The following is a 144,179-nucleotide window of genomic DNA, read 5'->3' as shown; positions in this document are numbered from 1 at the left end:
GTGGGGAGAAATCAGACTAAAAGAGTGAGCACTAGACTAAGAATATTTGTGTGCAATTATATCAATGATTGGACTACATTCCTGTAAGACTTGTTTTGTCACATTTCAGAGGGTCTCACCGAGAGTGAGCATCCTGTGAGCAGAAACCATAGCTTCCGACTCTTCAGGTCTCTGCACATTGTGTGGTGCATAACAGGTGCACAGTTCATCTCTGTTGAATTAGAAACTGTATCACCAATACCTCTACTTAGTAGGATCTTGTTGTCATACATTTTGAGATTCATTTAAAATTTATTTACTATTCTTCATGGGCTGCTATGCTGAATGGGACATGTCCAGTCCTAATGTGTAGGGCAAAGCTTCAGGGATTAAGTGGAGCCAGAATGCATGTCGCTTAAGATAGCCTGAAACAGTCAGGAGAGCTTACATCGTGTTGGGAGGTCATGGAAGGATTTTGAACAGCAGAACGACAGGGACTCAGGATTACTAGAAAGACTATCTTGGCAATAACATAGAACAAGGGTTGCAAACTATGGCTCATGAGCCAAACCCACTCAGGTCCTGTTTTTCTAAATGAAATTTTATTGGAACACAGGCACACACACTCATTTGTGTATTGCCTATTGTTGTTTATGCACCATAATTGCAGAGTTGCCTAGTTGTGACACAGATCCTAGGACCTCAAAGTGTAAAATATTTACTATCTGGTCCTTTACAGAAAAAGTTTGTCAACTTCTAATGTAGAGAATGGATTAAAGGAGGGTAAAGGCTGGTGAGAAGGTGCTTTGTTAGGAAGCAACACCAAAACTATGAGGATCATGGCAAGAACCTGAACTAGGCAGAAGCAGTGGGGCTGGAGAAGAGAGAAAGGTGCCAAAAGAGGTGAAATCTGCCAGACTCGGTGACTAACTAGATGTGGAGGTGGAATGGTAAGAGGATTCTAGAACAACTCCCAGTTTCTAGCTTGGGCAACTGGGGAGGTGGTGGTGCCGGTTACTGAGGTTGGGACGCCAGGAGGAAGAGCAGGTTTGGGGATGAAAAGGATGATTCCTATTAGGGCATGTAGCATTGGGACATCCACCTGGAGGTGGTAGATGGAAATGTGAGTCAAGGGCTCAAAAGAGTGACCTGCTCTGGACATACGGATTCAGGAACTGTCAGTATGTGAATGCTCAGATTACCCAGGGGAGTGTATAGAGTGGGCAGAGAGACAACCAATGGTGGAACCCACAGAAACACTTGTGTTTAAGGATGAACAGAGGAAGAGAAACCTGGAAGAGAAATGGTGAATGAGGTCCCTGAGGGGTTGAAGAAAACAAAGAGATGTTTTCTGGGCAAATGAAGTCAAAGTACAACTAATCACCAACGTTCCATAAAGAGAATAGGGGTGAGTCATAGTTAGGGATGAGCGAGAAAGCATGGAAGTAAGAGCAATGCAAGGCAGCTGGGGATGAGTGAAGCTTGGAAGAAATAGCCTCCATTCATTGCACACTTGCTATGTTGGATAACATCCTAAATGCTTTACATTTGTGAGTTCATTTCATCTGCACGTCATCCTTTTAAGGTAGGAATAGCAATCCCCTATTACACATGAGAAAACTGGGGTGTAGATACTCAGCAACTCACTGAAAGTTATACTGCTGGCAAATCAATGCCCTTGAACCCTATGTCAGATGACACATAGCTATTCCACCTTTTTAACTCCTTACAAATATCAAATGTCACCAAATATTATGTTGTATTTTCTGGAATGATCCCCCTCACCTGTCCACATTCTGTGTTGGGTTCTGAGGCAGAATTGGATTAGGTTGAGAACACTGACTTGAGAGTCTGACAGCCTGGGTTCAATCCCAGCCCAGGACTTAGAATCTATGCAACCACATCACCCAACCTCCCTGTGCCTCCTAGTGCACCCATAAAATAGGGTCAACCAGAGTCCCTACCATGTAGGTTGTTGATTTATGCAAAAACACTTGGAACAGAACCTAGTGCATAGTGAACATTGGATAATGACAGCTCTCAAATGACAATCAGGACATGCCAGGTGCTGCTCTAAGTATTCTATGTGTGTTGACATTTAATCCTTACAACAAAATTCTAAGCAAATAATTGGTTGTATTTTCATTTTACAGACCAAGAGCTGAAGCCTAAAGAGATTAAATTGCTAAAGGTCACACAGCTCAGACAAGCGCTAGGTAGCATCGACAGTCCTGCTATCCGTTTCCCAGTCCCATCAGAGTTAGTGTTCCTTCCTCCTGCTCATCATCCCTCAGTCCCAGTACTCATCACATCGCACTGTGGTTCATTGCGCATTTGTTTGTCCAACTCACAGAACTGAGCAAGCACATGCCTAATCTCCTTTGTATCCCCAGCAACAAGGAATGATGCTTGACACTTTGTGGAAACTCAACAAATATTTCTCTGAATAAATCATTGATTGAACCAATTCATACTGAGATTATAAGCTGAATCCAGTTGGTCTTCACAACCGATTTGCAGTGGGTACATTGAATCTTACACAGAGACACCACATTCAGCTCTTGCAACATCCCCTCAGCTGGCCATCTGGCAGTAATGAGTTTGTTTTTGCCCTAAAGGGATTACCACTGTTTAACCCAGGGCAATAAAGCCACGTGGAAGGGTTGATATTGGGAGACAATTCTCAGGCCCCCTGGAAGGATGACCTCACTGATTCTGAGAAGTTCCCAGAAGCTCCCAGAATGCATTTACAACTACATAAGAAACCAGCCCTATTGCTTTCCAGGCACACTACCTTTGGGTCAAATATTCTATCTTTAGCTCTCCACTCACTTGGCCTTCACTCCTACATGGCTTTTAGCTCTCACAAGGCCATTCTTCCTCCACCCTGTGGGTGATGACTTGCTCCCAGGGAGGCTCTCAGACGGTCAGGGGGCTCCCAGCCTTTCACAGGAAGATGAAAACGTAGTTCCCAGCCAGATGAACCCGAGACCTGCAGAGCTAGATTGCAACAGTGGCTGCTGTCCAGAAAGATCCTACCTGCCATGACTGGGCTCTTTCTGATCCCCCAGATGACCTGGGCAAGTCTTTCAAGTTGAGGTGCTCTGAGGGAAGTGGTGGAGTCTACACAGTTCCCTGTCTGTTGCTCCAGGTCCCCCTTCTGAGTTGGCCGAAAGTTCAGGCTGTGGACTTAGGTGACCCATCCCTCTCCATTTCATTCCAAGGGCCTCAAGGGACAACCTCTGTGATCCCTGCCTCGCTGGATAATGCGTCATCTCCACGGCAAGCAGTCATTCGGGAAAAGTGGTTCTGCTCGAGTACAGGCTGCTTAAGGTTAATAACCGATTTCAGCAAGAATGGCAGTTGTTTCTCACCAGAGAGCCAGAAAGCACCAGGGTCTGTTCCCCATGTTTTTGTTGATGGCATCAGGAGAATGGCCTTAGAAATCATACTGACCTGTGTTTGAATGTCACCACTGACTTGTAGCTTTGTACAGATCTCTGACTTCTTTAAGTCTTGGGTTTTCTCCATCTGCAAAAGGAAGATAGTGATATTTCCCTGCTGGCTCTATGTAAAGTTTAAAGTAACACACATACGGATTCCTAGCCCAGGGCTTGGCATATAGGTGATGCATGATGAATGGCAGCCACTATGCTTTATGCAAGCATGAAACAGAGATTTAGCCTCATCTCTGCAGCAAGGTCAGCAATTTTTTCTCTCTAAAGGCAAGATATAAAAAATTTTAGGTATTGTCGGGGCCACACAATCTCTGCTGCAACTACTCAACGTTATCCAATGAAAGGAACCACAGACCATACTTAAATTAATAGGTATGGATGTGTTTCAATAAAACTTTATTTACAAAAGCAGGCTCCTGACAGGATTTGGCCCATGGGTTATAGTTTTCTCACTACAAGGAAATCTATAGTAATAATAAAAGCATAGCTGAAATCGGTTAGGCTCAGTGGATAGAGCGTCGGCCTGTGGACTGAAAGGTCCCAGGTTCGATTCCGGTCAAGGACATATAACTTTGTTTCGGGCATATCCACAGCTGATCCATGGTTCTCTCTCATTGATGTTTCTAACTCTCTATCCCTCTCTCTTCCCCTCTGTAAAAAATTAATAAAATATATTTAAAAAAATAATAAAAGTATAGTATGTGAATTAGACCAGATGTCCTTCCTTCTGGACAAAGCCGAAGCAGGCAGGGGCCACAGCAGAGGTGGCAGAGGTCCCCGGCCGCTGCAGTGGTGGGCTGGGGCTGGGGCCAAGGCCCTTGCATGAATTTTGTGCATTGGGCCTCTATTGGTCTTATAATATCTTTACTTTCTAGTCACTAATAATATGTTATCTGTTTTATTTTTATGGAGGTTAGTTAATGCTTCCTTGTGCAACAGAGAACCTCAGCTTGGAAACCTAAAATGTGTTTGTCCCTGGACTCAGGTATGACCGGGCATATCTGCAGAGTCCATTTTACATATGGAGTCAAGATCGCATCTCAAGGGTAAATGGAAGTGGAGGTGCACTAAGTTGGTTCAAGGATAACAGTGTCCTTGTAGTAGCGAGAAGTGGTTACTTCTGGCAGGCAGGGGCTGCATCTTACTCTTCTACAGGGCCTGGAATGGTCAGTCTTTTGTGAGTGAATTTAATAAATGGATCCTACTTAATTGCGTTCAGATCTCCTAGCATAGTCGTATGTCCCTGAGGGCACAGGGCTCTAGCTAATTGGACAGAAAGCTCCTATGTGAGACTCAGAAGACAAATATTTATGACAAAGTTGGGGAGGCATTTGGGTTATATGTGCAACGTGCTCCCAGTGCCTCATGAGATTAAGGCGAGTGCCCACACAATGACAGAGGGCGGTGTTCTTTGAAGATCGTGGCAGATATTTCCCAAATATGGCCACACCAATGTACATGCCATCCCACATGCTCTTATTACAATGTTAACACTCTTCCATCAATAAGTGGGCTCAGTGCTCCCTGCCCTTGGACCTGGATGGAGGCCTGGTAGTTGCCTTGATCAAAAGAATGTGTCTTAAGACAACATGGTTTCCACCTGTTTTTGTTATTGTTTGTTTTTTCTCACTCTTAGGATATTTGCCCTCAAAATCCATCCACTCTATTGCGAGCAAGCTCAGGCCACATGGAGAAGCCACATGGAAAAGCTCTGGCTGACAGTCTTAGTTAAACCCCAGCTGGCAGTCGATGCTAGTATGTGAGTAAATGAGCCTTCAGATAATTCCAGCCTTTGAGTCTTCCAGTGGAGGCCTCAGAATTCATGAGGGAGGGATATGTGTTCTGTCCAAATTCTCCATTCTCTGAGAGATCATAAATGATGATTGCTTTTTTAAGCTACTACATTTGAGATAATTTGTGATCCAGCCTGAGAGAGCTAATGCAGATATTGTAATCCTTTCCCGACCTGTCTACCCCAATTATGCCCCAGAGGACTCAAGAGGATAATGTTACTGGAAAAAGGTAGCAGGTGCCCCGAGTTTATCACTCATTCACTCACTCACTCATTCATTCCCTACTCTGTACCTGGCTCTGCGTTAGAGTCTTCAGAAACATAGATCTATGTGCTACTTCAGCTTCTATGCTCAAATAGGTGATACCATACAGGGGAAGATAGACATTAACCAAATAACTTAATTTACAAAATGGTAAAGGCTTAAAGAAACCTGTAGGAAGTACAGCAGGAAAACAGTGAAGGGGACAATTATTTTTACCCGGGGAACGTTGGAAAGGCTCTATACAGAAGGTGACACTCAGTTGGGTTCTGCAGGAAGTATAGGAGTTCACTATGTAGTCAGGTGGGAAGCAGGAATTCTAGGCATAAAACTCTGCAATGGGAAAGAGTGTGGGCTGGAGGGATAAGATGGCTGGAAAGAAGAATTTGAAGGAGGGCTGGCAGAAAAAATAGGGAAGGTAGGGTGGAGTTTTACTACGATGAGCCTTCCATGATTGTTCTAAGAACATGAAAGTATATTCTGTAAGCTACAAGGAGCCACCGGAGTGCTTTAAGTGAGGGGATGAATGAACTGCTTAGACTTGTATTTTAGATGGGCCTTTTTGTAACAGCAGGGAATATAGGCAGGGAGGAGAATCTGAAGCCCAGGAGCCCAGGTGGGAGGCTGTTGTCTCCTGAGAGACCCTGGAGGGAGGGAGAGGAGGAGGTGGATATATGAGATGTTTTAGAGGTGCCCCTGGAGCGGGAAGAGCAACCCCAGTCCCTAGCCCGGGATATGGGGTGAACCCGATTGCCATTTGCAGGGACCGAAAGCAGAGTGTGGGGAAGATGTGAGCTCACCTTCAGACCTGTTAGGTTGGAGCTGTGCAAGTGGAAACATCCCACAAGCAGTCCATAGGTGGGTCTCCATGGAAAGATCTGGCATGGAGATAGAGCATTGGGAGTTGTCGGCTTATAGGGATAATCAAAGCCGTGGGAGTGGATGAGGTTATTGAGAATAGAATTTCTCAATCTTAAACTCAGCACATTTCTCTTTTTTGGTCACCATGAACTCTGGTCCCCCAAAATAAATAAACCCCAGAAAAGCAAACTGCTAGAACTCTGCTGGTCATGGGCCTAGCACAGTCAGGAGTCCCTACGCTAGTTCTGTGTCTCCATAATCCAGAAAATTTTGCTGAACTTTGCCTGCAAGGATTTTTTTTTTCTTAAAGAGACATCACTTTCCTTTATTAAAAGTTCTGTCAAATATGCTTTTTTTTGAAATTTATTTGTCCATCTCAGAGGTTCTAATATGGCTGACAATTTGTTATACCAACTTAAAAAATATTTATTTATTAAAGTGATTGTGTTGACAGGTTTCAGGTGTGGGCTTCTATGTTATAAGATCTATATATTGCACCATGTGCCCACTACCCAAAGTCAAGTCTCCTGTCACCACATATTAGGACCCCCTTCTCCCTCCACCCCCTTTCCTATTGCAACTATTGTGCTGCTGTTTGTGTTCATGAGTTTCGGTTTTTTATCCTACATATGAGTGATATCATATTGCACCAACTTTTAAAGGGAGAGGTGGAAAAGAAAGGGAGGATCCTGAAAAAGACAGGAGAAAGGGGGTGGGGCCACAGGGTGAGTGTTGGGGGGTGTGGGTGTGTGTGTGTGGGGGGGACAAGGGAGTCAGGGATGAAAGGGCTTCTAGGGGGAGACCTCCTGCACCAGGTAGTGTGGTGAGGACTGAGGCAAGGCCCTGTGGTCAGGGCTGGACAGGTGAGGGGTGCATACTGAACACAGAGGAGACGAGAGTCAGTGGGATGGAGGGTGGAGGTTGCCTCCCCTTCCCCAGGGGACCTCGACGGTAGGATCTGACGCTGTCATCCAACAGTTATTTCCCAAATGATGTCACTGATGTCATGCACCACTGAAGGCTCCTCGGCTGTTCTGACAGTTAAAATTGTCCTGTTTTGGGCAGTCAGGGAGGTAGATGCCCCTAATACGGTGTCTCTTTTCCAGAGCAGTTTTGAAGAAATGGGGGAGAGGAAGGTGGGATTGCAGGGGACAGAGGGGTGAGGGGAGATGCAGGAGCAGGGAGAGGTGACCACGATCCTCCAGGCTGGCTGAGGGCACAGCTACTGTCTGCTCTGCTCTGCCAATCAGGAACCATGCCCGCCAGCCCCTCTGTGCCAGGGTCCTCTCAGTGGGTGACTAGGAACCGGCCACTCACATAAAGGGCACGGGCTGGTAGCTGGATTTTATCTGCAGTTCACCTCTCTGGGTATTACTTTGGGGGGAAAACATAAAACAAAACCCCCTGTCTGTTGTGTGCCTTGGTACTTTTTTCAGAGAGGATGTGAAATCAAGGCCAAAAGAGTCGTTAAAACCAAACATACCTTCTGTACCCTCTCAATATCCGGGAACAATTAAGCTTGAGCAAACAAAATTGCAAAAGCCGAAAAATGGAAAACAAACCCTCCGCTTTGCTAAGTGGAGTTAAAGAGAACCCCCAAGTCTCTGGGTGTTCCAGAACCAGCCCTCTTGTGCTCCGAGACCTTATGGAACAGGTCTGCTTGGTGTGTGTGTGTGTGTGTGTGTGTGTGTGTGTGTGTGTGTGTTTTAACTCTACACATGACCGATCCTAACTGTTGCCAAGGTCGCCCTGCATAGTCAATAAGTATGTTAGTTTTCTGAGAGGGACGTATTTTGAAGAAGAGCAGGAAAATACAATGTGGAAAATGTCAGGAGGAATTAGATCAAGGAGTGACCTAATACCCATGGGGAGGCCGACGTCAGCTGCATCCCCTGTCTCTCGCTCTCCCTTGGACCTCTTTCAGAACTCATTGGAAAATAAATATGTATGTGATGGAGAAGTGGGTGGATCCAAAAGCTACAACAAGAGAGAGGGAACGAAAAGCAAACACACCCTTGCTTGGAGTATTTAAACTGATTTAAATTCACAGTTCACAGCTGTAGAAAGAATTGCTTCCACTGCAGCTTCCTTCCTATAGGAAGAAAACAAAACAAACAAACAAACAAAACAAAACAAGAAAAGGTAACTGGGGAGTGTATTCTTCTTGGCTCAGAATGAAGTGCGCTGTGTCGTAGACTCTTAAGTATTTGTCAGACATTCAGTGCAGAAATGAGTAAGAGTGAGTGACTACATGGCAAATGCGTCCATCAGTAAGCAGGATAAATTGTGTCAGACTCCAAGGGACTTGTTGGGTGATAGAAGATTAAATTGTTGTGCAATTGAAAACAAAAGAAAAACCCTTGTGCTCCCATGCCAATCGTTATGTAGGCAGGTTCACACCCATTATTGTATTTAATTCTTCTAACAATACGGTGGAGTAAATATTATGATCTCCATTTTATAATTAAGGAAACCAAGGTTTAGGGAGGGTAAGCAATTGCCCAACGTAGCGTGTTTAGAAGTGATGAAAATGACATTCACGTCCTGGGTCTTCTTACTCTTAACCAGGTTTTCTTTCCATACATTATGATTGACACTGGGAAGTTAGAGGTGGGTATAGAGTAGATGCAGCCTTCCGGAACACTGCCTACTCCAGAAAACTCACTCAGAGGGTTTTGTTTTATATTTCCAGATCTAATGTAAAGAAAGAAAAATCTCTTATCTGTTTGAATAGTTTACACGGAGTTCTTCTGGAACTGTTGTCATAGATCTTCACCTGCCTCAGGTGAGGTTTTGCTATAAACTTGGGTTCCCTTCGAGTTTGGATACTTATCACTTTTAAAAAATAAATCTTATTCTAAATATTCACAAACTTACAGAAGAGTTACAAGTGCAATGCAAAGAACTTATTTTCCTTTGAATTATTTGGAAATATATTACCAATCTGATGTCTTATGACCCCTGAATACTTAAGTGGGTATTTCCTACAAACAAGGATGTTCTCCTGTATAAACCACAATGCAATCAATGCAATCGAATTCACATCGATACGATACTATCATCTAATCCTCAGACTTCATTCCACTTTTACCCATTGTCCCGAGAATGGCTAATGTCCCGTTAGTCCTTCTCAAGGACTACACTTTAGAAGCGTTGTCCGTAGTTGTCAGGCCTCTCTAATGTGGAGCAGTTTCCAGTCTTCCATTATGTTCATGACCTTCACACTTGGAAGATTAAAGCCCACTTATTTTGCAGAGCGTCCCTCAGTTTGGTTGAACTGGTCTGATGTTCCCCATGACCTTATCCCAGATGTGCATCTCTGACAGGAATATCACAGAAGTGACACTGTTGTTCTCATTACATCCCATCAGGGGTGTGGGATTCCAGTGTGTTCCCTCACTGATGATGATGGTCGTCATGGTCCCTTTCTACAGTGGTCTTTTCCACCCTCTTCAGTCAGAAGTTAGACTCTTTTTTCCTTCATGATTTAATTTTGTGGGAAGATACTTTGAAACTACACAAATACCCTGTTCTCGGTCCGATCTTCACTATGTCAGTTGTTTATCAGCATAGAATCATGGTTTCTTGAGTTACCCAATGGGTTCCAGTCATTCTCTAGCACTATGATGTTCATAGTGTTCCAGATTTGGCCAGTGGGGGTCCTTTCAATCTGGTTTCTGTGTTCTTTGGACGTGGCCCATCATTCTTTGGGTCCTCCCTTACTTTCCGGCACAACAAGATGTTTCAGCTCATCTCTTCCTTTCCTTGCCCCAGTCTTAGGATCAGCCACTTCTCCAAGGAGCCCATTCCTTTAATGTAGAATGTTATTTGAAAGCCATGATTTGGGTACTAGTTGTACTCATTGCTATTGGGGTGTCACCGTTCTCAAGTCCTTTGAGTATGGACAGAGTCAGGGAACACACAATTCACATTTACATGTCTGTCTATCTATCTGTCTGTCTGTCTGTCTGTCTGTCTGTCTAAAATAATGAGTTTACTCCCATGGCTTTAAGTCCAGACTAACAGCAGAGCATTAAGTTTTGTCCTGTTTCTGTACTGTGACTTCCTTCTCCCACAGTGGATACCTTGGCTTCCAAAATACCCAACATATTTATTGATTGATTAGTCCGCCTGTGCATAACCTCTACCATTTTTGCCCGTATCCTACAACCCTGTATGGCTGTCTTACCCCAGCTCAGGCTGACACCCTGCACAGGGCCGTGTCCTCCCATGGATGCTCTCCTCACTTGGGCTTTCACTCCATCTTTTGGGCTATTTGCTCAATGGAAGCTCTTTCTGCCCTGCACAGGCTCTGACACCCCACTCTGGGCTGTATCCCCAAAGAGACTCACCCCTGACTCTGCTCAGGAGCTGCCCTGCTATAGGCTGAGGCTCTGACAGCCTACTCTGTACCATCAGGGTTTTCCCATTCCAAGCTGAACCTGTCTTATCCAACTAATGTGTTAAAGCTAAATTGTTCAGAAAGAAAAAGGAAGAGAATAAAAAGAGGAAGAGGGAAAAGAAGGGGGGAAAGCAGGTGCTTCTCATTTTAGTTAAAAATAAAGATGATTGTTTCATTTCTTAGGAAATTTTTTTCCAGGCTAGAGGAGGTGTTTGTTTGTTTGTTTGTTTGCTTTTGAGAACATACTTCACATAGTAAGCAGGCAGTAGTTCAAATTATCCTTGGCTATGCTGGGTATGTTTGATTAGAACCAGGCATCCATTCCCACCACCTTCTTAGAGATCTTTATCATTGGGGCTGAAAAGCTACACACTACCTTTCCCTGACTCCCTTGCACTTGAGTTTCTAGAATCAAATTAGGTTCCACCAATGAGAGGATATCCCAAGGAGGCATGGAAGTTGGAAGTGGGTTGGAAGCCACAGACCTGCTGTCATTGCTGCTGGCCAGTGAGGTCATAGACACACACGTGTCTGGACTGACTCAGCTTTATGGCACGTAAGGGAGTCTCTGAGGATGAGAGGCATTGGCAGTTCATGTCAGCAGCAGCCGTGGTTCGCCGACCTCTGGATCTTAACTTGGGCGGGGTGTCCTTGAGCCAGTAACCCCCAAAGTGGTTCTTCCAGGTTCCAAGGATTATATAAGCCCCCTGTATTGCTTGCCCTTCTGTTGAAAATGCCTGGAGGGACATTTTTCCTTATTAACTCCTAAGTGGCACACTGACTTAGCATATAAAAAAGGATTCCAAAGTAGGCAACAGATATTAACTCCTAGGAGAGTACCAGTGCCTTTTATTTATGCTAGAACTTGTTTTGTACTTATTATGGACATTATACCAACCTAGATTCACAGGTACAAATAAAAGGAATGAACACACACATCCTGGTCTCAAGGAATTACAGACTAGAAAAAGGAAGAAGAGAAAAACAAATTCCAAAATAAGCAACGAAGTCTAAAATAAGACAGAAGATGATGCGTAATAAGGGAGATACTAGTACAAGCATAGCATTCCTCACAAGTCCCGGCCTGGCCCACCTCTCCAATAACACTGGCTATTCCTAACTTCGGGGACCCACACACCCAGTCATGTCAAACTCCTTATACCTTGAATGCCATTTTTCCTTTCAGAATGTTCTTTCTCACCTGACCAGTGTGGCTCAGTAGTTGAGCGTCTACCTATGAACCATGAGGTCACTGGTTTGATTTCTTGTCAGGGCACATACCTGGGTTGTGGGCTCCATCCCCAGTAAGGTGAGTGCAGGAGGCAGCCAATCAATGATGTTTCTCTCTCATTCATGTTCCTTTCTCTCTATCCCTCTCACTTCCTCTCACTCTAAAACACACACACACACACACACACACACACATTGAAAGAATGCTCTTTCTCTAACTTTCCTGTTGATATTACTCATGCACATTCTTCAGAACTAAACTTCAGTGTCATCTGCTCTGCAAAAGAATCATGGAGAGTCTGAGTCTCCTTCCTGGACTACAGATTAATTGGGGAAACCAAACGCCTGCTGAGGCAGCTCTCCCTCTTTTTTTTAAAAGTCTTTGCTTACTGATCATTCTAGAGAAAGTGGCCTCTAAAAGGAGAAATGACACTATTAAAAACCCATACCCTTTTCCCCCAAGGGAATTACTTTGTTGTTGCAAAGCACTGAAAGAAAGCAACACTTTCAAGGAAAAATCCTTTGTAAGAATATTTCACATACCCTTGCACACTCTTCCATATGCATACATTTGCTTATATGCATTTCTAATTCCTGACTGTCTCTGCCTACAATTTTACTTGGGAATTTTTCCCTGGGGTCTAACATCACTATGATCTGCCAGAACAGTTGTCAAGCTGATCTCTAGGCAAACACGGGAAGGACTGTTCCATTGCATTTGTGTCTGTGAAGATGGGTCCTTTGTTGACTTCTAAATTAATTCATATGCTTCACTTTCTTGCCACTGGTTTAGGGCCTGGGGGGTATCCAACATTTCCAGTGTTACTGTGGCATAGGCATGGAATACTATCTGTTTGGAAGATAGCTTATAAGGGATTGCTAAGCTGTACAAGCTGAGAACATTTCAGCAATGGCTGATTCACTTTGTAACCCACTGGCAACAACATCCAATATTTATGGGATTGCAAAATCTTATTAAATGGGTAAAGTTCCATTTTCCCTATGTGATTTCAACCAACATTTATTGAGTGTTAACTAAGTGCTATGCACTAAGCAGGATTCCACTAAATGAATGAACATTCATTAAGCAACTACTATGCCAGTCATTGGGTAAATATTCCATTGAGTGAATAAACATTTATTAAGTGCGTTTTAAGGTTAGGATTGAGCTAAATGGATAGACTCTCATTATGCATGTTTAGTAAGAACATTCTCTCAAATGGGTAAATATTTATTAAGCACTTTCGTGTGCTAAGTATCAGGCTAAGCACTTTAACACATGATCCCACTTAACCTTCACTATTATAATGAAGAGGGGCAAGTATTATTCTCCCCATTTTATATATGAAGAAACAGAGGCAAAGGGCTAAGATTCATGCCAGGCATTCACACAGGACCTGAGATTTGAACACACATCTCCTAATGCCGTGTTCAGTGCTCTTTCCATTACACCAACATGGATTTCTGTGTGTATAGAACTCAACCTAGTTCTGTAATATGAAAACAAATGAGAACTGATGGTATATTGACTATCACTGAGTGGGATTCTATTTCTGTAATATTCTCAGGACAAGTAGGGTACTTTATCTTACTTGTTTGAGAATAGTCATACACAAACAATTAGAGCAGTTAAAATTTCTATGTTTTTGAGCCCCAGCCTCCCTTAGTTGAGAAGGTTGCAGACAATGAGTTTAGTTAGTTTTCATGGCTATGGAGACAATTCTAATTGGAGTCACTAAAACTCATATAAGGCTACTGATCCCAATAAAATGCAACAAGAATGGCTCTGCCTGAAGAAGACCAGAGAACTGCGCACCTGGGTTACACTGCTGGTTTTGGAGACCACATCCTATCCGTCCTCCAGTGAATTCGTCTGCAAATGCCCATGCCCATGGCATGACAGGCACTGTGTAAGTGTGCACAATATATGGAGAGACCTAGTCAATTATTAGCCATGTGCCATTAGGCTAGTTGTCTAATATCTCTGAGTCTCAGGTCCCTCAACCAGAAAGAGGATAAGTATTTATGAGAACAGAATTACTCCTCCTTTTCCTAAATTCTTAACATTCATTTTTTCAAGTTGCAAAATAAGTATATTATTCCATGCTGCTATTACCTATCTGTCATCATTGTTATCTATCAATCTATGTATCAACCTATTATCTACCTATTTCATCTTTATAAACATTTTACAAATGCTTTTTCTGGCCCATCATTTCTCTTAATCTCACCAGCCTTCAAAGTAGGTATTATTTTCTTTCATTAATCCTCACTGGAGGATATTTTCCCATTGATTTTTAGATAGAGTAGAAGGGAGCGTGGGAGGAAGGGAGAGACAAAAAAACAACAACATCAATATTGATTGCTTTCCTCCCATATCCTGGTCAACCAGGACCAGAGATCACACCTGCAACCCAGTCATGTGCTCTTCACCAGAACTGGAGCCCACAACCCTATGCTGTGCAGGCTTCACAGGTTGACACTCCAACTACTGGACCACCTCAGCCAAGGCCAAAGTAGGTATTCTTAGCTTCATTTTACAGACAAGAAGATCAAGTCTCAGGGAGATTAGCAGTCTGTTTAAAGTCACACAGCTGATAAATAGCAGAGTGAGGATTTAACCTCAGAGCCTTGCTTTCTTCTTCATACTGTGTTGGGTCTATGAAGGCACTGGTCAATAATTACTCATGAGGAAGGTGATTCTAGCAGGAAAATAGTAGAGTGAGTCCAGAGCAGCATCGGCCTATCCAGTTAGCTTACTCCCAGTTTGCTCTAGAAGTAGCCTTTAGATATTGATTTGAAACAAACAAACAAACAAACAAACAAACAAAATCATTGTTTTCTAATAAATCACTAAAGAAAGGCTTGCAGGCAGGCGACATGCAATACTCCTCCTGGCCTGAGGTGGAGGGCCAAGGCAGAGCTTAGGGGCACAGGAAGCTCAGCCACCCTCAGTTCTTCCTGCCTCCATCTCGGCACCTTTCCGAGCCTCAGTTCCTTTTATCTATAAAGTAAGACAGAGGATAGTTTGTTAAAGGATGGGTGTGGACGGGAAATGGGAAATGGAGGTGTATGCATTTGGTGGAGACATGTTTAAGTGAAGCTTAATGAAATGAACATTCTTTATATCACTACTGAGTGGGTCTGTATATCACGCACTCTGAGCACTGGGATTCAGTGACATGTGGTGAGCAGTATGTGCCACTGGGATGGTCTTCCTGAGAAATAGGTGTGAGAATGGCAGGGTGGATTGAGACAGAGGAGGAAGTGATACCCAGACTTTGGCTAGCTGGCTATGGCTTCCAAGGGGTATATTGTGAAGAGAGAGGGGAGAGGGCAGAGGGGAGGAGTTGGGTGAAGGGGACAGCAATTCTGCCCAGAAAGAGAGGTTATTGCATTTAACTCTGATGCTGCAGCTATCCAAGACCCTTGCCTCTGACCTTGGTCTTGGCAGGAAGTGCTGCGGTAAGTAGTGCTGTGGAAAATCTCTCTGTGGCTAATGAATCATTTAATTACAAAAAATACTTGAAACAATGAGAAAATCCTTAGCTGGTTTGTTCCCATAAAGAGGGGGCACTACAGGTCACTTTGTCACAACTTTCAACTCAGTGACCCAGGTCTCCTCCTCTTGACTGGAATCGTAATCTTTACATTTCTCAGGGTACTTCTGGAGCTTGGTGGTTCTTACAAATAGTTGTACTATTTGTTACTGCTAAGATGATGAATTATGCCAGCTGTAAATCCTCCACCCTCACCCCCAAATCTCAAGGGAGTGCTGTGATGGAACCTTGTTAGAATCCTGGAGCTATCCCATAACTGTGGGGTCTGGGGCATGTTTTCTTGATAACTTTTATAGGAAGTATGCAGGTATCCTATATAATAAAGATATAATATGCAAATGTTTGTTATGCAGTTAAGCATAAAGACAGACCACATAACAACCAGATCATGGATTATCAGGAGGGTGGGGAAGTGAGCTACAAGAGGCTGCAGAGAGCTACGGGGGGGGGGGGGGGGGGGCAGAGCAGCAAGCTATGAGGAGGGAAGTGAGGGGGGTGCTGAGGGAGCTACCGGAGGGCAGGGCAGTGGGCAGAGAGCTACTGGAGAGCAGCAGCAAGCTACTGGCAAGTTACTGGTGCATGGATTCGTGTGCAGGGCTATTAGTAGGAATATATTGAGTTTTAGTTTTCCCATCTGTAAAATGGGGAGGTAGTTCCTACCTTGTAGGAGTTCTGTGAGGAATCAGTGGGCTAATATGCAGATGTTTGGCACAGAGTAGATGCTAAGGAAATGTTACTTTGCTCCTTCTGTATCAGGAGTTGTCAAACTGCTCCACAGGCCAAATCTGACTTTCTACAGTTTTTGTAAATAAAGTTTTATTGGAACACAGACACACAATGGCAGAGTGTGTAAGCAGGGACAGAAATCAGAAGTGCCACAGTCCACCACATATATTACCATATTGCAGAAGATATTTACTATCTGGTCCTTGACAGAAAATGTTTTCTAAACCCAGATTTAAGTAACAGTCTTTGGGGGAGACTGATCTTATTGTCTTGTCCCCTTCCTTCCAAAAGTGCTCTTTATCAGACCCAGTGCTCTTGGTGGCTTAAACAGCTATTCCCATGCTATAGAAGAGTTTGGGTCCTTCAGCTCTCCACCGAGTGCAATCATGTTTATTACAAGTCTTTTGAAAATAACCGTTGGATTGGGGCCATCCAGTTTAGAAAGAGAGTGTCTCCTCCCTTATTCTGGACTACAGCTGTCAGACTTGGGTAGCACAGGCTTACATCTGTGGCAGGCGCAGCATCCCCAAGCCTTTGCACCATTTATACTGCTCATAGGCTCTTCCGCCCTGTCCTCTGCACCTGCAGTGATACCTGTAAGTTTCAGTGTCTGACTTTGCACCCATTCTTATTAAAATCCTTCTTGGAAATTTTTTTTTTTCTGGCTCCCTAGCATTACTTTGGATTTTGAGTCTGCTCTCCAGAGTATGTACCAAGCCTCCTGGCTTCATGTCTTTGGAGAATTGGCTCAGCTGGTTTTCTAGGTCCTTATCCAAGTCTCTGCAAGAAACTGTTGGAGCAGCCAGAGCAGAGGGCTGAGTCCTCCAGGATGCAATTTGTACATACTCTCCAGCTTGGCTGTGACCCTTCGGAGACTGGCTGAGCTGACTAAAAAGTCAACCAACTGTGGTACTGTCTAGCTCACATGTCTTTATCTTGGCTACAAGATATCATGAGTGTTTGGGTCAAGGTCCTTTCAGACATAATATAGCTATAGGCAGTGTTTCCCAATCTCTTTTCTATCACAAAAGGGAATAAAGTTGCTTGGTAGAGCTTTTTCTGGGGGTTCCTTTATGGCTCCTGGAGCTCATTGCCTCTTTGGGAATGATGATAAAATTTTTGAGTGAGTCAGAATTTGTCTCATGGTTTTTAGGTATTTCTGTAATTCACTGAAGGGCTTTTTAATCTAGGGTTCATGAACTTACATGGCAATAAATTACATCTTTGTTTTCACTAATCTCTAACTGAAATTTAGCATGTCTTTCAATTATGAATGTAAGCAACAAACCACAGTCATATTAGCATGACCTATGACTTTGTCACCAACATAAATTATAAATTTTTCTTATCACATGGGAGTTGTAGACATCTTAAAATATGTTTTAAGTGCAAAAGTACTTAAAAATTATGTTACTCTGAGACCTGCTGCTAGATTTCTTTATTTAAAGCATCAATAAAGAGCACATATATTCCTATATTGCAGATTTAAAACATGTTTTGATAGCTTTATTTTAATGTAATTGATTTTCTTTGCAATCTGACACATTTCATTTTATACATTTAAAAACATTACGCTGAGAAGGATTCTGTAGATAGCACTATGTTGCCCAAAGGTTCTGCGCACAGAAATGCATGAATATCATCACAATAGTGGCTCCTCTCATAAGCCTCAGGGTCTGGAGTTTTGCATAGAAATCCCCGTTATCCAGACAAATATTAATGAAGCTAAAGAACTGTTACCTCACTTTTCTAGGTCTTTGACTTCCCTTTACTCAGACTAAGATAACACCAGTGAAACTTTTCTGTCTACTGACAATTTGAATAGAAAACATTGCCTCCTAAATTTTTCCTCCCAGGTCAAGCAGAGCTGGGTTTGAATTACAACTCAACCATTTACTTCCCTGGTCCTTACTCTCCTACTCTGTAAAATAGGACTGTTACTGTCCATTCTGTAATGTGGTAATAATATGAAAGAAAGCAACATGTTTGTCCATTGGGTGCTCCGGGCCATGAGATGGAGTTAGGAGCATTAAGTTCATGAGGGGGTGGAGGTAATTGCATAAGACAGGGGGAAGAAGCAGCACTGGTCAGAGAAAGTCTTCAGGGCATGATGCTAATGTAAGATCTTGGATGAAAGAAAAGAGGCAGACCCAAGGCAGGGAGAACCTCAAACCACGAGTCTGAGCTAAATCTCTGCCAACCCAAGTGCTTGCTCTGGAGCAGAGATGGCTTGTTAAGGAGTCCCTCTTGAGCAGCAATGGGCAAGAGTAGTACCCCAATGGCACTGACATTGGCTAGAGGGAGCTCAGGAGGAATAGGGCCTTGGTCAGGGTTCTGGCTGGAGGCCATCAGCTGCCTTCTCTTCTTGCAGCTGAGAGCACGTTCATTCCTGAAGGGAGGTCCGAGCAGTGGGCCTCCACATCGGTCCCAGGTTGGAAAGGTTTTCTTCCCAGGACTGCTCTTCAATCCACAAACCTCAGATCCTTTGGCAGGCTCCTTGACAGTGATCAAAGTGTCATCCGCGTGATGGGCAGTCATCCTCATAACTGAATGGCGAGCCAAACAGCCAAAGGGAGGCAGATGCTCATGCCAAGCGACCAGCTACTTGCCAGCTCCTCCTTGGCTGAGCTACTGCATGCCTTGGAATGATGTGCAGCCACGTGGTTAGGAGGAAGGTTGGCTCTCTGAGTCGCCTGGTGCCTCACAGTCCACCCCTTTTAAAATCTGGGATGAAAGCAGGACTCGACCGCCAATAATAGTGATACCTATCTCTCTCTCTTTGAGAGTCTCTTCTTTTCCTGGTGCTTTCCTTGCTCTCTATTAGTTAACATCACTCAGAGGCAAGGATGATTATTTCTGTGTTACAGGTGGGAAAACTAGCTATGGCCAGTTTGGCTCAGGGGATAGAGCACTAGCCTGTGGACTGAAGGGTCCTGGATTCAATTCTGGTCCTGGGTTTGATTCAGGTCAGAGGCATGTACTTCAACTGCAGGCTAGATCCTGGTCGGGACATGTTCAGGAGGCAACCAATCGATGTGTCTCTCTCATGTCAATGCTTCTCTCTGTCTCTCCCACTCCCTTCCACCCTCTCTAAGCATCTATGGAAAAATATCAGTGAGTGAGGATTAACGACAACAAAACACACACACACACACACACACACCCCACAAAAAAACTAAAGCTCAGGAGTGCCTTGCCCCTGATGGACCAGTTGGTGCATGATAGACCTGCGATGTGAACACAGGTATGCCCAGCCCTAGTGCCTGTCCTGAGTTCTCTCCTCTACTTGCAGGGGACCAGGCAGTAATGAAGCAAATTGCACCCCATCTGAGGAAAGAGCATCTGCGGCACAGATGCCAGGAAACCCCGGCCGAATGCCACAGGATAGGCTTTTTCTTGGCGATAAGGGCAACCTTGAGAAAGCGCTTCATGGTAGAAGTGCTTTCTCTATGAATCACTCTGATGTTCTCTGCGAGAGTTTATATAGCTAAAGAGCAATGGAAAGCCACCTGTGGCTCCCACCTTTTTATGCCCTGGCAACCCAAAAGAGCAAGTTTATGAAGCAATCTCCTACCAGTAACACATGGAGTGTGTGGGAAGTCATGTGACGCCTATTAATCAGCATCCAGGATCACACTAACTTACTAACATCGCCCGACAATCTGTGTCCAAATTGTTTTTAATCTAAGAGTTACACTGCTAATTCCTCCTCCCCACTGGTTTTTAAGGTAGAAATCCAAACTCCAGATAAAGACACCCCCAGGTTGTCCATGATCAGGCTCTGCCTGTCTTTCTTGCCACCACAGCTCTGCATGCTTATCATTTGCAATTTATGCTCCAGCCCTACCAACATCCTGGTGTTTCTGGACACAGCTGCGCTGACTCAGGCCTCAGCACTCGTTGATCCCTTTCCTTAAAGAGCCCTCTTCACCTGGTGACCTTGCCCACTCCTTACACATCTTGTAAGGGTCAGCTCTAAGACTCCCTTCCACACATCTTCTCCTTTCTCCTGTAGCATCTTGTAACGCCCCCATATCCTGTGATTTTTTTTTTGTGTGAAATTGTTTCTTCTCTCTTACCTCTTCTGCATGAATTATGAGCCTGAAGGAAGGAAAATATGTCATATTTTTCTCTGAACTGTTGGCACTTACTAGACAGATGGACTCACCATCGGTACTTGGGAACCTTTTGGGACATTAACATCAGGGCATGTTGGAGTCTCAGGCATGGGCTGTTGGGAAGAAGAAGAGGTGAAAACACATCTGGAGAGAGGGAGCTCATCAGTCTTTATGATTGGCCCTCACTGTGGGGTACGGTGCTCCCCAGAATCAGTGTCAAACTGAGTAAAATGTAAGCATAAAGAAAACTGGTAAATGCAAACTTGATTCCAGTTTCCAAAGAAGGAATCATTGATCAAATTCTCTGGTTTTGGTGCATAGGTGAGAAGTGAGGCCAAGACTCTGGGTGTGATGGGAGGAAGGGTTTATTTTTATTTTTTGTTCCTGGAGGAGAAATATGACAGGGCGTTGTAGGATAGCAGGGCGTGACCAACTATGATGGATTCTGTACCAAGATTCCCACAGTTTGGCAGAATAATTGAGACAGAAGTCCCTTGAAATGGTTGCAATAGCTTGGCAATGGTTAGGAAGAAGAACAGGAATGGCCAAGAGCCATTAATTATTCAGCAGGTACCAATTCCTAATTCCCACCTTACTCTAACTCAATATATCTCTTAAGCATTCTCTCTCTCTCTCTCTCTCTCTCTCACTCTCACACATACACACACACACACACACACACACACACACACACACTCAGAGCATCACTGCTGGTGGAGTGTTCCACCAGGCAAGGTGAAGCCTGAAATATAGAAGCTATATTTCTCAGTCAGGGCTGTGATTTCAGGGCTGTGAAATCAATATGATTTCAGGTGAGGACAATTGCTCTGAAGAACAGTAGAGGAAGGGGAGAGCGGAGAGGGGCATGGTGCTTTAGATAAGGTGACCAAGCTAACCTGCTATAATGAAATGAAATTGGAGGGGATTTTGGATTCTGGGGGGAAGAATATCCCAGGCAGAGAGGAGAGCAATCCCAAAGGGGCCACATTGGGAAAGATTGAGACATGTTGTAGATGTCAAGGAGGCCGCTATGTCTGGAGCCGAATCAGAGGGTGAGTGTGGGGGCCATGAGGTCAGGGAGGGGCTGGTGCTGGATTCTGTGGGCTTTGCAGGCCGTGGGAAAGAGTGTGCATCTCATTCTGAGTGGGAGTGGAAGCCACTGGAAGGTTTTGAGCAGCAGAACATGATCTGACTTTCAGTTTGTAAAAAGCCACTCTCTGGCTGCTGGGGGAGGAGGGGCTGGAGGAGGGCAGAGTCAGGAGCAGTGGGAACAATGGGTGACAGTGGTAACACACCAGATGACAGACAGGGGTGGCCGGAACTAGTGGGGCTGGAAATGGAAGCATTTGGGCCCCACCGACGAGCTCGATGAAAGATGGGAGATGGGTGTTGTGAGAGCAGACAGACTGGGGAAGGAGTCATGGTAGACAGTGCAAACCTGAGTCACTTCTGCTCTTTAACCAGGACACAACAGCTCCCTGCCAGACGGCAGGAGTCTTGCTCCCAGTATAGAGACCACTGTATGCAAGGCACTATGCCGACTCTCTCTCTCTCTCTCTCCCGGCATCGTTCTGTCAGTTCCTCAGAGAGGAACATACCCCTGATCACAGTCTGCCCGCCGGAAGAGAACCACTGGCCCGCTGTCTAGCAGCCTCACGAGGCCGAGCCCCGTGCCAGCCCCATACACTGATACTGGGAAACAGGAGTCTGACTGGACCCAGTCCCTGCCCCAGAGGGCCCATAGTCTGGCGGGGTGGGGAGAGAGGCAAGTGAAGAAGTAATGGCCACCTCATATGCCAGACTGGAGAGACCCGCTCTTGCGTGTGTGGTGTGGGGGCAGGGGAGGTCCGGGGCGATGGGTGTGGGTTTCGCTGAGCTGTAATGATGGTGGTTGGGTGGAGTGTCAGAGAGGGCGTCATGGGAGAAGGGGATGCCCGAGCGTCAGTCCTGAGGCGTGAGGACATGCTCTGTGTTTGTGGAAGGGAGGCTGTGAATTCCCTGCGATGGGAAAAGCAAGAGCATGAGGACTGAGTCACCGCCGCACGCAGCGCTCTGGGACGGGTGGGCCGTCTATCCGGCTGGAAACACTGCGTGCGGAGGAGTGCAGGGAGGTGAGGCTACAGGCGGGCCCAGACCAGGTCCCCGCGTCTGGCCGAACTGCCTGGACTTCATCCCGAGGGTAACTGGGGTGGGTCCGAGCCCTCAAAGGTCTTCTGGAAGGAAGTGGCTTGGCGAGATTTGGGTTTGGAGTTCACTTTAGCTGAATTAGGAGCTTCGTGTTTGAAGGCCTACATCTTTCCTGGGAGAGAGAGGAGTCACTGGCCGGCGCTCAGCTCTGGGCGTTCTTAGTCTAAGCTGCGATCTCAGTGACACACTCCCCAGGCCATGGCACAATGAAGGGCACCCAGCTGCGTTCTGAAGGAGTGCCCACACCTCGCATCATCATGAGTCAAAGAGCCCAGGTGCTTGTCTCTCCGGCTTTGGGGTCTGGGTGGGGGACAGCGGGGCTTGTGAGAAGCCCCTCAATCTGGAACTGCAGTCCCCTCCCTTGGAAACTGTGGGCCTTGCTCCCTGTGTGGTCTCAGACGCACCCTCCCCCAAACCCCCACCCCCCATCTCAGCCTCTCCGTCAGCAAAACTGGGAGAACAGCGTGAAACTCCTCGGGGCTCGGCAAGAACTATGGCGTGGAGGACTTGGAGCAGGCAGATGCGAGCCTTCTCCAATGTGCTGTGTCCACAAACACGCCCGGCGGGTTGGACAGATAAGACTGGCCAAAGAGAAAGAGTGGAAACACATGTGGGCTGTAGGCAAGCTCGGTCCTTGCTCTTCTCTCTCCTTCTCCGGAGGCATGATTAGCTTGTGGACGGGCCGGGCAGAGGGCATCCGATCACCGGTGTTTTCCTCACCTGTGAAATGAACCCTGTGATGATTTGAGAAGAGTGCCCCCACCAGGTTCTCCTACTACCCATTCAGGCCTGTGGGAGGGCTCAGTCTTTGTGCTGAGCAGTCACTTTCCAAGTGCAAGTGCGACCTTGCCTGGCCTGACATGAGGACACGTGGTCAACAATCCCCTGCACGGCACTTACTGCATACGTACAGGGCACTGTAGGGAGCGCATTGCAAATTCCAGCTCCTTCCAAACATTTAGCAACTGTGTGGGAGTGGCACTAGCACTAGCCCTGATTCACAGAGGGGGGCCCTGTCAAGGGGAAAAGGAGGCTTGTAGAATCTAAGTAACTCGCCTCATATCACACAGGTAGAAAGAGGCAGAACAAGGATTTGAGCCTAAGCCCTTTGGCTTGAGTCAATACTCTTAACCACTACTCTAGGCTTCTGGTCACTGCTTCTTCCCACTGGAGGCTCTCATTGCCACTGCCAAGGGCTCCCCATTGGTATCCTTCCCCTACTCAGAATATATGGGACCCCCCCAGGCCCATATATTCTGGGGTCATTGGTACTTTCACCCTGGAAATAATGCAGAGTTCGCCCAGCTGGTGTGGCTCAGTGGTTAAGCATCAACCTATGAACCAGAAGGTCACAGTTTGATTTTGGGTTAGGGCACATGCCCAGGTTGTTGGCTCAATCCCCAGGGGGGTACATGCAGGAGGCAGCTGATCAATGAGTCTCTCTCATCATTGATGTTTCTATCTCTCTCTCCCTCTCCCTTCCTCTCTGAAATCAATAAAAAAACATATATTGAAAAAAAACGAGAAAGATCCAGTTAGACTATGTGACCTAAGTCCTCTCTCTGCCCCTCACAAGCTTTGGGACCATGGACAAGTTAACTTCATCTCCTGAAGCTTCCATTTTCCCACTGGAACAACACAGGGGTGTCTCTGCTGGGCATGCAGGGTTATTATGAGAATTAAATAAGGTTATGGGTTTTGACTTTTAATGTAACAAGGACTCCCATTGGCTGGGTGCCCAGTGTGTGCCATGCACTATCCTAGTCCTTTTTGGGCACTGAGACCCACCCGTCCCCAACCAGACAACACCCTGCCACGTCCTTCCTTAGCCTCTGGGCTTCACTGCCACATGGTCTCCTAGCATGAGGAGGTCAGTTCTTTGAACATAGCGATAGACTGATGGTATATGAATGTATTCTCAATCCCTTGATTTCAGGGAGATGGGCTTTGAGAGATTTAAGCTCAGAGAATGTGTTTTTGTGCTCCTAGCATGACCGTACTTAATACTTCGAGGTAGAGTCACTGAACATGTTCATTTGTTTTTATCTCTCTGGAATTTTCCCTTTTCCTTTCTCTTTCACTTTCCTCCACTCAAGCAGGTAGACAGTCCGTGCTCTACACCTGGGAGCTTGGCAGCAGGAGGCACATGATTAGCTTGTGGCCCAAGCTAAATGTTGAAAAACCAAACTCCTGCAGGATTCAGTGGGCCAGATAAAAGCAAAACCCAGGGGAAGCAGGCTGGGGGTGAGTCAAGAACGCGTCCTCTGTCTGAACGGAACAGTCAGCTGCATATCTGGCCCGAGTGATGTCAGATCTTCAAACTTTTCAACGAAGAGACACTTCTGGATCTACAATCTCTTGACTTAAAATATTGCAATGAAGTCAAATTAATTCTTTAAAGGCAGGCGCAGATCTACACTCTGTTGGATAACACCATCCAGATTTTTGAAGCCAGGATCTGGTGCGGCTTCAAAAGGGATGCAGGGTTTGAGGATAGAGAGATCCCTCTGGATGGAAGAGAGATTCACCCAGGCTATAATAAAAAGGGTTGTCTCTATGGATTCTTTGCACAGAGGGACCTGTACCATGATTCCTTAGGTACTCCAGGGTGGCAAGCCCTCAGAGGGAGTAACTTTGCGTTCACCCAGAAGGCTGGCAGAGAACCTGTTTAGAGAACCTGTTGCTACACAGAGTAGACAGTGGCAGTGGGTGACTCTGGAGGAAGTGCTCTGGACAAACCATTTATAGTCACAAAAGAAACTCCATATCACCTTCATACCCAGTGAGATGCCAAAGACATCTCAGGAAATAGAGGTAACTTGAAGTAAGGTGGGATTGAATTTCTTCCATCCTGGCAAGAGGGAGCTCAGGATAAAAGTTAAGCTGACGTGTAAAATATTGTGCTCCTCCATTCTGTCTGAGTGTGTGGACTGAGGTCTGTATCTTCATGCTCCTGTTTATGGAAGGGCAACAGCATCCTTCTTCTTACATCTTCTGTACATCCTCTGAGGTGGGTGAAGGCTTGTGCATAGAGCTAACTCCTCCTGCATCTTCCCGTTGGTGGCTTGTCTCTTGCCTTTGAATGCTGCTGATCTCCTCAGACTCTAGGGGTCTTTCAGGATAGTCCTCTGGGCACTCCAGCCAGTAGCCCCTCATAATATACTTTTCCCAAGCTCATAATTCTCTCCCCTTCTTTTTCAAGACAACTTTTCAGAGGTCTCCATTAAATGACATTATTCCTGAGCTTATTCTGAAAAGGTCTCCACTCACAGACTCCACTCCTTACAGTGTTGGGAAACCACATCTTTTGGTCTTTTTCTACAATTATTTGCAGAATGCCAAGTATACCTTAGGCTCCATGCTGGGCACTGGGGAGGTAGACATGAATAGGCATAGACCTTCTCTTACGGAGTTCATAGTCTAATGAGGAGATAGAAGCACCAACAGATAGATGTAGTATACTCTGGTGATGGTTTTGTGGTGGTATGAACAATGGTAGGAAGGTCAGAGGATAAGACAACAAATTGTTCAAGTGTGAGTGGATGCTGTGACCTTCTAGAGAAGGATAAGAAGTTCTTATGCGGAAATGGCATTGACCTGGGTCAGGGTGGGAAAATAGAGGGATGAGACCACAGGTATAGTGCTTGGAAATTATAGAGGATATTGAACCAAAACTCTTAAGTGATACCACATTACTTGCTGTGTATGGCAGGGGCAATGGGTGTATTCACTGACCACTTTTTCCTTTCCTCTTTGTCACATGGCTAGACTATACTTCCCAGCCTCCTTTGCAGTTAGGCAGGGCCGTGTGACTAAGTGCTGACCAGCAGAAATGTGTACAATATCCATACTCTGTACTTCCCATTCCTCTGACTTAATGATGACAATTCCAAGGACCAATAGAATAATAGAACCATAAGTTACATGGATCCAGGATCCCTGAACTAGTATGGGGAGAAGGGACCCAGTCAACTACCCTTGGACTCTAATGTAAACTAGAAAAAAATCTATTGGTCAATCACCGAGATTTGGAGGCTGTTTGTTTCTGCAGTTGTTCGATTCTGATTAATCAATACAGCTGCAGAATAAGGTACAGAGAGGAAGAAGAAATTAGAGAAGAGACTGAAGAGAAAGGCTGGAGCCAGGATACGAAGGGCCATGTGTACCAGTATAAGTAGTATGGGCGGCCATGGTGGATATGCACCTTGTTTAGGGTATGAGATGGTTAGAGGAGGGAATGAGGGTGATAATGATGGCAATTAGATTTGGCCACATTTCTCAGAGAATTACCTCTTTGAGTCAAAGTTACAGACACTCTGGCCAAGGGTATCTTCTAGCTAAAAGGCTAAAACCCAGACTTTACCAGCACCATGGGAATACCACTCTGATATTATTCACAGTCCTCATGCCAAATCAGAACAAAACAAATTGACAGTAACACTATCTACATTGATTTGAACATTTTGTCGCACTCATTAGATGGTGTCTGAAATCCCCACAAGAAATTCTACCTTTGGGTGACCATTAACATCCTTCACATGACAGCAAGCTGAAGACATTCTAGAAATCTCAATCATCTTGGCCAATGGAGGAGAATTGTGGGGAGCCCTGACATGCTCTGTTTGACTTACTGAAGTCCAAGGTGATTGGAGAATTGTTTCTGGAAAAACTTTATATATATGTGCACACAAGCACAGGAATCTTGGACAGAACGATGTAAGTCTGAGGAATGTCAGGATCCTGTTGACTCATCAGTTATGAGATGACCCTTGAGTTTGGAAGAAATGCTTCCCTTTGCTGCATGTCACTAGGAAGGAGCTGGAATGCTTTGGCAATAAAAGTGTTTTCTGTGGTTGTACGTATAGCAACAGAGAAACCGGGCCAAGGCAGATGTTACTCACTGGAGAGAAACCAGATAGGAGTCAGGAGTAGACCAGAGAGCAAGCTGGCGTGTGTGACCAGGGCTGGAATTGTAAGCAAAAGAAATGCCTCCTGAGGGGTGTTTATTTAGTTCAGTTTTGTATTTCAAGTGCTTTTCTGATGCAAGAGCTGTATTAAGTGACATAATACCACCTCCACATAAGGGGTGAGGATCATATGGAGCTGGTATCCGTTGTGTGCCTAAAAGGTGCCAAACTCCATGCTACGTGCCTTACATCCTTTTTTTGTTTAATTCCTACTATAATTCTTTGGAGTAAGCCAACACTATTCCCATTTTCTAGATCTAGAACTTGAAGTGCAATGAGAATTGTGTGATTACCTAACTTCATTCAACTTGTGAGAGGTAGGGCCAAGGGGAGTCCAGTTTCCCAATCTCAAATCCAGTGTCCTTTCTACTCCAGGCCTGGCACAGTGCTCTCAGCATGCGGAGTCCCCGTTTTCCTTTCTCAGTGATGTCAGAGCTGGTGTTTTCCATGCTAACACTCTCCTTTGACCAACCTGCCTAATACCCTTTTTCCTTCACATTTAGGGTCTTTGCGGGGAGGGGGTGACCATGCATTTGACTTCCAGAAAAGCACTGCATCCCCTTTGTCTTCCACCTACTTGAGCAGAGCCTGGACCCCACAGCCTGCTGAGGTTTTCCCACTGGAAGACTAGCGTTCCATCAGTGCCCAGGATTAGCTATGGCAGAGCCCTAATGGGGCTGGGCCTGCTTCTGCAGGCTGGGGAGCTCTAGGGGCCCCTGTAAAGCTGAGTGTCATGGACAGATGGTAACTTCTGATTCACAGCATCTGTTGGTGTCAGCAGTCAGTAAGACCACAGCCAATTGATTCTCGGAGCCTCCTGGCCAAACAAGGCCCTGGCCATTGCTGGAAACCAGACCGGAGCTATTGGCAGTGCCAGGCATTCTTCAAGGAAATCCATGGGCAGAGTTTTCATCCTGGGATCCCTGATTTCCCTAAAGAACTTGGATAATGAGAAGAGCAGTTTAAGATTTTCTTTGAGAAATGTATGCCTCGTGATGGGAGTTGGAGTGATGCTTTTGATAACACGAGTGATACTGTGATTCAAAAACAAGAGCACGGGCTTTGGAGTCAGCAAACGTAGGTCCAATTCCCATCTTTAACTCTTCCTAGCTGTGTGGCTTTGGGCAAGTTGCTTGGCCTTTCTGAGCCTCAGGACCCCTAGCTATAAATAGAGATACTATTCCATATCTTCTAAGACTGTATGTAAATGACTGGATGCAGTACCCAGAATATCACGGGATTCTAATCAGCATTCCTTTCCCTTCCCATCTGTTTTGGGTTCCTGCTTGCTGAAAGATTGGGTTGTAAAAACAAGGCTAAGAGACAACATTCTAAGGGCTGTGCTCAGGCAAGCTTCTCCCAAGGTCCATTTCCATGAGTACTTGACACTCTGACACAGTACATGGATCTTTGGCAGAAAGAGTGCTAGCTTACCCCGCAGGATCCTCAGGTCTCAGCACTGACACATATCTGCATGATGCAGACAGACTGGATAGATGCTTAGACCAATGGTTCTCTGCTTGGGTCTTTCGAATAAACTGATAGTGTTATTCAAGGAAATTACCCCAGGCCAGTATATCTGCCTCCCAACAGGCCTCTGGCTAGTGTTTCAGAATGATCATCTTCAATTCACCCTTCCTTATTGATTGATTGATCATATGGAGAGAAACCAGATAGGAGGAGTCAGGAGCTGGCGTGTGTGATCAATTGATCAATTGGTTGATTTATCCCTTCACTCATCCATTCATGCATTCATTCTCCGAACGAGGACCACATACTAGTGCTGGGGGCACAATGATGTACAGGGCTCCCAGAGGCCCTGACAGAGAGAAGACAGGCTGGTGAGTGCACCTAAATGCCGGGAGTGCTACAGGGAGGACGGCACCTGGCAGGCTAAGGGCCAGAGGGAGAGTCTGAGAAGGCACCCTGTGACAGGTGATGTCTGGAGGGACTGAGCAGGACAGTTGGCTTTTCCCTGATCTGGCCCCTGTCTCATCTCTGGTTTCAGTTCTCACAAAGTTCCTAGCACTGTAGGCCCAGCATCCCGAAGACTGGATCTTTGCTTAGGTGGTGAGGCTCCCTATGTCTCCGATACTCGATTCTGGCCTCTTTCCTTGCATATAGTGCTTTCTCTCTATAGAATAATTATTATAATTATCGACATCATGCTCATCTTCAAGGCTAACCTCAATGCCACAACCATGCAGCCTTCCAGGACTCCTCACCCCAGCTCTCATTGCTCCTCCTCTGCCTCGTGTGGACCTTCCTGGTTAGAATGTGGGTGGCTGTGCCTTGGATCATCATTCTGTCCACATGTATCTGCTTAATGAGACTATGAATTACAGTAGGAACCGCGTCTTATTCAAATGGCTCTCCCTCAGAGCTAATGCTAAATGAATGTAAGGATGAATCAATCAATAAATTAGTAATGAGATGAGTAAGCAGAGTGTGGTTTTGGGCATGGTGTTCATGGTTAAGAAATATCCCTATGGTGCTTAGCGGCAGGGGTTCACATACACAGTTTTTAGAACATTCTTGCTAGTACCAATTTAGGCAAAGTACATTTTTGATCCTTTTTGATGATAGTAAGCTGAAATTAACAACAATTAAAATGACAACTATCATCTATGGAGAACTGACTTTGCTAATTCCTTGTCATATTCATCATATTTAATCCTTATACTGTTTAATAACTATAGGTACAGTTATTATCAGGCCCATTTTATAGGCGTGGCAACTGAGGCACAGAGAGTTTCCACTTGTCCCAAATCCCATAACAAGTACGGTAAGTTTCAGAGCTGAGGTTTGAACGGACAGTGTCTGGCTTCCGCGTCTGAGTTCTTAACGGCAGCAGTGGGTTCTCTCACTTTCTTCATCCAGTGAAGGGTTAACTCTACCCTTGCTCTGGAAGCACTGGCAGATTCCTGGCAGGGTTCATGCCCATCACATTGCAGCCTCTGCATAGATTCCTGTACCCTTTGGCTGAAAGGGCAGTCATTTTCAACAGAGACACACAGGGCAAGGTCCAGTTTGATTGGGTTGAGCCAAGGAATCGCCAGACCCTATTGACAACTGAGCTGTAGCTTGCTGAGCCCCACCTCTGCTCAGGGAAAAGCCTGTGACCCAATGGTCTTCCCGCTCTTGGCCAGCATTTTGCAATGTCGGCAGGGCCAGGCGTTCCGATGGAGGTTCCAGTTGCGCATATTTCTGAATACGCACAATCCTGACATCTGCAGCCCTGCCGTCGAGGCTTGTACCAGCGTGGTAATGTGTCCAGCGCTGCCAAATAGTTCCTTTGAAAAACAGATTGGCTGCTAACCCATTTTCTGCTGTTGTGTTTTGAACAAGTGTTTCCCAAAAACGATTTCCTAACAGCGCTGAGAGGTTAGGACGGGAGAGACATGAAAACAGAACAGGATTTGGGATTTACAGGGAGGAAGAACACAAAATAAACCACCACCACCACTCGCCACTGTCTCAGAGCCTGGACAGTAACCCCGAGCTCCTCCTAATTTGAAACCAGAGCTTCTGAGCTGGTGGCCTCTTTCTGGCAAAGGTGGCTTTTGTTTCTCTTTAAGTTGGGGGATCCTTTCCGCCCCTTTGGAGGTTTTCAGCAGTAACTGTGACTCCCAGGGCAGGAGGCTGTGCATAGCGATGGTGTGGAATTATCTGGTCATAGGAGAAGCCAGGTGAAGATGTGAGGGACCGCTGGGTCCCGGGCAGGAGTGCCCTGCTTTGCATGGAGACAGCCCCTCCCCACGTGTCTAGTTCAGTCCCATGAGGATGGGGCCTGCTTCTCATATGACCTTGAGTTGGACAGTCAGGCTCAGAGGCCACATGTATAAGTACATACATGTAAAATATGAACCATCTTCCCTTTATATAGGTGTAAGAATACTAGTATGTCTCTCTCTCTCTCTCCGAGTCACTGCACGAGAACCATTGCATATATAAAATTTCCATTTAAATACATTAAAATTAAAATACATTTAATTTTGTATAGGGAATTATTCTTTAAATCACATAAATTATATATTTTATAGCTATATAAAGAGAAAATGGTTCATATACATATCTCTGTCTATCTACCTATCATTTATCTATCATCTATATATCTATTTATCTATCCTTCTTCTTTTCCTAGCATTTACTTACACACACACACACACACACACACACACAGAGACACACACACACACACCGTGAAGGCAGAAGACGTTTGCAGTTCTTTGTAAAATCTCCCACTTGCTTGGCACTTGAGGGATGTGGAAAGTGTTCTCTCTCTGCCACCTCCTGCTTTCCATACCCTTTGACCCCCACATAATTACCACCTTGTTTTTCTCCTTTACAATTTTCCACCAGAGTCTCCCCCCCTCCCGTTTTTTTTTTTAATTAAATGAAACATTTAATGTGCCATTCAAGAGAAATTCGGTCCGTGTGTTTCAGATGCATTTACAGTTAAATCATCAGAAGTCGTTTTGCAATCACTGTCTGGCAGCCAGGGGCCCCTGGCAGCTGCTCTGAGCCCTTTGACTGGGAGTCAAGATGTGCTGTGCTGTCTGTGCTGTGCTGTGTGCTCTGGGATCCCAGCAGGCGGGCGACACTTCCCAGCAGCAGCTGGTGGGTGGAGCAGGGCTGTGACGGGGACCATGTTCACTTCTTCGCCAGGGGCGCAGGTGCTTTCCTGATAGGGACTCCAGCTCATCCTCCTGTGCTCAGGTCTCCATCGGTAAACCAGGGCGTTACCCACATCCAATCATTTCTTTGGCTTCGTTCATCTTAAATGTAAAATGGGGATAAAATAGTGCCTCCTCCCTGGTGCCTAAGAAGAACATGTAAACTATTTAGCGAACGTGCTCAGCGTTTGGTCTAGTGAAAGGGCAGGACCTCGGAGACCGCTATCTTTGTTCGCACGATTGCAAGTGGGTAGGAATTGCCAATATCGAGGACACCTTCCAGCTGCCCAGCGCTGTGCTGGCGCTTCTCCCTTGGCCCTCTGCCAAGGGTACTCCCGCCTCCTAGCTCTCCCTGACCCATGCTGAGCCCTCTCTCTCTCTTGCATGAAATCTCTCCTCTTGACGGTCCCTTCCAGGCTGCGTGTCTGTGGGCTCTGCTCCAGGGCCTCTCTGTCTTCCTTCACTCTCTCCGGCAGATGCATCCTTTTCTACGGGTTTAACAACTTCTATGCTGGACTTGCAGCCTCCACTTCGGCCCTGAGGTACAGGCTCATATCCATATTCTAGCCATAGCCCCTAAGAAGTTGCCCAGGTAAGCCTAACCCAGTAGACTCACGCCAAAGTCCATCACCTCCCTGTCTCTCCACCTTCCCAGGATCCTTTACCAAGATGAGGACATGTGCAGGAGAGACTGACTTGGCAGCCAACTGTCTAAACAGTTAAAGCCAAGCTCCTGAATGTTACTCAACCCCCATGTCACCTGTCCCTTAAGTAATTTGCCCACCTGCATCCTTAGAACAGTCCTCTTCCATCAAATACAAGTTTGGGGCTTTTCTTCTCCTGGTAACTCCTCTGTGAGGATGGAGCCACTTTCTGAATGATTACACGGCAGCAAAGTTCCAGATATATTTGCAACTGAATAAACTCAAGGCTTCGGGGACATAAAGGAGTAGGGGTGCCTCTCAGTGTGAATGTGTGCAGATCTGCAAATCCATCCTCCACAGGGAACCTCAGGTGCGGGTTATCACTGGCCACAAGAGTTCAAGAAGGCATGAGCCTTGCCGAAACCAGTTTAGCTCAGCTTGGGGACTGAAAGGTCCCGGGTTCGATTCCGGTCAAGGGCATGTACCCTGGTTGCAGGCATATCCCCAGTAGGGGGTGTGCAAGAGGCAGCTGATCGATGACTCTCTCTCATCGATGTTTCTAACTCTCTATCTCTCTCCCTTCTCTCTGTACATAATCAATAAAAATATATTTTAAAAAAAAAGAAAAAAAAGAAGGCATGAGCCTTCTCTCGGGTGGGGCTTGGCTTTGTGGGACCTCAGTGAAGGACAGCCAGCTCACCCTGGGCACCTGAGGCAGGCCATGGACCTGTGCTTCCCTCCCGACCGGGATCAGACCAGAAGAAGACAGTAACTGGTCCAGCTGGGTTTTGGGTGGCCCGTGAGGATTTATGGCTGGAGGCTGACTTGCTCAGGTGGGCACCTGATTTCTGCTCTGTCAGCCTGGACCAGGCACCCCACTTCAGCCCCTCCACCTTTCTACACCAAGAGGAAAGAGATTGCTTGGGGTCAGGTGCCTTCAGTGAGCCTCGCTCTGTGACAGTGGCACCCCTCTGTAACCAGAGCCCAGATTGTTGTCACAGGAAGTGGTGGCCCGTGTCTTCAGAATCTAGCACAAACCAGGGTGAGTCTTTGAGTACTAGAAAGCGACTGCAAGTTTATCTAGAAGATGCCTCCATGAAAGTCATACGTGTCAGTGAACCAAGGAGAACCATGCTGGGTAGAAAGGAAGGCTCTGGAAGAAAATAATCTGAATGTTTTTCAGGTCTCAGCAGGCAAGCTCTAGTTGCTCTGGTTGCTGAGTCAGCTCTTCCCTGGACTCCTATTGCACAAATATCCCTGAGAGAGTGCACCAAGTTCAACTGATGCTGGTACAAGGTGCTGAGGAATCCCAGAGAGGAAGGGATGGATGTGGTCTGGGTTGGGGCTGGAGGTTGAAGAACGAAGGGATATTTGCATTGGGTTTCAGGATGTGAATAGGAGTTTTCTGGGAAGAGACGAAGGAAAAGGGTTCACTTAAAAAACAAAAATGTGCAAAAAAATCATGTTTTCAAGTGAGTAAGTAGGTACAGCATGACTGGGTGGGCTTAGGGAGGAGAAGGGGGAGATGAGATTACCCCGACGTCTCTAACTAGAAGGTGATGGAAGGCGCTCCTTCTCAGAGGGCGAAGAGCTACAAGTTGTGGCTGCTGAGATGCTGGCCACTCTCCGGACAGTGCCGAGGGGCCTGGGGAGGGTGGAGTAACTTCTCCTGCAGCATGTTGGACGGACTTGAACCCTGGCCTTTTCACCCCTGGCCCCGTGCCCTTTCATTTTCTGTCTTCGTCTCTCCCTCACCATGATTTCAAGCAGGACTGGTCCAAGGGAGTGAACATCTCCAGTTCAGAAACCCTTCTTCACTACTGAGTGCCTGGACAGAAGAGGCACGTGGGGCAGGAACGCTGCTCTCGCCGGGCTGGGTGGGACTGGAGGGATGACCAGAGACTGCTGGGCTCTCCCCAAGGAGACCAGCTCCAGGGCTTGTGGCATGCTGTTGCTTTTCCTTTTCAGGGGGAGAGGAATTTCAGAGCAAATATTTGTCACGAAAGGAAATCTTGGCTGGCTGCAGGAATCACAGATAATTAAGAGATATGATTTATCACTGCTGATGTTTCCCAGGCACAGCCAGAGGGTGAGTAAGTGTTTTTCGGCTGCTTGGGAAGGTTTGCTCGCACGTTAGAGCCTCGCTCTGCCATGGCTCTGGGACGCCAGAGGTGTCTCCCCAGCAACAGTCCCCTGGTCCCGCGGCACCGAGGGGAGGGTGGCCGGAGGGAACGCTGGCCTTCAAGCAAGAGGGACCCAGGTGCATTCCAGTCTCTGTTGATGCATCGGGCCACATCCCTCGCTTCTCTGGGCCTCGCTCTCCTCACTTGGGGAATGAACACAGTCGTTCTCGAATGGGATGACTTGGCCCGTAGGGGACCCTTAGCAATGTCTGGAGCCATTTCCAGCTGTCACAAAGCTGGGTGGGTACTGCTGTCACTGGGTAGGGGTTGGCCAGGGATACTTGGACACACAGGACAGACCCAGCAACAAAGGGTGATCTGGCCCCGGATGTCAACAGTGCTGAGGTCAGGCAAGCCACAGTTAAAACAGCCACAGGGCCCTGAGAGTCACTGAGAAGGTGAATGGGGTCAAGTGTCTGCGCGACCCGGTGCTAAGTGGCCCTGTGTAAGGGCGGTTCAAACAGTGGTAGCTGAAGTCATTGCTCTTCAAAGGCCGTGAGCCACCAGCTGAGCGAGTTGTGCAGGAGAGATGCCAGCTGGGGAGAGAGAGGCTAACTGGGGCCCACGCTCTCTAAGGATGCTCCCTCCCTCCCCTTTTCCCTCCCTCCTTCTTTTCCTCCCTCCCTCCCTCCCTCCCTCCCTCCCTCCCTCCCTCCCTCCCTCCCTTCCTCCCTCCAACACTTACTAAGCATCAGCTAAGAACTGGGGACTTGAGAACTGGTGGTGAACAGAACAAAAAGGTCCTTGTCCTCATGAACCTTTTATTCTAGTGAATTTCCCACAAATGAGCACATGACGCTGTATCAGATGGTAAAACATTTCCGTGCAGAAAAAGGAGAGCCTGGTTGGGCACAGGTGGTGGAGGGCTGTGTAGGCAACTGCAGGAGGTGAGGGCAGGCCTCCCTGAGAAGGGGCACCGGAGCACAGAGCGGAGGAAGTGAGGGCCAGTCCTGCCAAGTCAGCATCCTCTCTGACCTGGGGCCCTCTCCTGGTCCAGAGGGCGCAGATGGAACCTTCGAGATGAACCCTTTGCGGATGAGCCAGCTGACGCTGGCAGGAGTAGGGGTCCCGAGCCAGCTTCTGAGGTGTGGGCCGGGCAGGGAGGTCAGGAAGATCAGCCCTGCCTGCGGGCCCGCCCTGCGCTGGCCCAGAGGGTGTTTGCAGAAGGAAGGGTGGGGGGTTTTCGTTGATTAGGGTCCATGTGCTCAGGCCCTGGCTTGAAAGGAACCTGGCTGGGTGCCTGGAGTTGAGCTATTGGCTCTGGGTCTCCGTGAGGGGGGAGGGGGCTATTTGTACTCCACCCCAGGCCCTGGCAGCCAGCGCAGGGCTGCCTGCCACAGCAGAGGCAAGGCCAGCGTCCAACTAGAGGAGTAGTGTGTCTGGGCCTCTGCCATGGTTGGTGGGGGAGTGAGTGAGAACATTCGGAAAAAAGAAAAAAAGACACCACCTTCTGACTACTTTCTTTATAGGTTCCCAAGGCTTTATTTTCGACGGTGCCTCTTCCAATGCCGGGAGAGAGATGAAGGAAGAATGGTTGGGGCTGGTTGTCTGCGGGGAGGAGGTGCAGGGGCTTGTAGGGTGGTCAAAGCTACCCCCATCTCACCCACACTGGCTTCCTCTTAGCACGCCCTTGCTGGATCTGTCCTGTGTGGACAGGACTGGACTGGACATGGTGTGGTCTCAGGGGAACTGTGAGTGCAGAGGAGACCACATCTGTCTTGTCCATGGTGGTACCGGAAGTTCCAAGCAACAAGCTCTGGGGTGCAGTGAGCACCAGGGGGTGTGAACTAGTTGGGGAGAAAAGCCTTGACAAGCAGCCATCCTCTGTGGTCCTTTCTATTGGGAGAAGGGGCGTGGAGAGATCTGGGTAGAGGGAGTGGGGGCAGGGGAAACTGAAGGCAGGTCTGGGAAGCACTGAGGGTGGCCTTCTCTAGACCCAGGTAATGGTCCGTTAGGTCAGGAACCTAGGGCAGAGCTATATATCTGAACGCCGAGGTCAGAGGGAAGTGGGGAGCCATTGAAGGCTTTGGAGTTGGGAGTGAATGAGGATGCTTTGTTTTTAGCATTCTCCTTGCTTAGGGCACCTGCCCACTCCCACTCTGCTGACTCCGGGACTCATGCAGGTCCACTCCCAGCAGCTTCCTCTCCCGTTGCTCTTCCCCACATCTCAGTCAATACAGAATGTGCTTGATTACCTCTAGTGACAGGGGGCTCTCTACCACCCTCCCTGTAGTATAGAGATTGCAAAAATGGCCATATCCTTCTTTCAGACAGGCTTTGCTTAAGCTGCCAAGTGTTTCTGTATTTTATTTTTTGTTTTTAAATATATTTTATTGATTTTTTTACAAAGAGGAAGAGAGAAGGACAGAGAGTTAGAAACATCGATGAGAGAGAAACATTGATCAGCTGCCTCTTGCACACCCCCTAATGAGGATGTGCCCACAACCCAGGTACATGACCTTGACCGGAATCGAACCTGGGACCTTTCAGTCCACAGGCTCTATCCACTAGCTAAACCGGTTTTGGCTGTTTCTGTATTTTAAAAATTAATCCTGAATATTTAACTCTTGGCTTTTACACTAGGAAGTAGAACTTAGATCTGGCTTTTGCTGAAACGAGAAGACCTGGCTTCATAGGGTGCGCATTCTCAAATGGCAAGATGTGGCTGAGGTTGAAGAGCAGCTGCCCCTGTAGACAGAGTGCGGCTCTCCAGCTCTCCCAGCCTCACTAGGTCCTACTGTGCCCGCCATGCTTCCCTCGTTTGAGTGGCCTGCCTGGCCCCTGTGGCCATTGGAGTTTCTGAAGTAGAACAGGCATTGGAGTCAGTCAGATGTGGGTGCAAATCCTGACTGTGCCACTTACCTACCAGCTGTGGGCCCAGTGACATGACCTGAGCCTCAGTTTTCTCATCTGTAAAATGGGATTCTAGCTCTCACCTTGTGGAATCATTGTGAGGACTGGGTACAGGTTTGCATGTACTGTGCTTGCCCCGCATAGTGTCTGGATAGTGTAGGCCTATGGTCGGCAAACTGTGGCTCGTGAGCCACATGCGGCTCTTTGGCCCCTTGAGTGTGGCTCTTCCACAAAATATCACAGCCTGGGTGAGTCTATTTTGAAGAAGTGGCATTAGAAGAAGTTTAAGTTTAAAAAATTTGTCTCTCAAAAGAAATTTCAAACACTGTACTGTTGATATTTGGCTCTGGTGACTAATGAGTTTGCTGACCATAGCAGCTCTCCTTTTTATTGTCCTTGCTCGACTCCCAGGCTCTGGGCTGGTGAGGTTCCTCCTGCGTGGAGTCCTCCTGACCTCCACTGACACGAGGGCAATTAGTGCCTTGCTTGCATGCAGTGCTGGGTGTGAAAGCCCTCCTGTCTGATTCACTGATAACATCCATGGTGCGCCCTCTGCCCCTCCCAGCCCCTGCTGAGCATCCAGGCCGCTTCCTTTATCCGGTTCTGCATTTTCTCCCTGGGCTGTCTTCCTGGTCAGAAGGCAGGGCCTTGGCCATCCGTGTTCAGGTTCAGTCTCCCTCCCCAGGCTGCACTCTGAGGGCAGAGTCTGGAAGCTGGAGGCTTCTCAGCAATGGAGACCCACACTCCCCTTTTCCCAGCGGGAGAGCCTTGAGCCAGACAGACGTGGTCCCCGTTCCGGCACTGTCACTTTCTACCCTGGGGACATTGGTCAACTTATTTAAAGCCTGTCTGAGCCTCCTTTCTCCACAGTGTCTACAGGGTTAGCATGCGCATTAAATGAGATAACAGAGCAGTGAATTAATAGGGAATCCGATAAGCTGCTTAATCATTTATTGTTTTGAGAGCACCTACTGTGTGCTAGGGGCTGCATCACGGGTTCCCAATGTGTGGTCACGAGTCTGAGCCGCTCCTGCACACAGGGAGCTCAGCGGAGCACCCAGCACCTCCTTCCTCTGCACTGTGGGCATGAGGTGTCCTCTCCAGCACAAGGAAGGGCTCAGGGTGAAGTCCCAGCTCTTCCCAGATGGAGAACAGATCAGGGCAGGAGACACGGTCCAACACAGCTTCTCTGGTTTCTCAGGAGACTCCTCTCTCCAGGGAGGCAGCAGAACACCAAGGGCGGTTCGAAGCTTTGCATCTTCTATCCTGGAGGTAAACAGGGCTTCTTCCTCAGAACCCTGAACACAGCCCAGCGCTGGCCCCACCTTCGCTGCAGGGCAGCAAGGCCGGGAAGCGGGCACCGTTTGGCCTCGGGTGTCTCTGTACCGGCAGGACCTTCCCCCGCGTTCTCCTCAGAGCCTGGAGGGGGGCACCAGACGTGTGTGCCGGGAAAAATTCTGGTGGCAGGCCTGGGCCAGGAGTGCTGCGGAAAGGCCCTCCGACTCGCAGGAAGTCCTGGGACAAGAAGTGGTGTGTTCCGGCAAGTGCTTTACATTTCTAATCTTTCTCTCGGATAGAAAAGCCATGCAGTTGGATTTTTTTTGGCAGTTGTTCTTGATCTCAGAATGCAAACTGGCACTCTGGGAGGGGGTGCCGCATGGGCGTGGCACCTGGGTTTGGCCTGAGATCTTTGGGAGTGTGTGAGGCAAGAACTCAGAGTGGGCTGGAAGTTCTGATAGAATCCCAAGTGTCAAGCAATGATCCTATCTATATGAATAAAGATATAAAAAAGACAATGATCATCCTATGATCTTCTGTGCCTACTACGTGCCAGCACTGTGCTAATCCTTTGACATGCATTTTTCTCTTGTAATTCACACAACCACAGGGGAAATGGGATCATGCCCATTTATAGGTGGGGAAACTGAGGATCCAAGGAGTTAAGTGGTCCCCAAATAACAGAGTTGGCACGTTGGCTGGGTCTGACCTTTGAGCCTGCACCTTAACTGTTGAGCTATAGTGCTTTAAAGTATGGCGCCACCATTCAGTGAGGGAGGAGAATAAGCTGGTATTATTTTGAGGGTCAAAGGAATTGAGTGATTTGCCCAAGTCATGCAGGGAATGCTTCCTAGAACTGGAACACATTTGCTTTGATCATGGCCATGGCCACGGGGGTAAGTGGGTGGGGACTGCAGCAGAGGGCAGACCACTTTGGCCAGGAATTGCAGCAGGAGCTGGGTGAGTTCTTGGGGCAGCTCTTTGTGTTGAGGCTCTCAGTGGCTCCTGTTTGCCGGGGCAACAAATAACTATCAGGTTTGGCCTTCTAGATTCCCACAGCCCTGTCCCCCGCACTCAGCCCTGCCATCAGCACTTCATGCGCACACTCTGCCTGGCATAGAGGGTGAGCCTGTCTTCAGAGTTTGGTTGAGGCTTAGAATGCACATCGCATGTCGCAGTGACCTGCTTGCATGCCTGTTCCCTGCTCATGTGTGCACTCAGCTGAGAGGTCAACGGAGAACTCAACTCCTCCAGGGCAGAGACCCGAGTCACCTGCTCCCAGCTCAGAGTGGGCACTGCACACACCCTGCCTGCACACACGGCGAACAGACAGGTGAGTGGGTGATGGGGGAGTGTGTGTGTGAGCGAATGGAGGCATAAAGGAGTCAGGGAATGGGTATGAATCAGCCCTCCTCTCCAACGCCATTTCCAACCGCGAACCTGGCCAGGCGAGGCCTTTGCCCTCTGCAGGTTCACCCGGGAAGGTGGGTGAGGGGAGCAGGGGCGAGCGCTGAATTCTTTCCCTGAGGCCTCTGTGTCCTCTTAGACAGGTAACCACGTGAATTTGCATCCTGATTTACAGTTCACAAATCACACTGGCAGGCAGCATCTCATTTCCCTTCACACAGGACACAGAGGGAGAGGGGAGGGGGGTCAGCACCGGGCACCAAGTGAGTGCTGGGCAAACGTGAGGTGCCTTCTTCCAGCTCAGAACACCCACTTGAGGTGGGAGACTCAGTCTCAGGATCCAAGAAGCAGCCAGGGCCGGGAGCCCCTTTGCCTGTGAGCGGCCCTGCCCCACCTCCACTCCCCAGCGTGGTGGCCAGGAGAACTGGCAGGTAGCTGGAGAAAAGGGGAAGATGACCAGGCCCCAGCCTCTGGACCGGGCCTTTTAGATACAATATCTTATGAATCCTGGAGATCTAAGAAAGGATTGTGATCTTTATACAAGAACCCCTCCTTCACTCCAGAGCCACTGAAGGTCACTTGCCCAAGGTCACTTTGCTTGAGAATGTAAAGTAGGGATTAAATTCAGATCCCCTCACTCCAGAATGCCTGTGCTTTCTTCCACGTGGCTCCCTGGAGTGCTTTCTGGGATGGATGAATTCATTAGTTTGACCGATTATCTGTGATCCTACTGTGTGTGGATCAAAAAGACTCATGGGTGGCTCTGACAGTTTGTGTGTTGGGAGGGGGAGCAGTAGAGGATAAATGGGTAAATACATTATCTCTGTGATGCATCTTAAGCACAAAGGGATCTGGAAATGCTAGATGGGGCAGAAGAAGCAGCTTTGCTTGGGGGTGTTAGGGAGGGCTTCCTGGAGGAGGTGGTTCTCATTTGAATCTTTTCAAGAAACTTAGTGATGAGCTGTGCATCTGTGCAGGACAAGGTGCTCTCCTAGACCAGTGAGAGAAACCAAGTAGAGTGAGACAGAGTGGGTGGGGGCTGAGGGTGGTGCTGAGGGTGCTGAGTCAGGTGCAGACCGAGCTGCGGTGTTACGTGGGTTTTAGTCTGTTCTGAGAGACACCCCGTGTTTCACGGTGTTAAGAGGAAGGAAAGGACTCGTGCCATGGAGAGATCTGCCCACTCAGGAGGGTGAGGATTAGGGAGGCTGAGAAGACTGAGAGCAACACCCACATCCCGTGTGACCTTGCTGGCGTTTCTTCCCAGCTGGTAACTCCTGCACAGGGCCTGGTTTGAGGCAGTGGCCAGTGAATACTCCAGTGACTGTTGGAGGGAACAGTGTGCAATGACAGTTCCTTTAGAGGTGGGATTCCCAGGGCTTTCCTGATAGGCAGCTGCAGACAGGGAGACAAGGTGGTGAAAGGTCAGCATTTGGCTAATTTCCACCAAAGGGGGCTGGAGGTGGGGAAGGCTGGGTGCAGAGTCAGAAACCAGCCACAAGATGTTAGGACCCAGGCCTCTCTGGCCCTTTCCTGGCATCTCCATGCCAGGGAGGCCTGCTGCGTTGACCTAGGCCAGTGGTCGGCAAACGCATTGGTCAGCAGAGCCAAATATCAATAGTACGATTGAAATTTCTTTTGAGAGCCACATTTTTTTAAACTTAAACTATATAGGTAGGTACATTGTTATTAACTTAATTAGGGTACTCCTAAGCTGGCCTTGGCTACAAACTCAAGGGGCCAAAGATCTGCACGTGGCTCACGAGCCGTAGTTTGCCAACCACTGACCTAGGGTAACTCGCTTCACTCACCAGAGCCTCACTCCCCCAAGTCTGTAAAGTGGACATGGTAACTCCAAGCACCAGGCCATGCTGAGCACGTGGTGTGAGGAGAAGCTGTGAGAGAATCTTGCCTAAGGGGCAGCATTCCCAGCCTGCTCGTCACAGCTGGGTGACATTGACATTGGACAAACCTTCCCATGTCGAGGGCAGTCTGGGTGCAATGGAGTAGCCACTTTCCTTGAATGCAGGAACTTTCCATGGGGAGCTAGCTGGCAGTCACACTCAGCGCGATTGCCATCCTGCATTTCCGGAGCGTGTTAGTCCCCCTAATGAGATAATCTCTGTAATGTCCTGGTGATGTCAGGTGCCATTACGCAGGTGGGAGTGATTGGCAGGGGCAGTCTTGGTGAAGGCCAGGGCAGAACGCGGAAGTCTGAACTCTGCCCTCAGTCAAGGTCATGGCCCTTCTCCAGACGGGCGTCTCGAGTTTACTCACTTCCACCAGCCAGCTCCTGAGTCCTTTCTCGCCAGCAGCCATCTTTGTGTAAAGAGCCGAAATGCCTACGTTGCAATGAATGGAAAAGATGCTCCATAAAAGGCATTTGTATGAGATCAAAAGGGTTTCTACCTGGGACGGGGCCTGCAAGCTTTGCATGCCGTGTTTTTCTGGCATGCGCTGTAATTAATACACGCGTTTAGTATTATACATAATGTGCATATTAGTGACCCAATGCACAATTCATATGTTAATATTAATTGCATATTACCTAGGCTGCTTAATGAACATTACATAGGTTTTTAATGAGTGTAGTTATTATAATTGAATTCAATTACATGCCTGCTATGCATATGAAGTCAATTGAATAGCTGTACCCCATAGGGTCTCAGCCAAAGGAAACAGGTGTTTGTAGTCAGGGCTGGAGTCAGAGGAAAGGAGAAACGCAGGGATGCTGTGCGTGGCCAGGCCCTTCCTGGGGCCCAGATGGCGGCGCACCAGCAGGGCAAACAGCAGGCCGTGTCTGCACAGAGACGGACTCTCCGGCCACTGCCCCTTTGCTGTGGGTTGGGCCAGGGTACGGGCCTGGAGCCCTGAGGCCAGCCCGGCATACGCTGTAACAGGACACTTTCCTCCTGGCTGACCCAAAGCCGGAGGGTGGTTGCATCACTTCCTCTGGCACCACGGAGCCCACGTGACTCAGGCATCTGGGCTGGCCAGGGATGCTGGCACCAGGAGGCCCGGGCCCTGCATTGCTTGTCTTCTCCAGGATCTGTGTCGGGAGTGGAGAGGCAAAGCTGACGTAGCAGCTGCTGCGGTTATTGCTGCTCCGGAAGGCTGGGCGCTCACACCCTCCAGAAGGGGCAGCCCCGGGTGCTCAGGGAGTGAAGAGGCTCTGCATTCCGGAAACCTACCTTCCCAGGGAAAGGAAGAGAAAGGTGACTCAGAGGCCCTGGGCACCTGCCGTGGCCCAGGCTCTGCTGATGCCAGTCTTTAATCTTCACAGGCAAGAGGCAGGATGTTCCTATTGGTGAAAGTGATACTAAGCCTGAGAATGGATTTTTTTTTCTCTTTCTTTTTCTCTTTCTTTCTTTCTTTCTTCTTCCTTTTTAAAAAAATATATATTTTATTGATTTTTTTTTTTACAGAGGGGAAGAGAGAGGGATAGAGAGTTAGAAACATCGATGAGAGAGAATCATCGATCAGCTGCCTCTTGCACACCCCCTACCGGGGATGTGCCCACAACCAAGGTACATGCCCTTGACTGGAATCGAACCTGGGACCGTTTAGTCTGCAGGCAGACGCTCTATCCACTGAGCCAAACAGGTTTCGGCTTTTTTTTCTCTTTCTCTCTCTGTCTCACACACCCAGATAGTGGAAGGAAGGACCAGGGTTTGAACCCAGGCCTATGTTATTCTGAAGGTTACAGCATCCAGTTACCCTAGGCTGTCTCGATGCAGCTTTATGGTTCTGTTTCCTTCCTGCCTTCCTTCCTTCCTTCCTTCCTTCCTTCCTTCCTTCCTTCCTTCCTTCCTTTCTTCCTTCCTCCACTTTGAAAAATCCTTAATATTTAATAATTAAAATACTTTAATTGGTATAATGGACTTAACATTATATTAGTTTCAGATGTTAACGGTTTAGTATTTGTATATATTGCAAAATGATCACCACAATAAGTGTAGTTAACATCCACCACCATACCTAGTTATAACATTTATTTTTCTTTTGAGGATAACTTTTATGGTTTACTCTCTTAGCAACTTTCAAATATGCAGTACCATATAATTGACTATAATCACCATGCTGTATATCCCCAAGTGGAATCACCGGGTTTGTAAGGCAGGTCCATTTTTAATCTTTTGAGGAAACTGCATACTGTTTTCCACACTGGCTGCACCAGTCTGCATTCCCACCAACAGTGCATGAGGGTTCCCTTTTCTCCACATCCTCATCAACACTTGACATTATTGATGTTAGTCATTATGGTGTGAGATGATATCTCATTGTGGTTTTAATTTGCTTTTCTCTGACAATTAGTGACACTGCACATCTTTCCCCATATATATGTTCGCCATCTGTATATCCTCTTTGGAGAAGTGTTTATTCAGATTCTTTGCCTATTTTTTAATTGAATTGTTTGGGGTTTTGGTGTTGAGTAGTATGAGTTTTTATAAACTTAAACCCTTTATCAGAGCCCTTTATACATTTAAACCCTTTATTTGCAAATATTTTCTCCCATTTAGTAGATTGTCTATTTGTTTTTGTGGGATTTTTTTGTTGATGTTAATTCTCCCCTGAGCGTATTTTTTTTCCCATTAATTTTTAGAGAGAGTAGAAGGGAGAGGGAGAGACAAAAAGAGACGTGAATGTGAGAGACACATCGATTCTACTTGGGGATGTTGATTCCTGCATCCACCCCAACCAGAACTGGGGATCGAGCCTGCTGCCTACGTACATGCCCTTAACTGAATTGAACCCAGAGCCCGTCAGTCCACAGGCTGACACTCCAACCAGTGAGCAAACTAAGCTAGGGCATCTCTTCGTTCTATTGATGGTTAGGTTGGGGTTTTTGTTTTGTTTGTTTGCTGTGCAAAACCTTTTAGTTAGATGTACTTCCATTTGTTTATTTTTCTTTTGTTTCTCTTACCCAAGCAGATATATCCAAAAATTGTTACTAACAGTGATAACAAAGTATGTATTGGATATTCTTCTAAGAGTTTTATGATTTTGAATCTTACATTTAAGTCTTTAATTCTTTTTGAGTTTATTCTTTTAAAAGGTGAAAGGAGGTGATCTAGTTTCAGTTTTTTTGCATGTAGCTATTTAATTTTCCCAGCTCTGTTTATTGGATAAGCTGTTTTTATCCCATTGTATGTTCTTTGTTAAATATTAATTGACCATATAAATGTGGGTTTATTTCTGGGTCTCTATTCTGTTCCATTAATCTGAATATCTGTTTTTATGACAATACCATGCCATTTTGATTACTATGGCCTTCTGGTATAGTTTTATATTGGATAGCATGATATCCCCAACTTTGTTCATCTTTCTCAATATTACTAAGGCCAGTTTGTTTGTAATTCCATATAAATTTTTGGAATATTTGTTCTAGTTCTGTGATATATGCCATTGGTATTTTGACAGGGGTTGCACTGAATCTATAGATCGCTTTGGGTAGTATGGACATTTTAATGATGGTAATTCTTCCTATCCATGAACATGGTATAAGCTTCCATTTATTTGTATTTTCTTTTATTTCTTTCTTTAGTGCATTACAGTTTTCCAAGTACAGGTCTTTTATTTTCTTATTTAAATTTATTGCTGGGTATTTTATTTTTATCTTTTTGGTGCAATTGTAAATGGGACTGTTTTCTTAGTTTCCCTTTCTGATATAAAAATGCAACTGATACCTGAATATTTATTTTTTATCTTGCTACTTTACTAAATTCATGGATTAGGTCCAGTCATTTTTTGGAGGGATCTTTAGGGTTCTCTATATACAGTATCATGTCATCTGCATGTAATGACACTTTTACTTCTTCCTTTCCAATTGGGGTACCTTTTATTTCTTTTTCTTGTCTGATTGCTGTGGCTAGGACTTCCAGTGCTATATTGAATAAGAGTAGTGAAAAAGATATCTCAGTCTTGTTCTTTATCTTCAGGGAAGCACGTGTAGTTTTTGCCCATTGAGTATTTTATTGGCTGTGGGTTTGTCATATGCAGCCTTTATTACATTGAGGTATGTTCCCTCTATTCCCATTTTATTGGAAGTTTTTTTTTAAATCATAAATGGGTGCTGGATTTTATCAAATTCTTTTTCTGCATCTATTGATATGATCATGTGGTTTTTAATCCTTTATTTTGTTTATATAGTGTTTCACATTGATTTGTGAATATTGTACCAAGCTTGCATCCCAGGAATAAATCACACTTCATCATGGTATATGATCTTAATGTAGTGCTGAATCAGGTTTGCTATTATTGAGTATTTTTGCATCTATATTCATCAGGGATACTGGCCTATAATTTTCTTTCTTTGTAGTATCTTTATCTGATTTTGGAATTAGATAATGCTGGCCTGGGAGTGTCCCCTCCTATTGAATTTTTGGAATAGTTTGAAGAGGCTGGGAGTTCCTCTTTGAATGTTTGGTAAAATTTACCTGTGAAGCCATTTGATCCAGGGCTTTTGTTTGCTGTGAGTTTTTTGACTATCACTTCAATTTCATTAATTGTAATCAGTCTGCTCAGATTTTCTGATTCTTTCTGATTCAGTCTTGGAACACTGTATGTTTGTAGGAATTTATCCATTTTATCTAGGTTGTCCAATTTGTTGGCATATAGTTGTTCTTCACTTTCATTTCTTATTTTATTTATTTGGGCTCTCTCTCTCTCTCTCTCTCTCTCTCTCTCTCTTTATGAGTCTATTTATTGTCAATCTTGTTTATCTTTTCAAAAGATCTCATTGATCTTTTGTGTTTTTCTTTTTTTGTTTTTGTTTTTTTTTGTCTTGATGTGATCCTATTTTCAAAGACCACCTTAAAAGTCTGTGCTAAGATAATGCTGGAAGGAAAAACTTGTTGCAGACAGAGGATAGAGAGAAAAGGAAAGAGAAAAAGGGAAAAAAATATGTTTTAAATCAAAGAGGGAGAACTTCATTTTTTCCAGTAACAGTTCTTGCAAAGTATAGATTTGCATGTCTCCTCTTCTGCCTCTCTCCACTCTCATTGACCACCGATTTGCTAATGTTAGGCTAGCCAGGAATATACTTTCTATTTAGAAAGAAAACACAGCCAGATTTGGGCCCAGGCCTGGGGACTGACTCAACTTTTGTTGGGATGACACATTCACTGCACATGTTTCACAATTTTCAGAAACACCAGATTTATTTCTGTCAATACCGGAGTCTCGCATGGCTGTCCACCTAAGGCCACACACTGAGGTGTTGCTATTTTTTCCTCCTCGGGTTTAAATGGATGGGAAGACTTCCCATGCCTGAAACATCACCCTTGTTTGTAAGGAGAGAAAGTCTGGCCAAGAATCGCAGTGTTTTTAACCAGAATTTGGCTGGCTTTCAATAGCCACCGTGCCAAGGCCTTGCCAGCTAGAGGGATGGCTGTGAATGCAGAGAGGGTTTGAGACTTGAAGCAAGGCAGTTCACATATATAGAATGAGCAGAGCAGAGAGGAGAGGAGAGAGTTGCCACTGATTAAGTTTGGGGTGGAAGGAAGGAAGAGGAAGAGAGGGCATTTAAAAGGAGAAAATGACAGGGAAATAATGAATGAAGGATCAGGAGAGAGAAGGGAGAGGCGAACTCATTTTAACTAATCAACTACTATGTTAGTGCCAAGCCGTGTTTGGTGCTTCTACATACATATCACCTCATTTAATTCTCATCACCACTCTGTGGGTAAGCATTACTAATCCTCATGATTATTAATTATGAAGTAGGTGGGGGGGGGGGGGTCGGGAAGTTGGAAGTGCCCTAGTTAATGCTGATAGTAGGCCAGAACGAGGGCTTGGACCGATGGCTCTCTAACTCCTCCAGGCCAGGAGGACTCTGCTGGCGATCCGAAAGCTCGACGGGAGGCCCTGGGATCTGGGCAGCCTGGGACCGTCATCTCAAAGGGGGCTGTTTACACACTTAGACATTAAGTGCTTAAGACTCGAAGGGCCCACCACAGGCACAAAGCGCAGGATTCAGAGCTATCTGGAAACTTTCTCCAGGGTAAACAAAAACAACCACTTCAACTGTATTGCCAAGAAATCTCTCTCCAACAAGAAAGGGAAAGGGAAAGTGATGCTATTTTTCCCCCTCCCTAGTAAAGGTTACAACAACATTTTCTTTGAGCTGATGCGGGAGCAGCCAGCAGACAGTTCTCTGGTAACCATCTCCATGTGTCGGTGTGGAAAGTACCTTGCAGTGACTAAGCAGGAATTGGGTGATTCACTTGTCGCTCTCCTTGGCGACTTGGGTCTTGTTCTGGCAGCCACAGAGTACTCTTGTGGGCTTCAAACCCAGGCTCTCCCCACCCCCCTCATATATATATATATATATATATATATATATATATATATATATATATATATATATACACATACATACACACACACACACACATACACACTTATATTTTTTCACATCTATATCACATTTTCTTTATCCATTCATCCATTAATGATGTGGTCCTATTTTTTTAAATAGATTTTATTGATTTATGAGAGGAAGAGAAAGGTATATAGAGATAGAAATATCAATGATGAGAGCAAATCATTGGTCAGCTGCCTTCTGCATGCCCCACACTGGGGATCAAGCCTGCAACCCAGGCATGTGCCCTGACCAGGAATGGAACCATGACCTCCAGGTTCATAGATGGATGCTCAACCACTGAGCCATGCTGGCTGGGCAATAGTTGTTGTCTGAAGTCCCTAATTTTGGGGGCAATTTATTAGGTGGCAATAGATAGTCAAATAATACCCATTATCCTTGTCACAATGTTTCCTCTAATGGTAACAATTCTCCTGAATACTATTCTTTTAGGTTAGTTCTGTTTTTATAGTTTCTGTCACACAGTATGGAATCACACAGTATGTCCTTTTTTGGTGTCAGGTCTCTTTGGCTCAATATCACACTATGACATTCCTCCCTGATGTTGCTCATAGCCACAGATTCTCATTCTCCTTGCTGCATTCCATTGTGTGAATATACTGCTGTATCCATTCTACTGCTCATAGACATTCTGTTGTCTCCAGCCTTGGGCGGTTATGAATAGCATTGCTAGAGACATTCCAGTGTGTGCACTCACGACTGTCAGATATATAACCTGGTGAGGGGCTGCCGGGACTAAGGTATTTTCAGCTTTTGGAGCTATTGCCACGTAGGTTTTCAAAGTGGTTGTACCAACTTACATTCTTATCAGCAGTGTTTGATGGCTGCCCCAGGCTCTCATCGGAACTTGCTATTGACTGTCTTTTTTTTTTTTTTTTTTTTTTTTTTTTTTTTTTTTTTTTTTGCTTGAGGGTTATCAACAATCTGCTGGCTTGCAAGAACCAGCAGGGCTGTCCACCTGCCAAGTGTCATCTGAGACCCGCAGGCTAAAGGCAGAAAAACTGAACTCCCTTGACCCAGATTGGAAAGAATGTTGCAACCGTTCATTCACATTCGGAGAGAAGTTTGCTGGGCTCAGCTTCCACTTTCCTCATTCATCTGGAGCCTTTCTGCTTTGTAAGTGGGGCTGGAGGATGTGATGGAGGAAGTGATTGGGATTCGGAGGATTTTCTTCATTCTGGGGCTCTGAGTCATCTCCAGGTCATGGGGTATTTGGGAGAAGGTGAAGCAGAGCATGGCCATTGGCTGTATGTGAGGGCAACCAGATGGCTGGGCCGTGGAAACCTGTTCAGGGGATTTGAAAAACTCCTCCTGCCAGACCCTTCACGACTCAAGAGCCTGTGATGTGACAAGACATCTGGGCACAGTGAACTTAAAAAAAAAAAGCAAAAAGAGTGTAGCTAATTTGCACAGACACTAGCAGGCTGAGCTTCAGTGTGTTCATGGGCATGAAACTTCTCCAAGGGAAGCAGACCACAGGTAAAACCAAGCTCACTCAGAGTTTAGTATTAAAGTTACAGATGACAAGTTGTCACTTTTCTACGAGAGCGAGAGGCATTGGAGTCCCTGACCCAATGCCCATGTGCATTGGGTCTGGTATATAGACAGTGTTTAATGCTTCCTACTTCTGGGAGGAAATGTGCTGTGAGAGATTCACATGGATTTGTCAATGTCAAAATGAGATGACCTCATAACTTCTGCCCTGCCCTGGCATCTCTAAAGCTCAGGGGTAGAGGGACCAAGTGACCCACCAAGGCTGCATGCCCTGAAGGGTTATTGGGATCCTGACACTGAAACCTGATGCAGAAGCATCTGAGGTTGGTGGGTCCGTGTCCTGTTTGTTTTGCCATCATGAGGGACCTCATAGAAATCTGTGTGAGGCCACATGGACGACTGTGTAGCAAAAAGAAGCAATGAGTTATACAGAAGAAGTAGAATTTTAAAATCATTAATATAAAAGTTGCATTTAAGAATTATTTTATTGACTTTATAAAAAAGCAAACATAAGAGCATCATCATAAGTCCACTGCTGGTCACTGCTCAGTTGAGGTTGATAAGAATGGAAGTGTCTCCAGACTGAATGGGTTAGGAGGGGGCAGGTGACCGTGAGGGACCGCTTGATTCTGACTCCAAATGACTTCTTAAAGAGTGTCTTTCAGCTATAGTTGTAGTCCTAATCACAAAGGATGATGGATTTTCACAGAAGCAGGTGGGATAACCACTGTCCAGAGTCGGGCTACAGGATTCAGTAGACATCTCAAGTTATCAGAGGACCTTTTCTGAGGCGCCTGAGTGAGGTTTTAAGCTTTATTTCTCTTATAATTGAATCATGCTGAGCAGGGCAAGTGCTTGATAATCAGACCCACCCTCAGTAGTCTGCTCCAAGTGCATTGTATGGACTTGGAGATAGGCTGGCTTCTGGTCCCAATCTGTGTACTACTTCTGGATTTTTAAATTTCATTTCTGCCATGTGTCAGTCATGGGTCTCCAGAAAAACAAAACCAGTAGTATCTATCTCTCCACCTAGTATCTATTGATACCAGTGTATCAATATATATATAGGTGAGTGTGTGTGTGTGTGTGTGTGTGTGTGTGTGTGTGTGTAGGCCAGCCAGCATGGCTCAGTAATTGAGCATCAACCTATGAACCAGGAGGTCCCGATTTGATTTCCGGCCAGGGCACATGCCCTGATTGTGGGCTCAATCCCCAGTGTGGGGTGTGCAGGAGGCAGCCGATCTCTTATCATTGATGTTTCTATCTCACTCTCCTCTCCTGGAGTCAAGGCATGCTCTGTCCTTGGGAGGGATGCTCAGGGGGCCTCGTGTAGTCTGGTCTCCCTGCTGAGCTGACTATTCCCAGGACTTAAGGCTGTGTATAGAAGAGGCTGAGATCAAGACATCAAGGTCAATCAATGCCCCTGAGTGGTGGCGACAGGCCATCTTGCTTTGACCCGGCATGTCTGTGTAAATGGCTCACTCTCCATTTTTCTAAAACTGTGGAAATGTCCCACTGGAGTGTGTGTGTGTGTGTGTGTGTGTGTGTGTTTCCTTTAAACAATATTCTGAGACTCATCGTTCTATTTCATAAAATGGAAACTGAGTTGCAAGAGAGGCTAACCAACTCAAACCCATGGCACGGGTTATTTCATTGAACAGCTAGAATTCACAAAGAGCTCTTTTAGATTTTAAAACGTTGGTTTCCGCCTCTACCACATTTCAACAACCACGTCTTGAGGTCCTCTCTGTGTCAGGCATCGAGGGAGCCCCAGGCTTGCTCACTGCCTTCGATGAGCCCACATGCTGTTGGGGACCCAGGCACCCAAGTGGGGGATGACAGCAGAGAGGGATACATGCCACATGTACAGAGCCCTGCAAAGGGCTGGGCAGAGGTGGCTTCCTGGCAGAGAAACTATGGGGCTGAGGGGAAATTTTCCGACAGCTACAGAAGGGCGGGGAGGGGGAGGGAGAGGGAGGCCATGCCAGGCAGGGACTGCAGCATGTGCAAAGGCCCCAGGCTGTGAGACTGCAGGACTGGGGCTGGATGAGGAATCAAGAACTCCGCTGGTGTGATGGCCAGCAGTAGGGAATTTGAAATTTGCAAGCAACCTGTAGTTCTTTGAGTTTTGTGGGGGCCTCAGATAATTTAGATAATTACAACACGTCTTCCTTTGGCTCCACATCAAAGTCACCCTGTCTCAGCAGCTCCCGAGGTTGCTGAGGACGCTGGCTCAGTGCCACCTTCCACCACCCAGCTGGCCGGGCGGCAGGCTGTGTGCGGCCTCTGATGGCAGTGCCCCGAGGTACTAAGTGCATTCCAGCGAGGGCAGCTTGAAGGAGCCCGAAAGCCTCCCATGGACCCTCCACTGAAGGAAGCAACAGCAGTTTTAAAGGGGAAGATAATTAGCTTTCTTTGGCCAGATGTCTATGTGTTATATGCTGCGCTCGTCGCTTTAAATATTATCTCACTTTATTCTCTTGGTCATCCCAAGTGGAGGATCTGGTCTTTCTCAGTTTTAGGAGAAACTTGGCCTCACAGGGTTTAGGTGGCTCATTTCTCATGCAGTCTTGCATCTTTCAGTTTCAATTAGATTCAAAACTGAGAGCAATCATCTATAAAATGGGTATGCTTACTACCCCTTCCATTTCATGAGAAACTGGAACCTACCGCGAGCCCATGGGCGGGCCTGTTTTTCCTGACCACCCCTCCTGGGGGCCTGGCTGGTGCAGCAATTCTAGCAGTCTCTTTGCTTGGCCAGAGCACACACTACCTTTGTGGCCTCTTCCTGGCTAAGGAAGTGGGGTGACAGAAATGGCAACTCCTTCCTATTTTTAATCCCGGCCTTTGACCCACAAAAGTCACACTATGGACCAGGCTTCCCCGGAATAAAGGGAGGAGGGACATAAAAAATTCAAATGGGGAAGTGGTTCAAGAATGAGAGTGGTGAGGAACAGGGCAGAGGTCCCAGGGCGCCTGGCTGAAGGGGATGGAGGGAGATGAAGGAGGCTGAAGGAGGATGGATGGTGCAGGAGCAGGAGGTGCTGGGGCAGCATGCAGGGCCAGGGCACATGGGGTGGATGTGGCTGCCCCGACAAGGGTGTGCATGGCGGAGGAAGGGCAGGAGGCTGGGATGGGAGCCCCGGGAGCAGGAAGTCAGCAAGGAGCGGTGGCCGGTGGTGTGTGGTTCTGCTTTCAGAAGTACAGCAGTGGTTTGGCTGCAACATTCAAAGACCTGAAAATATGGAAGCAGGCTTCGGGGAAGAGGAGCAGTGAGAGAGGCAGTAGCGAATGGGGAAGTGCTGATCCGAGGGCTCCAGCTGAGCCATGGCCACTCTCTGGAGCCTGACAGTCTATGGCAATTGTCGGCAAACTCATTAGTCAACAGAACCAAATATAATATCAACAGTACAACGATTGAAATTTCTTTTGAGAGCCGACAATGTTTAAACTTAAATTTCTTCTAACACCACTTCTTCAAAATAGACTCGCACATGCTGTGATATTTTGTGGAAGAGCCACCACACTCAAAGAGCCTCATGTGGCTGGTGAGCTGCAGTTTGCTGACCACTGGTTTATGGGAAGAGGATAGCCAGGACTGCACTGCCCCCGGCCTGTAGTGTCACCCGCTGGCCCAATGTCTTCACTCCAGACTCACCTGCATTGGCTGACTATATTTTGCAAATGTTAAGGGGTCCTGGAGGGAAAGTTGCTGTTAAGCATAGTGGTTATGGATTCATTCAGCATGACTTACCGAGATCCCACCTGCTCCAAGTCCTGGAACTCGGAAATGAACTAAAACTCACTGTCTGATGAAATCACATGATATAGTGTGACTGGCAGTTTACAGAGGCACATGCACAGCACTTCGGAGCCCAGAGAAGGAAAAGGCTGAGCGGGCCTGGGAAAGTCAAGGCTATCTTGCAAAGATGGGCATGTGAACTTGACTGAGAGGAAAGCAGGGGGCAGGCTGGACAAAAGGGCTGTGAAAGGAGATGGAGACATGGGCCTGATCAGGAAACAGCAGGGAACTGGCAAAGGAGAAACCAGGAAAGTAACCCAGAGGCATGGGAGCCAGGCTTGGGAACTGGATTTTATTCCATAGGCATTGGGAACTATGGACAACTTTTATGCTGAAAGTAAAAGGGGTCTTAGTATGTATGGCATTTCAGAATACTGAATTTATAATAATCATAATAACTGATTCTATTACAAACTAGAGGCCTGGTGCACAAAACTAATGTACTGGGGAGGGGGTGTCCCTCAGCCCAGCCTCCTTCACCCTCTCCAATCTGGGGCCCCTTCTAAACAGTAATATTATCAATAGAAAGCCCCCAACTGTGAAAAACATGGCCTAGACAGGCTGTAAGGCAGACCCCTATTTATAGTATGAGAGCTGGAACCAGAAGGTGTAGTGTGGCCTTGTCCCATCCCAGTGGAGAACGTGTGTGTCTAGGGACTCACATTTCATTGCTTCTTTGTGCATGTCTGTGACAGAGAGAGAGAGAGAGAGAGAGAAAGAGAGAGAGAGGAAGCTGCAATGTTGATTTCGTGGTTACATTTTAGTGAGTGGGTGAATTTGCTGATACAGAATCCAGGGATAATGAGGATTGAATGTACTTCACATTAGGCCTGGCACACAGTAGGTGCCCAGTTAAAAAATGGCAGCTTATTATAGTGTCATCAGGAATGGCGTCAAAACCAGCCCAGAGTGCAAGAGAGGGAGATCTGTGAGTGAAGCCCCTCAGACCAATGTTCCAGGGTCCCCTGCGCCCCCTTTCCTGTCTCTTTGCCAGGTCTCTCAGAGTCCTCACACTAACACTGGGGCCTCCCTGGGAGCCAGGAGATGAACATTACCAGGCTGTACCTGGGTCCCTCATTTGATGTGGAGGCTGCTGGCCCTCTGTGTGCCAGGGACAAGCCCTTCTTGCCGAGGCCACCCCAGCCTGGCCCAGAGACTTGTATGCTATTGCTGGTGAGCTCAGACCTGTGTCCTGCCATTGTCCTGGGAAGGGCTGTGGTGGGCTGGGTGAGTGGCAGACAGGGAGTCTGCTTCCAAATTGCTGGATCCCAGAGGGGACTAAGCTGACCTGCTGACCACCCCCTTCTGCTTTCCACCCAATCTCCCTCCACCAGGCCACCAGATAAGCCCAGCAGGTCCTTCACCGTGGTTTCTGCTCTTTCCCAGGGGGAGCAGGGAAAGGAAGGGGACTCCCATTTCTCCAGCCTTCCTCTCCGCCAAGCCCAGTGCTGGCCATTTTCCACCCTGTCTCATGGAATCCACCCACTGCCGTGTCCAATGACACTGGTTACAGATGAGGAAACTGAGGCTCAGAGTGGTCCCCTGAGTGGCCCAACCTGGATGTTTGGCAGCATTACCTTGGCAACAATGCAGGACTCTGTCAGAGACTTTTCAACTGTCACGAAGAGAGTTGCCTATAGGGGCTCTCTAACAATCCTTAAGATAAAATAATAACAATAACAGCAGCGATAATGGTGTTGCAACCTCTAACTGCATGCTAAGTAAAGAGCACACTCCTCAGTGCTTTACATAATCTCATTCCACTTTATTATCTCAATGATATTTTGAGATGTGGATTATCATCATACCCATTTTAAAGGTGCGGCAACTGAGGTTCAGAGATGTGCACTGACTTGCCTGAGGTTGCAGAGGTCAGAACTTAGAAAACAGGGAGCAGAGACTGGAATCCAGGCTTTCTGACTCCAGAGCCCTCGCTCTTACCTGCTGTGGCCCCGGGGCTAAGGTGCCACCTGATGCTTTCTCATTCTCTACCCCTCTCCTGCCAACTGGGACACTCCTCCATCTCCCTGAGTGCCACAGGCAGCCAAGGTCACCTGGAGCCAGGGCACTTCTGGAGGAAGAGTGCAAAGCTTTCCAAGCTTGGATGGTGGGAGTGAGAGACGCTGTGCTCCCTGTCACTGCCTCCTTGTCATTCTCATTGCCTCTCCATCTTCCCCATTCCTATTGTTGCTGTGGCTACAGGGCTCAGGGGACTCCTGCCCACCTTGACCTTCTGGTCTACCTTTTCCATCCTTGTGCTTCTGTTAGGCTCACAACTTCTCTCCTATGAGGCCCTTTTCCACAGAGAAGGGTGCTACTATGAGTTTTTATTTTAAAATGTTTTAAATTTTTTATTGATTTAGAGAGAAGGAGAGAGAAGTGAGAGGGGAAACATGGATCAGCTGCCTTCTGTACACCCCCTACCAGAGATTGAGCCTGAAACCCGGGCACACGCCCTGACCATGAATCAAACTGGCAACTGTGCATGGGCACACCGCCTAACCAACCGAGCCACTATTTATTGAGCTCCTACTGTATGCAGGTGCTCTGTTAAGTCTACCCGCCCCATGATGAGTATTATCAACACCCTTTATAGCAGAGGTCACCTGAGAAAGGCTAAGTCCCTTCCCCAAGGTAACAGTGGGTGACTCCCTTGGAACTGGAATTGGAGACAAGCAGCCTGAGCTGAGGGAGACCCCCATGCATGAATTTTGTGCACCAGGCCTCTAGTATTATAATAAAGTAGGCGCTCCATAGATGTTACTCTCCCTTCTTCTCTGCCCCCTCAAGCAAGGTTAGGGATGAGAGCCAAATGCATACATGCGACGATTTAGCAAAGTGCCCCTACTCAACTCTGAGATGAACCGAGGGATGGGTTGGCATCTATCCTTCTTCATTCAGAGTTCGGGTGGGCAGGGGGGAGGTGGTATGGGGACCAGGAGGACTGGACATCAAGAGCTATTAGAAACCAAGGTGTGGCAAAGCTAAAAATCTCTCCATAGGTGGTAAGGATGGCGTGGCCCAGTGAGGACCAGCGGAGGAGAGCAGTGAAGGGGCGGAAAGAGAGGGAGCAGGTGGGGAGCACCTGGAAGACAGCTTTCTCCTTGACTGCAAAATCAGCCCCGGGTGTAGTTCACATTCTTTGTCCATCGCGAGGGTGATGCATGGGCTGAAAGGATGGGACCGGGCCATAGAAGGAGGCCAAAGCTAAAACGTACAACTCCTCTTTTTTTTTTTTTTTTTCCTTTTTTCGGGAAGATGTGAAATAAAACATGTTATCTGAGCCTCCCCAGGGCGTTAAGATATGCACGTCCACTCCTTTCCTCATCATCCCGGCTCACATGTTCATTTTGCAAGCAATGATCAGTTTGGAGGAATTTAAACTTCCTGCATTATCAACTAAACAAAATTCATCTTAACTGGACACCCACCCAATATAAAAATATGCATTTGTCCTAGCTTAGTAATCATCCTTAAAGGAAGCATAGAGTCAGAAGTTAATCTTTCCCGTTACTTTCCAGATATAATGTTTCTGTTATAGCTTTGTGATTCTCTTCTAAGCTAGGGATTATATGTTCCTTTGTAAACATGTCAGGAGCATCACCTCTGGTTGTCATGGAGATGATGAAGGTACCATGGCAAGTCCACGTTCTGCATGTCTGTCCAAGGATAGGGGTGCTGATGGCATTGGCAGGGATGCAAGGAGAGGGAGGAGTAATTAAACAGGAAGGCAACAGGAACAAAAATCGCTTCTTACATTATAACTAATTTTGTTTAACTTGGATGTAAAAGGCAGTCACTGACAGTGAATGATCCTGGGTGGGCTGTCCCTCCGGGGAAGCAGAGCTCATTGCTGATCAGGCAGAGGTGGCCCCTCTTGGCAGCTGGGACCACCTGTACTGGGATAAGTGGGAAGTGTCCCCAGACCCTCAGCAGCATCGGTGCTGCCTCTGTCCCAGTTCAGATTAGAGTTGAGGGGATCTTGAGAGCATTTTCTCCCAAACCTGTTGCACAATTAGGAAAACTGGGGCCCAGCAAGCTTCTGGGACCCTTCCCCTTATCCTGAGTCGTGAATGTATACAATATTGAAAAATTCAACAGTGAACTTGAGCTTAAAGTTTCCAGATATACATCTGAATGGTCACGGAGCAGATGGGAAGGTGCTTAACTTCACTAATAATCAAAGACATGCTAATTCAAGCGCCGGAGTGTCATTTCTCTCTTATTGTAAGAGATTTAATGAAAATACTCAGGATCAGGGTACGTGTGAGAGAATGGGCACCCTCCTTCATGCCGGGTCACGTGGATTGGCTGGTGCAACCTCTCTGAAGGGCATTTTGACAACACGGGTCGGTATGTGTCAAGAGCCTCAAAGATGTTTTTAGAGTTTTGATGTCACAGTTAAACTTTCAGAAGGTTACTTATGCACATGTTATAGATGTATACAGAAATTTAACATCAAGGTTTTTTTTTTTATTATTCATTTACTGGATACAAGATAGGTGTTCCAAATTGTGGGACTATTTAGATAGTATATTCACAGAACAAGATAGTTATCACCATAAAAACACCCGGATTCATCTTCCTGATTTCTTCCCAAACCTTCTGTGTCATTTGTCGTTGAATGAGCATGAACTTTGGTGACAAAAGATGCAGATTTAAAACCTTCATTCCATCTCTTTCCAGGTGTGTGACTTCTACGTCATTTCCGCGTTTCCGTTTTCTCACTTGTAAAATGAAGTCAGAAATAACACCTACCCTGGAGGTGTGTGGGAGGATTCCTGGGCTCAGCTGCAAGAAAGCACCTTGTCAAGTCCTACACCACCCAAACTCATGGTTACAGTGATTTCTTCTTAACACAGCTAAAACCTCCGCCAGGGCCCTCCCCTTGTAAGACAGAGGGTTATTCCTGGAGGGAACCTGTGTGGCAGGACAACATTCCCAAGCAAGCTGTACCTCTCTATCCTGGTCCAGAGTCTGCTGAGCACAACCTCAGCGCCCACGGAGCGCGGGCAATAGGGGGATGCAGGGCAGTGAGAGCATCCCGTGACCACAGACCACCAGTGGGGACTGTGTCTAGACCAGGGAGGAAAGCCCTCAGAGTTCTGTAACCTGGGTGACATGGCCATCATTGCTGCCGTAGCTTTGTGCTTCCTGTAATATCTGCTATGTTGTGTGTGTGTGTGTGTGTGTGTGTGTGTGTGTGTGTCTTTTAATAGCTCACTTTTTAAAAACTGAAATGCATTTATGCACAAAGCAAATTTTATATCATTACAAAGGAAAACAAAAGTAGAGTTACTGAAGTTGACATTAACCAAGGCACATGCTCAGTGCTAACAAAAGAATGAAATGAAATTCTAGCTCCTCTTGCTTGTAGAAGGCCAGTTCTCAGTGACAGAGAGAGCAGCAAGCCTCAAGGGTTGGGGAGGACACGCAGGCACCGGCCTAGGAGTCTCTCTTTGACATGTAATCCCAAGGATAAAAGGAGAATTGAAAAGTGATCGCCCTTTTGGTTATTTTCTCCTGGGCTTTATGACTTCTGAAATCATCCTCCATGTACTGTTTGTGAAATACCGATATAGTCACAGTTTCTCTGCACCTCCCACCTATTTCAGAGATGTAAACACTGTCCCAAACCAGTGAAGAAATTTGTTCAAACTCTGCAGTGAATTCACCTATGAGGAGACACGGGCCCTACCCAAGACCTGATGTTCCTTCTATCAAACACCCCAAGGGACCTCATAAGAAGGTTTGGTTTTAAAAGAGAAATGAGATAAGCAAAGACAAGTTATGAATCACCAAGACTTTTGTCCTGAAGAAATTACAGCTGCTTTTTGGCATTTGTGGCTCTGCGTTTAGAAAAAGGAAAAAACAAAACAAAACCCAAAACAAAAACACCATGCATCTTTCAAAGACTATTTTGAATTATAGACTCTCATTGAAATGGCCTGTATTTAAGTATGGAGTCCAATATACAACGTTCTTTTTTCCTCCCTAGCTGCCTCCTCGCTCCTGGCCACCGGCATCTGCCGCTACACATGGCCTTGGGCCAGCTATGTTGGTACCGAACGCTGGGAGGGAAGGGTTTCTGAGCTCAGGAGCTAGGAGCCCAGGGGTGAAAGTCTTTGGACAGAAAAGGTTTAACTGGGTGCTTTTGGGAACAGAAGGAACCGGAAGAGTGGAGATTATGCCAGGGCCCAAACCCTCACCCGGCGACTGCCAACAGCTCCTTCTTGCAAAGCAGTCACAGTTTTCAAAGTCCTCAGGAAACCTTCCCCGGCCCCACCAACTACATCGTGCCTCTGATTTAAGCTCCCATTGTGGCCCATGTTTTCTTTCCTAATGATTTTTATGATTTTTATAATTTCAAATTACTTATTGGAAGAATTGTTTTTTTATCCTCACTCAAGGATATGCTTATTGATTTTAGAGTGAGAGGAAGGGAGAAAGGGAGAAACATTGATGTGAGAAAGAAACATTGGTTTGTTGCCTGCTGGGGATGGAACTGCAACCTAGGCATGTGCCCTGACTGGGAATCGAACCTGCGACCTTTTGGTGTACAGGACGGCGCTCCAACCAACTGAGCCACCTGGCTAGGGCTGGAAGGATTTTTTTTTTTCCTGAATGGACTGGAAGCTTCATAGGATAGAGTGTGTTTGTTCAAACCTGCTGTGTCCCAATGCCTAGCATGGTGTCTCCTACAGAGTTGGTGCTCAGTACACATTTACTCACTGCATCAGTACCTGGGAGAAGGTGGTACATGTTCTTGCAAGGTAAGGGAGGTAGGGTAGTGCCTGAATTTTCAAAATGTGGTCTGGGCATCCTCAGAGTCCTGGACAGCCTCTCAGGGGTCCATGCGGTTCAAACTATTTTTGTAATGACACTAAGCTGTCACTTTTGTCACTTGCTTTTGTCTCATGGGCAATGGGGAGTGTCTTCTGGAGGCTGCTCGATGGGTGATGATGCCATTGCTCTGGTGACTAGTGGGACATGTGCGCCGTGTTCTCAAGCTCAGAAATCTCTCCATTTTAATGTCTAATTATGGGGATTGACAGGAACCACAGAAACAGAAAGCTGTTGGGGATCCTCAGTAATTTTGAAGACTGTGAAGGAGTCCTGAGACCACAGTGTTTGAGGACTGCTGGCCTCATGGTAACCGTGAGTCCCCCTGGAGCCTGAGGGTCAGGGTTCTAATCCTGGGTGTGTCTGGGTTTTGGTGAACTATATAACCTCTTGGTGGCTTAATTTCCTCATCTGTGAAATAGGGTAACAATGAAACTAATCTCACGAGTTGTAAGGTTGTAGAGTGGTTTAAATATGAGTTGACTCCTATAAAAAGTAACTAGGACCATGCCCAGCACAGAGTAAGGGTTCTTTAAATATCGGCTCAAGGTCATGCTGGGAGGGAGTGGCAGAGCCTCCCAGAGCCCTCAGAGGGACTGAGGGTGTGCTTAGCTCTTCCCAGGCCTGGAGATTCAGAAGCTGGGGGTGGGGGGGTCCTTCTCCCTCAAGTGGCCCAGGAACCTGGAAGTCGGGGAGAAGGGTGTTTGATTGGTGGCCGTGCCAGTGACCAATCTGCCTGCAAGGGCCCAAGGGAGGTGCTGATGGGAAGAGAGAGCCCCAAGGACAGTGGCTTGGCGGGCTTGCCTGGGAAGTCCTCATGGGCACTGCCAGGACTCCAGTTCCTGGAAATGCCCATCAGCACATTCATTCCTGTCTTATCACGGGGTGCCGAGGAGGCCAGGGAGCAAAGGGTGGATCTGTTACTCGTGACGAAATGAAAAATGTTTCAGGAATGAGTTCCCAGCCCTGGTGTGAAAACAGATGTTGGATTCTTTTTTTTTTTTTCCCATTCCTCTCTGACACAGTTCAGGAAGACAGGGCAGGAACTAAATGTTTGGAGCCCAGCTGCTCACGTGTGTGACAAACCCTGGGATGTTGTCAGGAGAGAGGCTTCCAAGTCAAGGCTGCAGGGACTGCGGAGCTCCACCCACGCCCCTGCTCTATGTAAGGGGAAGCTGAGGCCCACTTGAGAGGGAGCAGAGGTGTCCAAGATCACACAGCTTGGCCAGAGCTCTCTGAGCCTTCTGCTAAAGCCTGAAACAAGATTGGCAGCAGTCACAAAACCAAAGCTGACAATCTTGAGTGGATGGGTCCATGAAAATATGAACTTGAGAAAAATTGAGTTTTTAGGACAAGAACAAAAATCTAACCTAGTAATTTTATTTCTTTCTTTTAAATGATTACATTAAATAATTAAAATATCCTTTCTCTCCAAAGCAATCTATGGTTCTAAGGAAATAGAAGCAACTAGTGAGGCTTTCCGCCATAATATCTGAAGAACTCACTCGTGGAAAAGAGGTCAAGATTTGGTGTCCAGAACAACCAGTTTAAAAATTCTGTGTCTGTTATTCAATCATGTGTGTGACTGTGGGGAAGTCTCTGAGCCTTGTATTTTCTTCTACAAAATGGGGATATGGTGCTTTTTTGAAGGAATTTTTAGGACAGTAGAATTACTATTCATGGCTTTGAGCTATTCCTCTGTGCCAAGCACTGGGCCATGAGCTTGCACGGATAAATGCATTTTGTCCTCCCATTAACTCAGTGACCTAACTGTGTCAGAGTCCCATTCTACAGATGAGGAAATGGGGACTCAGAGGTGAAGTGCCGGGTCACCCAATGTCACTGAACCAATAAGGATCAGAGGTGAGACCTGAACCCATGCTGTCTGACTTCACAGCCCACACAAACCTATAGGACAGGGGTGGGGAATGTCCAGTCCACAGGCCGTGTGAGGCCCGAGAATCATTTGGTCTGGCCCTGCCAAGGCATTAGGGGTGAGTTCATTAGATGTTTGACCAAATATAGCTGGCTAATATAAGTTGATAATTCTGTTTGGCCCTTGAATGATGTTATAAATGTCCAAATGCCCTTGGCAGAAAAAGGGTTCCCTACCCCTGCCATAGGAGGTGCCTAGGAAGGTGGCAGCACATACAAGAGGTACAGCATAAATGGCAGCCTGTATTGCATTGCATTTCACTTGGCTTGTGTAGCATTGAAAAGGCCACATGATTCTGAGATCATTATTGAAAAGAGGTCAAGAAAGTAGTACCGAGAAATATCTGAGGACAAAACCCAAAGTATCTTCAGTATGTGGATGAGGAACTAATACTAATATACTAATATACTAATATACTAATATACTAATACTAATACTAATACTAATACACTGGCCTGGGCCTAGGAGTGCCATTCTGAGCAGTTTGAAAAAAGGATATAAGGGCTTCTGAGTGAATTTCTATTTCATAAAATTAATAATGGAAATCCTACATGGAGTACCTGCTCTGAATCTTCCCAGGAGAACTAAGTGATCATATCACTCTGTCTTGAGCAGAAATGACATAACCCATTGGAGAGATATTGGTTATCTCATGTTAGTTGCAAGGTCAGATTGGCAGCTACATGTAAATATCTTGATTAAAACAAATGGACCATTGCACAATAAATATCTTTTTAAAAATTTCATCCTCTTTCATGGGGGAAAGCTAGTGACAGGATCTCTCCTTGACGAGAGAGTTGGGAGCCGCTCAGCTGAGTCTTGCAGGCAGTTCAGAGTTGTTCTGTGAGCAGAGGCTATCCAGGATTGGCAAGGAGGTTCAGAGAATGCTGGAGGACTCATGGGTCTCTGATGCCTGTAAGACATCCAGTTGCTGGAAGGAACTAGAAGACAGCTGCTTGCCTGCTTCATGTTAAAGCAGCAGATGGAGCTGAGAGAGTGGACAGGGCTTTTTCAGCATTGCCAGGGGAATCGCTGCATGTCTGGGGCTCCCAAGTCACTGCTCTTTTCTCAGTGGTTTTCAGATGTCTCGGGTGAGTGGTACGGAAGGGTTTTCTGAGCTCTTTGGACACGAGGCCCTTGTTAATCAATGACCTGGGGAGGCTGGCCAGAGAAGGGGACTTATAACATAAATAATAGTAAACTTATCATAAAGGTACAGCTCAAGCCAGTTTCATGAACCCTGCAACCAGCACTCAACTCGTGAAACAAGGCATTGCTAGCAACACAGAACCTCTCTGCCTTGCGCTGCCTTGCCGTAACTACCGCTCCCCTAAGGGGTAACTACTTCCTTGAATTCTAACACCCTCGATTGATTTTGCCTGTTCAACTTCATACCAATTTTGCCTGTTCTTCAACATCATATCAAGAGCTACTCTTTCGTGTCTGGTTTCTTTCACTCAATATTTTATTTGTGATATTCTTTCATACTTTTGTACGTATTTGTAGGTCATTCATTCTCATGGCTGTGCGGCGTTCTATCCTGTGGCCATATCGTAATGCACTGACCCATTCTCTGTTGGCACACATTTGGTTACTATGCGTAATGCTGTGTGGGCAATTGTTCCTGTTGTGAGCATTCTGAGGGGCGTCTTTTGGTGACTGCATGCTCACCTTCCTGGTGATCCATACAGAAGTGGAATGGCTTGGAGGAGATGGGGATGAGATAATTTCCCCCAAAGAGTGGTGGGTAGGGCTCTTCCCGCAGAGGAAGCATCTATGCACGCAGTTGCAAAAGAACAAGAGAGATTTGTGATTTGTGAACTTGAGTGACCCAGGGGTTGAGCATATGGTATCCATGAAGCTGAGCGATGGATGCTCCCTCTGCTAGGACATTCTGCCTCTCCCTCTGGCTAACTCCTGGTTCTACAATTATTTCTTCAACTTTGAGCTCAGAGTTTCCTGGGAGGCTTCCCAACTGCCTGCCTGGGTGGTTGTCTCCTCCGAGTCCGATTGCCTGCCGGGATTCTCACTGACACAGCACTGCCCCCACTGCACTGGCATTGTCTGTGGACCTTGCCTTTCTCCTCGCTGACCCATGTGTACCTCGGAGGACAGAGTGGGGTTGGCTCAGTGTCTTCTGTTGGCACCTGAGATGCACTCTGCCCTCTCTCTGCCCTGTTTGCTGCCAGGAGGGAGACCTCTCTGGACTGCATCAGGAGGCCTCCTTGCCCTTTGCTTCTGGCTCTGGCCATTGGGGGAGTCCCCTCACAAGACTGGAGTAGAAAGGATAGTGAGAGCAGGGGACCTTTCCCCTCGCTCTTGCTCTGCAGGTGGCTGCATTCCCAGAAGAAGGTCATAGCTTCTCTCCAGAACCCTCTCCCCTCAGGCCTCCAGGTAGCAGCAGTCCAGAAGTTTCTGGGCTCAGGGTACTGTACTATGCTTGTGGTTGCCCTCTATTCAACCAATCCTGCTTGAATTGTCCTAAGTTTGTGTGTGTTACCTGCTGGGACCCTGACTGATACATGCATTGCATTTGTCTTCATACCCACCTCACACACAGCCTGGTGCATAGTAGCAGTCAATGAAGGTTTATTGACTAACTAAATGGATAAAGAACTAGGGAAGGATGAAGACAGAGAGGCTGTTTGAAAGCCAATAATGAAGGACCCTGAATGCCCTTCTGAACAGTTCAGACTTTAATCCTCAAGACCAGGTGTTGCAATTTCCAGTGTGTACAGGGGCCGGGCAGGGACAGGGGGTTGGGGACTGCAGCAAACCCAGAAGTGAAAGCCATCATGACTCAGCAATGGCTCTGTAACACCGTGTAGGAATTGGACCCAACATGACCAGGTCTTCTGATTTTTCGAGATGCAAAGAATACTGACGTCTGATGAATTTTCTGTGAAATTTCTGATTTTCAGTGCGAACTGCCAAAGTTTCAGCGTTGCCAACATTTCAATTTTAAACACTTTGCACCGGCAAATGGAGCATGATGGGCAGTTGGGGAGCTCTCTGCAGCTGGTGAGGAGCCCTGGACTGTATGAAGACAGGGGGAGGGGCTCAGGTACAGCACAGGCTGCGGAAAAGATGCCCCCAATGAATTAGCCACAGGGACAGTAGGCCCTCTGCTCTTGGTCCTGAAGCATTTCAGAGGAGCTGAGAGGTTCTTACACTAGGGACACGGATCTTTCTCCATAATGGCTACTTAAAAAAAAAAAAAAAAAAAAAAAAAAAATCAGTTTCTAGTTCTAAAAATAGTGTTTGGTGGATTTCTCCACTTTAGTCAGGTTCCCAGCCACTTTCTCTATTTCTGCTTCAAGCTGGGAGCTCTGAGTTCTTTTGGGTTTTATCAAATTATACGCTGTGCAAAGGCTTCCATTTCACCAACAGATGGACTTAATGTGCATGAAAATACATGCCTTTTAAAGAAACTAAATTAGTAGTTTCACTTCTTTCCCCTTTTATTAAAGACAGAGTTCCAGGAGAGCTCTCTGCTATAAAGTCAGACTTTACAGACATCAGCAAAATGAGATTTATTTGGATGGAAATCGGACAGAACATCAGACAAGGGCTTCGCAACCCTGTACCTGCAGGTTTCCAGTGGAGATTCGGAGGATGCTGGCCCCCACAGGGGGAGGGAGAAGCAAATGTGTGAAACCTTCCAACTCTCAAGGCTGGAAAGGTCTCTTGAAAGAGCGAGTTGATGGCTTTCTCTGACCATGGGCAGGATGGCGGGAAAAGTGGGGAGCTGAGTGAAGCAGGGGGTACAGTCCACAGAGCACTGGCAGGGGAGTCAAGAGACCTAGATTCTAGTCCTGACTTCGCCCCTAACCCTCCTATTCCTTCTCTCAGACTCTGGTTTCTCACTTAGGATGTTGAGGCAATAATTCAACCCTGTCTACCCCATGGGGTTATTCTTAGAAGCAAAGAAAAGGAAATATTGTGTTGGAAAGCTCCTTCTTTTCGGTACTTTTTAATCTATGTATTTATTTGTTATGGTTATACAAACAATAGCACGAGCATATTCTAAGTGTGAAATCTCAAACAACACATTGTCTGAACAAAAAGCTCTCTTTCCCCCTTTTTTTCGCATGTATCCTTATTTATTTATAATGATATTACATATGTCTAGATAGGGGCTCCAGTGGCGCAATCGGTTAGTGCGCGGTACTTATAAGACATATGTCTAGATATATGACATAGACATTCTGGTGCCTTTTGGGGGGCCTCATAAGTAGAATTATGCTATAGATACTCCATTGTTTTCTTGTTTTACTGACTAAAATTTTCTATGTCAGAAGGTACAGATCAGCCACATTCTTTGGGAAGGTTTCATTGATGCCATGATTTGGATGCACAAGGTTCTTTCAACTGTCCCTTACTAAGGGGAAATACGGTGCTGCCAATGTTTCATCGCTCCCAGAAAATGCAGTGTATGCCTCTTTGTACCCATATGAGAGTATTTCCCTGGGGTAGGTATCAGGAACCTAAATTGCTTGATCAAAGAGAAGGCCCATTTCAAGTTTTTATAGATACTGCCAAACTGCCATCGAAACCGTCCACTGATGTGTGTTCCTGCAAGCAGTATTTAAGAGCACACCCTTCCCCCTCCCGCACTCAGACTAGATATTATTAGTCTTTAATTTTTGACAATCTGATGAGTGAAAAATGAAATCTTGCTGTTATGTTAATTAGTACTTCCAGATAACTAGTAAGCTTGGGCAATTCTTCATATCTTTACTGTCCATTCTAAAGATGAAGCCCTTGCTATGTCTGAATAACTAGCTTAAAATAATTATAGTAGAAAGAATGGTGGTTGTGGGAGATAGGTTGGCCAGCTTCCGACTCTTACTCTTACACGTTTGGTGATTTGGCAAATCACCTCACTTTCCCAAGCCTCTGTGTTCTTATTTATAAAATGGGAGACATAATTATCAACTGAATCTTTCTGACCTCCAAAACTCATATGCAGAGGCCCTGACCTTCAATGCGATGATATTTGGTGATGGTGCCTTTGGGAGGTTATTAGGGTTAGGTGAGGTCATGAGGGTGGAACCCTTATAATTGGATAAGTGCCCTTATGAGAAGAGGCCCCAAAAAGCTTGCTCACTCTCTCTCTGCCATGCGAGGACTTAGCAGGAAGCCAAGAAGAGAGCTCTCACCAGAAACTAAATCCACAAGCACCTTGATATTAGACTTCCTAGCTTCCAGAACTGTGAGAAATAACTTTCTGTTGTCCAAGCCATCTTGTCTATGGTATTTTGTATTGACAGCCCAAGCTTCTTTCCTAAGCATGTCAGTGAACGATCTCTTAGCATGACCCTCCACTTCATCCCCACTCCCCTTGGCCTGGTTCAGGTCCATATTAGCCCCCTCTTGGGCTCTTGGTTCCTACATCACTTCCAGGCTTATTCTCCAAACACAGACTCACATGCCTCTATTGCAAATGTATTTCCTGATGAAGAGCTCAGATGGTGGAACTACTCAGCTCAGGAACCTTGCAGGCCTATGTGGTTCAGACATAGCTTTCCAATTTCTTCGGTTTTGGTCCTTTAAGCACCTTATGCATAAATCAGGCCGTTCATTTGTTTTTCAAACATTTGTTGATTACCCCCTTCTGTGTGCTAGCATTGTGCTGGTCACTTAGACACAAAGTCAAACAAGACATTGTCCCTATCCTGCGTGCTCACTGATGTGTAGTCTCTTTTGCTCTTCCTGTACCATCGGCACAGTGTCCCAGAAGTCCCCTTCCAGAGGCAACACACATGTCTGACATCCCACCAGCTGGCCTGGCTATCTCCCCGGTCCAGATATTCGCCTAACACTCTCCCTTCTCTCCTACTAGCTTTCTGACATTCTCACTTGCCCTCCATCCTGTAAGCCCCTCTGGACTGGGGTCTGTCTCACTCAGCTCTGCCATGCCCACAGACTCCGGTACTAGGCCTGCCAGATGGCAGGGGCTCCTACTGACATGAAGGCTGATGTTCAGATTGAACTGGCTGGATTTTTGCCTCTGAATTTAAACAAATGATATCTTAGAGCAGTAGCTCTAAGCCAGTGGTTCTCAACCTTCCTAATGCTGTGACCCTTTAATACAGTTCCTCATGTTGTGGTGATCCCCAGCCATCAAATTATTTTCATTGATACTTCATAACTGTGATTTTGCTACTGTTATGAATCATAATGTAAACATCTCTGTTTTCCGATGGTCTTAGGCGACCCTGCTAGTGGTTCTCAACCTGTGGGTCCACTGCTGTAGAGCCTAAGGACTGCTGCTGTAGAGCCCAAGACCATCGGAAAACACAGATATTTGCATTAGGATTCATAACAGTAGCAAAATCACAGTTATGAAGTAGCAACAAAAATAATTTTATGGTTGGGGTCACCACAACATGAGGAATTATATTAAAGGGTTGCGGCTTTAGGAAGGTTGAGAACCACTGCTCTAAGCAGTTCCAAAATTGGGGCTGCATGTAGAATTGCCTCTACTCTCAGTGCCTTGGAAGTACCCTGGACCCATTGGTTCAGAATCCTTTAAGGTGAGAGACCCAGGCACCTCCTCTTTGTGAAGCTCCTCTGTTCCTTCTAATGTGCAGCCTTATGTTTAAAAACAACTGCCTTAAAGGTTAGGTTTGTTCTTTTCCAACTTATGGGTTATCAGCCTGAGGGGTTTTTTTTGCACACTGGCTATAATGTACATAAAATGACTTTGCTATAATTATATCCTTGGGAGGGAAGTATATTAATTTTTACAAAGAAAAATCAACTCCTAAGTACCAGAGTGATTTTATTGCAGTCTAAAGTTCAAAAGTTGTGTTTCAGAAATAGGCTTGCACCTGAAGGAGAGAGCACTATTTGGCAGAATGAGGCTATAAAAATGTACCAACAGGCAAGTCAATAAAGAACCTGAGCATTCTGGAGCTCGTGGCAATTGAGACATATCAGCCCTGTTACCTTTTATCAAATACTGCCCCCCCCCCCTCCGGCCAATCAACATTGTTATTAATCTGTCACTATCTGGAGAAGTTGGCCTGGGCGCCTGTCACCGATTAGATTGTGCAAAAGCCATTGGCCAGCTGTTGAGACAGGCGGTAGCTAGAGAAGGGTGGGGAGGAGGAAGAAGGAAGAGCTCTCCTACTAAAATCCTGCTCCGACTTCCTAGAAGGCACTGCACTCACAACTATTTGCAGAATTCTGCCAACAAAATCTTATATGGAATTGCCAAAATAGCATTCCAAATATGTGTTGCATTCGAAATTTGTGTCCTATAGTGTAGACACAAAAATACCTTTCATTCCTTTTTTAAAAAAATACATAGATTTCCTTATTGGTTTCAAGAGGAAAGGAAAAGGAGCAAGAGACATAAACATCAATGATGAGAGAGAATCATTGATAGGCTGCCTCCTGCATGCCCCCTACTGGGGGTTGAGCTGGTAACCCAGGCATGTGCCCTTGGCCAGAATTGAAACTGGGATCCTTCAGTCTGCAGGCTGATGCTTTATCCACTGAGCCAAGTCAGCTAGGGCTATACCTTTCATTCTTATCAGAATAGTATAAATACTGCACAAAATGAACTCAACTGTTTTTTTTAAAACTTTTTGATATGTGCACATTCTACTGACATTCTCCACCTTTGGCTTTCTGATGAGTAAGGACAGACTAAAAGGAGGCTGGATGAGTGGTTAAAGTGATTAACTAAAACAGATGGCAGCCTGCTTGGTGGCTGGAGACATATTCTGGTTTCAATAAAAAGCATGACCTCTTAGGGGGGTCAGCGCCCCATCCTCCAGCTTATTCTGTCACAGAAGTGATACACTGACCTTACACTTGGTTTGAGCCTTGTTGAACTCCCACACATTGTGCGTCCACTGGGATTTTGGGCCCAAGAGGCATCGCTGATACTATATATGAAGGGGTGTCAAGGAATGGCAGACACATTCATTGCCTATATCTCTTTGGCTCACCAGTCTGTTCCCCTGTCCCATCAGACTTTACAAAACAAATGTTCAAAGACAAAATTATTCACAATTTCAAGATGGCGCCAAAAGAGCATTAAACCCAACGTAGAACCCTTCTGAGTGTGGGACTTCTGAAATGAATGAAAGTCCTTTTTGATAAATGTGATGGAAACTATGTGGCGTCGCCTTTATATCTTCTGGTTCCAGTTCTGACTATGAATGTGCTGTCAACATATTCAATTTGCTTTAAGTAAAATGTGTTTTGGAAATAGAATGACAAAGAAAGAAACATGTGAACGAGGACTTTCAATATAATTTAAAATAATGATAATGGTCATCATAAAGATATTAATATTAATAATGATTATAAGTACCACTTTTTGAGCATTGCTATGTGCTAAGTGTTTCTATTTTCTTATTTAAGCCTGTCCGATAAGATGGGCATTATGGCTTGAATTTTACAGATGATGAAACTGTAGCCCGAAGAGTTGAGATGACTTGCCCCAGGGCCAAAAGTCAGAACTGGAAGTCAAACTCAAGTCTGTTGGAATCTCAAGTCCTCTTCTTTCTGTTGATCTACAGCGTCTATAGGGAAATAGTGGGTTTGCATTTACAAATTGTCAGACCAAACTCGCCTGAGTCCTAGCCTGAGCGGTGCCTTAAAGCAGTAACTTTCAAACGCTCCACAGCAGCCCGCAGTGACATGCTGGTTTTAGATCACGACCAGTGAACATACACATACACACATGCCTATGTATGTTTGTATGTGTCTGTCATAAAACAGTGCTCATCTTCACTCTGATAGGGTTTTCCTTCTTTGTTTTTTTGTCTCTTTTTTTAAAATGTCTGTGGTGACCCTGTTGATTTGATCATGGTACTTGCTAATGGGTCTGACCTACGGTTTGAAAACCCCATAAGGAATATTGCAACCAGGCTTCTCTTGTGTAGTTGTGAAGACCATGGCCAGCTGGGAAAGTAATAGGAGAAGGGTCTCCTTGGTAATCAGCAAGAAAAGGGGCTCACAACTCAGGCTACTGAACGGCTAGTTCAGATTTAAAATATTTTTTAAATTACCATTTATATTCAATTTTATTTTGTATTAATTTCAGGTGTACAACATAGTGGTTAAACAATCATATACTTTATAATGTATTCCCCTATATTTCCAGGACCTGCCTAACACCATAGTTATTACAATATATATGTTTTAGTTATTACAATATTATTGACTATGCTCCCTATGCTATACTCTACATCCCATGACTATTTTGTAATGCCAACCTGTACTTCTCAATGTCATTAGGTTTTTCACCCAGCCCTGCAACGCACTCTTCCAACCCCATATTCTGGCAGCCGTCAGTCTGTTCTCTGTATCTATGAGTCTTTTTCTACTTTGTATGTTCTGTTATTTTGCTCTTTAGATTCCATATATAAATGAAATCATCGTAGATATTTTTCCCTTAATAGGATTACCATTCTACAGTGGCACTTCTGCTAACAGAAAGAACAATCATTTTGTGGTCCGATAGCCCTAGATTCTCATCAGAACCTGCTCCACCTCATCTAGCTATATGACTTGAGGTGTGACTTCATTTCTTTGAATCTCTTTTCCCTTCTGGTCCGGGGGGTAACAATTCCCGCTGACTAGGAGTGCTATGAAGATGGATTGATATTAAGGCTCAGCTCGGGCGAGATACCAGGTAACTTCAGGAGATGTTAGGTTGGGGATGATGAAGGCTGAGCCACTGTGACATGGGCATGAATGTAAACTCATGCATTCCCAGAATCCAGTGCAACCTAAACATCTTAGATGCAGAGATAACATTTGTCTATATTAGTGTGGTACAGTGAGGAAAATGTGGGCTTTGTAGTGAAACAGACATGGCTATGAATTCCAGTTCTAGAATCTTCTAATCTCAATGAGTTTTAGTTTCCTCATCTGTAAACTGGGATATTAAAACCTCCTTCAAAGAGGTATCATAGGGATTCACTGAAGTATTTTCCCTATATTTTCTTCCTCACTCCTAACTTGATTTAGATACTTTATGCATCTTCAGATTTCATTTTGCCTTTAATTATGAAGAATGTCAAACATACCCCAAAAGTAAAAAACATAGTAAAATGACTCCTCATATGCAAATTACCGAATTCCCAGCCTTTAGTTAACTCCATAGCTGCATCCAGCAGCTTGAGTGCAACTTTATGAAAGGTCTTGACCCGGTGGCATCCAGCAGGGCCTCGTCCACATTCCTGATCCACCCAAACTGTGAGATAATAAATGCTTATTGTCTAAGGTTGCCAAGTTTTGTTACTGATGTGTTATTCAGAAACAGAACACTGACATAAGAATTTAAAAAAATGATATATGTTAAAGCATTTAGCTCAGTGCTTATTTAATATACATAGTAAGTGCTCAATAAATATTAACTTGTTATCTTTGTTAGCAGCCACTTAAAGGGATGTCTTGGTACGCTATGGATAAGTGCTAAAGCAGGGAGCTCCTAAGTCTGGAGTCGGGGAAATTTAGAAATGTGTTTTGGGTTGTACAAAATGGGTGGGAATATGAAGCAGAGGAGAATTGGGGTAAGCGTGTGCTTTGTAGGGGATGCAGGAAAGGTGTGAGGGGTGAGAGTGCTGTGTGCTTGAGGGACAGTAAGTGGTGCATTGTTGATGGTTTAAAGACTGCATGGCATGAGATGAAATTGAAGCCAGACCATAAAGGACCCTGCTTCAGTTAAATATGCTTGATATTGGACAAACATTTCATTTTAGGATGCTCACTAGAATCACATACTCAGAGAAATAGGAAAGACTATGACATAAGATAATTCTTTGCCCACTTCCACTCTTTTTCAAAGAGTCCTCAAGGAAAGATTAATTTAAGTATTCACTAAAGTATTTGTCAAGTATATAATGATAAAATAGACAAGATAGGTAACCAAGCAGGTTTCATTTGGCCTAAGTCATCTTGTATGGAAGTCCATACCACCCTCATTTGCTGGTGTTGCTCTTGTTATATGACAAAATCATGCTCCTCATGAACAGCTGGGAATAATATACTTCCTTTAATCTGACAGACACTCTGAATCACACATCCTAGATCAGTGTTTCCCACTTTGCTTTAGCCTTTGGAAAGCTCAGATCCTAATTTCGTGTCCCAACTTCCTGCTTCGAAGTGCTGGGAATCAGTCTTCCTCTGGCTTCACTCCATTTTTCTAATTATTTTTCTATTCCCATGATTTTTATTGCATTATATTGCAGATTTTAAAATATCCACTTTAATTTTTTGAGAAGTGGTGAAGTGGGGTAAGCATAGATGTATAGAAAGGATCATATTAATTTGTGGAAGTAAAACTGAGGAACATGAAGAGTGATTCTTTACTTCCCTCAATAATTCAATGAAAACTTGAATACTTTCTTAGAAACACAAAATGAGAAATTTTGGGAGATGATGGTAAGATACTTTTGAAAATAGGGGTGTCCAACATTGAATTGGTTTTATAAGCATGATGTTTAGGAGCAAGGTGGATTCTGGAGAGGTAGAGTTAGAAGTTGTAAAAGTCAAGAGAGGTGGCCTACCTTTAAATGAAAGCAAAAGGAAAACACATATGGCCCTTTAACCATGCAGGAATTATTCCATGACTGATGGCATTCCCATAGTGTATATACATTATCCATTCACCCTTGCAGTTTAAAATTCCCTTTTCATGTAAATGTGTAGAAAACTAATCAAGAAAACTCAGAGGTCCTTTGTAATATTTGTGCTTGCTGGTGTTTTACTTGGGAATTATGTAACACTATTTTAACTCATACTATTAAATCACATGAATGGAAATAAAATGTCAATTTATACTCACACTAGAAATGCTTTCCATAATACCTACTTTTTAAAAAATTTAAATTTGTTGGGGTAACATTGACTAACAGGATCATATAGGTTTCAAGTGCCCATGTCTATGATAACATGATCTATATATTGCTTTGTGTGTCTACCACCCAAAGTCAAATCATCTTCCATCACCAAATATTTGTCCCCCTTTTACTTCGCCACTCTCCCTACCGCCTTTCCTCTGGTAAGCATCATACTGTTGTCTCTGTCTAAGAATTTCAGTTTTATAGCCCACATATGAGTGAAATTATATTGCTCTTAGCTTTTTCTGCCTGACTTGTTTTGCTTAGTATAATCTTCTCAAGGTCCAACCATGTTGTCACAAATGGTAGTATTTCATCTTTTGGCTGAGTAGTGTTCCGGGGTATACAGTATATATACCACATCTTCTTTAGATACGTACTTTTTAAGGATTTATTTTCTTTTCCTACTGAGTTTCTAAATCCTCTATTTTCCTGTAGTTGAAAGCTAAAAGCACAATACATTTGGACAAGGGATGCTTGGCTATAAACGTTTATATGCTCAGTGTTGATGGGGAAATTTTCATTGCTTCAGGGTTGGTTTTTTTTCCCCCTGCGTCTTGCACATGCAAGATGAAACTAATTCATATTATGAAATTTTATGTTTTCTTTTTTTATTTTTATGAAACGCTTTAAAACTTAAGATCAGAGCTGGCTCAACAGCATTTCCCAAGTAAAACACCAGCAAGCACAAATATGACAAAGGACCTCTGAGTTTTCTTGTTAAGTTTTCTACACATTTACATGAAAAAAAAGGGATTTTAAAGTTTCCTACACTCTCGTTCTCCCCCTCCCCCAACTCAGTGCTGGTTCATTAGCCAATCATAAAGATGAAAGTATGTAAACCTTAAATCCTTGTGTTCTGGAAAAAATAGAGTCACAGAATAATTAAAATAAATGTCAACTAATGAGAACCAGAAACGATGACCAATGGAAATACTGAAAACAGTTGGATCCAGCAGGTCAAAACTTTATGGAAAATGAACACTGGATTGTGGCAGCCTGCTCCTGAGGCTGCCTGTGGTCTTTGCACTGGTTGAAGGATCACTGGTGGGAGCAGCAGGGAGCTCTTTTCTCCAGAATACACTCCTGTTTAAATATTCTTTCAACTCCATTAGCTGCAAGCCTTCTTTACTGTGTCTTTTCACCTGGCTTTCATTTCTCTCCTCTATATACTGGAGTCCCCGCCTTTCTGCTGGATCCCACGATCTTGACACAGCTCCTCCCTTATTCAGCCAGACATAGACACTCCACCACCCCCTACTTTGCAGAGCGGGTGGCTGAGGTACAGAGTTCCCCTAGGACTCGGTTAACCTGGAGTGGGAATGAACCCGATGCTCTGACCTGCATGAGGCAGTGTTTAATGGCTAGCAAAACCCGTTTCCTCTTCCGAGGCATCAGGATAGGATACATTTTCCCAGCTTTCCTCATAGACAGTTTGAGCCTCATGACTGAATTCTTGCCAATGGAACATGCGCAGAAATGATGACCACTAGTGCCTTTCATATGGTAATGTACACACCCATCACTTGCAGGGTTGGATTCAGTAGGTCTCAGGTGGGGCCCATGTTTCAACCAGCTCTCTACTGTTGGTTTCATAGACAACCCTTCAAATGTGAAGAATGTCCACCGATTCCAGCCCAGCCATACAGTGCCTATGCAGACTTCCTCAATCTCTCGACCATATCTGCACAGCTAGAAGCAAAGCACTCAGGATGCAGATGTGCTTGAAGGATGGAAGGGAACTGCGTTCCTGCTTCATTGACCAGAGGAGCTCTGCTCTGAGGATCTGCCTAACTTATAAGAGTTGGTGAGAAGAGCGAAAGTAACCTTCCATTGTGTTAAGTCCTGAATTTCAGGACTTAACTTATTACTGCAGCATGCCTGACTCTAATTCTCCCTCTTATCAATTGCCTTGTCTGACTCTTTACTTGACTTATGATTTTAAATTAACTTAGCAAACTTATGAAACACCAACATTGGACCAGGCATAATTCTAGGTGCTGGAGAATGTGTAGATGAAAGAGGTGGAATTCTTTTCCAAAGGATTGGGAAGGGAGATAAGAAATGAAATCAAATAATAAATCCACAAATTTGCACTATACCATGGCCTAATGAATCCTGCTTCCTGAGCTTAGAAGAGGGAGATGGGAATCCCAGTTGTGGACATCAGGAATGTGGTTGTACTGACATTGGCCTTGAAAGATGGGTAAGGTTTGAATGTGTAACAGAATAGAGAATTGCATATCAGGGCAATAAAGAATAAATAGCAAAAGGCACACAGAGGAGTGTAAGCTTGTCATTGGAGTCCAGTGTAGGATGAAGGACGGAAGTAAAGAAATATACAATGGAAATGAAGGTCAGGTTTATATCAGGGAATACTTTGAATGGCAGTCAAAGGAGCTTGGATTTTATCCTAAGGATGGTGGAGGGACTCTTGATGGGTATGCAGGGTACAGGGAGGAGGGAAGTAGGAGCGGAAGGCACTGGAGCCTCCCTCCCCACGCTACCTGCCCCTCCCCCCCCCCACCCCCCGGTCCCCATACACACACCTCCAGGGACCGCTTGCAATGGTTCAGGTATGATTGCTGAAGCCTGAAAATGCTGAGCATTAAGATGAAAAAAGACAGGGAAATCTCTTGAATACATTTTAAGAAAAATGGGGTAGCATCTTCTCCACCCTTGCCCCCTTTTTAGAAATGAGGAAGCTGTGACTCAGAAAGGTTCTGTTTTGCTCAAAACATTAAGGGAGTCAGGCCTTGGGCGTCCAGTTTCTCACTTCAGGCCCAATATTCTTTCCCACTATTGCCAGGTGAGCCTGCATTGAATCTCAGTACGGCATAACTCACACTTTACAACTTGGCCACCTTTGCGAATTTTAATTTAAATACTTTGAGTCACCTCAGTGGGGAAATTTATTGGAACTCTATTTTCCTATGACCTGCCAATAGCAAGTTTAAGACTCACTTTAACAAACTACGTTACACTCCAAAGGGACTTCAACCCAATTGCTGCTACTTTTTGGGGTCCGTGCCAGACCTAGGGGAGAGGGTTTAGGAATGGATTTATACCCCTGTCAGGGTTCCCTTTGGGGAAGAGTCCTATAGATGAATACATCTTGTTCGAGTGGCAGATCATGCCCAGGGACAACTGTGGAAAGATGCTCTTTCTGATGAACCTGCAGGATCAAACTGTCTTGAGGTGGCAAAAGGGAAGGCTTCTTACAAATTATAGACAATTTGTTTGCATCCTCTGCCTGCCACTTCCTAGTCATATGATGTAGAACAAATGTTTTAACATCCCAGAAACAAGGTTTCTGTGGTCTGAAATGGGGATGGCAATTATCGGCCAGGATAGTATAAGGATTCTAGAGATACCAGAGATGAAATTCTGGGCACAGTGTAAGGTCCCATCCAAGTTCATGCTGCTATCCCAGCCCTCAGGTGTACTAGCAAGAGTAATGTTAGTTGCTTTAATAAACGAATCTGAATGTTTCAGTGGCTTCAATATAATAAAACCTCTCACTCACCCATCTATCTATGTGGGTGTTCCTGGTCCCCAGCAAGCCTTCCCTATGGTGAGTCAAGGACCCATGACTCCTACCTGTGGCTTCTTTCTCTCTAGGATAAAAAAGAGGGTGGAGAAGGCATTCCTTGGCCAAGAGCGAGACACATCACTTCCTCTCATTGGTGAGAAGTGGTCACATGACCACCACAGAAGCAAGGGTGATGGGAAATGGGAGCACTGACATGGCACCCTGTGTGCCAGTGACAATTGGATGCTATGGAAGGAGAGTGGAAATCTCTGCCCAACGTGGGGCAAAACTGAGGTGGTATTGGGCTCGGAACCAGGCGGTTGGATTTATAGTGGTGAAAATAACACTTTAGATTCACATTTCTTTCCTCTCAGCTTTTTCTAGAGCTCTGGCAGATCCTGCCCCATGTGGAACCTGGGCTCTGAGCAAGAAAACATCTGTGGTTGGAAATCGGGGCTGGTGATTCAAGCCTGTGTGGGACGTGGAGAGGATGCCCTGAGCCCTTTGCTCAACAAACAGCTCTCTCCTGCGAGGAGGAGAGAGGCCATCTGTCTGACTGCTTTGACACTTTTACCCAGTGACCTTCAGGGCTGCAGACACCTTCCCGGTAAGTTGGAGTGAGCTGGGCACACACTGTCCTTGGTTTGACCATCACTGACTCACTAAAGGTCTGGGTGAGAAGGCAAAAGTAGACAAACAGGCAACGAGGGCTTTGCCACCCCAGCCCTGTGCCATGTAACTAGACCTGTGTCTGCTTCAGAGCCAGCGGCTGAGCCTGGACGTGGGTGGGAATCGGAGCCTTGATTGCTAATGCCAGAGCCTGTGACTGTGGAGGACTGTGTTCAAAGGGGGCATGGTGCCCACAGCCAGGGCACCGGGTGAGGCAGGATGGTGGGCAGAGGAGAATACAGCTTTGGAACAACACATAACTGTTTTCTACCACTTACTAAGCTTTGTGACTTTGAATAAAAGTCACTTATTCTTTCTATGGCTCAGTTTCCCTTTCTGTAAAATTGGCATAATGCTATGGACCTCAAATGCTTTAGGACAGTGCCAGCACATAGCCATGTTTTTCTCCTCTGCCTGCCACTTCCTAGCCATATGATGTGGAACAGTTCCTTCCACGTAAAGGAGAGGAATCTGGTATCACTTCGAGGTCATTAATGTGGATACTAGTCAAGTGCCACCATTTTTTGAGCTCGTACATGTCTTAGTCCTCACAGCAACTGTGAAATATAGCATTCTTCCCATGTGTAGATTTGGACACAGGTCCCACCATGGAATCAGGAAGGAATGCTGCTAGATGTGGAGATCTGTAGCTCTACTGGCATGATACAGCCAAGAAGGGAGTTGCCCAAAGGCAGCAAGGATGCTGGGCCGATGAAGACAAAGGCTGTCTATCCACCTCAGGCGCACTGGGAAGGAGTGCACCCGCTCCTAATTCGTCCTTACGTCTCTAAGTCAGTGTTAGTCCTAAGACAGTTGTTGCCAACATCCCTAATGTGAATGCTGTTGGTTTAGAAATAGTACACACAGCTTTGGGCAAAGCAGAATAACATGCAGGAGGAGGGAAGAGCTGGTGCTGAGCTGGGCACCTCTGAACTGTCACTGGCTGTGTCTGTCCCTTTGCTTAGCACAGATGGGACTCAGGACAAAATCTCCCTCAAGCAGTGGGGCTGGGGCGGGGGGGGGGGGGGGGGGGTGTAAGAAGGGGAGGGGTATATGACCGCCCTCACTCTACTTGCTTTTCAATCAGTGTGCACATCAGGATAGATATTATGTGAGATGTGTACTCCATGTGTTTTGAATACCCTGCTTAGTTGTTTTTTTGTGTTTTTTTTTTTTTTTTTTTTTTTTTTTTTCCCCCAAACTTTGCAAAAACAATAACAATAGCCAAACTCCCAAAGCCAAGCCAATATCACATGAGTAGTTTTTCTGTTTGATGAGCTTTAAGCTTGCCGGCTCTTTCTGGGAAAAGACTTGTTGGTTATGTAGCTTGTTGTTGAGAGGGTCAGGACCACCTCTGCACACAGACAAGGGAATGCCTGCATCGCTTCTCTGTCTGCCCTCGTCCATCCTTGGCAGCAGCAGGAACTGGGTCTCCTGCGCTTCCCGTAGTTGTCCCATTTGTTTCACAAATGCTTGCTAACACCTGGGAAACAGGCTGTGTTCGGGGACGAAATCCACACATGTGAGCCAGATGTGAGCTGTCCTTCAATTCTCACTCTGCCCCTTCACGTCCTCCATCCTCCCACCTGCCTCCACGCGCCCCCCCGCCGCCCCCCTCCCCCCCCCCCCCCCCCCCCGCCAGTGCAGAGAAGGCTCCCAGCACCTCTTCACTGAAGATTCCTAAGGGGCGATGGAGGACGAGATGGCTTCGCACATCCTGGAGCAAACAATTTACAACATTCTCTTGAACTCTTTCCATCTCTCAGAGTTGGTTCTGGGACATGGCTATTGCCAGGGTCATGGTTTCCTGCTTTCCCTTTCCCTAGGCTTTCTGATCCCAGTTTGCTCCATCCCAGTCCCCAATAATCCCCCCCTCCAGCCCATGTTCAGCCCTCTCTCTTTATTTATTTATTTATTTATTTATTTATTTATTTATTGCCTTTGAAATTGTCTTTATTTCTCACCATTCCTTTAAAATCATCCATCCCAGGATTTAGCGGCCAGGCCCGGAGCAGCCGGGTCCGGTGCGGCCAGGCCGGGAGCAGCAGCTGCCAGGCTGGGAGCGGCCAGGCCTGGAGCGGCCGGGCCCAGAGCAACTGGGCCCAGAGCAGCTGGGTTGGGTGCGGCCAGGCCCGGAGCAGCCAGGTCCGGAGCGGCAGTGGCCAGACCAGGAGCAGCTGGTTGTGGAACAGACCAGAGCAACAGAGGCCAGGCCCGAAGCAGCCAGGCCCGGAACAGCTCGCTCCTTGCCTGCCTCCGCCCCAAGGCTGCCTCTCAGACATGGCTAGAAACTTTTGGAGGAACTTGAGGGTCTGCTGAATTAAATGAGGAAGGCTTAGAGCTGGATATGTTGAGTTAGTATAGCGCTGGGGTGTTGATCTGTGAGTGCCTTGTGTGGGGCCTGGATGAGGTTGGTTGATCTATTTGGAAATGTCTTTTGTGTGGGGTGTATCCTTGGGCATGTGGAGGTGTTATATTGATTTGAGAAAATGCTAAGTAACTGATTTACTATCTAAAAAATTTAAAGTTCTGAAAGTTTAAGGTCTCTTGCCAAAAAGAGGTTTTAAAGCTAACACCTTAATTTTAATGGAGAAAGGGAATGACAAGCCCTTCCCACTCAGAACAGGTAATCCAATTCCAACCAGCAGCTATGTTTAAACAATGTGTCCATTTACATTTGAATGGCTACACCTTTTGATAGCCTAAGGGCAGAAAAACAAACAAACAAGGTTTAAAATTATTAGATTTTAAAATTTATTCTTAAAAGTGTAAAAGTTTATTAATTAAAACAACAACAACAACAACAACAACAACAAAAGGAGATTGAGGAACCTGATGAGCAATAATAGCGGTTCATTATAGTAGAGTCAGTGATATGGGAGGGGAGTGGACTGACTTTTCTAGGGGGGGGCGGGAAGGGAGGGAGGAAGAGACTGAACATAAACTGTGCACCTATGGATGAGGACAATGGGGGGTGGGGAAGGAGGCGGAGGGTGGGGTGGGAACCTGGTGGGGGGGGGAAGAAATGAGGAACCTTTGTAATAATATGAACAATATTGATTAAAAAATAAATAAATAAATAAATAAATAAATAAATAAATAAATAAATAAATAAAATAAAATCATCCATCCCAGGATTCACTCCCACACAAGAAGCTCAAGCCTCAATTCTGTCCCCTCCCCACGCAAATGTGATTCATGTTTCTGATTGTATTACATGTTGCCTTTGAGGTCCCATGAACTCCCAGTCCTTTGCCCCTGCAATCCTGTTTCCTGGCTGTGTCCCTCCCTTTCCCTATTCACACTGAGCATGAAACTGAAACCTCATTCCAAGGTTTCAGCTTCCAAAGGCCCAGAAAGAAGCCTTTGCTGGGTGCACCCACTGAGCAGGGTCCATACAGGGCACAGCATGGGCTCCCAGTCATGAAAATTCAACGTCATAAAACTCATTGGAGTCCCTGTTGGTGGCAAGCTTGATGGTCCTGGGCTGTCCTAACTCCCTCAGAATCCCCTTCAGCTCAGCCCGGACCAGGGCGAGTCTGTCCTGGTTGACAGTGTCCTGGGCCGTGTAACACTCCTGGGGGACTGGGTAATACTCAATTTCTAAGCTGCGCAGCCCGGCTGTGTGGTGCAGCAGCTTCTCCACCGTGGCCACAGAGAGGCGGTTCTTTATGATGGTGAACTCTCTCAGCTGGTGACAGTGGCTCAGGACAGGCAGGATGGCTTCCACTTGAGAGTCCACCATGGCACAGTTCTCGAGGTGCAGTACCTGGAGGGTGGGTGCCAATGCCTCCAGCAGAGATCGGAGGGGCTCAGGACTAAAATCAGCGAGGCTGGCACAATACAGACACAGGGACTTCAGCTGCCTGAGTTTCGGGCACTGGAACAGGTGTTCCAGGTCTGAATGGGTAAGGTGCCCGCAATGTTTTATGATGAGTATTTCCAAGGGGAACTGCAGGCAACTGAGCATCTGGTGCAGACGTCCTCGGAGGAAGGAGAGGGAATCCAGGACCAGCTCGCGGAGGTGCAGTGGGCTGAGCATCTGAGAGAAAAACTGGGAAAAGGATATCTGTTCCTCCTGCTCCTCCCCCGCCCTCTCCTCTTCCCATTCCATTTCCTCTTCCTCCTCCAAATCCTGCTCATCATCATCCTCCCAAACCTGCTCCTCATCATCCTCCCAATCCTGCTCCTCACCATCCTCCCATTCCATTTCCTCTTCCTCCTCCCAATCCAGCTCATCTTCCTCCTCCTCCCCCTCTTCACCCAGCACTTGGATGTGGAAGAGATAGAGTTTCTGCAGGTTCTTCATCTGCCCCATATAAAGAGCAAATGTCTCCAGGGTGGTCAGGTGCCAGGTGCAGTTCAGTTCCACCTGCTGGATACAGTCCAGCTGCACTGCATCCAGGAACTTCCTGGCCCTGTGGAAGGGCACCCCAGCAACTCACAGATTCCTGCAGCACAGGTGTAGCAGCTCTTTCCTCTGCTGGGCCCATTGGATGACGTACATGGAAACCTTTGTCCTGTTGTTTATATTGAAGTTAAGGTCTAGGAACACCTCCATGGGAGCTAAGGGGTGCTCCATGTTGGGGCTGGACCTGTGCTCAGTCACTGGAAAACTCGGTGAGTATTCCTGGATGTTGTCTCCACACCATATTGTCCAGAAGTCGGAATCCGTGCACCTTAAATCCAGCACCCGCAGTTTGCACCTCCTGGGGCGAACCTCCTGGGCAAGCAGAACGTCAAGCCCATCCAACACGGCTTTTAAGACATCGACAGGAGGTAGATCATTCAGGCTCCCCAGAGGGAGGACAGCGAAGGGCCAGGCTTTTGTGATCGCCGTCAGGACTGAATAGTGTCTACCAAGGTAGGCCTGCAAGAACAGCTGCGGGAAGAGCTCAGCGGGCAGGTACTCCAGAGCTGCGATGGCCGAGGCCTGGTCCTTCACCAGGCTCTCTGCTGCCAGCTGCAAGAGTGTGGGTGGGGCGCGCATGCTCATTCTCAAGGTGCTCCAAAGGAATCCTGCTGTGACTGGCTTGGCTGGGGCTCAGATCTCAGGCCTGGTGGAGGACCAGTGCACTGACTGCAGAGTTGGAAGCCTCTGCAGCCCTCTCTCTTCTATGAAGTAAAACGACTCATCTCTGCCTCAACTTTGACCTCTAATCTTGTTTATGTCAACGGCATCATAAGGCCCAGAAGATGAAAGGCTTCTCCTTATAAACGATAGCAATCTGCTAGCTCTCAGGCTCCATTTAGACCAGAACATGAACTGGGAGACCCTGCCCAGGATGCTGGTTAGGAATGGAAATTCCTGGACCTACCTCAGACGAACAGAAGCGCCATTTCTTTAAAGGAAAAGTGGTGGTCCTCAGCTCTAGCTGCCTATAAGCATCACGTGGAGAACATTCTTTTTAATGGCCCCCAAGTGATTTAAATACGCAGCCAGCATTTCCAATCACTGGAGTACAGGTAGCTGCATTGATGACAGGCAACACAAGTAACTTACATGCAGCTTGTATGCAGAAATTCAGAGGAGAAAAGGTAAGTTCCCTCTAGGGCTGTGGAAGGGAAGCAAGAAAGAAGCTTCTCAGAGAAGGGGAGTGGTGCTTGAAGAGCACCTGGGGGAACGGGAGGTTAGGGGGGGTTATGATTGGTTGTGAACAAACAGAGGGAGAGCAGCTGGTCCAAATCACCGCTGATATTTAAAACAAGCTCATGGCGGGGCAGCTCAAAGTGGAGAGTAGAGCCTACTGGGGGCAGCACAGCCATTTGCAGGAAAACCTCTCTGCTGCCTGCCCAGCCCTCAGACGCCAGGTCTTCCCGCCCAGGAGATGAGCAGCGATGCCCAGTACAGTCTCACAGGAGTGTTGGCATTTTCCTGAGCGTTCTGCCCCACGGGTGCTGTAAGTCATGAAAATATTCCAGAAATGCCAGTATTTAAACACCCAAATTCCTTCTCCAAAGGTCACCTCTCCCATTGGAAAGAGGCACCAGGTCTGTGGACGACCAGTGTGCCAGTTGGGTGTAGACATTGAGGTTTGCATTTCTAAGGTGGCAAATGCCATTAGCTCTCCAAGGGGCCCAGCCCAGCTGCAGTGCCCACCAGGTCATGGAGGCCGATGGATACTATCAGTCATGGTCACCGTGGGGACAGGCCACGCACCGCCTTCCTCCACTCAGCGCCTGTTTGTTTAACTAACAGCAGTGAGAGTCGCCATTAAGGGCTGTTAACACTCCAAAACACTGTTTGTTGAGCCTGCCAAAGCGATGAGTGTTGACTCGGAGCACACTCTCCAGCTCAGTGTTCGCCTCTTCCCAACTCTGAGTTTACAACTCAAGCGTTTTATTTCCCAACCATGTGAGTGAATCACACAAGCCTGTGTGCACCAAGGAAAGGAAACGGGGTTTGCAGGAGACATGCGATGAATGAGGGAGTGCTTACACCAAGCACACCCCCTCTTCACATGAGAAAACATACCCCCTCTTCAACATGAACTGGCTTTCTGGGGAGCTGGCTTGTTTACTCTGACTCCACATGTGTATGTGTGTGGACGTTGCCAATTACTGGGCTGAGGGGACCTCTCTGCTGGTGAATTAAAGAAACAAACAAACATTAAACAAATGTTTCCGCTGCATCTGTGAGCTGCCTGCCTACCTCTGCAAAGGCACCGACCACATTCTTGTGCCTTGACATTAAATAGTTGCTTATGGCCAAAGCCGGTTTGGCTCAGTGGTGGAGCGTCGGTCTGTGGACTGAGGGGTCCCGGGTTCGATTCTGATCAAGGGCATGTACCTTGATTACGGGCACATCTCCAGTGGGGGGTGTGCAAGAGGCAGCTGGTTGATGTTTCTCTCTAATCGACGTTTCTGGCACTCTATCTCTCTCCCTTCCTCTCTGTAAAAAATCAATAAAATATATTAAAAAAATAAAAAGTTGCTTATAACCCTCTGTGGGACTCTGGGACCCAAATGACAGACTCCTGAATCTTTTCAGAGCCCCAGAGTCAAAGCTGGGGAGAGGGCTTTAGGAGATGGTAATAGTCATATATACCATCATTTATTGTCCAAATAGGACCTTTTTAGAGTGAGAGGCTGTGCTATTGATAATCACACCAGGACTACAGGTGTTGGCTGGGTCATTTAGTCTTCTCACTAATAAACCATCTATTATGTTTATTGAGCTCCTACTATATGCTAGGACAGAGGTTGGCAAACTGCGGGTTGAGAGCCACATTTGGTTCTTTGGCCCCTTGAGTGTGGCTCTTCCACAAAATACCACGGCCTGGGCGAGTCTGTTTTGAAGAAGTGGCATTAGAAGAAGTTTAAGTTTAAAAAACTTGGTTCTCAAAAGAAATTTCAATCGTTGTACTGTTGATATTTGGCTCTGTTGACTAATGAGTTTGCTAACCACTGTAGTAGGAATTTAACTCCTTAATTATTCTATTTAATCCTTAGGAATGTTATTACCATTTTTAAAAAATCTTTATTGTTGCAAGTATTACATATACCCCCCTTTTCCCTCCATTGACCTCTGCTAGCCCCCCATTTTGTTTCCCCCCCCCCCAGGCCTTCACCACTCTATTGTCGGTGACCATGGATTATGCATACATACATGCATACAAGTTATTTGTTTGATCTCTTCCCACTCACCCTCCCCTACCTTCCTTCTGATGTTCCACAGTCTGTTTCGTGTTTCTGGAACAAAATAGATCCAGAAACACAGTGCTTCTGTGCTTCTGGATCTATTTTGTTCATTAGATTCCACAAATGAGTAAGATTATGTGATACTTATCTTTCTCTGATTGGCTTATTTCACTTAATATAATGCTCTCCAGGTCCATCCAAGCTGTTGCAAATGGTAAGAGTTCCTTCTTTTTTACAATTGTGTTGTATTCCTTTGTGAAAATGTACCACAACTTTTTAATCTGCTGATGGGCACCTGGGCTGTTTCCAAATCTTAGCTATGGTAAATTGTGCTGCTTTGAACATAGGGGTGTATATATCCTTTCTGATTGGTGTTTCTGACTTCTTAGGATATAGTCCTAGAAGGGGTATCAGTGGGTCAAATAGGAGTTTCCATTTTTAAATTTAAAAAAAAAGAAACTCCATACTCTTTTTCACAGTGGCTGCACCAGTCTGCATTCCCACCAGCAGTGTAGTAGGGTTCCCTTTTCTCCACATCCTCGCCAGTACTTGTTTATTGATTTGCTGATGATTGCCATTCTGACAGGTATGGGATGGTATCTCGTTGTTTTGAATTGCATCTCTCAAATGATTAGTGACTGAGCATTTTTTCTTATGTCTCTTGGCCTTCTGAATGTCCACTTTGGAGAAGTGATTATTTAGGTCCTTTGCTAATTTTTTTGATTGGATTGTTTGTCTTTTGTTGAGTTGTATGAGTTCCCTGTATATTTTGGAGATTAACCCCTTATTGGATGTATCATTGGCAAATATGTTCTTTCATGCAGTTGGCTCTCTTGTCATTTTGTTGATGGTTTCTTTCGCTGTGCAGAAGCTTTTTTATTTTGATGTAATCCCATTTGTTATTCCCATTTTATAGATAAAATGAGGACTCAAGGAGTAACTGGGATAAAATGATTGGTCTATGCAAGCATGAAAAACCCTGCTGAGAGCAGACGAGGAAGGGTTTGGACTGAGGTCTGAATCATTCCAGAGTGCACTCTCTCTGCACTGTACAGTATAGTGTCTCCTCCTGTAATTAAATGTTTTCTTTTTAGAAACTGGTTCTAAGGAAACCTAAGCCAGTGGTCGGCGAACTGCAGCTCAAGAGCCACATGCGGCTGGCAAGCCTTGGTTTGCCCCTCTGTTGACTAATGAGTTTGCTGACCACTGGGATAGGGGCTTAATCACAAGGAACAACAACAGGCTGTAATTATTGGAATAGAGAGTCTAGGTCAGTGGTTGGCAAACTCATTAGTCAACAGTTTGCTGACCACTGGCCTATGCTGCTAGTTAGCTGCTACATGCCCTCCTGAAGCCAAGGAGGAGACCAAGGAAGGAAGCAACAGAAAGAGCCTCTCCCTCTTCATGGTTAGTATGTTGGCCAACTGGATGCGATTCCATTTAATGGGGGAAGGGGCTGCTTCTATTGCTTGTAAGAAAGAAAACCAAGAAAGATGGAGAAGAAAAAGGAAAAAGGATGAGGAGGAAGAAGAAAAGGAAAGAAGGAGGGAAGGAATGGAGAAAGAAGGGAAGGAGGACCACTGTTCTGAAATGGATACTCCTTGTTTTGAAAAGAAAAAGCTGGGCTCCAGAGAGGGCACCTGACCCAGTGTCACAGAGCAAATCACAAACAGGAAGTAATGATCTGGAGATTACAGTCTTTACATATTCAACCCATGTTCCTGTTGACACACTTTGCTGAGTGGCTAGCATAAGAATAAGTTAGGAAGACGTGTTGCTGCTTAAAGCTATGTCCATATTTCACCTCATTTTGACACTGGTAGCGAATAGCTGGTCCTTGGGGAAGCTTTCTTTAAAAAGAGAATTAAGCTATTTTTAAACATTGAGTGGAAAAAAACTGTCAAAGATTTCAGATGTATGAGGGGAGAGATTTTAAAGACAAGTGTGTGCCTGTTGAATTTCGTTATCTTTCTGAGTAAAAAAGAAATATAGGGTTATTGAGATGCTTCCTTTTTTTTTTCATCACTGTGGCCTGGACTATTTAAAGAAAATTAAATGTTACTAGTTGCAAAGTGGAGAAATCTACACTTACTTCCCAATGTAGTGGGATGGGGATATGGAGTGGAAAAGGAAGCCACAGTTAAAGGAAATTGGAATGAGGGAATTTACAAAGGTGAGAACACAGCAGGGACTTAGGAAGTCAGATTTAACCACCCCAGACTCCCACAAAGGACTACCCAGTGGTTGATGCATCCAAGTGAGAGTCTTCTAAACGAAGAGTCAGCTTGGGGGTTGGAGAGGAACAAGAAGAGAAATCCCAATGGACAAGACCTTGGGCTCCATTCCAACTTCCTCAGGACTGCTGGACTTTATCTGCTCACATTTACCAAGTACTCACAATGTACTGGGGACTCTCCCAAAGGCTTTATACCTGTTCATTTGTTGAACCTCCACAGTCCTGGAGATTGACACTGTTGTTATTCTCCAGATCAAATAGCTAGTAAGTGGTGGAGCTGGACTTCAGGCTGAGGCAATTCGATTCTGAGCCTGTGTCCTCAACCCCATGCCACACTCACTCTGAAATTTCCAAGGATTGGCTGGAGGCTCAAGTACCTCTGCACATGCACAGTTGAAAGGCCATCCACCCCCTCAGTAACTGCCGCTGTGCATGCTGGGCATCTCTCATGCTTCTGATTGAGGAGGTGAAGCAGTGAGGTAGCAGTGAGCATCGCATTTCCTTCTCCTTGAAATGGTTTCCCTTGCTCATTGCTCTTTAGCCTTGATCAAGCGTGTTGGGAAGGAGGGGGACAAGGAGCATTCACAGGGCTGTTGATGAGCCCATCACTCTCCAGCACATTTCTCCAAACTCCTCCACATACTTTGCTATTTGTGTTAGGGGCTCAGGTTATGGGGGTGCCTGATCTCAGCTTTGAGCTCTGTGGGGGGATGCTTTTCTCTAGGCTGAAGTTGGGTTATTTCTCTGACACTGATGTTTTTGAGTGACCTGATGCATGTGTGGTTTCATGCAACTCTTCAGAGCCTACCTATTGCTAAAATCATGAAGGGAAAAGGTGTGTGTTTAGCGGGGGGGGGGGGGGGGGGGAGACGGGGAGACGGGGAGACGGGGAGACGGGGAGACGGGGAGACGGGGACGACGGCTCTCAGGCCACAGAGGAACATGGCTGGCTCTGTGGGCTTTGCTAGAATTCTGAAAGCAGATCTAAGCATCTAAATTTAAGGGCACATAGTGTGACCTAGGGAGGGAGACTGGTGGCAGCCTAGAAAGTCAAATCTCCAGGCCAGAGAGTCAGAACAGATGACAGGGATCACAGGTGGGCTGTTTCTTTCCCAAGCACAGGCCAGGCAGCATCTCAGGAAGGAAGGAGGGAGGGAACTAGAGAGGGAGGGAGGGAGAGAAGGAAGGAAGGAAGGAAGGAAGGAAGGAAGGAAGGAAGGAAGGAAGGAAGGGTTCCTCCCACCAAACTGTGATTAAGGGAAAGAAAAAAAGTGCCCTGATATTTGCACAGGACTCTTTATAAGGAGTCAGGGAATCGAATTCTGCCCATTCTCCTCCAAGCTTTAAATCACCGTATTACCCAGGAGGATAAACACATTTGTTTCCAATGAGGCCATTCATCCAGGGAAGAAGGACCCCTGCCCCCACCTTGAAATGAAAGCCTCAGTGTGCAGAGGAAGGCCATGAGGGGTATGTCCCTGGGGTTCTTATCATTCCTAATGATGGCTGGATGCTATTTCCCAGTGGGGAGAAGGCTGATGAGCCCGGGCCCCTCCATACTGCCTGAGATGGGCCCTGGCTAACGGCAGCCCTGCTTCTTGTACCACGGGCCTTCGAGGCCTGAAACCAGTTTTCATCTTTTCAAGAAACCCCACACACCTGGAGGGAACAGAGAGCTGGTTTGCCTTAGTTCATCTGGGTGCCCAGGGGGAGAGACTAACGGCTGTTCCTTCTGGAATTCAAAGTCTGAGAGTGCTGGAGCCAGGGAGAGGGAGAGGAGGAAGGGCTGGGGGACTGCTTGCTCCCATGGAGCCCAGGCCTCGTTGCTCCTCTTAGAACATGCCCCATGCCTAGGCGGAGGAGTCCTTCGCCTGGGGACCTGCAGACTGTGCTCTGTGAGGGGAATGATTGATCGCTAAAAGCCCAGCACAGCGCAGAGTAGGTGCTTACTAAATAGTGAACGCCTGGATGAATGAACAGCCTTTACAGCTGAGATCCAGTGAGCAGGGCTAGGGACTGCTATAAAATTCACCCTTTTAGAATGTACTGTTCTGTGAGTTTTAGTATATCACGGCGTCATGTGACTATCATCACCACCTGGTCCCTAGACCCTGGTCCGTTTCAAGGGGGATCTGTGACATGTCAGGAGTGACATGTGCTCTGAAGATAACAAGGTGGGGCAAGGGTGAGGATACTGCTCATCTGCCTGGGTGGCCAGGAAAGGCCTGCGGATGGAGGGATATTTGAGCAGAAATGAGACCTGGGTTTCTGAGCAAAGGAAAGCCCAGGTAGAGGCAGCAAGACTCTGAGTCAGGAACATAGCCAGCTCTCAGGAAGGAGAAGCCATCACTGATGAAAGGTGAGAGGACAGGAGGGAGGACCTCACCGAGCATTACCAGGGATTGCGTGTGAAAGCCCGGAGTGCCACGTCTGGTGCCCGGCAGGTGCTCAGTCAAGGAAAGCTGTGATTATTGTGTTTTTTATTCCTGGTCTCCTCTTAAAGGCACCTGCTTCCAGAACACACCTTTGCACCCCTCCCCCCAGACACGACACTTCAGACACAGTCATCAAACATCCCTTTAGTGAGAGAACGGTATTTAGCTTTTAAGTTCATAATCTTTGTTTGCTATAAGAACAGGCAGGGATAAATGCCCAGGTGGGACGATAAATCACAAAGACAAATTAATATTAAACCATATGGTTAAGAATTCCTACCAGAGAGGCATTATTTCCTCAAAGGCCTTCAAAGTTCCTATTTTCTTGAGAGGAGGAGTGAAGAGTTTTCCTTTTTTTTTTTTTTTCTTCCCCGGGCCCCTGATTGAAGGCAGCTCTGTGATGGGGTTTGCTTTATAATTGGGCGAGGGGGGTGTCAGGGTCAAAGCGACAGCCAACGTGTGCAGCTATTACAACACATTACATAAATAACTCTCTATAATTGCTACCATCCATCAATTTGGGGAGATCAGTGGTGAGAGATGCTGCCAGTTTCTTGGAATGAAAACTAAAGCTCCAAATAGCCCATACGGTCACACTCGCTAATCAATGCCAGTTTTTAAAAAATTGGTCTAGTCACCAATTCAACCTTGAGAAGGAGTCCCCTGTGTATCCTTCATGTTGGTTTGCAAGACTTTGCCCAATCCTCACTTAAATTGGGGTGGTTTTTTTTCTTCTTCTCGTCTCTCACCAAACTCTTTTTACCAGAGGATTATTCTTTGCTGCCTTTCCCCAGGCTGCGGCCTGAAGCCCCTGCGGAATTGGCCAAGGACGGTTAGCTCCGAGGGGTTTGGGTTAATCTGACCACCACCGGCAGCAGAACAGAACATCCTGACTCCTGTGCAGATCTGGGGAGTTCGGACTGTCCGCTTTCTCTGTCTGCATGGGTCACGCTAACCTGATTCTTCCTTAATTCCTTAGTTCATTCTGGGTTGGCAGAGGAGTAACCACAGGTTTCAAAAACAAACAAACAAACAAGCAAACAAGCAAATGTGTTAGACGTGCGGCATTCAGAGGGTCTGAAATTTGAAAATGGAAAGGCTTCCCAGTGACCCCACCTTGCTCTTGAGCCCAGTCAGTCTGCACCTTGAGGCAGGGACATGAGTAGCCCGTCTCTCCGAGGCCTCGGGCAATGGGTCCTGCGGGAAGTGGCCGAATGAACTTAATGAACTGATGCGAAGTAATGAAGTCACTCTGGTTGAGAAGGAAATGGAACAGGAGGCTCCCACAATCAGGATCTTTTGAGTGGAGATATATTCCCAATAGCTTGCTTTGCATCATCCCAAGAAACTCTGCAAACTCCTGGAATGTTGGGGTCTTGCTTCGTTCCCACGGGAGTGGGGCTCAGAGTCTTCTCTGACCTGGTGATGTCGGGGGGTATATGGAGAGCATACGTGCCCACAGTGCATGTCACAGACACGGGGAGAGCTCTCCACCCCTGGCACAAAGTCTAGTTTTTATTCTTCATGAAAAATTGGCTCCTTTGTAAAAAAGTCCATTTCCAACAGCACGCCTATTCGATGGCGGCCCCTAAGGATGAGACGGGGCCTCGGGTTCCCTGGGCTTCGTGTCTTACGCTCTGTCTACATCTCCCAACAAGCACTTGTCTGTGTGAACGGCCCGTGCACTTCAGAATGGCGCAGCCTATTGTATTCGTCAGGAGCACTTTTGTGGGTAATTAGGAGGAAATGAAGGGATTCAAGGCTTATTTGGTGTTTCCAGAAATTCTCAGAAGTTCTTTCAGAAAGAAAAATAAGTATTATTTCTTCTCCATTTTAAGGAGAAGAAAATGGGATGGTGTTCTTTTTTTTAAAGGAAAATTGCTACTTAGAAACATGCTGTAAAATGTGTCATGCTTTTAGGTCAACGGCTACTATGCATTTACATTTTCCTGGGCCAAACCAGGTCCTGCCAGTCGTGCTTTTACCTTTCCTAGGTGCTGGTGCGAAGGGCTGGCCGCGCCATTAATGCTCCCTTCCTGGCAGAGAGGATACGGTAATCATCATGATCATCATCGTAATAACAGTAACAAGAACATCTTCTATTTGAACAGCGCTCTGTACTTTCTGAAACTCCTTTCATTGGCGTTATGATTTGACCTTGAACAGAAGCCCGTGAGGATGGCAGGGCAGGTGCCACAGGGAACGGGGGAAAGGGCTTTCTCAAGGTTACGTAGTTAAGAGGTGAGGCCAGAACCTGGGTCCCCCTACTTCCTAGCTGACACCCTTTCTCCTAGAAGAGGGTCTGTGAGGAGGGGTGGGGTATGTCCCCCCATTTTAATTTCTGTTGCAGTGGCTGATTAAATCTTAAAGAGAGTTTCTCTCGATTGTGTTCCATGGGTCTGCAGGAATGTTTGCCCGACACGGCCTTTAAAAACACTTGACACCGTACCTGATGCTGTGCTATTGACTGGGCAGTAAAGGGATCGGATCAATGTATTTCTTCGCACCGTGACAAAGATAAAGAGGAGAGTGAGATAGATAGGGATGTGTGTGTGTGTGTGTGTGTGTGTGTGTGTGTGAGAGAGAGAGAGAGAGAGAGAGTGAGAGAGAGAGAGAGATTGAGAGAGAGAGAGAGAGAGAGAGAGAGAGAGAGATTGAGAGAGAGAGAGAGAGAGAGAGAGAGAGAGAGAGAGAGAGAGAATTTTCTCCTCTCTTTAGGGGAAAGCAATGCCTGAAGGACTTCTAGAAGCCTGATTTAGGCCTTCAACATTTTATGACTCAAATAATCCATGGCTGCTGATTTCCAAGTTCTTCTTGCAAGAGCACAGGGACTTGTTCCTTAAAATGACCCAAAGAATGTTGCAAAATACTCAAATCAGAAACCACTGTATTTTTAGTTACTTTCTCCCCTTCCTCATGTGAGTAACTTCTTGTATCAGATGGAGGCAGCACACCACCCCTGCGGCAGCTGACCTCGTGTCCCAGAGAGGCCCCTGCCTGCAGCTGGGGGTGGGGGCTCCTCTCGGTCACCCCTCCTCCCCCAGCATTCCTGTCTGCTATTGCTCATTGCTGGGACACCGTGAACCTGCAGCAGACAAGGAACGTGCCTGCGTAACCTGTGCATCCCAGCACATGCCCACCACACAGCAGGCATTCAAATCCTCAGGAATAATTGTCTGGGAGGGCGGCGGAAGCGTCCATTCTGCCAGAACTTTGCGTGAGCTTTAGACTGTGCTGCTCCTAGAAATACTTTCTTTTCTTTACTTGTTAGTTACAGTTTACATTCAATATTCATTTGTGTCCCCAATACTACAGTACCCAGCTGGCACCACACCGAGCGATTGCAGTATAATTGCCCAAACACTGCTTTCCCACAAACTCCCATCACACCCCTCAAGTGAAATTCAGGAAGAAGAGAACCAGATAAGACAGTTTGTTGTCTAATAATGTCTTGGTTTATCTCAAGTTTGATGGGAGGGGTCCTCAGGAGGCAGGTCTTTTGTGGGATCTTCAGCCCAGCTCACTGAGCGGGGGGATAAGGCCAATGTGGTCAGGATCCCCTCTGTCAATAACACAAAGCTTATTGTTCATTTTATAGCCAATCTTTAAGCTTACTCCTAAAATTCTGGAATTAAATGGCCCACAAGTACCTAACTCCTTCAGTTGTCATCTGAACTGGTTTTAACATCTTATTCCTTAGCGAGCTGAACACGATCTTTGACCCTGTTTTATATTTCTAACCCAGCCCAGCCTCATGTCCTTCCTTTGGGGCAGAAGCTCCCTGCCTCCTCACGCTCACAAGCTATCCCAGACTCCTTTGTTCTCCTGGCACTTTGAATAGAACCTGTTAACACAAATGACATTGCATTATAGGTATTTATGTGTGGGCCCTCTCTCCATTTCTGTCTTAAGACCATCAGCCTTTTGAATACAGAAGCTGAGCCTTTTTTTTCATCATTCGCCCTCTCAAGCTCCTATAGATCCAAATGGGCATTCAGTGCAGATTTTAGGATGAATGAATGATGGATGAGTGAATGAAAGAATGAATTGGGCAAGGTACATGAATTATACAAAGGTGAATAAAACCAGTGGACCCGCCTATGGCTAACCAATACAAAGCTCAGCTAAATATGTGTGTCTTAATTTTACGGTCGTGTGCTGCCTAACAATAGGGATACATTATGAGAAACGTGTCGTTTGGTGATTTTTTTGTCATTATGCAAACAACATGGAGTGCACGTACACAAACCTAGCCCACTACACGCCTAGGCCGTCTGATGTAGCCTATTGCTCTTAGGCTCTAAGCTTGTACAGCCTGTTACTGTACAAAACTACAAGAGATTAAATAGAGCACAAGCAAAAAATGCTGCAATAAAAGAACTATGAACACAAAATGTATGAGGCCACTGCCAGTATAGCATGGAATACTGTTTTATGGCAAACTGTTCTCATAAGTAGAAAGAGTACACTCTAAAATAACAATAAAAAGTATAGAATAGTTAACACATAAACAGTAGCCTAGTAGTTTATTATCTAGTATTGCTGTGTGTAATTGCATGTGCTGTGCTTTTATATGACTGGCAGGGCAGTGGATCTGCTTACACCAGCAGCACCACAAACACGTGAGAAAGGCATTGTGCCATGGGGTTAAGACGGCTACGATGTCCCTCAGCAACAGGAATGTTTTTTAGCTCCATGACAATGATACGAGACCACCATCATAGGTGCACCCTGTCACTGACTGAAAAATGGTTGGATGCTGCATGATAGAGATTTCAGAGTTTGCCTGGTATGTGGGAAGTCCCATTGTAGTGCAGGTGTGTACTAGTATTTTCCTTCTCGTGGGGATGGCTTTTTGATGACTTAAGTACTGTTTGAATGACTCCAACTAATCAGTATGTGCCCGTGGTTTGGAAATATTAGACAACGTTCTTTGGTGAAGGAAGCGGCACTATTTCAAGTGCAGCATCATTTCCAGTGCAGCATAGGCCTGACTCGTTACTAACATATTTCATGAGAGACCTGATGTTGCCGAGGTTGACTTCACTGAATTCAAATAATATTCAACACAAAATGACATTTGGTCCAATGCTTTTAGATAGAAATTTAGTATTTGTTGATTAACTCACTGTATGAGTTATTACCTCGAATTTCAGGAAACTTTCTCTATGTTCCCAACTGGGCCTGGGCAATCCTCACTGTGGAAACCCTCTCTCCTCCCTCCCCTCCCTCCCCGCGCTCCTCCCCCTCCCCCCTGCCTGTCTGTCATTATAGCTCTCCCCTGAGCCTGACTTGGTGGCAGTCATCCCTGAATGAGTCCAGAGTAAAGCGCATGGGCTCTGGTTGGACCTCACTTTTACTAAATGGATATTTTCAAACAAGGATGGCATCATGACTCTCCTGCAGACAGAAAATAGACTTGCGCTAAAGATTTCATTCACTTCTCTCATCAATGAGGGAACCAGGCAGCCGTTACAGCCAGGTGTGGACGAGGAATATTGAAATGAATGTGCAAATAGAGGCAAAACCAGCTTCTCCCACAGGCGGAGAAGTGAATTGAAGCTCTGTGGCCAGGACAGGATTTACATATCTGTAAACAGGAATTAGTTTGCGTGGCTATCAGCTCTCCGCAAAAACCAGCTTTCTCTCTGTAAAACAGCTCCCCCATGATCAGTGGGTCAGTCAGAGAACCCGGAAGGCACCCTCCTCACAATGCAGGGTTTCTCAGTAAAACACACATTTTCCCCACAGCTCACATCCCACCTGTGCTGACAGGCTTTCCGGGAAAGGCCAGGCAGAGCAGCCCCGGAAGGCCAAGATGAAGAGTAGATTTCATCTATAGCACACAGGACATATTTTTGAGCATCTAATCCCAACCTGTACATTTTTATTTGATTAGGAATTATGCACAGGTATTAGGATAACCAGAATAATTTAAGGAAAACAGGTTTGGCCACTTATTGGGTACAGGATGGTTAAAAGACAAAATTCACCCGAGTGCATTTGGAAATCTAATTGGCTTTATTGATGGATTCCCGGATGAAGCAGCATCCCATCTAGCAACTAGAAGGTGCTCTGAGGGTGGTACGGAAGGAAAGATTTTTATAGGAAGAAGAGTGTGGCAAGGAAGCTATTAAAAAAGAAAATACTATTTTGGGGCAGGGACATCTGTTTTTAGGGGAAGGGAACAGAGGACTGAAGGTTTTTTTGTGTTTGTTTTTTTTAAATATATTTTACTGATTTTTTACAGAGAGGAAGGGAGAGGGATAGAGAGCTAGAAACATCGATGAGAGAGAAACATTGATCAGCTGCCTCCTGCACACCCCCCACTGGGGATGTGCCAGCAACCAAGGTACATGCCCTTGACCACTGAGCCTAACTGGTTTTGGCCTGAAGGGTTTTTATCATGCAGATTGCCTCTTCTCTCTGGTGTGTGCTTGAGGGGTGGGGAGGAGAGGAGAGTGTGGAGAGGCTGCACATGGAGGTTACCTCCTTGGCACTGACCAGAAAATTCTAGCCTGGTTGATTTTGTTAGGTATTAAATTTGGTTTGGTATCATGGGCTTTTTTTTTCTCTCTTCCCCCCCCCCCCCACACACACACACACACAAAAGATACCATTTGGGGCCTGTGATTTTCTCTTTAACATTCTCAACAGAAACATGCCTCAATTTCCCCATCTCTAAAATGGAGATGGTAACCCAGAGTTGTTGTGAGGATTGCATATGTTAATTGAAAAAATACAACGGGACTCAGCCCATACTAAGTGCTCAATCAATGTTAGCTCAAAAGGTATTATAAAACACACCAATAGAAATTAAAGTGAATGAGATATAACAGAGGTGTAAATAGGGTTTTAGCACTTGTCTTTCTGTCCTCAGTGGGTCAGCTGACCATTCCATGCTGTATGTGCATTCCATTCCAGAGACTGTAAGTAGGAGGCCGGATAAGCCCTGTGGGCTGTAGACATTGAGGCTGTGGGTGTGATAAGGGCAGGAAGCAGGAGGACCACAGAAAAGGCAGCATTGCGGGGCAGGAGAGAGATGAAGGAGTCTGAGATGCACTGGGAGGCACTTCCTAGCAAGCAGATGCTGGTATTCTGCTCTTCAGAGACATGAGGACCCCTCCTGAGGACAAAGCGGGGCGGGGGGGGGGGGGGGGGTGCTTGTCTGATGTCCTTTGCACAAGAATTTGGCAGGGATGGCAGAATGAAGTCAGGGAGAAGGAGATACTTGGTGTGGGAGGGAGCCTTGCTTTGGAGTTGGGACGCTAGGCAGGGAGATGCAGAAAAGGCCAGAGCAGTGGGCTCGGCTCCCGTTGTCCCTCACCTCTGGAAGGTACTGCTGGCTCGGGCTGTGTATGCCAGCATTGGCATGTATTGCCGAGCTGTAATGGGCCATGGTTTAAACATGACTTCCAGGCCCACTATTTTGCACAGATATAGGGATGCTTGTTTATAGACAGCAGTTACTTCATTTAGTTTTCCCGATAACTCGGTAAGAGCGTTACCACCCCCATTTCACAGGTGAGGACACTGAGGCTTACAGGGGTTAGGTGACTAGAGCTGTGAAATGACAAGCTCCGTATAAGAGGCTGCCATATAGTCTGAAAGAGCCTGTGCTCTTTGTCTTCTGTACCCGCTGTCTTCTGCTAAAGCTCAGAAAGCTGTACACCCTCTGTATGTCCTAGTTACCCCAGTTCTCAGTGTCCTCTTAGGTAAGGTGACCAGACATCCCAATTTTTAACAATTTCGGGACTTTTTTAAAACACCACGGGACGCGGGACAAATTGTTAAAAATCAGACTGTCCCGCCAAAAGCGGGACGTCTGGTCACCTTACTCTTAGGAAAGAGCTTCCTCCTCAGCTGCGGGGTATCTGTCTGAAGAGCAGAATACCAGCACCTGCTCAGTAGGAAGTGCCTCCCAGTGTAGCTCTGTCCCCACCCAGAAAGCAGACAGATGGCCTGTGGAGAGGGCCAGGCGAGGAGGGAGCCTCCGGTGGCCCAGAGGCCCACAAATATCCCTTCAGAAGGCACGGCCCGCCCAGCTGCGGTGGGACAAGTCAGAGTGGAGGCTGGCAGGACCCGATCTTCTAAGAAGATTCAACAGAGACCCTCCAGCATCTCACTGCACAGGTGAAGGATCTGATTTGCCTCAGGCACCCACCGGGGAAAGGCCCGAGTAATCTTCCAAGTCCTGCCCTCTGCTTCGTCTCCATTAATGGTCAACTCGTACCACTTCCAAAGAATCGGAGGAGGCTTGCCCTGAAAGTGATAAGTTACAGACGAATCTAGTACGTCACTGTAAAATATGCTGGACAGTTTAAAACTCTGCGTGCAGGCCTCGGTGAGGTGATCAAAGGTGAGCAAGGGGGATCCCGGGGCCCTGCTGGAAGGCAGAGCTCAAGATGATTTATCAAGTCGGTATCTCACCTTCCCATGACCCTAGCAGATTGCAGAGCAATTTCCCGCCCATGCTTGGTATGATATTTAACACGTGAAGAGCCTGCTTAAACAGCGCTTCTAAAACGTTCTTTCTTATCTGCTTTGTAAAAGGCATTCCAGGTTTGTTGAATGAATGAATGAATGCATGACAAGTGAGTCTTTTTTCCCCTTCAGTATCAAAGATCAGCCCTTGATTTAAGTCATCACCAACCCCGGGAACCATAGGTGATAGGTTTGCTGGGGCAGATTAGAGACAGCTCGGTTGAAACTCTCACTGAATGCTGAGAGGTGGCACTGTCAGGGCTCTGCCTGCACGTTGAGTTACACGGTGGATCGTGGTTGTGACAGCGGCTCTAGGGACCAACCCCACTCACCAGCTCATGCAGAGTGGAAAGCCCTTCCATGTGCTAGTTTTGCACGAGACAGATCAGTCTAGTGGCAACTTTTTTGGTGAACACAGTAAAGGTGGCTTCGGAAACACCGGCGCCGGGCTTCAGAGATGTTAGTCTCACCGGCCTTTGTCCACGTGCCGAACAACAGAGGGGCAGCCCCTGTGCCGCAGCGGGAGTGTTTTATCTTTAAAAGGGGATATTGTTCTTTCTGTTCTCTAAAGAGGCAGCGTGAGCTCGTTGAGGTTACAGAGAAAGGAGCTTCCCGATTTAGGGGAAAGGGGAGTTGAGCGGCCCTCCTGCAAGATGTCAGTTTCTAATGCTTGGACTTTTCATAGAGTTCTCCTCCTCCTCCTCCTGGGGACTAGGCACGTGGCATTCTAGCAAGTTCGAAAGGTCTTACATTCAGACCGACCATTCATTTGCAGCAGAATAACAACAACAAAAAATAACAAAGCAGCTAAAATCCGAGTGTTGCAAACGTCTTTGGCCAATAATTGTGAAATAGCGTTGCTTTTGCCAGTTCCTGTTTTCATTTTCCATAAATCTATTCTGGTATCGGTTTATTCCCTTGAAGTAGATGTAGCAAGTTCTCAGTGACACCGAGTAAAACAAGATAACCAGAAACACCACTGGTATGTTAAACGAGAGCAACAAAACCCTGACTCTGCGTTCAACTTAGAAAAATGGCCTCCTAGGGGCAGTTCCCCAGGTTTCAGAGAAGCCACAAAACTACCTGAGCGCCCCCCAATGATGTGAACACATCTGTGGTGAGTGATAAAGCACAGGAATTACAAATTGGAGCGGCTCAGGTGGAACAGCAAGATTCTGGTGACTTAAGAGTTTCCGTAGCACTTATGTGGGTGGGGGGCAGCAGCGAGGGGTGGCATCTGCCACTACACAGCTCTGTGAGCCTGGGTCAGTGTCTGTGCTTCTCTGAACCTGCACAGCCTCCTCTATGAGGGGCAGACTGATGAGACTGATGCCAAAGGTGGCTAAGAAGCACTAGGGGTGTGGAGGGGGAACTCAGAAAATGGGCCTCTGCCGTTGTTTTGAAGGTGGGAGAGAGGAGAGAGGGAGAAAAAGAGCGCAGAGGTTTGCTTGTGTGAGGCTGCAAGTGGGAAGAGTTTTGAAAACGGGAGGGAAATCCTATCAGAAGCAGATTGCTATGTGAGCGAAGCACCCCGTTATCTGAGTGAGGCTTCGGGATAAAAACCTGACACCAAAATGCTTTCCGTGTGCTGCTAATAGCACCGCCGAGCGGAGCAAATGGAAGGCATTTACCTTTCACCAGCTCTTCCTCGCCGGCTTTTGATGGGGCAGCCAGTTCAGGCATCAGGGCCAAGTGCAGGCAGCTCAGGCTGCAGGGTTCCAATTTGTAGCCTCTTCCGGGCCTGCTGCTTCCCGATCGCAGGCCCACCGTGCCAGGCCTTCTCCTTCCTCCTCCCGTCTCTTTTTAAGGGGAGAGGCACCTGGTGATGCCTTCTGCTGTGGTCCTTGCTGTCACATTGTCTTGCACTAGGGAGAGATGGAGAGGCTCAAAACCCCACCGTGGGGTCATCTGTCCTCATTCTCTCTGTTGGCCGGGCAATGAGTGTAGGCTGGTCAATGAGTGTAGGCCAGACAAGCATTTGGTGTCAAGAAAAGACAGCGTGGCCTGTCTCAGTGGGTTCCCTTGTAATCCCTGGGGGTGGGGATGGGGGGTTGTGCAGCACCCACTCCTCCTGCATGTCTCCTGCTTGTTGTGGAACCCCCCAGCTAACATGACATCTGTTAGGTGCTCAGCAAACATTCCTAGGATAGATGACTTGAAATGAGTGCTGTATTCTGGTTTATAGCATTTTTGTCCCAGGACTCTGGGTCCTCAATAATCCTTGCAAGTCCCCGCTAAGCTCTTTCTAGAGGACCATAAAGCTTGTATCACGGAAGGTCCAGCTTTTGGCTTAGTTCCCTGTGAAGACTGAGCAGGGGGCCCTGAGAAGTCTAGTTCATGCTCTTTGTGTAATTGACGAAGACATGTGCACACAGAGACAAGGACTTACATTGCTCAAGGCAGTGGCAGGCTCACCGTTAGACCCCCAGTAGCCTGCTTATTAAACAACAACAACAACAAACAAAAAAACCCACACGTATTTTTATTGATTTCAGAGAGGAAAAGAAAGGCAGAGAGATGGAAACTTCAGTGATGAGAATCAGCTCCCTCCTGCATGCCCCCTACTGAGGATCGAGCCCATAACTCAGCCACGTGCCCTGACTAGGAATTGAACTATGACCTCCTGGTTCATAGGTCAGTGCTCAACTACTGAGGCAGGCCTGCTGGGCTAGCCTACTTATTTAACCAGGGTCCCACATCCCGGGAGGCAGAGTGATGTGGTGGCTAAGAGTGCAGCTCTAAGAACCAGAGCATCAAGGGCTGCTGGTTCAAACCTCAGCTTTGCCACCTATTAGCTGAGTGATCATAGGCAAGTCACTCAAGCTGTCTGTGCCTCAGCTTCCTTATCTGTAAAATGGGAATAACAGCTGTCCCTCTCTTCTAAAGCTCCCTAGAGGACTGAGTTAACATCTCTAAAATAATTAGAGCCATTCCTGGCATATTAGCAGCACTATATACATGTTTCTTAAAATGATTATTTCTTTCTCTAATACCCGAATGACCTATTAATTCCAGTGCAATAACCATTTCTGTGCCAGGAGCAGCATGTGGATGGAAGATGCCAGATAAACAAATCATGGCTTTGGCCTCCAAGCTGCTTGCATGCAACATCATGAAGGAATGATGGACCTGGTCAGCCTTGAGCTTGAAGAAGAGCAGCCTCCTATGAAGGCCAAGGGTAGGTATCAAAGCTGTAGTGCTCCACATCAGACAGATGGGAAGGTGAAGGCTCCACATGAGAAATTGCTGCTGCTACCTGTGACAGGTTATATTTCCTAAGGATGGCCTTAATGACGCCTCCCATTTCACATGTTTTCCTACAGCCTCATTCCCCTTCCCCTGAATCTGGGCAGGGCTCCCAATGTGCTCAGAAGGCGCAGAATGCTAAGAAAGTGGCGCCCAATGACTTCTGAGGCCAGGTCATCAAAGGTCAGGGCTGGGAAGCCAGGCGGGCTTCTGGCATTGGAGTTGGGATGCTTGCCTTTGGAGGCCTGAGGTGCCGTCGAAAGCCCCGAGGCTGCCATACTGTGGGGAAGCACAGGCCACAGGGCGAGGACACGTGCAGCCTCTGGCTGACAGCAGCACCAGTGGAGGTCCTCACCAGGCACGTGAGTGGAGATACTTCCAGATGATCCCAGTCCCTGGCTGCTGAGTCACCCTGCCTTGGAGTTTTCCCAGCTCTCTCTTCAGACACTGGGGAGCAGAGTCAAACCTGTTCCCTTTCCAAATCCCCAGCCCACAGAATCGGCGGATAGACCAAAGAGGTTATTTTAAGCCGCTAAGTGTTAGAGTAATTGGTTGAGTAGCAACAATAGCCAGCAGTCTCCCCTCGGACCTTCTGCTGGGACTCATTCATTTATGACTCCCAGCAGACAGACAATTCTTCCTCTGGAGATCTTAGAGGAAGAAGGCATACTCATAATAAGATTTGGTTTCTTCTTTATTATTATTATTATTTTAAAAATATTTTTTATTGATTTTTCACAGAGAGGAAGGGAGATAGAAAGTTAGAAACATCGGTGAGAGAGACATTGATCAGCTGCTTCCTGCATGCCCCCCACTGGGGACGCCCCCGCAACCAAGTACATGCCCTTGAATGGAATCGAACCTGGGACCTTTCAGTCTGCAGGCCGACGCTCTATCCACTGAGCCAAACTGGTTTTGTCAAGATTTGTTTCTTCATGAGTCTAGAGAATTCTCAGAGATCAATGATGCTACAGCTTGAAAAATTTCTGTACCCTACCATGTGTCATGTATCCTGCTTGCCAACATGTGGCAGTGACAGCTCCCAAGGGAGTCACCACCAGCCCCACAGGAGGGCGGGCAAAGGATAACAATGGTGCCCCCTCACCACCCCTGGCTGTCCTATGCTCTGCTGACCAGGTACAAATCACAATGATGCATGCATGCAGATGGAAGTGTCAAGTCAATGTGATGTTCAGTCCACCTGGATAGATGGGATTCCCCTTGAAGGGAAGGTTTCTTCATCTGGTTGGCAAGATGGTTCCCATATTTTCTAGTCTGTTAGTCATCTTACTATCTGCTTGCTGTTTGCCCTGACTCTATATTTAGTGTCTATTATTTTGTTCAGTTCTCACGGTCAGGGTGGGAAGTTGTTTGTCCACCTTATTTTAAAGACAGAGAAACTGATACTCAAAGACTAACTCAACATGTATTGATTACTAACACATGTCTAATCAATGGTGAGGCTTGGATGTAAACCCGTGCCTTCTGATTCCAAATTCAGGTCTGTCGTTATTGTACTCTGAAAAGAATCTCTGTTCTGGAGCAAAAAAAGATGTCTATTTGTTCCAAGGTTGTCAGGAGAATGCATGTTTAACATGTGATGTTCCTTGCTTTTTAGGCAGTTCCCAAGCACTGGAATTCTGTACTTCATCTGTATAGGAAGTTAGTTTTCTGCTCGAGTGAGATGAAACCAGTGGTGGTCTGAGGTATCTGTCACTATTCATAGTGCAAATTCTCCCACCGTGCTGACTGCAAGCCACCACGTCGGTGCCATTGACCTTGGAGCTGAGGAGAGACATGCACATTTTAGTCCTAGCAATAAGTGAAACCAATGCAAATTCAGGCTTTTTGTAATTCTTTGTTTTCCCCAAAGGAGTCAAATGCCATCCAGCCAAAAGTTTCAGACTATGCAAGACAGCGAGCAAAAACAGCGATGCTTTCCTGAGTCAGAGCACGGGCTGTTTCTGAGACCAGTTCTACACAGGGGCACCGTTCTGGAATGGTGGGCAGTCATCAGCTCCAAAGAGCTCTGGTTTCCCCAGCAACCCAACCCCAATGATGCGGGAGGTGAGTACTGATGCCTCAGCATGGCTTGAGTATCCTGCTTGTGTTGGGGTCAGGGTGGTGAGCAGTATTGCAGTGCTGGGCTCTGGAAAGGAGCCCCACAGACTTCAACCATGCTTCACAAGGGGTCCCCGTGGTCTTCACCCTTCCAGGGCTGTGAGTAGGAAGGGAGAAAGGGGTCCCCAGGTCTGCTAGGCGCACTCCCCCAGGTGGGAATGTGCAGCTCTCCTCCCTTCCCTGAGAAGTCTGACATCTGGTAGCATGTCCTGCTCCTATGGAAGAGAAGATGGAGACAGGTGGGTGAGGACCTCAAGGAGGAGATCTGTCTGGATGGCGATGGAGGTATGAGCAGCACTGGGGAACAGGACAGGGCGGCTGAGATCCCCCAGTGTGGGGATGGGCAACTGATGGGGATTGGGCCACACGCTTGAGGAACCAGCAGCTGACACAGAGCAGGTAGGGGCAGTTAGAATGAATACCAGGGTCTTTGCTCTGGCCCTTGCCTTTCTCTTTCCTAATCTCCACCCACTTTCCCAGACAAATTGAACTTCCTGCAATCCCTTCAACACCCAGACTTCACCTCACACTTTAACTATTCTCTTTCCATTTTCTATCCCTCACTGTGCCCCATCTTTGCAACTTCTGCTTACCATGTGAGACCCGGCTAGGGTTCACCTCCCCAAGCATCCTTTTCTCGGCCTGGGCTTCTCACCTCAGTGCATACACGCGCACACACACATAGCCTACGCCACACCGCAGTCTGAGTTAGAAATGCAGCCCTTGCTTCTGGCCCCAGAGCAGCCATGGCCAGTTAAGGCCTTTCACCCTCTGATCCCCACTTCCTCATCTGTAAAACGAGGGGGTGGCTAAGCAATCTGCTTGTTCCAGAGTTCTGGGGAAATCTCTGCCAGTGTGTACCTACAAGGGTGCCAAGCAACCAGCACAGCCTCTTCATTCCATTCTAAGTAGAAGTGCCTCAGGTCAAAGCAATTTATTTGCAGGCACTTCCAGCACAGCCTGGCCTACAGTGGCTCCAATTCCATGCTGACATCTTCCATGGAGCTGGCTTAATGGAGAAAAATGACTCTATTCCCTCAACTAGACAGACTTGGAAGGGGTTAGGGTGGGTGGTGGGGAGACTTTTATTTACATGTCACATTTCTCTAATTCTGGGGAATTTAAGCATCCTTTTGGCATTGCTTTCCATTTCCTACCCATCCCATTAATGAAGATTAATGAAAGGACTAAATCTATTGAGTAAAACTAATCAAAATGACAATTTTCAGTCTTTTCGCCTAGAAACACGGCATGCCCAATTTGAGCATCTCATAAAATCCCATCCAGTTAAAACTGTGGTTATTAGGCAATGAATACTTAGTTTTGGTTCTGCTTACTCTCTGGAAATGCTGTTTTCCAAGAGCATAAATGTGACAGGAAATTTCTTCACTCCGTTTATTCCTAAGTAGCTTAAGTCGTATTTCATAATTGCAAATGGGCTTTTCCCTTCTTGTGCAGGCAGGCTATGGCTGCTCTTCTTATCGAGGGTGTGAGTGTGACAATATCTTTATTTCCAGGTGACAGAGAGGAGCAGATGAGATCATGGATGGGAGAACTCTAAAATCCAAAACTCAAATGAAAGAGGTGACCTGGCCAGTGGCAGTCCTGAACAGGCTCTGAGGACAGGTGGGGAATGTTTAGCATGTAAAATCATTTGGTCTGGCCCCGTCAAGGCATTGGGGGTGAGTTAATTAAATATTTGACCAAATATAGCAGGCTAATTTAAAAAATATGTATTTTTATTGATTTCAGAGAGGAAGGAAGAGATAGAAACATTAATGATGAGAATCAAAGATCAGCTGCCTCCTGTATGCCCCTTATTGGGATCCAGCCTGTAATCTGGGCATGTGCCTTGACTGGAATTGAACCATGACCTCCTGGTTCATAGGTCAACGCTCAACCACTGAGCCATGTGGGCTGGGCTAGTAGGTTGATTGTGAAGTTGATTATTTTGTGTGGCCTGAGGGTGATGTTACAATATCCAAATGGCCCTTGGCAGAAACAAGGTTCCTACCCTGCTCCAGGATAAGCCTGAGCTCCCTGGAGAGAATGGAGTGACACTCAGGACTGTGGAATGGAACTGGGCCCTGGGATACAGACCCATGAGCAGAGGTTAAAAATCTGAAATGGAAATGCTTACACAAGACTAAGGTTTCTCCATCATCTTCATTTCTCCTTTCCTTTTGCAATGTATCCTCACAAAAGCCCCTTTGCCCCTCTGGTAGAGGAGCAATATTTCTGTGAGTCCAGTTCCTCAACGTCAAAATTTGAGGAATTTGCAAACAGTCATGTCATGTGGCCCTGCCTCAACGTTTCCCAGCGGACTCTTCCATCCCACACTGCAGGTATGTCGAGGAAGAGCAGATCTTTGGGTTCTCAGGGCACGGGGCAAGTCTGAATGCCTTTGGATTATTACTGATTGATACCCTCCAATGTACAGATGTCTCCGAGAAAAACAGGGGTTCCTCAGATGTAAGGGTTCATGAGTTGACATTCAACCACTGAGCTACTCCTGCCAGGTGATTCTTCAGTTTTTAACTTACCTTTTCTCAGTAAATAGGTCTAAATATTTTAGATTCTTTTTATATCTGATTGATCCTGGAGTGGTGGTAACTTGAGCCTCTGTCGTTCATGGCAAACCAACCTGCGGTTTGCCTCCTGGCTGTGCCACTGAATCTTCGTGTGACCTTGAGCAAGTCACCCCCAGCTTCCTTACCTGTAAAATGAGGACATTGGACAGATCAGCTTCCAGGTTTGACCTTGTTGTGGGAGATGTTGAAGGAGGAGTGCAGACTGTTGCCAACTTCCCAAATAAAGTGCCCATGCACTTTACCACTGGGGGGCCTGGTGGGAGGATTGCCAGATTTAGTAAGCAAAACTTCAGGCCAACCAGTTATTTGAATTTCAGATATACAACCAATACTCTGTGGTATGAACACGTCCCATGCAATATTTGGGACATAATTATACTCAAAGTATTTGTTATATATATGAAATTCAAACTTATCTAAGGGATCTGTATTTTATTTGCATACAGAGGAAACCTTACCTTGAAGGTTTCCTGTTCTCTCTCAATCCCTTTAGAGAAAAAAAAAAAAGGAAAAACAGGGAATGAGCAAATAAAACAGTAATTTTTGCTTTCATTATAGGGGTAAAAACCTTCCTTTTTGAGCTTTTAACTTATGATATCAAAGCACCCAAAATATTATTTGCAGAAGGGAAAAACAATACTACTTCGTTTTTTCTTTTAATTGACTATTTGTGTTTAAGAAAAAAAAATTCTATGTCTGTGTGTGACATTTTCCCCTACCAGGTGACCTAACATATGGATCTTGACTTGAAGCATGTCTTCTCCCAAACCTGTTCTCTTGGCCAAAACCCACTCTGCCATTACAAGGAATTCTGTTCGCTGTCTGAGTTTCCTTCAAACATTATTTGTGTTTGAACACTTACACACAATCTGAACTTGCACTTTTTGCTTTTCAGCCAGTGATGGCGGTTTGGCGATTGTGAAACAGTCCTGAAACATCAGTGAGGAAAGTGTTCCTCCTGCATTTGTGGCTCAACTCCCTGCAGGAACTGCAGGTTTCTGTCTGTCTCCTTGAACAGGAGGAAGCACCAACTAGGGACGGTCCTGGGCCAGGGAAGCAAAGAGGCTGGTAGGACAGAGCTGCCTGTATTCATTGGACATGAGCTCCTAACCTTTCTCAGTGTCCTTTGCAAACGTTATTTGATGCTATCACAGGTGCCCTGGCTAGAACCGGTGGCACACCTGAGCGTCCATGGGGAAGATGGCCCCTCCACCCCAAGCCTCTATGTGCTGGACATCTTTGCACAGATATTTGAATAAAGAGGTGGTGGAAGGAGCTGCAGTGCCTGAGAATCTGGAGACTTGCATTTTCCGTGGCAGACCCACTGTCAGACCTTAGGTTTCAGGGGCCATCTGGTCATTGAGAGTTGGTTGAGCTGATTTCTAAGAGTCATTCCAGTCCTGTCCTTCTGTCATTCATTCATTGTGCACCATCATCTGAACACAAGGCAGAAAATAGGAAATTCTGAAGCTTGGGGAGATCAGAAAAGACTATACAACCTACTTTTTCCATTTGTATTCACCCAGAGAGACTTTAAATGAGAAATCAAGGTAAGTATTAGAACACAGAGACATAACCAACTTTCACTGTATTCTATTCACACAGTAAAAGTACCCTGCACCAGGCTCTGCTTAGGGGACAGGGATGAAGCAGGCAGGATCCCTGCTCTGGGAGCTCACAGTCTGGGGTGGGGGTGGTGGCAAGGAGAGACAAGGACAGTGGCAAACAGCATGGTTTGTATCTTGTGCAGTGGTGGAGGGAAGGGAAGAGCTCAGAGGAAGAAGTGGTTCATTTACCTTTGCTTATTTCTCTTGTGGAAGTGACATGTAGGGGGTGGCTTGGACTATTGGGGCAGCAAATAGAGGAAGTATATGCAATCAAAAATAGGAGGAGGAGGAGGAAATAAAAGTTCTATCTAACAGAAGCACAGAAGGCCCTGGCAAGTGGGGGATGAGTAACTTTCCCGGGTGCTTTAGAAGTTGGGATATTTCTCCAATGTACAACTGGGCTCAGGAAACGGAACCTGCCTTCTCGGTCAAGAAGTGGCACTTGTTTAATGTCACAGACAGAGCATGGCTGCTCCTGGATCCCTGGGGAAGGGACTGGGGGCTTCCCATGGGAGGATGGGGAAGCTGCCCTCAGAGGTTTTGTGTTCCTCTTCAGGCCACCTGGTTTGGCCACTGCCACAGATGGGGACAGGCTGGGCCCACAAATGCCTTCAGTTCCCGGACTACCCAGTGAGGTGTGAGAACACCCATCCAAAGAGTACCTGTCCTACTCAGGTTGCAGCAGTCTACATGGGGTGAGAGCCATATGCTATCACAACACAAGACACCCAAACGCCTCCATTGTAGAGTGTGCCCTGTGTCTACAATTGTCCCTTATTTCAATTCCACAGAGCCCTGCGTTGGACCTGCAATCTATCAACAAGCCCAAACTCTTCTGAAAGATTAGAGGGAAATCCCCACTCCGCTCCACCCCTATATGTTACACATGGTCCCTGGCACATTGTCAGCCGTCAATAAATATTGAATAGCATCTCAATTATACCTCAGTACAAAGGAGGATTAAGATGAAGTCATACTAAATTAGGGTGACCCCAAACCTGGTTCATGCTATCTTCATATGAGAAAGAGGAGGGAGATTGAAAACAGAGACACAGGGGAGCAGAGAAGGCCAGGTGATGTCAGGCTGGAGGTTGGAGTGACACAGCTGTGGGTTGCCAAGGATTACGGCTATCATCAGAAGCAAGGAAGAGGCAGGAAGAATTCTTCCCAACAGCCTTCAGAGAGAGAGTCTGGCAAAAAAAAAAAAAATTCAATGGCTTTCTATATATTGAATGAACTTAATAAATGGAGAAAATACAGAAAATGATCATGCGCATATGTAGAGGAGGGCTTTTTGAGCTTCTGTTCTCCAAGCATAGAAGCCAGAGAGGCAGCCCCTAGGAAGGGGATCACCTGCAAAGTGATGGGAGTGTTAAGTCAGAAGTTCTGTTGAGGAGACATCAAGTAAGCATGTGAGGTTTGAGTAAAATGTGAGGCTAGAGAGGTTGGTTGAGGACAAATTGTGAGCACCTGTAATCATGTTTGGAATTTATCTTATCAGGAAAGGGAAGCTACACAGATGGTAGTGAGACCTTATTTCCATCAGCAGGAATCTCCTCTGAGAAACCTTTCAGCTTCTCTAGAACATTTTCAATTGCCTGGAAGAGTGAGTTAAGTTACCCCTACACAATTCTGCGGAACGTGTCCAGGCTTTCCGAATCAGGGGTGTGCCCCACTTGGCTTCTGCCCATGCTAGTCCACATTTGTGATCACTGCTTGCTGCAGTGTGCCCCCTACTGTGGCCTCTCAAGTCCCCAAAGCTAAGGGTGACAGAAATAAGTGGCAATAAATCTCGGACAAATCCCGTGCTGACTAAATGCTGCTGAGACCAGGGCCATGAGAGACTAATAGAGCACGTGGAATTAGTAACTTAATGCCCAAGTCAGTAAGCTCCTTTAAGAACCCTCCTTGGGGGAGGTAAAAGACATGTACTCAAAAAACTACAGGATGTTGAAAAAAGAGAGGAAGACATAAACAAGTTGAAGAATATATCATGTTCATGGATTGGTAGAATCAACATCATTGAAATGTCTATATTACCCAAAGCAATCCACAGATTCAATTCAATCCCTATTAAATACCAACGACATATTTCACAGAACTAAAAGAAACACTCCAAAAATTTACATGGAACCAAAAACGACCCCCAATAGCCACAGCAATCTTGAGAAAGAAGAGCAAAGTTGGAGGAATCAAAGTACCTAATATTGTTATATTACAAAGCTACTGTGCTCCAAACAGCCTGGTACCTGCACAAGAGCAGGCATATAGATCAATGGAACAGAACAGAGATCCCAAAAATCAACACAAGCCACTATGCCCAATTAATACCTGACAAAGGAGGTAGGAACATACATTGGAACAGAGACCGTCTCTTCAATAAATGGTGTTGGAAAAATTGGACAGGTACATGCCAAAACATGAAAATTGACTACCAACTTACACCATACACAAGAATAAACTAAAAAGTGAATAAAAGACTTAATGGAAGATGTGAAACCATAAAAGTCCTAGAAGAAACCACAGGCAACAAAATCTCAGACATCTCTTGCAGCAATATGTTCACTGATACATCTCCTAGTCCAATGGTCGGCAAACTCAGTCATCAGAGCCAAATATCAATAGTACAATGATTGAAATTTCTTTTAAGAGCCAAATTTTTTAAACTTTTCCTAACACCACTTCTTCAAAATAGACTTGCCTAGGCCATGGTATTTTGTGCAAGAGCCACACTCAAGGGGCCAAAGAGCCGCATGTGGCTCGCAAACCGTAGTTTGCCGACCACTGTCCTAGGAGAATGGAAACTAAGGAGAAAATAAACAAATGGGACTACATGAAAATAAAAGGCTTCGGCTTGGCAAAAGAAACTATCAACTAAGCGAAAAGGAAGCCCCCTACCTGGGAGAACACATTTGCCAGATACATTTGATAAGGGTTTAATCTCCAAAATATATAGGGAACTTATATAACTTAACGAAAGGAAGACAAAAAATCCAATTTAGAAATGGGCAAAGGTTCTAAATAGACATTTCTTCAAAGTGGACATACAGATGGCCAAGAGACATGAAAAATGCTCAAAGTCACTAATCAGCCGAGAGATACAAATCAAAATGACAATGAAGTTATCACCTCAAACCTGTCAGATGGCTATCATCAACAAATCAACAAACTACAAGTGTCAGTCAGGTTGTGGAAAAAAGGGAACCCTTGTGCACTGCTGGTGGAGATGCATACTGGTGCAGCCACTGTGGATGACAGTATGGAGTTTCCTCAAAAAACTAAAAATGGAACTCCCTGTTTACCAAGTGATCCTCCTTCTAGTAATATATCCCAAGAAACCTGAAAGAATATACGCACCCCTATGTTCATAGCAGCGCCATTTAGAATAACTGCCCATCAGTAGATGAGTGGATAAAAAACAACTGTGGTACATTTACACAATGGAATGCAACACAATTGTAAAAAAAAGAAAGAAGTCTTACCATTTGCAACAGCATAGATGGACCTGGAGAGTATTATGCTGAGCAAAATAAGCCAGTCAGAGAAAAATAAGTATCATATGATCTCACTCATATGTGGAATCTCATGAACCAAATAAACTGATGATCAAAAATAGACCCAGCTAGACCGGTTTGGCTCAATGGATAGAGCGTCCGCTTGGGGACTGAAGGGTCCCGGGTTCGATTCCGGTCAAGGGCATGTACCTTGGTTGCGGGCACATCCCCTGTAGGGGGTGTGCAAGAGGCAGCTGATCGATGACTCTCTCTCATCGATGTTTCTAACTCTCTCTCTCCCTTCCTCTCCGTACAAAATCAATAAAAATAAATAAATAAAAATAGACCCAGAGACATAAAAGCATAAATGGACTGCTAAACTCAGAGGGAAGACAGGGGAGGGTGGGTGGGAAGAGATCAACCAATGAACTTGTATGCATATATGCATTACCCATGGACACTGACAATCGGTGGTGAGGGTATGGGGGTAGGGGATAGGAGCAGGTTGGAAGAGGTTAATGGGGGAAAAAGGAGAACCTTTGCAATACTTTCAACAATAAAGACAAAAAAAACCCCACAAAACCCTCCTTGGGGTCATTACTTAAGTCAATCCACCAAAGCAACTCCAGCAAGAAGCGTCTGTGACTGGGAGCAAAATGGTACCAAATGGCTACCATAAAATTTAATGTTTATTGTCCGACTTCCTACCTATATTATAGTGATGGGAGAATTGAGAGAAGTGGAGGAATAAGGCTTATAACCATCTAGATTTTTTGGAGATAGGCAGGTAATATTTGAAAGTTCCTGGGCTAGACACTGTTGAGTTGTGTTTCCCAAGAAAAGATGTTTTGAAGTTCTTACAAAATATGACCTTATTTGGAAGTAGGGTCATTGTGGATGCAGGTAAGTAAGATAGAATCATACTAGGGTTGGCCCTCAATCCAATATGACTTGTGTCCTTAGAAGAAGGGAATGTGGAAACACAGAGAGAATACTATGTGATATAGCGGCAGATGAAGGAGCACCGGGGGTTGCTGGCCACCACCAGAAGCGAGGAAGAAGAGAGAAAGGATTCTGCCAAGAGTCCAAAGGGTCTGGTCCTGTTGACACCAGAACAGTCAGATAATTCATGTTCATTGTGAAAGCCACCTGGTGTGTGGCACTCCCTTGTAGTAGCCCCAGGTCCAGCACAGACACATAGGCTGACAGGGACCAAGAGTCTCTCCACCCTGTCTTTCTGTCTGGGAGCAGTGCTCTGCCTGGCTGGCAGGACAGCTCGTGGCACCCTCATGAGGAACATTTGAAGGATCTGCCAGTCCAGTGCAGGTGTCCCATGGATGCTCAAACTCTGCTGACATGTGGTTTGAAGTTATGGTTAAAGCTTCATTAGAACAACATTGAGGAGAATTCAAAATATGGAAAACATTCATCACATTCCTTTCCTTAAAGTTGCTGTGTTCTGTGGCCTTGCCAGCATTCTTTCATTTGCACACGCGTGTATATGACTGTCACCTCAGTCCACATTTAGCCTTGTGATCTGATCTCTCCATTCCACACAACATTGTTGTTACATCATTCCATGTTACATGGGCCCGATATCCCATCCAGTTGTTATACCACAATTGTTTCCTCATTTCGCTCTTATTGGTCATTCATGTGAATGATTTTCCTTTTTTTTCCCATTTTTAATCATTTAGATAACATTGCAAAGAATCTTTGTGTTTACAACTTTTTTTTTTTTTTTTTTTTTTTTTTTTTTTACTCATTTAGATAACATAGCAAAGAATCTTTGTGTTTATAAATTTGTTTCCAGGTTCACTAAGGAATAACTGCCATGCCCACAGCATGATGGTCTGATTTACATCCATTGTGAAATGATTACCACAGCAGGTTCAGCTAACATCTGTCTTCTCCTATCGATACCACAAAAAGAAATGTGTTGACAAATTTTGATTATTTTAGATGATCTCTTTTGGGTTAATTTCTAGGATAGATTTACTGGCTCAAAGGGTACCCATTGTGTTAAGGATCTTGTTATCTCTTATTATACTATTTTCTTAAAGAATAAAACCAATATATAGTGCAATCTGAAAATATGTATCGAATGATGCTTCATTACATGTTTATTTTCTGAGGTTGGAAATATGTTGATTTCCTCTGTAGAACTGTCCTGTGTTAATTGACATTTACCCATTACTGTTGGGTCCAAATTGTGCTGGCTACCTGTATATCATATGCATTCAAGTTAATATCTGTGCCAGATTTTTAGAAACAAATAGTTTCACTTTTACTACAATGACAGTTGTTTTTATTGAATAGAGTTATATTATTTTGAAGAGAAGTTGTTAAAGAGTTGAATTTGTTTGTTTCTTTGGAAGTTATATTATTATTTTCTATTTACCAAATATATGTTCCTCCAAATTTGTGATTAAATATCCTGCTTTGCTTCTGTTATTTCTATGGCTTGTTTTAATAATTTAGTTTTTAAATTTACTTGGGGTTTACTTTTTCATATCATATAAAGTGTAATCTAAAATAATTTATCTCCAAATTGTGATTATTACATAAAATAAGTGATTAAATCAGAGTTAGTTACCCCAATTTGTTTCGATGCTTACTTGATTAAATACTAAATGCTCCTATGTACTATTTTCTGTTATGCATATTCATGCTCCTTAATCTTGAATATTGTAAATTTTTATTATTGCTGCTTTGTGATTTGAGCTCACGGTAGGTCTGCTTATTTTCCCAGCATTTTGTATTTTGTATGCCTGTTCTCATGCGTTTATATTTCCTATGAGCTTTATATTAAATTTCTAACGAGCTTTATATATCCCTAAGTTCTAAAAGGAGACCATTTGATATTCGGGTTAGTGTCCCTTTAGGACACACATCCATTACTGGGTGGGTCAGGGGAGAGTGAACTTGAGACATTGCTCCTAAGTGGTGCAGCTGGGTAGAAAGAGCGGGGCTTTACTGGACCATCCCAGGGCATGAATCCGCCTTGGCACTGGCTATCTTGTCCAGGTTATTGAACCACCCTGAGCCTCACACACACACACACACACACCCCTAGTTACCCACAGAGACACAACAGGGCCTACATCTGAGGGCTGCCACAGGGCACGGGATGTGAAACATGCAGCTCTATGCCTGCCACGAATGGGCACTTAATTTTCATTTCCTTTTAATTTTCTCCCAATCACAATGCTTTGACCTGCTTAAGCGCGCCAGAAATTTGTATGTGTTATAAATAGATTCTGTTGCCTCTGCTCACTTTCACAACTGTTTCTTGCTGAGACCCAAGGAGGCTGTAAGTTTTCGCCCTTTCATCTGGTGCCCCATGGCTTTGGAAAGCTTTGTATCCCTGTGATGGTTCTTTTCAGGTAGACTCAGTGCTACCTGAAAGAGATGCTAGAATGCGTCCCTAAAGGGATGCTAGGGCGTTCACGTTCCCTAAGTGATGTGGAGGGTTGCCTCTACCAGGGTCGGGAGCCACTCTTGGTGACTCTGTCTTGGGTCCCCACTCTCTGGGCCTCTCACCAAAGGAGCCAAGTTCTTCCATAGGTAGATCCTTCCATACAAAGATCTGAAGTATGAGTTCCACCTATGTCTCCCCCCCTGCCCGTTGTCAGCCGGAACCCAAGCAACCTGGGGTAGTTTCACATGGGAGTCTCCTCCTGACCTCCTGGGGGCTTGTCCCCTTTGCAAAAAACAATCCCAGGGAGACGGCCCCGTGTTGAGCAGAGAGCACACTGGAGGGCAGCCAACTCAGGCACCTGGGACCCGAGTTCCCTCCCGTCTTGGCTATGCTGCTGCCTGGCTGTTCCTCTGTTACTTATTGACAACTCACTCTCTCTTCCAAAGGTTGCTTTATGCTATAGGAGAAATGCAGAACTAAATTATAAGCAGGGAAGAAAGAAAACAGGAAAGTCAGAGCAGAAGAAAAAAAAATGAAGCTGGGAATGAGAAAACCACAAGTACAACCCCTTATTTCCTTGAATTTGACCAGATTTAACCTTGAGCTTCCTGGTAGCCAGAAGAAACAGAAATGCCCTGGGCAAGTTACTTATCTCCAAATCTCAGCTTTTGATAAAACGGTAATAAAAGCACCTACCCCCTAGGACTGTTCTGAGGAGGAGATGAAATAAGGGATGTGAAACCCTTCAGTACAATGCGTGACACATAGCAGAGACTGCAAATGCCAGTTTTTAGCATCTCTGCTATTTCTCCCCGGGTTTCTGCTTGAAGTCAGAAGTCCACCCACTTTGGCCCTGCAGCTCCTCCTTCAGTCACAATAGCGCCAGAGTTTTTTTTTTTTGTTGTTGTTTGTTTGTTTTTTTCCTTTTCTAAGGTGGTACAGGCTAAAAAACAATGACTTCTAGTTAACTGCATACCCACCCAGCGGGGGGGAGCTGGAGAATGAAGCTGTTTACAGCAGGTACAACAGCGGGTAAAAATGGGTAAAAATGCAATGCTGCTCCCTTAGGTCAGAGTCTTATTCCAACCCATTTCCCAAGAGGAACTGGCCGCTCGGAACAAGGGAAAGCTCCAACTAAAAGGAACCTTCTCTTTCCAGAGTTGAATTTTCCAGCATCACCCAGCTCCATGGTGACACTCCAATTCCAGTTCTTTCTCCGAAAGGCCCCATTCACAAGAAGGCCTAACATGGTATTAAAGCAAAGGCAAGAAAATGCTGACTTATTTATAGTTTAGGGAAGTGAGAGTCGGTTTGAGTTCGGACTGTTCATTGTTTCATCGTTATCACCGCCGCCGCTGGTAGACTTGTCCATCCTCCCCTCCCCTCTGCTGGCCCTGGAGCGGCAGGCTCTGCCAGCAAAGATGCTCAGGGTGGCGGCTCAGTTCCCTGGAAACCATGGCCTCATGCAGTTTCTGTCTGATGTGGAGGAGCGTGGCTATTCACAGGCCGCCCGCCCGTCAGTGCTTTAGCAGAAGGAGTCGCTGAAGCACGTCCTCAGGCTATTTAAAGCGCATGGGGCTGCCTCCTGCGTGTGCACACACGTCCTGGCTCGAGTGGTACTCGGTGGTGTATTTTAAGTGGCGGTGTTTGACACTGAATCACAGGCCCAGCTCACCATGCAGAAAGCTGAAGCCACACAACGTCACAAGAGAGACTGGGACCCTCTCCCGACGGTTGCCAGCAAACGAAAGCCCACTCTTGTGGGGGTGGAGGGGCAGGCCAATGGTTAGGATTAAAAGGTGCAGAAAGAGCATCCAGGAATGGCTCAGTCCTTTTCATCCAGGCTGATTTGTGCCAAATATGTGGCTGGCGCTTCACAGTCCCCTCATCTTACCTCCCCTCACCCCAGGGAGGTGGGTGGTGTTATGAGCCCCACCTGATTCAGAGAATGGCGCAGACAAGGTCATGGTCATAACCCAGGTTCCGAACACCAAGCCCAGTGCTCCTTCCTCAGCACCACTGCATCCACGGCGGGGGCGACAAGTGAAGAAGCAAAGAAACCCAACCCCCAACAAAATCAGGGACTTTGAAATGAGCTCCATTTCCTCCAGGGCCTGGCGTGGCCATTCTCTGACTCCTCCCATGTCATCTACATGAGAGAGTGGTGTGTGCCGGGGAGATGACCGCCTGTAACCTTCGCTGTGGTGCCAGGCAACGTGATAATTTCAAATAACTTCTTTCTGAGGCCCAAACCAGAGGGCTTTGTTTGTTAGAGTCCTACTTCCTCCCTTTCCTCTCCTGTTTCCCTTTCTGACTCGGTCACTTGGGATGCCGTCTCCATGCGCATCTGCGTGCACTCGAGATCTGAAACCCAAGCCGGTGCCACCACCAGCTGCAGGAGCACGCCGCTCGCCGGCATTTTTGGAAACCAAAAATGACTGGTCACATAACTGTGATTAGATAAAGCTTGTAATTTGTGTTTGCTGCAGTCAGCGACGTGGTATTTTGGGACAAACAGCCGCTCTATGCTACATATAGCTTGGAATTTGCGGCTTTTGTGTAACCTGCCATTGTGTGATCCAGGAGGTAAAGGAGAAGGGGAGAGCGGATGGATGAAGACAGAGGTCAGGAGACCCCACTGTGCAGGCAGGTAGAGACCAGGGAACCCGTAGGGCTCAGAAGGCCCTTAGGAAATATGTCGTTGATTTGTCCTCAAGAGTGACCCGGTGAGACATTGTCAGGCTCCTGAACAGCACAATTCTCTCCTCCTAACAACTGGAGCTGCTGGACTCCCAGGGAGAGGCTTGGCCCTGCCCAGGCTCAAGGAGGAATTCTGATGGAGCCAGAATATAATTCAGGAAGTCTAGTTCTCCGGTCCTCAGCTTGCTAGTCTAGCCATAGATATTCTCTGATCAAATGCTTCAGTTCTGAAAGGCCAAGCTCTTCCCTGTCCCCATTTCTGTCTTGCCTAAATCTCAGCTGGATGAAACCTTCATTCACTCACTAAACATTGACCTTGGGCCTTCCCATGCCAGGCCAGGATGGGCATGGGAGATACAGAAATAAGTCGGCCTGAATTCCAATCCTCCACACAAAGGCACACTCAGTTCTGCTGTAGCTTCCTTTTCTGTTGGCTTTTTATACTGAAGGTGACTTCCCCCAAACAAAGAAGGTATAACCCAAAATGATCACTCATCTCTAATCCTGACTAGGAAATGGAAATGTTGACATATTGGCACCTCTATTTAATTCTGCCTCAACAGCTATGTCAGTTTTGGAGACACTGTTACTTTACAGATGGGGAAACTGAGGCCCAGAGCGGGGAGGCATCTTGTCTAAAGACACAGAGAGAGGTGGTGGCAGTTCCGGTGTGGAACTCAGGTCAGCCTGACTCCTAATCCAGAGCTCTTTCCACTGTTCACTCAACTTTAGGATATCCAGGTGATGGCCATAAGCCAGAAATGGAAATTGTCACATTCAATCAATATTCATTTTCCTTAGAAAACACAAATACATAGCAGGTATAGACCATGCCCTTCAAGCACTTACTACCTGAGGAAGGCAGTAATATATGCATAGACAGATGTGCTAAAATGTAGTACTTACCAGGTGATTCTCAGAAAAGAAGCAGAGGGTGGGGTGTTGGGAGAACTTGGTAGCTGGGTAGCCTGAGGTCACTGCTGTCTTGGGATGATGCTCTAACCAACTGAGCCACCTGGCTAGGCACAAATGAACTGGATTTTAAACAAACAAGAAGTAAACCAGAAGTAATCCATGTCTATAAGGAGTAGGCATTTGAGGGGACTCTTGTAAGAATTTGGACAGAGAGAAGATTGAGAGCAAAAGATCACTTTCCATGGGGGCAGTGGGGTGCTGGGATTGGAATGATGGGCTGGGCAGGAATGAGAAAAGGCTTTTTAGGCAAAGGAGTGAGCATAAGCTCAGGCTTAGCAGTTTAAAGTTCATGGCATGTCAAGAGAAAGGCATGTTCTAGGATACTCTAGCCTGGCTGAGAAGGACTGGACAAGTGAGGCAGGTGCTCCGTCTCATATCTGGGTGATCAACAAAAGCATACCTGGCAACTCCTGGAATGGTTGGTGTTAATGACTTTGCACATCTCAGGCATATCTTCTGGATCCATCTCTGGGCTACATTTCTCAGGCAACCTCTAGGGTACAGTGAGTCAGTCAAAGTTTCTGCCCTTGGCTCTGTCTCCACTGAATCTTCCACTCAACCCAAGTTCTGTTTTCATGATAAGAAATATCTTAATAAAATGTGACAAACACACAGAATTGTTTGGGTTATATCAGGGAGAACATCTGGATATTTGGAAACATCTGGACCTTTTGCCAAAAACACACACACAAAAAACACTTTGTATCAAGTGTTTGGTATTATGGGACCAGACTAGGTCTGAGTCACCAGCGTGTCCTTTAGAGTTTGGAAAGTGTTGAGGAAAGAAGGAAATGGTCACTCAGATGTCCCACTTCTGGGTCTGGGCATGGTCCACTTTCAGATTTACTATGTGCTGCAGATCTGACAAGCAATGCCACGTGAAATGTCATAGGACCTGCCTGGTTCACCTCGTATTGTTATGTCTCTGGGGAGGGAAAAAATAGGCCATCTTCCTTGTTTGTTTAAAATCCAGTTTGTTTGTTAAATCTGAAAGATATTTATTAAGGCCCTTCTTAGTTTGAGGTCCTTGAGGACAGAGGGATGACCAGGGAGCAGACCCTGCTTCACAGGAGATCAGAGTCTCATAACCAAGGAATCTTAACACAGAGTAGTGGAGCCAATACAGGGAATGCAGAAGGCTGAGTGCACAGGTGGAAGTGTTACAGGCAGGGGAGAAGGGGAAAGGCTGGCGAATGATCTGGTGATGGAGTAATTTTGGTCTTTAGGGGATTTCTCTAATAGAGAACCGGAGGAAGGCATCACAGGCCTAGGACCGTGGTCAGCAAACTTCGGCTCATAAGCCTCATGTGGCTCTTTGGCCCCTTGAGTGTGGCTCTTCCACAAAATACCATGGCATGGGCGAGTCTATTTTGAAGAAGTGGTGTTAGAAGAATAAGTTTAAAAAATTTGGCTCTCAAAAGAAATTTCAATTGTTGTACTGTTGATATTTGGCTCTGTTGACTAATGAGTTTGCTGAACACTAGCCTAAGAGACAATAAGAGCAGGGGCCTGGAGCCGAAACTGGTTTGGCTCAGTGGTAGAGCATCGGTCTGCAGACTGAAGGGTCCCAGGTTCGATTCTGGTCAAGGGCATGTACATTGGTTGCGGGCACATCCCTGGTAGGGGGTGTGCAAGAGGCAGCCGGTCAATGTTTCTCTCTCATCGACGTTTCTAGCTCTCTATCCCTCTCTTCTCCTCTCTGTAAAAAATCAATAATATATATATATATATATATATATATATATATATATATATATATATATATAAGCACGGGCCTGGAGACACCAAACAATGAAGAAGCTCAGGGGAAATGTGTGATGTTCAGATGGCTACTGGGTGGGGTATAAGAAGCCCATGGTGAGAGGTAAGGGTAGAGAAGTAGACAAGGGCAATAGAACAGAAGGCACCATGTGTTACAAATCTCTGGTCTTATCCCGTGGTTCATGGGAAGCCTCCAAACCTCAAAACACCCTTGCTCTTATTTCCTACAGCTGAACATACACCAACGAAGACCTATCCATTTCACTCCCAGATATCCCACCGAGAGAAAAAAAGATGTCCTCCTAAGGCATGTGCTAGGATACTCTCACCCTGATTCACAAGAGCCTTCAGCCAGAAGTAATCCAATGACCATTAATAGAACTGCAGTTTGTTCATATAATAGACTACTCTAGAGCAATAAAAGCGAACAAAACAATCATACTCTCCAGTACACAGATGAGTCTCACAGGCATTTATGTAGATCAAAAGAAGCCATTTATATGTAATTTCATTTATATGAAGTTCAAGAACAGAACACTTAATCTACAGCAACTGAAGTCTGAGCAGGTGAGGTACTGACTGGGAGAGGCATAAGAGAGCCTTCTAGGGTGCTCTGTACCTTGATCTAATGGTAGGTAGGTAGGTAGGTAAAAATTCAACATGTAAAAATTCAACAGGTTCTATGCCAAGATTAGTACGATACACTTGAATTTTTTTTTAACTCAATCTATAATAATAAAAGCATAATATGCTAATTAGGGTGGACATCCTCCGGAAGAATCCAGGGCTGTGAGGGAAGCTGGTGCCGCAGCCAGGGGAAGGAAGGCCTACTCTTGCATAAATTTTGTGCATTGAGCCTCTAGTAAAATATAAAACAAAACTAACAAAATTTTTTTAAAGCCACTCTCAGTAGAATTTTAGAATCCAGTTGTAATATTTGCCATTATGACCCAATCCTCTCCCAATCCTCTTTCCCTATGATAGACCCTCCCCTCACCCCATAATGTGTACCTTCTATGGGAGTTTGTTACAGATAAAGTACTCCTAAATCAGGGGGGGGGGGGGGGGGGAGGGAGGAAGGCAGTGACTTCACAGAAAGGCAGCAAAAACGAAGCAAACTTTTAGTAAATTTTACTCACCGTCTTTGCCTCTTGAATGACAAAACACCATGTGTTACTGGTACACTCTTTCCCCTGTTTTTCTCTGTTCCAGTCCTTCTGACCTAGACGTGTGAATTCAAGTCTCTCTAACCTGATAAAATGAAACAAACAAGCAAGCAAATAAACACCCCCCCCTCCCCCCCCCCCCCCCCGGGCCCTGCCTTCTTACCAGCCGTCTCTCTCCTCTCCCTCCTCTCCTAAACTGAACTCTGGAGAGAGCTTTCCAAACTCTCCTTTCCCACATGATATTCATTCTTCAAATCAATGCGTTAGAGGCCGCAGCTTGCTCCACCGCTCCGCCGCACGGGGCATTGGTGCTAACTTCCTGCAGCTGGAAATCTCTCTTCCCTGTTTTTTGGAAGAGCCAGCTCTTCCGCGGAGCGGGAGTGGTTATCTGGTTATCGTGTCCACTTCTGTGAATGCTTGTGATGGAAAGAACTACTTGGGAGCCAACGGGGATGGAGGAGAAGGCCAACTGGACCACCTCCCAGGCATCAATCCTTTGCGGGCCAAATTTCCTGGGAAGGGATGGGAGAGATGGTGCCAGTTTATCTGGAACCTCCGTGTGTAATGCTTTACATAATTGGCAAAATGTAAATCGGCCCCTCTCTCTCATCCAAGCACAAGACGCCTTTGAGTGGTAGTTAGAGAAGAAAGCCTCACCGCGATTGCCTAGTTGGGCTGCGGATTGCTGAGACGTGCTCAGGCAGGTGCTGTCAGCTGAGCCTTTCAAACCCACAAGCATGTTGATGTGGTGTGCTTTATGTTCGTGACTCATTTTACTATTTACATTGTTATTTGTCCTCCTGAGAAGTGGGTCTGACTCAGAAATCACAAAAATGAGATAAAAAAAAAATTGATTTCAGAGAGGAAGGAAGAGGAGAGAGAGAGAGAGAGAGAGAGAGAGAGAGAGAGAGAGAGAGAGAAACATCAACGATGAGGGAATCATTGATTGGCTGTTTCCTGCACACACCCCAAACGGGGGATTGAGCCGGCAGCCTGGGCATGCGTCCTGACTTGGGATAGGTACATGATCTCCTAGCTGGCGCTCAACCACTAAGGCTTGCCTGCTGGATGGATTTTTCTTTTAAAAGAGAACATTTAATCTCCTTTGGCCATGAAAACAAATGATCAGGAGAACCTGTTTCTGAATATAATCTGTTAAGATAGCATTTTCTCACCACCCCATTATTATTATGCTTTATTTATTTTTAAATTAAATGTATTGGGGTGACATTGGCCGCCGTGAACATATAGGTTTCAGGTGTGAGTTTCTATGTTACAAGATCTGTATATTGCATCGTGTTCCCACCACCCAGAGTCAAAGCTCCTCCTGTCACCACATAGTAGGCCCCCCTTCTCTCTCACTCCTCACTGCCTCCAGGAAATACATGAACTAGCATTTAGAGAATATTGTGTGAAGGTGTCACAGAGTTTGGTCCTGCCAGATGGATTCCATGTGAGAGAACCCTGCAGTGAGGTTAGAAAAACCGTGCTGAGCACGAGAGGAGGAAAACAGGGACTTGCTCAGGTCGGATTAGGAGGGAAGCTGTAGCTGGCAGAAAGGCTGAGGAAAATCAGGTCTCCGGAAAATAGTGTTTCTTAGCCTTGAATGCACTTTGGAATCACTTGAGCAGCCTTAAAAAGTGCGATGGCCTGGTCCCACTGTCGGATCTGAATGCAATCAGTCCCGGTGTGGGCTGCTGTGGGGACCTTTCACAGCACCCGCCCCCCTCTGATTCCAATGTGCAGCCAGGAGGATTGCTGGTGTAGTGAACAGTCCAGCTGCTGGGAGCAGGCCTTTCCCCGAAGAGGATCAAGAGCAGATGTTCTCACAGAGTGTTCCCCAGACCTCAGCATCAGCATCACCTGGGAGCTTGTAAACATGCACATTCTTGGGCTCAACCCCAGACCTCCAGAAGCAGAAACTCCAGGGATGGGGAGACCCAGCGATCTGTATTTATCAGGCCTGGTAGGGACTTTGATGTAGTAAATAAAGCCTGAGAACCACTGATCTAAGAAGAGGTGGCATTGAAGAGGGGCTGGGAAGGAAAGCCATGTAATGATGAGCTGAGAGAGGCAGGTTCCCTTCCGAGCCAAGGTCAGGAGCAGACTGTCCCTAAGGAGGGGAGCATCTGGGAACCAAAGGTAAGATCCAGGAAGTTTAGATGTAGGCACAGCGTGATGCTAAGCAGGGCTTCCTCCCAGCCTTGGGCCAGCCATTGTCCCTGGGTCCCTATGCCTCACACTTAGCGCAGTTTTCTCAACTGAATGTCTGACAGAGTCTGTGCTTTGTGTGGGGGTCTGGCTGCTGCAGTGCTCTGAGAAACAAGGCCGGGGTTCCCCTCGCAGTGGAAGGGGCAGAATCCTGTCCCTATCCTGCAGGGTGTGCCTTAGGCATTTGTTTCACACCAAGTGCAAGCCAGGCGGGGCCTCTCACTTTCTTGCTTGCTTTCATTTCTGCTTTCCTCTCTGACTCACTTCCAGCACAGTGGCTCTGCAGACAGTTGTCCCTTCCTTGGGGGAGTCAGAGACCAGGAATGGAAGCCTTTATGGGCAGAAGAGGGAGGGAAGACTCAGAGCAAAGAGATACATTATTGGCTTCCTCGATATAGTTCTATTTAGCAAATATTTTGAGCGTGTCTGCTCTGAGCTGGTTCTTGGGCCAGCTGCTGGGGAAACTGAGAGCACAGACCTGGTCCTGGTGGAGCTTTTATCCAATGGAGGGGACTTCCTGGGGGGGGGGGGGGGAATGCACAGCTCAGTGTCTTCTGCCTGAAAGGTGCTATGATCAGGGTGATGCTGTAGGTTCCTATCCAGACCAAGGCATGTTTGGTAGTAAGAGTATGAGCTTCTAACACTTATGCCAGGACAGCAGGTATAAACTGGGACTCTCCTTGCTTCCAGGAAGCAAGAGAGTGAGGGTGGCAGCAGGCTGGACCCTACTTGACCCCCTGTATGGCCCATGCTCCACCCCATACCAGCTCCTGGAACCATCACCAGCCCTGTACAGAGCACCACGCCCCTTCTGTGAGGACCTCAGAAATAACACCCAGGCTTCTGTCTTGGCCACTGGCCCCAGCTCTGCTTGATACTCTGCCTTGGCAATGTTGGGCAGTGTGCACATCTGCTCAGCCACACGGGTCTCCTCTATAAAAAGGTATGCCAATGTGATCACCTTTGATGGGTCTAAAGGGTTTAAACTGGGTTTAGACACACACTGTCCTCCTCTTCAGGACCAAGTTAAAGGTCTACATGTTAATTACATTGTGCCATCGGTGAAGATGTCCTACTGGGTTTAGACATCAATTTTGCACTCAACATTCACATACAGTGATGCGTGAACCCCATTAGAACAGATCTAACATGATCTCTCTAGCTCTAGTAAATATTTCTCAAGTACTACAATGTTCCAGACACAGAACTAGGTGCCATAATACATTCAGGCTCTTTTGACTTTAAGTCTCACAATATCCTTGTGATGGAGGCGATACTAGACCCATGTTACAGATGAGGTGGAACACATTCCCCAAGTTCCATAGCTCAGAAATAGCAAAACTACCTCTGCCCTCAGATGAGAAGCAGCTTAAGACCATGACCTAGTTCAGAGTTACAGAGAGTGAGGCTCGGCTCATGAAGAGATTTGGGGATCCAGGGCTAGGAACAGGGTGTGGCAAGCAAGGCCATTGTGCAGAGGCAGGGTCCAATCTTGTCTTTATTTGAAGTTCTGATACTTTGCTCACCATGGATTTATTTTGTATTAATTTTGATCTGGAATGGGACTGCATTAAAATGATATTTTATCTGGATTACTGAGCTTGGGCATCCCTTAAATTTTGTGCCTGAGTTCAGTGCCTCACATGCCTCACCCTAGTTCCTGGCTCTGGGGGACACCCCTATTAGGCAAGATTTGACTTGATATGCAACATGGTCACTCATTTCCTGTGGCCCCTGCCCAGCCCACCACATAGAATTTGTACCACTAAACCACATGGTCTGGCCCCAGGCCCTTCAGTGTTCCAGTGATTTGTACAGGCTCCTCCTCCCCTGATAGCCTGGTCAGGACCAGCCTTCCTTCCTGCCAGTCCCTGGTCTGTGCTACTGGACACTCAGGGTGAGTTAGGGTATATGACATGTAAATGGCACCAAGGCAAGGACTGGGACTTTTCTAGCCTGTGTACACATTCCTGCCAACTTCATAAAATGCTAAGAAAAGCTTCCAGACCATATTTCTCCTTGGTAAAACCCTTCTTGACCTATTGCCTTCAAACATCTACCACCTCCATCCCAGCTGGGACCCAGCATATCAATGGGTGCCATAATTAACATGTGCTGAGCACTTAGTACATAGCAGGCATCATCTAAGATCTGCACATCATATGTTCACCAGTTAACCCTCATAACAAGCTTATCAGGTGGAGATTACAACTAGCTTCATTTTACAAATGAGAAAATTCAGGCACAGAGAGATAAGCAATACCGACAAGACTACAGTAATGCAGCTAATAAGTGGAGGAGCTGTGATTTGAACCTGGGCAGGTTGGCTCTAGGTCCCACCCACTTCCCTCTCCTGGCTCTTCCTGATGCTGGTGGGAGATGAGGAGAGCCTGGGAAACTGTCTTCTTTTACTCTGACTTGGGGTGAGCTCACGTGACACTGGGCATGTGGGGGAAAGCTGTAAATTCCTCTGTTATGGGCCGATTGAACTGTGTTCCCCCCAAATTTGTACCTTGAATGTGACTTTAGGAGGAGACAGGACCTTTAAAGAGATAGTTACATTACAATGAGGCCATGAGGGTGGGTTCTAATCCAATATGATTGATGTCTTTATCAGAAGAAGAAGTTCAGACCCAGCCAGGAAGAAAGGGAAGACCACCAGAAGACAAGGAGAAGATGGCCATTCACCAGCCAAAGAGAGAGAGGCTCAGAACAACACACCACACTGACACCTTGATCTTGGGCTTCTCACCTCCAGAATTGTGAGAAAAGAAATTTCTGTTGTTTAAGCACCACGCCCTCATAACCCCCACTCTGTGGTACATTGTTATAGCAGCCCGAGCAAACTCATACATCCTCCAAAATACATTTCCAAGGTAAGATACAGAGACCCCTGCCACTATCGCCCAGGAAACACCATCGGGGCTGAATGTTGCTGCCACACGGCTTGTTCCTTGGCCTCTCTCATTTGAGCTGCTGCCAATGGTCCTCCAAGGAGCAGAGTGAGGAAACAGTCATATGTGGTCACATTTCTACTTCCTGTCTCTCTGGCGTGCATATTCTCTGCTCCTTTCCACCCGTATGAAAGCCTCCCTTGCCTTGGCCTGGATTACTCTGCCTTTGGTCAGGCTGGCCCTCCTCCTTCTGCTCCATTCAAAGCTTTCAGTTTAATCATCTGAAAACAGCTCTGATCATGTATGTCATGATCCTGCTCTAAAGTATTCCTTAGTTCCCCATTTCTTAAAGGGAAAAGCCTAGCTTGTCAGCATGCCTTGATCACCTTACACATAGCACTCAGTGGGACCTGCCACTCACCCCTTCCTATCCCATCCCTGGAATCATTGGAAACCAAAGGAAAATTCCTGTTATTCCCTACATGTTCCCTCTGCTTTCCTGCCCTAGACCTTTGCTCACCCTGTTCCCTCTGCCTACCTCGCCATTCTCTCCTTTGCATGGGTAAGTCTTACTGATTTTCCAAGCACAGCTCAAATTCTAACTCCTTGGCAAGGCCTCTGCATCCTATCAACTGTCATCTCTCCCTATCCTAAAATCTTACCACACTGTCTCTCTTACCTACTAAGTTTTTGCACCTTACATTATAGTTACTTACACATGTGCTCTACCCTGAGCCCCTCCCACATTTGCAGACCTCCTGGGAACTTTCTGGGAGGGAGGCCGTGTGGTGGCTTGGAAAGCAAAAGGACAAGTGGACCTGGTGACCCTGTGTGTTCACTCCCCTCTCAGTCACTTGTTAACTGCAGGGCAATGGGGACTCTATGCCTGCATGGCTAGCACATAGGACATAATGAAGAGCAAGCAGATGACTCATCTCCTCTCTCTGAGCCTTAGCTTCCTCATCCATAAAATGGGGATGAAAAGAATAATGGTGATAATAATGCAAGCTTATGGGGCAAGGTTTGTGAGAAGTATTATGCAAAAAAAAAAATTTTAAGATACATATCCTTTGAGTATCCTACTAGAAAACAGACATATTTCTGTAAAGCAAACCATTCATTTCCTGTAGAGGCATAATGCTCCATGAGGTTTCTAAATTTGACCAATAATAAGTGCCGGTGTGTGTAGTTTTTCTGCAAGGGGCTGCCACATGTTTCCCCATGGACTCCTCCCAGAGGCCTCAGCAGGGAGGTGCAGGCCTCCTGACTTGCCTGAGCTGGATCCAAGCCATCAGAAAGTCCCCTGGGCCAGGGAACTGAACTGGCCTGGAAGGAGGCGGACCAAGAGACTGAGCCTTGATGGGTTAACTGGACAGTGCCTCCAGCTGGGGAGTCAGAAGGCTTTCCAGGATTTATTGGGATCACGATTCCCCAGCTGGGCTGGACACAATCTTGCATCTCGACCTCTGCGGGCCTGGTCAGTGACTGCAAGGATTTGGAATTTGGGGGCCTGAGCTGGCAGTGTCTCCCTGAGCCAGGAGTGGGGTAGCTCTGATGAGTAGATAATTAGGATGCTTCTTTCAGCTGGAGATAAAGTCCAGAGCCTCACTCGGGTCATTATCCTGCCAGGCCTAATAGAGCCAGATTGATGGATACAGCGAGGAGGGAATTGGGAACATTCTTGCGCACACTATATCACACTCAATAACCGCCAGTGCACAACGTGGGACTTTTATAAGCCATTACCAAATCCATCTTGAAACATCTCTGGGTGCGACAGCCAGCTGCAAAGCATCTGAAGTATCCCTGACATGTGGGCTTTGGTGGAGCTGGTGAGAATGCACGGACCCGAGAGCAATCGGGCGCCGCGCGCACACACAGCCAAGAGGACGCGGTCGTAAGGGAAACAGATGCTAGCGTTACAACCCACCGTACATCTTATACCGCATTTCGGCAAATGCACTAATCCCTCTTGTTAGACAAGAACAGAAACCCCCCAAATGTTTTCCATATGTCCCATTGTCTTCCTGGCCCTTTAATTCTATCTCGAAAAGCCCCCAACTTAGCAACCTTCATATTAATGCTAAACATATTACATCAGTTCTAACACTGATATGTTTAATATGAATACAATTAAAGTTGCTTCAACATAATCCTGGTAAGATAAACAGCCATTGCTATTATTATAAACATCCCTGCAAGATCCCTTGTAAAATATTATCAATACTAATAGAACCCCCCCCCCCCCATCCCGCCCCCTACCCAGATACTCAGACCGAACAGTACCCCTGCCTCCCTACTAATAACAAATCTGTCCAGTGATTTAAACATCGGTGCATCCAATGTAAACACCGACCCAGCTAATGTAAAACAGCTACCCGGCCCGGCAAACCGTCCACCAGAACGTTACTGAACAGAAAGAGCAGTTTCCTCGGCAAGAATGCGTTACAGCCTCCTGGTGACATTTGCAATAGATTATTTAAGCCCGTAAAGAAATGGAAATTGCAGGCCCATTTTGAGCCAGCAGTGATGAAATTGGAGAGCGCCAGCTAAGTACAGTGTGGCACAGGCCGGCTCCTGCCCAGGGCTGCAGGCTCTGCGTGGGTGGAAATGCATCCTCTGTGCGTACGTGGCCGCGGACAAGGCACAGCCTTTCGGTCTCGTTTCCTATCCGTGGTCTCCCCATGTGTGCGGGCACGAAGCTGAAGATGGGCCTTGTCAGCGCTAAAAGAGGGCCGGGGCTGGCTGGGCGTGAGTGCCGAGGTGCATTTCTCCCTCTAAGGGCCTGGCCCGGCTGGGGGGATGCGGAGCACAGCGCTGCGGTTTTGGCCCCAGGCGGTGGAGCTTTTCCTCTTTGTGGATGACAGAGAAGGCCAGGGCTCAGGGAGGAGACCTAGCTCCATGTCCAGAGTCAGAGTAGGACTATGGGGTGCTCATTGGGAAGTCTTATCTGACCTCTAAAATAAGCAGTCAGACCCCCACCCGGCAAGCCCTGGCCATGTTCACGACAAACCCGGTTCGTTCTTGCCTCTTTCCTTCTTTCCATCCTCTTCCATGATTTATTGGTTTGTGACCTCTTCTCTGTATCTTGAATATTTGGAAACTTCTTGGGTGTGATTCCACAGTTGCTTGCTTGCTTTCCTTCCTTCCTTCCTTCCTTCCTTCCTTCCTTCCTTCCTTCCTTCCTTCCTTCCTTCCTTCTTTCTTTCTTTCTTTCTTTCTTGTTAATCCTCACCTGAGAATATTTTTTTCCATTGTTTTTTTGAGAGAGTGAGAGAGAGGGAGGGAGGGAGAAGGAAGAGAGAGAGAGAGAGAGAGAGAGAGAGAGAGAGAGAGAGAGAGAAGCGAGAGAGAGAGAGAGAGAGAGAGAGAGAGAGAGAGAGAGAGAGAGAGAGAGGTATCAGTTGGTTGCCTCTTGCATGTGTCCCAACAAGAGCCAGGGATCTTTCTTTCTTTCTCTTTTTCTTTCTTTCTTTCTTTCTTTCTTTCTTTCTTTCTTTCTTTCTTTCTTTCTTTCTTTCTTTCTTTCTTTCTTTCTTTTAATCTGTCAAGCCCATTCCTGCAAAATACCCCAGTTTACCGAGCTCCAGTTTTGGGGGCTTCTGAAGGGCAATCCAAAAACGAAGCAGCTCAAAACTTGACCTCTCACCTGTCTGCAGCAAGTGTCACTGCTACACTGTAAGCCAGTGGGCCTGACACCCCAGGGCCTCTCAGGGGTCTCCCTGGGAAACCTCCAAAAGGGAGTCCTGCCTTTGGGGCTGGGCTCTGTGACTTCGACTCCAATGTCCTCAGAAGGATAAGGCTCCTTTGAAATTCGGAGAAAGGAAAACAAAATTGCCTAATTATTTCTCCCCTAAATATTTCAATTAAAATGAACCACCTTTCCCTTAAATAATTTTCATGAAAAAATGTAGGTATTCTATTCTACAGGGGACAGAGCTTGTCCATTATTGAGGAATTCTCATTTGCTTGGTGTGACTGTGAGAACAAGCATCTGTTATGTGGCCTCAAAACCATCACGTGCTCCGTATTCACCTGGCATTAGTTCACTAGAGTTAGTTCAGGGTTTCCAACCTTTGTACTATTGATGTTTGGGTCAGATAATTCCTTGTCGTGGGGGGCTGTTCTGTGCGTCGTAAGATATTGAACTGTATCTACCCATTAGATGCCAATAGCAAAACCCTGGATGTGACAATCAAAAATGTCTCCAGACATGGCCAGTATCCCCTGAGGAGGCAAAGTCAACCCTCCCCCCAACCTTCCCTCCTCCCCCCCCCCCCCCGTCTCAAACACACACACACACACACACACACACACACACACACGGACACATTGAGAACCACTGAGTCAGAGCAGGAGTCAGTGAGATGAATCAAGGCCTGTAACAAATGAATGCAGACAAACTCAGAGGCAAATTCTCATTTCCTTACTGACTGCCTGTGTGGTCTTCTTAGGCAAGGTACTTCATCCATCTGAGCCTCAGTTTCCTCCTGTCTACCAAGGGATGGATGCCATCCACGTCCCAGAGGTGTGGGGAAACCACCTCAGTCTTACACACGTAAGTCCATGGCGGCTGTGATTCCCTGGCGCCTGGAACCCGGCCGCTCCTCCTTGAATGAGCCTTGGAGGCCGGAGCACGGACAGGGTGTTCCCAGCTCCCCAGAGTCTGGAAGATGGAGAGCGGGAATTCCATTCTAGCTAAACATCATATTATTAATGCCGGGCAACTCTTTCCTAATAAAACCCCAAACCATGTAAACACTAGTATAGTTTTCAATTTGTACTCAGGTTAGATGCCAGGAGTGTTGGGTTCCATTTTATTTTCTTTTTTAAGTGAAATCTTTACAGTGGATCTGAAAGCGAGCTATTTTCTGCCTCTCTGGAGACTTGTAAGTCTTGGAAAGCGAGTTTCCCTGGAATGTTTCAGCTTCAATCAGGGTGGATGGAAAAAAAAAAAGAAAAAGAAAAGGCTGGTTAAATCACATGATAGGATTTCTGGACCCAGATCCATCGACTAATTGAGGAAGTGCCTATGGAAGGAACTATGCACAGGAAGGGGGCTGTGTGTCATTCTAAAATAGGGGTGTCGAACTCAATCAGAGAAGGGGCCAAAATCTAAAATCCAGCCTAAATCGCGGGCCGAATGGTTTACTGAACAGTCATAAACTGACAATGTCATAAACTGACAGCGGAGTGCAGTGATGACAGCGCGGTGCGGGCCACATTGCAAGGCCTGGCGGGCTGGATTTGGCCCGCGGGCCTTGTGTTTGACACATGTGTTCTAAAATGATGTGATGTCCCTGGAAAAGCAGGTGGGTGTCTATATTCGCACTCTTTGGAGTGTTCTGTCTTAACACTCTTTTGAGTGTTCTGCTCACACACTACAAATGTTGCATTTTCAAAGTCAGCCCATGGGGAAAAAGTCTTCCTATTGGGGAAGGGGGCACAGTTCTCAGCTCCCCACATCCTCATGTGTGGGAGGTGCAGGATTCACATCATTGCTGGTGCTCTTGGGGCCAAGAGCAAAGGCCCCACATCCGTCAAACATCTCCTGTAGGACTTGGCATCTGAGGAAGAATGGGTACACTTTCTTACCTGAGGGGCCTACAGCCTGGCAGGGACCCCGAGGGGGTGAACCTTGAGGGAGAACAGACCCCAGGGGCCCTCAGACTGTTCTTCCTCTTTCATATGACAAGGAATTGGGTCTCAGGGGCTGCCTAGAATGGAGAAATAGTTCTCATTCCTGAAGCTTTGGGGACAGCTGAGCTTTGATCTCCCCTGAGAGCCCAGGGACCAAAGCACAGGGGTTCCTGTCACGGGAACCTGAGACCAAACACCCTGTGTGCTGCCAGTGTATTTGTAAATGGTGGGATGCTGAAAGGGCATGGGAGGGAGGGTGGTGAGCTGACCTGTGGGAGTAGCTGACCCATGGGGGTAACACTGGCAGGAAGGGCAGTCCTGGGGGAACAGGCCGCTTCCTGTCCAGGGCTGGTCTCCTAGAATGTGACAAAGTGCCCAGCAGGGCCTCAGCCGCCTCTGTGAGCTCTCCTCCATTCTCAAGGCCATTGGCGATCAATTTACAGACATCCCTTGAGCATTATTCTGTGTCTGGGCTGCCTTCTCTTTTCATGCAGCCTACAATTCCTCTCATTCCAATGACCACTCCAATTCACTTCTGCAGTGGACTCCATCTCTATGTTCAGCCAAGACCTCTGGGTGGAGCCCAGGCTGGTATATCCACCAACCTTCCGGAAATCTCTGCTTGGAAGCTCTTTGGGCACATTTGCCTCCATGGGGAAGCCTCCTCTGAGCCCCAGTAGAGATGGGGCTTATCCACTTGCCATCATACCAGGCACCGTTCTTCTAGCTTCCACAAGCTTTCCTAGGATTTGTCCATTTGCACAAAGCTCCACGTGACTGCGAGCACCCAGGATGCAGATGCCACGTCTGACTTATTTCTGCCTCCTTGAGGCGTGGTCAAGTAGGTGCTCAGTGAATGCTTCTGAGACAATGAATCTTCATGGACTGGGGCTCTGGAAAGAAGACACGGGTGGGATCTTATACTTGCCAATGGGTACCTGCCAGTGTATAAACGCAAGGAAATTTGTGAAGTGAAGGCTGTCACATGTGAACACTTTTCTGTGACCTTAAGGGGGCTCTCAAAATGTGGCCAGCATCCCCTTCCTCCACCCACTCCTTTCCAAGTACCACAGACAGGCCCATGGCAGACGCCTTACCAAGGAGGCAGTGGGCCCAGGGCAGGACAAGGCCTCTCAGGGTTCACATTCACTACTGCTTAGCCACCTCTGCCCTTTCTCTCAGGACCAATGAGAACGAGGAGACAGAGGGGGTTGTGGGCATCAGTGCTGTTGGAGAAGACCATCTTACGGCCTTGATATGATGACTAAGAAAGGATGTTGAAGCAACAGGAAGGAATCATGAATGAAAAAAACATAGACCTAAGCCAAGAGGAACAGCCTGACCTTGCCCTAACACAGGACAGGGTAAGTAGACTGATGCTTTAGGACTCCCAGGAGAACAGTTGGGATTTGCCAGGAAGTGGGAGTGAGGAGCCTGCAACTCCTGATTGTTGTGCTGGACTCAGAGTCAGAACCCACTGAGGGTCGAGAGAGGAGGTCTCTCAAACCAGGCTTTAGCAGAACCCCCAGAAGAATGATTGCAGACTCAGTGCTTCCACTTAAGAATTTCAACCTCAGAGGCCAGGAATCAGCCTGCAAAGCAGAATTTTGCAGGGAGGTGGCTCTCCTGGGCTTGCTCACCTCAGCACCATATCCCTGGGTGCAACTGCTGGGAGGGCAATGCCGATCAGTAACAATGCTTAGGGGTGGGGGTGCAGAGACAGCCTCTCACCAGAACTAGGAAGACGCAGAAGGGCTTTCCTAGGCCAGTTGAATTCACACTATGGAATGAAAACTAAGCAGGTTCCGCTGTAACGAACACCCATAGACGCTTTGCTATGTGCCAGCAACTCTTCTAATGCTTTACACATATTCACTCATTTAATTTTCAAAGTATCTATGTGAGAATGCACTACTACTACCCTCAAAGTACAGTTGAGGAAACTGAGAAACAGAGAGCTGGAGCTCATGAACTACAAGTGGCAGAGGCAGGATTTGAACTCAGGAAACCTACCCCAGTATCATAGAGTTAGTCACTACACCACACTTACTCATATCCATGATAGCCCCGTAAGCATAATACATTTAAAAAAGGGGGTTTGGATACTCTATTCCACATTCCTCCTCAGTAAAAGATTGATAACAAGCTTTAGCCACTAGATTCACTTAGCCAATTAGAATTTATAGGACGAGTGTGGATTTCCTCCCTTGTACAAAGTTACGGACCCTTGTTTATGGGCCTCATCATTCTCATAGCTGGAGTCCGCCCTCACCTTGTTTTCAGGTCTTTATTATTAGCAAAAATTGGCAGCCTGTTCATCTTCTCATAGATCATTGTAAATACCATATCAGTTATCAGTTACGTAGTTTTCCTAAAGTCTGCTTTCTCCAATTACTCTGACAAACATCCACTACATGCTATTAAATAATGGGTTTTCTCCATGTTTTTGTATCCTTGGGACTTGATGTTTCTCTTCAGTCACTTTCTCCATGTGTCTGGCTGACTGCCTCTGTCTCACACATGCTGTGGGTGATGAGGCCATTACCTCTGTGCAGCCACCACCTCTGTGGTGACCCAGGCTGAGGCATAGACATAGACAAGTGGACGTGGGGCCAAGGAGAACTGAGGATGAGTGGGGAGCCACGGGGCACCTCTGGGCCTGCCTGTCATCACATCCTATCATGACTAACTCCTGGAAGTGATCGCTGCTGCTTCACCTCGGTCTTCCACATCCCATGCAAGTTCCTCTTTTGGCCAAGTTTCTCCTGGAACCTCAGAGGGAGGAGGATTCTGGGAAGTCTAGTTCCAGCCCACCAGAGCTAGCATGACAGAATGAAACACCACTGTACTCTCCTGTGATTTTTCTGTCAGACATAGTGACTGCTGTGTTGAAATGAGGTGATGCATACGTAAATAATCAGATGTCTAGCATGACATGGGGGCAAGGAAATTGGATGGATGACTTTAAGATACCTTCTTCAGCTAAGATAGCTTGGTGCACCCCCCATCCATACCCCTGATGTGGCTTTCCCTGAGAGTGGGACCATGACGTTGGAGACCCATGGGTAGACTGCCCTTTTCTCTGGAATGTGCTGGCATGAACACTGCTAATGCCCGCCTCTGTGACTCAGAATTAATGAGAAATTTTTCTTGAACCTCTGAGTGTTGATTCAATACATTTATCAAATGGCCCATACATGTATCTTCCAATCTAATCAAGAGGTCTGCTTTAAATTAGTACAATAAACAACAACTTGCCCAACGGATAGTAGCTATGGTGTTACAGTTACAATGCCAAGTCCACAGAGCTGGACCTCTTCCAGGACTTCTCAGTGCTTCTACAATAGAGGTGAAAGCAGGGCTCTCTAGTCAGTCTTGTGTATTTTAGTGGACACCAAGTACTGCCAGCCCTTAAAGCCAGGTACCATTCATTAAGGACATGCTAACAGGGCTCGGGGGCCTGGAGGGCTCAATGCATGTCCCTGAATGGGAGGCTGGTATTTGATCTCCTTTGGTGTAGAAATAATGTGACTGAAACCTCTCGCCTGATGCCAGAATGACAAGGTAAACCAACCACGCCCCTCAACCACGGTAGGGGTCCACTTTGGAAGCAAGTCTGGACTGTAGGTAGAGGGCTCAGCAGTAGTGTTGTGATGCTGGACAGGACTTTTGAATTTTTAAAAAGAGAGTATGCTTGTAAATTAAAGTAACTGGAAAACTTATTATCCAGGAATGCCTGAAAAGGCTATGGGACTGATTTGTGTTCCCTTACCCCATACACATACAAAGGGTAGAGAAAGAAGTTTTCAATGAGGCCTTGTTCATGAGAGTGGTGAGAAGGAGTAAAATTGTTTTCTGCTTGTACCCATCAAAGCTGTTCATCAAATAAAATGGTTACCGTGTATTGCTTTGTTCAACTTAGTGTCCAAATGAAGGACCCATTTAGATGACGATGCACCATCTAGGCAGCTAAGTTCAATTCTCTGAGCCTTCATTTCTCCATGCAAGTGTGACGGTAACAGTGAATACCTTACAAGGAATTTTTGTGTCTTTGAAATGAGACCCAGCCAGACATTTAGCAGGTGCTCAATAAAATGAGGAACCTGAGGAACAATCTCACCTCCTTCCATGGGCAAGGGGGCTCTCCAGCTTTCGTCACCCTGAGGTACACCCAGGTCGGTGCTCTGATTTTTGTTGGAGAATGAATGGAAGGGAGAGCATGAGTCCTAATCACGAAGGATCCATTTATACCAGCCTTCGTGGTGGTTCCACCTGGTCCAAGGGGAAGGCCTGGTACTCTGGGGCAAGATGGACAGGCTGAGACATAGACTCCCCCCTTGAGCTAAGGTTCATGTTGGTTCTGCTTCTTGGCAGAGTGCTTGGGAGGCAGCAGAGTGGAGTGGCACTCAATAATGGTTCTTTCTTTCTCCACCTTTTCTTCTCTGTGTACTTCAACATTTTCGGCAGTGCTCCCCTGTATCTTCCAGAGGCTTAGCTCCCATCAAAGACTCCTGTATCACTGCCTCCTAATTTGGGCTCCCACTTAATTGACGTCCATGCCTCACCCCATCTGTTTGGTCCCTGGCCCCCTCTATTGTTGGTCTTCTTGTTCTTCCTCCCTGGAGGCTCTCTCCTTCCTCTGAGTTGTTGTCTCAATCAGCCTCTCCCTGTCGCTTTCTCTTCCTCTCTTTCCACCTCTCTTCTCCTCCCTGGACTCTACCCATTGTCGGCTGTCATTTGGCTCTGCACATCTGCACAGTGGTGATTCCCACACAGACGCTGTCCCTTCATTCTCCTTGGCCATCTGACTGCATCTCCAGGCTGCCACCAGGCCGGCTGCCAGGGGAGGGGCAGGAACAAAGACAGGAAAGAGAACCAGGCGAGGGGTCTGCCAGCCCACCAGAGAGGAAGTATCCTGATAATCCCCTGACTCTGTATCCTTCTGTGTCCATTTTAGCTGGAGCAAGACCTGACTGTTGAGGAAGGTGACTTCTGTCTCGGGCATTCAATCAATTAATTGACAAACACACAAATAAAATACCATCCTTAACAACGAAAACAAAAGCAGAGATTTAAAATCTCCAATCCTCAGGGTAGGAAAACTAGCCTCACATTTTGGCTTCTTTCCTCCCTCTCTTTTGCTGCCCGCTGGGTCCCGCTGATGTTCTCCTGGAAGCAAGAATGGCCCGTTGTGGAGCGTGAGTCAGCAGACAGGTCATGTAGGATAGCTGGTGGCCAGGGCTATTGCTTAAATCCGCAGTCTCTTTGTCGGGCCCTTGCCATAGAAGCAGGCATTGCAAACTTTGACAGCCATGCACTTGGATCTGTGTGTGTAGAAGTGGAGATAAGGGAGGCCAGCCACGTTGCCCATCTGTAAGGTGAGAGTCAGGCATTGTAAGGATATATGAGGAAGTCCTGGCATATCAGCTGGCATGTCTGAGGGCTTCAGAAATGCTAGTTTCCTTTCCCTGAAGTTGTAGACACAATGAGGAATCAGAACTCACGAGCTCACGGCATCTACGAGGTGGGAAGGGCCTCCCCCCTCATGCAGAATTCTGCCTTGTGTGGTGTGGCCCTGAGAGCTGCAGGTGCAGGCTCTGCTTGACCCCTCCATTGACGGGGAACTCAGGTCTTAACTCCCAGTGATGAGCTGTCATTGGGAGGAGGTACTTTTATGTCTCATTACTTCTGCTGCCCTAGACTTACCACCAGACTTTTCATGAAGGCCAGAGCCATGTGGAACAGTTCTGCTTAGTTCTTCCTGTGGCAGCACTTCTGATATCTAAGGCCACTTGCTATGACTTTTTGGTGCCCCTTCTTCAGAGTAGACATCCCCCATGTATTGGGTCACATCTTAAATGACTGTTTCCTGACCCATCACTTTCTTGGTGACTGAAGGGCAATGTGATATGGGGGGAATGTCAGGCAGAGGCAACTGTATGGGGAAAAACTGTGGGTTGGCTCTGGCAAGTTACTTCTCTGCCTCTGTGTCTCAACTTTTCCATCTGTGCAATGGGGACATCAGTGAGATGAGCAAAGTGCTGAGCTCAGTGCTGGGCCCATAGGAAGTTAGTAATGGTTGCCTCCTGGATCATGACTTCCTGGACATGGGTGACTTGCAGACATCACTCTCCAAATTGGGCTTAGAAGTGAAAGTGGCCACTTCTGAAGTCTACATTGGATGCCAGTAGTGGACACCACCTGCCTCTGTCATTTTGGACATATTACTTCTACATAAGCAGCTTGAGGCAGCTTTTAAAAAATTAACCTTGCCGAAACCTGTTTGGCTCAATGGATAGAGCGTCGGCTTGGGGACTGAAAGGTCCCAGGTTCGATTCCAGTCAAGGGCATGTACCTTGGTTGTGGGCATATCCCCGGTAGGGGGTGTGCAAGAGGCAGCTGATCAATGACTCTCTCTCATCGACGTTTCAAACTCTCTATCTCTCTCCCTTCCTCTCTGTACAAAATCAATAAAATATATTTTTTTAAAAATTAACCTTATTGGGGTGACACTGGTTAATAGGGTCATGTAGGTTTCGAGTGTACATTTCTATGATGCATGATCTATATAGTGCATTGTGCGTCCACCACCCACAGTCAAATCGAAGAGGCTCTGGTTTGCAGCATCATGCAAGTCCCTATCCCAGCCCTGAGCTTAGTGGGGAGCACGTGTGATCTCTGAACCACTTTGTGTAAATAGAAATTTCCCTTTTGTTGGAGTCAGTCTGCTCACCTTAGAACATGATACTGCAGGCACAGTTTGCACTGCCATTCCCTTCTTTCTTTCTGAAGCAGCTGGGTGGTAGGGGGAGGAGATTGCCAGTGTTTGTTTAGCAACCAGGACTGCAGACAAGCTCTTCTGAAAGGCAAGGGGAGTTTCATTCTATCCATTCAAACGAATGACAAATCCCAGACGTGAGAGTACTATCAGCAGGCAATAGAAAAATCGTAGCCACAGATGGAAAACAGAACTTGCCAACACGGTAACCTGCTCATCCTTTTCCCAGTTCTCCTTTCATACGCATTGGGATTTGTACACTTATTTGGTATCTGTGAGTGTTGGCCAGGTGGGAGCAGGTACCACGGGTTTAAAAGAAAAGATCACAGAAGAAGTCGGCATTGAGAAGACTCTCTCCATGGACCTCATTGTTTCTATAGGTGAAGACGAGGTATCGGTGGTTCAGCTGCAGCTCCTGGTACCTTGGCCACTTCTCTGGAGAAAGGGAGGACCTTCTTGTCAAGAAGGCCCATGCACATTCTTCCAAGCACTGATGCTTAGACCCTTAAAGGAGTGCCTCTCTCCAAACCCTAGTTATTTCCATCTTTGCATACTCCCTTTCAGTAATGGCCTTCATTTGCATATATATTATTTTACCTGAGAGGTCATAGGATTTCATGTAGCAGTCTTTATTATTTTTTTCCACTTATCTTCATATCATGAAGAGCTCTCTGTGTTATTGCTGGATCTTAACAAGGATCATTTTAAAATAAGAGTATAATGTTACTTGTAGGAGCAAAGAGTACTGGATTAGGTTTCTATTGCTGTCACAAAAATTACTGTTAAGTTAGCAGCTTAAAACAATGTAAATGGATTATCTCACAGTTCTATAGAAGTCCTGGCTGCACAGGTTAAAATCAAGAGTCAGTGTTCTGGGCTCTCTCCTGGGGAACATTTGCTTCTGAGTTTATTCATGTCATTAGCAGAAATCAGCTGCTTGCTGCTGTAGGGCTGAGGTCCTGTATCCATGCTGGTTATCAGCTGGGTGGGCCCTTCACTCCTAGAGGCCTCATTCTGATTCTTGCCTGCAGGTCCCTCCGTCTCTGCATCAGCAATGGCGCATCAAACCCTTCCCTTGCCTAGACTCTCTCTGACTCCCCCTCTGCCACATTTGTTTCCTCCAGAGAACACTCTTCTTGTAGGGGCTCATATAATAGCCCTGAGTCCACTAGGTAATGCAGAATAATCACTTCATTTTAAGGTCTTAAAATTAGATCTGCAAAGTAAGTGCCTTTTTCTCATGTTGTATAATATGGTCATAAGCTCCAGGGAGTAAGTCACAGGCATCTTTGGGAAACTATTATCCTATTTACCACAAACTCTTAAGCTAATCATTACTTATTGTTGGATATTGAAACAGTTTCTAGGTGTTTGGTTTCTTTATTTTTGTAGATAAAGCAGTGAATGCTCATTCATTTAGTTTCTGCTTCAATAGGACTAGAAATTTAGATAAACTCCTATGGGTAGGATAACTGGTAAAAAATATGGACAGCTTTCCAATTTGATATTTACTACTCCATTGCTTCCCCAAAGGGTTGCACATGTTTATATACTGCTATTGGCTTTAGATTTAATCTATTCACCTTTTTTCTGAGCTGAGTGTTAGCATAAGCTAACACCAAGTAGAGATTTAGGGATGAGATAGATTTTGTTTCAAATCCAGAAGTAAAAAGAAGATTACAGAGTGTTCTATTAATTGGGCATATTTGTCTTTCAAATAAATGGTAAACAAACAATGAACGAACAACTCTGAAGACAAAGACTATCACTGTTTCTGACCCAGAGTGCTTTGTGGAATGCTGGATCCTAGCTGAAGGTGGTGGTGTGCTGGATCCAGTGTGTGCCAGCGTGTGTGCATCTCTTTTTAATTTCGTGTTCAGTGATGTCAAGCTGCTAGCCGAAATCAGCCATGATAAGAACATTTACACCATGGAAATTGGCAAACACTGCAAAATAATGTTAGATTTTTTTTTTTTCTTAAGAGCTATTGGTTGATGGAAAATCATATGTCTTTTGGGTTTTGATTCTAGGAATTCACTTTTGGTGTCAGACAGATTTTGGAGAGAGTACAATTTGCAAAGGAGTAAGAGGGAGGACAGTACTCTCAGACAGCAGCCTTGTATAGAGGAACAAGTACAGATATGGGGATGAGATAGATCTTGTTTCAAATACTGGCTCCATAAAACTATTAGCTTTGGATTTGAGGCAAGTTGACAAACTTCTCTAAATCTTAGTTTCTTTACCTAAAAAATGAGGAAATTCATGCCTACTTCATAAGATCTTTGGGGAGATTAAATAATATATTGATTTAATACAAAAGGTATACAAAAACAAATATAAGTTATGATAGTAAGTTTCATTCCCTCAAGTGGTTGCCAACTCTCCTATGGCAACTAAATAAGTGGCTTGATTACATTTTACCACTCCAAAAACACTGTTATTCCTACCTTACATTTGGGCTGCATCTGCAATATTCAGATAATTAATGGCTAACACAGTCACCATGAATAAGGCCTCTAATTCTCATTTTCCTAAATTCTCAGGGAGATTTATAAATTGAGGACCAGGATGCATGCCTCATTTACATCATGACTCTTGGACACTACTTGAAGTTGTTTTCTTATTTCACAAGCAGTTATTTATTTGAAATGTATTTATTGAGTTGCTACCTTTCTGGTAGTATCGATACCCTTTTCATTTCCACAGTACTTTCAAGTTTACGAAGCAAGTTCACACCTATGATTTTATTAAACCCTCAGAACAATGGGATGAATTAGATATTGTTATCCCTATTTTAGAGATGAGGAAACTGAGGCTCTGAGAAGAGAAGCCACTTTCCCAAGTTAGCCTAGCCAGTAAAAAGCAGTGATAGCAATCATTCCTTCACTGTAATCAAGAACAAGTATGTCTTGCTCACCATGAGAAGGCAAAGCCCCTTGATCAGTTAGCCCGGTTGTATCAATTATTGTGTAATGGTGACTTACACTTGCAAAACGTAATTGATGTTCACAAAAATACTTCTTCATGTATTATCTCAATTGAGCCTTACAAAAACCTATGAGGTACAAGAAGAAGGAAATATGTAGCTAAGAAAGAAGATATTGAGTACCTACTATGCACCCAGCATAGATCACACTAATAGCACTTGGATTTCCTAGAATGTTGAGTCAGTGGCAAAGCTCATGTGGAGATGTTTCAATGAGAAGTGTAATCCAGGGAAGCAAAAGTGAGGGGAGAAAAGGAAATGAGACAGAAAGAGGAAATGCAAATATAAGATGATACCTTACTGATCTGGCTACAGCTTCTCAAGAGAACATAACAGGCTATATACAACTCAACACCAAAAAAAATAAAAAATAAACAATCCAGTTAAAAACATCCAGGTGGCCAACAGACATATGAAAAGATGTTTAACATTACTAATCATCAGAGAAATGCAAATAAATCTCTAGCGCAAAGAGTGACAATGTCCTCCCCCTAGAATTCCTGATTTGAGAATCATCATTTTAAAATCACTTTCCTGTAGAACAATCTTTCCACTGTCCCAAAGATAAAGTTCAAGCCACTCAGCTTCCATGAACAAGCTCTTGCCTTCCTGTCTCATCTCATCTCTTAGGACACCTCCACTCCACCACTTATGTTTGAATGTAGAGAAAGAAAAGTTCATAT

At 46.2% G+C, this 144,179-nt stretch overlaps 1 protein-coding gene and 3 long non-coding RNA genes across 7 annotated transcripts; 2 read left to right on the top strand and 2 right to left on the bottom strand.

Annotated features, from left to right (window-relative positions):
* The first annotated feature begins 43,582 nt into the window (after positions 1–43,582).
* Positions 43,583–81,245, top strand: LOC311630573. 2 transcript variants are annotated; one of them, XR_014796412.1, is made up of 5 exons: positions 43,583–43,795; positions 49,875–50,079; positions 76,507–76,715; positions 78,815–79,047; positions 81,100–81,245. It is a non-coding gene; the product is annotated as an uncharacterized lncRNA (long non-coding RNA). The 2 variants fall into 2 exon arrangements; XR_014796413.1 differs by lacking the exon at positions 81,100–81,245 and having other exon boundaries at positions 78,815–79,583.
* Positions 81,246–82,530: 1,285 nt separating this feature from the next.
* Positions 82,531–84,099, bottom strand: LOC311630273 (PRAME family member 12-like; the record flags this gene model as incomplete). Its single annotated transcript, XM_084899138.1, has 3 exons — positions 82,531–83,151; positions 83,380–83,527; positions 83,615–84,099. The coding sequence occupies 3 exons, from the start codon at positions 84,097–84,099 to the stop codon at positions 82,531–82,533; spliced, it is 1,254 nt and encodes a 417-aa protein (XP_084755264.1).
* Positions 84,100–103,893: 19,794 nt separating this feature from the next.
* LOC311630574 lies at positions 103,894–110,356 on the top strand. Of its 3 annotated transcripts, XR_014796414.1 has the most exons (5): positions 103,894–104,857; positions 105,025–105,218; positions 106,790–106,954; positions 108,759–109,413; positions 110,262–110,356. It is a non-coding gene; the product is annotated as an uncharacterized lncRNA (long non-coding RNA). The 3 variants fall into 3 exon arrangements; XR_014796415.1 differs by having other exon boundaries at positions 103,894–105,218; positions 106,790–106,898; XR_014796416.1 differs by having other exon boundaries at positions 103,894–105,218.
* On the bottom strand, positions 105,422–109,292 carry LOC311630575. Its single transcript, XR_014796417.1, has 3 exons — positions 109,197–109,292; positions 107,816–107,988; positions 105,422–105,487 (listed from the first exon to the last, which is right to left on the bottom strand). It is a non-coding gene; the product is annotated as an uncharacterized lncRNA (long non-coding RNA).
* Positions 110,357–144,179: the final 33,823 nt, after the last annotated feature.

Source organism: Pipistrellus hanaki, assembly GCF_964339955.1.
Source record: "Pipistrellus hanaki genome assembly, chromosome: 11".
Classification (NCBI taxonomy): domain Eukaryota; kingdom Metazoa; phylum Chordata; class Mammalia; order Chiroptera; family Vespertilionidae; genus Pipistrellus; species Pipistrellus hanaki.
The sequence above is the reverse complement of the archived record's forward strand: the minus strand, read 5'-3'. Positions and strand labels throughout refer to the sequence as shown.